Raw genomic sequence first — 144,179 nt, 5'->3', positions numbered from 1 at the left:
AACATTGGTCTTAGGAATAAGAAATAAGTTCAAGCAACCTAAATTCACCTTAGTAGACTCTCATGAAAAAAAAGAGTGAGTCTTTGATAGTGAAGATGGTGGACAAAAATGTGAGAAGGAATATAGATGGGAAGCATGATCAATAGTCCCTGTAGCAATAATATTTCTTATCTCACTATCTTTGATGTGCATTGAATCTTGTACAAACTCAACTGTCTTCCCTATCCCACTGTGTGTAATCTGATAAATAAAGAGAAGGTTAGAGGACAAAGATGGAACATAAAGTACATCATGAAATGTACCATTATCAATGTCAATAGAACCTTTTCCGCATATAGGCATAACAATGTTGTTCCCCATCAAAATGTATGGAGTAGGAGAAGCCTCAAAAGAAGACAAAAAATCTTGAGAAGATGCCATATGGTGTGAAGCACCTAAATCCAATAACCATCTAGAAGAATAAGGAATAGTAGTTGCGCATAGTGCATGAACCTTTCCTATATCTTTACCACCCAACTAAAATGATGGTGATGAAGAAGATCTATGAGAAGTAGAAGGAACTGTCAAATCTGAAACTTGTTTGGCATATCCATATAACTTCTTCTCATAGAAATGTGACTCATCATGATTAGGCTTATTACAATAATCACACTTTGGTCTTTCTGGCTTGAGTTTACCCCCCTTAGGAGGAGGTGGCCTTGATGAACTATGAGTGCTAGAATCAATCTAAGACTCTATATAATGAGATTTATGTATCTTCTCCTTCATCCCTGAAGATGATTGAGCTACCAATACATAAGTCTATGAGCCTGTGAGAGAATCCAACCGAGACAGATTAGCTTCCTCTCAAGTCAAATGATCACAAAAGACCTCAAAGGATGGCATGGTAAATCTATTACCCAAAGCATCTTTGGTGGAATATAAGGTAGAAGAAAAAACCTTAAAGTTTCCATGAAGCTTAGAAAGAATAAGATAAATGCACTTAGTGTTAGTCTTGGTCTTCCCAGAACCCTACAATAAAGATCTCTATTGATTGAACTTCATCAAGAAGTCCTCAATGGGAGGAAAAGAATCTGGTAAAAGAGAGGTAAACTTTTCCTCGATTTGATGTGCTCTGAAATCATTCATTGTATCAAACAAGCCTTCAAGCTTGGTCCATATAGCTAGAGGGGTATTGCACCCATCAAGATGAAACTGTAGACTATCAGATACCTATAAAAAAATCAATCCTATTGCCTCATCCATCTTGTTCCTATACTACATGACCTCAAAATGCCTCTACAAAACTAGTTGCTCTTCATCTAAACAAGACCGCAACCCTTTTGATCAAAGAAGCCATGTCATCAAGGTCTTCCATGTGTGACAGTTATGAGGGGTCAAAAGTTCTACACAAGAAGAGGTCTCAACCATTGTTTTCAAAGGTGTTGAATTGCTTTTAAATGTATTTATGGTTTACATAAGTAAATAATAAAAACAATATGACAAAACACCCCCACAATGCAAAAAACTGAATCCTGGCTGCTAGAAGAAATGCATAAATGAGAGAAGAGAAAAAAGAGTCAAATATTGATCACAAATACCTAGTACAAAATACTAGTGAAATAATAGAGAATATGAATAGGGCTCGATAAGATCTTTTTGATGCTTTTTTTGGATTGAAAATGGAGCTATAACGAAGAACTTACGCTCCTTAGAAGATAGAATTCATCAACGGACTTCGAGTATAAAAATAGATACCAAAATGAAAAAAAATCCACAAAATACTTGCTCCATCATCTCCATCTCAGAACTAGATTTCTAACGCTTCTTTCGGATTAAAAAAACCTCCATATGATCAGGATATCACAAAAAAATGGCAAGGCCCTAGTATGAGCAATAAAAAATATTTCATAATCATTGCTAGTGGTGCAAAGGTGGCTAGGTAGTGGAGCCACCGGTGCAACCACCAGGTCATGGTGTGAGTTGGATACAATTGATTAATTATGCATTGTCTTTGATGTTACACAAATGTCATTATTAGTCAGTGCATGTTGAGCTCACTTGGGCAGTGAAGATAGTTTTATGTGTCTACCAAGTGTTCCTGTGTTTGCCTAATTCAAAAGGTAGTGTCTATTGAGTTAACTCGGGTGTCAAAGGAAAGTTTATAGAAGATGAGTGTTAACCAAGCTCACTCAGTTAATAAAGTAAATGTTGGTCGGAACCATTGTTAACTGAGCTCACTTGATTACCAAAGGATCTTCACAAATATGCAGTGTTAACTAAGTTCACTTGGTTAACATAGAAAAATCATTTTTGAGTTAGTGTATAGTGAGTAGGGTCCACTAACAAAGGATTTTCTTATTTTGGCATACTAAGTTTAATTGATTTATATATTGGTTATAGCTGACTAAGGTGATGAATATTAGTTATTCTAAGTTGTATATGAGATGAACTGACAATATGAATGATATAAGTATAAGGTCAAGTTGAGAATTTGAAAGTGTGTAAGAGTGTGAATGTATGGAAGATTTTGAAAATCTAATTATGCAGTAAGGAAGTGAATTGGAAGGATAAGAAAAATATCCTTGTGAAGCTGAAAAAACATATTTGATCATGAAGGATCAAGTACAAGCCAAAATAGAGATCTGTAATCAATAATTTAGTTGCATCATAAATTAGGTCATCTCATTGTTACTCTCTAACCATTGTAGCAGTGATCTAAATATCTTAATAGAGTTGTCTTAACAAGTATTTGTAAAACCTCTAACAAGGTGGTAGTTTTATTGAATTGTCTAAAGATCTCATGATTAATCCTTTAATAGGGTCACACCTAACAGTGTGTTTTGTAACCTTTAATAGGGTTGGCTCCTAACAGGGCTCACTTCAGAAGAGTGAAAATAATATCTAGTTGCAATTGGTGGTTTTCCCAAATTGGGTTTCCATGTTAAATCCTAGTGTCAAATGTGTTCATGCAATTTTTTTTTATGTGTTTGCATCTAAGTTAAAATAATGGTAATCATAGATAACATCTAAGATTTGCATGTTAAGTACTTGCCAAGCATATTCAATATTTACTGAGTTACAACATTTTATGTGTGTTTGTTGAGCATCAACAATATTCAATTTTTAGAGTTTATTTTGTACTGATATCTAAAGGGATCTAGGATTTATTTTTATGGTAACTGATTCACCCCTCCACTCTCAGTTACTCTTATATTTCCAACAATTGGTATCAGAGCCTTTGGTGCTTGCAAAGAAGGTTTCAAGGACCTAAGCTAAATATCAAGATGTCTTATAGAAGAGAGGTTCCCAAATTGAATAAAGATAATTTTGTAGCATGGCAAGGACTTATGAGGTTACATTTGGCTACCATCAGTGATTTAGGTTGTAAATATCTTGAAACTAAATACAAGAATCCCACTAGAATATTGTCAGTTAAAGATATTGCTGAAACAAAGAATCATAACATCATGATGATTGATATTGCATCTGCTCTTAGTTATGCTAAATTTGATGAAGTAAAAGATTGCCAAACTACTCATGAAATATGGACCAAATTGAAAGACATTTATGGAGGAGATGACAATGTAAGAAGAGCTAAGGATGAAAGTATCAGAGGTCATATCAAATGAAAATGAGAGAAATGAGAACATTGCAAAATATGTGGAAAGAATCAAAGCAAGTGTGAGTGCAAATAAAGCATCCAGAGGAGACATTGAATAAAAAATAGTTGTAAGCAAGGTACTTAGAACTCTTCTTCCTATTTATGCAATTAGAGTGTCTACTATTCAAAAGATGAGATGTGATCCAAATAATAAAATATCTTTAGATGCTTTAGTTGGAAGATTAACAGCTTTTGAGTTAGATAACTTTGATAACTATGTTCCTAGTTCAAAAGTTATTGATTATGCATTTGAAGCTAAACTCTCACTCAAGAAAAGGAGTAAGAAATCAAAGCCTAGTCAATGAGGAAGTGAAGAAGAAGAAATAGAAGAAATCTCAGATAGTGATCTTGAAGTTGTTGAAGCCCTACTTGCAAGAAAGTATTCCAAAGGCAAAGGAAAGTACAAAGGTAAAGTTCCTCTAATCTTCTTTTCTTGTGAAGAAGTTGGTCACATTGCTACAAGGTGTCCAAATAGAGAAAACAAAGATGAAAATAAAAGAACTAAGAACAAAGGCAAAAAGGATTCTAAGAACTACAAGAACTACAAGGACAAAGGTAAGAAATCTTGTTTTATGGCTAAAAACTCTGATAACAGTGAAGAAGAAAAGGTATATATTGTAGTAAAAGATGAATCTAATGATGAAGGAGATAAAATGGCACTTATCTCTCATGTCATAAAAAATGATACATGGATTATTGATAGTGGATATTCACATCATATGACTAGAAACAAAGCAAGATTGGTGTGCAAAGGCTATTCTCAAGAAGAAGGTATTGATTATGCTGAATCTTTTGCTCCTTTTGTAAGATTAGAAGGTGTTAGAACTCTGCTAGCATATACAACCCATAGAGTATTTAAAGTGTATCAAATAGATGTTAAATCTGCATTCTTGAATGAAATTATTGATGAGGAAGTCTATATTGAACAACTAGAAGGTTTTGTAGATCCTTAAAAAAAAGACATGATATGCAAATTACACAAAGCATTATATGGTCTCAAACAAGCTCCCAAAGCTTGGTATGAAAGACTTCATAATTACTTGATATAGATTGGCTTTCAAAGAACAAATGATAATAGTAGTATGTATATCAAAGAAGGACTAAACAAGAAGATTGTGTTGGTAGAAATATTTGTTGATGATACCTTATTCATAGGAAATGATGACTTATGCAAAACATTTTTAGAAGAAATGAGTAAAGAATTTGAAATGTCCATGTTTAGTGAGATAAAATTCTTTGTTGGACTACAGATGTAGTAGAACAAAAATGATATCTACATCACTCAATCTAAGTATATCAAGGAGATACTAAAAAAATTTGGAATGGAATATTCAATACCATTTGGAACCCCTATATCTATTGGATATAAGCTTTCCAAGAATGATGATTCAAAGGAAGTAGATTAGACCACATACAGATCAATAATTGGAATATTGCAATATGTAGTACATACAAGGCCTAACATTGCATTAGCAATTTGTATGGTGGGAAGATTCTTAGCAAATCTCAGAGAAAATCACATGATGGAAATCAAGAGAATCATGAGATATATGAAAGGTCCTGAAGACTATGGCTTATGGTACAAACTTGGAGGCAATTTGGACTTAAAGGTGTTCACTGATGTTAATTGGGCAAGGAGTATTGATGACAGAAAGAGCACTAGTCGTGGAGCATTCCTTCTTGGTAAAAGAGTAGTGTCTTAGACAAGAAGAAACAAAATTGCATCTCTTAATCTACAATAGAGGCAGAACATGTGGCACCAATAGTTAATTGTTCTAATATTGTTTGGTTCAAACAACTATCGGAAGGAATGAATATAGATATCAAAGATCCAGTAGTCATATACTGTGATAACACTAGTGCAATCATTATATCAAAGAATCTAGTGGTGCATACCAAAACAAAGCACATTGCAATAAAATATCACTTCTTAAGAGAATTAGTGCAAGATAAGGAAGTCAAATTGGAATATGTGAACACAAAAGAACAAATTTTAGACATATTCACCAAGCCATTACCTAATGATGCATTTTTGTATCTAAAAGGTAAGCAAAGGGTCATTCCCCTATCTAAATCTCACTAAATAAAGTTTAGTGATGCATCAACCAAAACCTATTGAAGATCAATCAATTGGTACAGTATTGACAAGGGCATATTGCAAATGAATCAGTACTTAAGGTACATTGGTATTAACAGAATTGTTGTCTTTGACATGTGTTGTCAAAGAGGGAGAAGTTTACTATCATATCTCATAAGAAATTTTAATTAGAAGGAGAAGTTTGCTATAAGAGGGAGAAGTATGCTATCATAGAGATTTCTATGAGGGAGAATGAACTTGGTAATAGTTGTTGTAGATAGAAGTTTTTCGATAGAGGGAGAAACTGATGATAGAAAGAGTTCATACTGACAGAGAAAGTTCTCACAGATATGAATCATAATGATACTAAGAAGCTAAAGAAGAAGTCAAGAAGGCTATGACCAAGCATGAAAACAAATGAAATCCTAGATTTAAATCTTTCCAAATTTTGTCAAATAAAATAGAAGTTTTACAGTCCATAAAAAATATGTGGAAAACTATTTTGAGGTAAATAATAGAGGAGATAAGGATGTAGCACCAAGTGAACACAAAAAAAGAATCTGATTTTGAGATGTAGCTGAGGTAATAGCTTCCCTACCCACATCTCCAAACCAAGCCATTGTTTCATCAAGTACAGAGAAGGCCAAAAATAAAGAGAAGAAAAAAGACAGTTCTACATCCACTCACGTAGGAATTGAGCAACAGACTCAAACTACCTCTAGGCCAAGCTTAACTGAGCAAGAAACTAATAAGGATGTAAACACAGTTGACAAAGAAGCCAAAGGAAAAAAAGAAGACAAGAGTCAGCCGAGTAAGGAAAAGAAGGATGAAGGCAAAGGAAAAGAAATCATACTTTCACTAAGTGCCAAGATGAAGGAAAAAGCAAAGGAAATAGTAGAAATTGACCTTGACAAGGATATTGAGATTCCAAATTGGGATCAACAAAATCTATATGTTGAACAAATGGAAATTTTGAGTGAACTCTAGATAAAAAGGACTCAATAGAAAAAGAACTTAAGGTAGATAGAGACAAAGGAAAGGTTCTTGAAGATATCAAGGACATATTCCTGGATTTAATGCAAGTAGAGGTAAACAATAAAGTCCCCATTATAGAGTAGTTAATTGATATTGTATATAAGTTCAATGAAGACATAGATGGTCAGGAAAAACATGTACGTGGGGAAAAAAGGAAATTTGAGAATATAAAGTTTTGGAAATAGTAGCTAAGAAGATTGTCATAGATCAAGTGGAATTGTCGACTCTCATTGCTACATTGGAAGGAGTAGTAAGTAATGTTGTAACCTTATTCACAAAATTGAGTGATACATTAAATTTTAAAAAGGAAATAAAAGATCAAGTAGCCAAGATTGATGAGGATTTGAAGAAAAGTGCTAGTCAATTGGCACTTGACCCAAGAACTATCTCCAATCATTTTGTGAAGATCAAATTTTTGACAGATTTATAGGCTAAGTTACTAAGGGAAGAAGTTGGGATTAGAGCATCATTAACAGATATTTAGAGTATGATACTTCCCTAGGTGGATATAATGTAGAAAAACTTGCACATGCTAAACCATTAGTTGATGACACAAATTTCTCAGTTGCAGATCACTTGATGGAGTTATCATCAAAGCTTCAGATTGAACTACATGTATTGAAGGTATTGCAAGAAAATTGGGATAAAGCAATGTCTTTAATATTGAAAGTGCATCATGATTTCCTTCATCATTTTGGTATAAACTTGTAAAGTCATGTCTTTTGGCATTTGTAACAAAAACAAGAGGGAAAAGCATATATAGCAAGTAATAAGGGGAAAATATGTAAAGAAGATGTACATAAGTATAGAGGAATAAATGTACTAGACAGTTGAACAAAAATATTATTGTAAAATCAAATTTCATTCAACTTTGACCGAGCCATGGTTTTTTAGTTCAAACTGAGTTGCAGATCTGAGTATATGGAAAGGGGGAGTTTTGACTGAATATATTGATTTAATTTTATTTTTTAATTTGAAGATAGAATTGTACATGATAAGTGCTTTTGTCACTAATGCCAAAGGGGGAGATTGTTGACCCTTTGGCAAGACATATTGTCAATTAGTGCCAAAACACTTAGTCATTATCTAGGGAGGTTGGTTAATACTACAACTGAGCTTTCCTTGATACATCATGTTTCAATATAGCCCGAGCAAATTGAAAAGATCATGTGTAAACTAAGTATCTAGTATGAACCAAGTAAACAGTGTTAACCAAGCAAGTAGTATCACCTGAGTACATTGAATCACCCAAGCATTAACACATCACTTGAGTAGACAATTTGATCTAAGCATTAGCACATCACCCGAGTGCATAGTTTGACTCAAGCATCAGCATCAGGTGACTTGAAGATATAATCTGATGATTGAAATGATACTTTTTTCATTTGAATCCAACTTGGAATGCAAATGTTGATTGGATAGCTATAAGAAAGATGTAATGTTTTGTCAAAAAAAGAAGTAATATGGAATAAAAGAAGATGGAATGAAATGGGAAATAGGGAAGTGCGAAAGATAAAAGATTCATTGGCAATTAAGTCTTGTGGCTACTGAGCAGTATAAAAGGGCATAGCAGAGACATGTGTATCATAGTCGAGTGATTAAAAACTTCAATAGAAGATATGTATTAGCAACTAAAATTATAAACAAAAGATCATCTTGTTAACTACATCCTAACAGGTGCATTAGGTAAATCCTCTAACAAGATGGACCTTACAGTCCTTTGTAAAATCTCCTAACATAGTACATACTTCATTGTATTGTAAAATCCTTTCACAAGGTGGACGTAGCAATCCTTTACACTCCTAATAGATTAGATCACCAGAAGTGGTCAATTGTAAGCCCTAACATGCCAACTTTATTACCGTAGTAGTGAAGCATTGTGGGTGTCATCCCCACCCAAATTTTACCTTCACCTTGGAGGGTTTCTAGGTTATTAAATATTTTGTCAAAGTGTTATGGTGTTCATTTCTTTATTGCTTTATCTTTTCATGCATGACAGTAGATTAATCAATCTAATAGAAGTAATCAGAGAAAGAATTTTTAAGTGGTTCTTGATTCACCCCCCTCCCCCCTCTTAGTCACCTTCTATCATTACATTTCCAACAACTTCATGGTTAAGAGAACTCAAGCTAGAGTAGTACTAGGATGGGTGACCTCGTGGAAAGTTCGGGTGCTTTAACTTTGTGAACATCACCTAGATTCAATGAGTGTTAAGTGATCTATTCATTACTGTGAGAGATTGGTTTGTTTGAACCAGTACTCATGAAACATGGGTCAATGAGTTTGCCATGTCCCCTAATTATGATAATATAGATAAATAAGTTAATGAAATAAAATAGTTATTATAATTATTTTAATGAATTTATACTAAATTATTTGAACTATAATTTAATAAATATGTACTAAATTATTATTGGAGTAAAGACCATATATAAATCATATTGTAATTTCATTATGAATAAATGAAATTATACTAATATATTATTAAAGAATGGATAATAATATATTACTGATATAGTAACAATATACAATGAGATATAAAAAATAACAATCAACCTAATAAAGTTAACAATAATAATAATATACTTAAATATAAAATAGTAATAAACAAGGATACAATACAAATAATCATAATAAATATCATCTATATATAAATTGATATAATATAAATCTAATCTTTATAAAGAGACAATGTATTAATGAATGAGTATATTAAATGAAATCAATTACTAAATAATTGATTAATTATGAAGAGTCGTGATTGATGGAAAAATAGATATAAGTATTAGAGAGAAGTGTCATTTAGGGGGAATAGAGAAAAAGGATATGAATGAGGTAAGATGAAGAATAGAGAAATATATATTAAAAAAAAGGATGGTCTGAAAAGATTTAGTTGGAAGAAATGGAATGACATTATGTTTGTCATGTTGAGGACATTACAATGGTATCAGAGTCTAATCCTGCTATCTTGTAGAGTAAGATTGAAACAAAAACATCAGCACAAATCTATAAAGAAGAAATACAATCTATGCATAAAAAAAAGTCTCTTTGTCACATTGAAATAATTTCTTAAGCCTTCGGTGATATTTAGACAGCAAGAAGATAATTTATCTCAATCACATCAAAAATATAATTCTTTGAGATGATAAACAAAAATAGTATAGAATGGTCGTGAAGAACACATGGAGTTAAAAAACCACTTACCGGCAAAAGAAGAATAAATACGAGTCTGTACATTATTGGAGGGAGCTATCATACTGCATATTGGGAAACTAATAAAAGGTCAGACCATTCCTTTATAGGAAACAATATATATTTATTTATTTATTTATTTATCTTATCACAAACAGAAAACCGATTATATCAAACTCGAATTAAAAAAAAAAAATCAATTCCGGTTCATGACGGCAACCTACAGATACAAGATGCAGGTTATTGAGAGAGGGACTTTGCCATAGGGATTGACTGGAGAAAGAACAGACTTTGGACAAAGAAGACTCGTAGCTAAATGTTGAAGTTTATACATATTGATATAAACGAAGATTATTATCAGTCCATGTGTATTCAGTTATAATATGGACTTACGTGGCCAAGCAGGAGAGTCAAAATACTAAAAAAGATAAGAAAACTGAATAGAAAATAATACACTGCAATCTGTGCACAGGGGATACAAATGAAAGAATATAAGAGATGACAGATATTCTAAAACAGTAACAAGAACGTCCACTAAAGAAGGACAAAGACAAAACGTTGATACATGCATTAGTGTACTGTGCCTATATCGTTGTTAATCAGAAGCCATCAATTTGTGGACAGAGATCATCTTGTAATAGCAATAGCACAATTCAAGATTGTAGAGCATTGAGCTATTAGTGAGATAACCATGGAATCTCCATTTGTAAAAATCCTTTTCAAATAAATAAGTTGTATAATACCTGGAGCAACAGATCGCTAAAAGACGAGCAGTTCCAGATTTCTGAAGGTAATTTGTGAGGAGAATTTCCAGGGACATTACTGCATGGAAACCACACACAACTAGCAAGTCGGTAGAGAAGATGAGCACCCAATTAATGAGACCACCTTTGACATACATGCTTCATATACATTCTGGGCGTGAAATTCAGGTTTCAAAAATAAAGGAGTAACAAAATAGAAACAATTAACCATTACTAAATTGTGGATAATGATATAATTTATGTCTACCATATTGATTAAATATTTGTGCATAGGAAGTTAAGAAGGGTTAACGTCAAAGACTATGTATTGCAGATGAATATTAAGCCTGCAGAAATGAAGTAATATGTAATCTAAAATAATGATCAGCAAATAGATATCCAAGCAGCATTTGGATATTCAAGTAATGAAGAATGAAAATACAATCAATAACCAATTTATAGTCAGGAATATTCGCATGGTGCAGAGAAAGAAAGAATTCAGATCGTGGATCTTCAGCTGCCATGCACACTGCTAGCAAAAGTTGTGAGCTTCTAGATACTCATCATGGGGCATTGTTAGCGATGTCAAAGTGTACATTTTGTTTGGCAGGTAGTTGAGAATTTGGTGGACGAGCTACAATTGCCCAAACTACAAGCTGAAATCAATCATATGATGATTTCTGACACCATATGATGAGTCTCGAGCATTTTATGGGTGCTGAGATGCGGATTGTCAAGGATTGTATTCAACAACGCTATGTCAGATTTGTCTTTCCTACATGAAATTCAAACTATAGGCTACAGACTTCAGCCACGTGGTCTTCTAAATTGTTGGGTGGTTTGTTACAACTTTAGTGTTGTGGTTTCAGTTCTCTTTAATGCCTGGTGGCGTCAGTTCCTTTTTGCCCGCTCTCTATTGTCCAGGATGGTTGATGTATGCGATAGTGAAGGGACTTCACTTTCTGAGCTAAGCAATATCAAAAACAAATGTGATGTTTATTTGGCATAAATCTCCCACCCAAGTCTACCAAAATACGAGAGATAAGAAGAAAATGGGCATATGTGAGTAGATTGTTAAATAAGGAAAAACACAGTGGAGACTCTACATAATATAAATCTAGAAAATAACAAGATCTAATGAGGTGGATAGACCAAAAGCTAAAAAGGAGAAGTTTTAGCAGCGATAGCATACATGAATACCTATTATAATGGAATACAATCATGAGTCTCATTAACAAAGCAAACATGTATAAACATGGATTCGAACCTATCTAACAGCTCCACGAGGATACATGTTGAATGAAGTAGAAACTTCCATGAGGGATCCCCCACAATCGGTTCGTGGCCACGTGTTAAAGTGGACCCACCATGAAAGATTACATTAAGGATAATAAAATGTACCAAAGACAAGTCAAGGTAATACTAAGGTAAGTACTATTTGTCTATTATCATGAATATGTTATTTAAATGAATTTTAAACTATTAAATGTAAATGGTAATGATAAGAGGTAATAGTAGTATAATGAAATTATTTCTTTAATAATTAATTATCAAAATAAAATGATTCAAGATACATTGTAAATGCATATTGATGAGGAAAGGATTAGGTAGGTAAGAGGGTAGGGCTGATCGTTAAGGTAAGAGAGCGATGTATCCCACTCTTGGGTTTAGGCTTATTGAGCTATGGGACCCCACTACAATACCTGAGTACTCTGGTAATGCAATCATCAAGAAGTAATGATTCTAAAATGATCCCAAGATTATGTTAAACATCAAGAGACTAGGTGGGTAAGAGGGTAGGGTTGAGTCCTAAGGCAAGAGGGGTATATACCAACTCTTGGGTTTAGGTTTATCGAGCTATGGGACCCCACCACAATGTTTCAAGGACTATGGTATGGTATAGCATCTAAGCATGGTGAGGGATGGAAGGTATCCATTTGAAAGGTGAGGACCAAGATCTTGTCAAGCCTTTAATGTGATTTCCTTGTCCAATTCTTGGGTGACCTAGCCTATACATATAATGTAATCGATAAGATATGAATATAGACATATATGAAGAAATTATTTTGATTAAATAATGCAATAATTGATTCCTTGGAAAAACATGACAATATTATAAGCCCTTACAAGTACGAACATTACAACGGAGCTATTTTTCCTAATTAAAATTAGTAATTTATTTGAAAGCATACTTACATGTACTAACTATATGCCTTGGTACAGGTATATGAATGTGTATTAATGAGTTTATGGTTGTAGGTTCACAATCAAAGAATTGCATACTATGTGTATTGTGTGTCTTCATCATGTATCTTTCGTGTCTTCATGCATTAATGTGTCTTTTTCGTGTATGTTTTGTGTCTACAAATTCTCATATATTTACTTCATGCATTATGACATTAACTACATGCATACCTTATGTATTATTGCATCCTAGTATATAACTTGTATATTGATTTCACAAGGTAGGTTTAGTGTAAACGATCATTGCTTGAGGACAAGCAATTTGAGGAAGGGTGGATTGTAATGTCACCTAATTATTATGATAATGTAGATAAATAAGTTAATGAAATAAAATTGTTATAATAACTATTTTAATGAATTTATACTAAATTATTTTAACTATATTTTAATAAATATGTACTAAATTATTATTGGAGTAAATGGCCATATATAAATCATATTGTAATTTCATTATGAATAAATGAAATTATACTAATATAATATTAAAAAATGGATAATAATATATTACTAATATAGTAATGTCAATATACACTGATATAGGAACAAGCTATTGAGGGGTCTCTTGCTTTAGATGGTTTAGGGGATACTACTCCTAATGATTTGGATTAGCCTGTTTTGGAGGAGGCTCTTGCTTCCCAGACTGTTGGTCCTGTTGTCCTAAATGCTAACCCTTTTCAGTCTACTGGCTCTAGACTTGCTATTGTCTCTGGACATGCAGTACAAAATGTTTTGGATTTGGGTTCACTCAAATTGGCCTCTCCTAGGGAGAGTGTTTTGTTGGATGATACTTCTTCTCTAGTCTACCATGTGGATTCCTCTGTTTCTTCAGGGGATTGGCAGAATGATGTGGCTAAGCTAGAGGATGGATGGATAGCGGTAAAAGGAAAGAAATCTAAGCACTCATTCTCTTCTCTAGATAAGAATTTGCGGTCCTACAAGGGAGGTTTTTAATCTAAATCTAAATCTTAAGCTCCCTTGTTGAGGATTGATGTCTGTTGTGGTGGAAATTTGTTGGTTATTCCCTATCTTTACTTAGTGACTCATACTATTGTATTTGGGCCTTATATTGTTATATCTTTAGATTTGATGTACAAGGTTTCAGGTCCTTTCAAAACTTGTTTTTACCTAATCAAAACAATATATAGTGAGATCTAAAAAATAACAATCAACCTAATAAAGTTAAAAATAATAATAATATACTTAAATAAAAAATAGTAATAAACAAGGATACAATACAAATAATTATAATAAATATCATCTATATATAAATTGATATAATATAAATCTAATCTTTATAAAGAGACAATGTATTAATGAATGAGTTTATTAAATGAAATCAATTACTAAATCAATGTAATTGATTAATTATGAAGAGTCATGACTGGTGGAAAATTATATATAAGTATTAGCGAGAAGTGTCATTTAGGGGGGATAGAGAGAAAGGATATGAATGAGGTAAGAGGAAGAATAAAGAAGAAGAAAATGAAATATATATAATAATAATAAAAAGGATGGTCTAAAAAGATTTAGTTGGAAGAAATTGGATGACATTATGTTTTTCATGTTGAGAGACATTACAAAGTTTGACTCAAAAACTACACAGTTGAATCTTGATATCAATATCACGAACTCTTAGGAGTTTCACAAAAGAGAAAAACTCGATCAAATAAGGAAAGTAATAAAAGTATCAAAAAACAAGAAGAAGATAATTAATGATAAAATATCTCAAATTTCAACCCAAAAATGGTGAACCCCATAGTGTCAAATCATTTTGTGTTTTCACATGTAACTCAATTCACCTTACTTTATGACAAACTTAGAGAGTTTGAGCCTGTAGTACCATTTAGAATTTTAAAAAACAAGAAAAATTTGACACCATGTAAATTTCCAAAATGTAAATGCAACTAACATTCAAGCTTGATATGATTGAGACATAAATAGTAGCATCTAGAGGTTGAATGGTTACAGCTTCATGACAAAAGAAAATTAATAATTGTCTTTCTAGATTAAACTGTGTATGATTTTTCACCATCAACATTTTATATCCTACTACATGATCCATCATCAGGATGAAGCAATAGATAGAGAGAAAGACAGATGAGATATTTGCAAACTTAAGAGTCGGTGACCTTTTGGAGTTGCAATTTTGGTCATCCTTGTATTTGAATACATTTTCTTTGCTATTCTCAATCATTGACTTCTAATGTTTACTTCAATACATGTTTTCTAAGTTAGTGATGTAAGAACAATTCTAATGTGGTACAAGGTACTATGAAGTATTCTTGAACCTTGATTATCTCGTTAGGATCACAAATTTAGACCTATTCTTAAATGAATGCCTAGATAGATGAATTCATTGATATCTTTGATCACTAACTTTTGACAACTTTCTTCAAATCCTTTTGGACTCAAAGATGTCAATATACCCTTATCAATTTTGTTGTGTGCCTATCTTATTCTCTTGATCCCTAAGTCCCTAACAATGATATGGGTCATGAGGCATTCTTGACCCCTAATCCCCAAAACTCACTCTCATCTAACCTATAGCAACATATTGACCAAATTTTACCCTGCAACTATACAGTAAGTATTTTTTTCTCAAACATATCCATGTCCCTAAAGTAGTAGATTCATCTATACTTCCAATCATGAAAAAAGGTGATGCACTAGCCAACATTTTAGTTCCCAACCTTTCTCACTCAAACTCCTAATTATCAATCGCATGAATTGCCATTAGCATGGTAGGTATATTCAGGGCTCCAAACTTATACCAAATTCTTGTACATATATTTGAGTGACTAGCAGTGCTATAAATACATGCTTTTTCCACATCAAAAATGTTAGTTGTTGAGCTAACTTTGCAATTTTCAAACACTTCAACCTTTTCCTATGACAATGTTGTCAATTTGGACTACAATGATTGGAATATGTCTAGTAAATCATTTGAAGAGTTGGTAAGCACATCTACATGTGTGGATTTGCTTCTTTGGTAATTTGTAATAATTCAAAGAAATGTTTTAATGACACTTTGATTTTCTCTTGACACATTCAATGGTGTCAACATAATGAGGATTTGATGTGTATATGATAGGAGAAAGGACTAAATACTTGAAGTGTTACAATAGTTGCGATAGGAGTTGTGGATTTGATACCCACACTTTTGATTAATATCCATACTTATTGACCTAGTGTCCAATTTTGTGACAACAATGCACCAATTGTTATAACTTCAAAGTTGTTAATACAATGATAACCACCCATAATTGAATGAAATGTACCCTTAGTTGCAAAAATCAACTAATAATGTGATACCACATCAATTGTGCAAGTATAGATACATTTTTTGCATGACCATTGGACTTTCTTTTTATTTGGGTTATTTTGAATATCTTAACAAAAAGCATGCTAATTTGACATCATAATTGATGAAAACTTAGTCATAACAAGACTTTTCAAGCAAGGTGATGTAATATATTGGGAGTAAATTGAAGTTTACACATAATTTTTTAAGGACAATGTTAAGTGCTCAAGTACCTAGTTCTCGTTGTTGGTACACCTAGGTCTTTGCTCTCTTAGACTCGATTGGTATTAATTTGGATCCTCTTCCCCCCTTCTAGTTTTCTCAAGACGCTCCAACCCATTTTATTCCACCTTAGCGGGAGTTGAATGAGCATGTTAGACTTGACATCTATGTTATCAAAACTTGGAGGAATCCCCTAGGTGGGCTTCGTCTACACATGGCCTTCTATGCTAAGCACTTTCTTGATATCCAGGATGGGATCATCGTACGTCCTTGGTACCTGACTTGTTGTTGGACTCATGCTCTTCGCATCTCCTTGGGATCTTTTAGGGTGGGTTCTCATCAGCTACATATTTAAATTGATCAATAGATTGGTCGGGAGGACAAGATCTGTCGATTTTATCACCTCAAGGAGGTCAAGATCGAGTCTCACTTTATTTTTCATTGTCCCATTTACTATGAGATCTGTGGGAGATTCTACTATCTGTTCAGAGAGTGTTGGTCACTTCCCTCATTTTTCAGATATATTAACCAATACTATCTTGCACTCTATCTTTAGGAGACCATGCAGCTTCGCAAGAACATTATACAACTCCAACTTTTCTCGACATTGACTCCTACACAACTCATCACCTCTTTCCTTAATCCTACAATTCTTGTTCGAGGATCGAAGCAACCTCTTTGCACTATCTCGGTTCACACCAGATCTGTAAGACCCCACAGAGATTACACTCGGCAACGTCCCTCTAGTAGACCTCAGAGGTGACCTTCTAGAGTACCTGATTGCCCTAATGTCCACCTTTCCATTCTGGACTACTACTTGCCTATGAGGAGTTCTTAGATGTTGTTATTCTTTTTTCTTGGTTCTTTTGTTGTTTTTCTTTCACATTCTTTCTGCAAACGCCGTTTGGTGCTCCCTCTGCTGGCATTTGCCCTTTGTACTATTTCCAATCCCTTAGACCCTCGTTGGTCTCTTGTTGAACATTAATAAATTTATTTTATCTTATCTTATCTTATCTATTATAGCATCTAATGCATTATAAATGCTTTGTATTGATTATTCTTTTGTTGTATTTGGCTTATTGTAATCTCAATATATATTATGAGAAGTATTTATTTATTTTTGTAAGATTAGTTTTTATTTGTAGGTAGATAGATCTTTAATTTTGTTAAGCTTTTGTTGGTTTTTTCTACTTTGATGTTTGTAACTTTATTCTCGAAAGAATAGCCACCTATCTATATTTTTGATAATCAATCATGAGTAATTAAAACAACCCCTCTATCAAGGTTGATTAGAAATTCATACATGCTATTAAGGATTCAAAATTACATAGAAAGGAATGATCGCAAACTTAAATAGCAAAATCATCAAAAAACTAAGTCGTGTGTTTGTGTTGAGCGGTCATATATGTAATATCAACTAAGACTATCTAAAGTTATTAAAATGTTACCGTGGTAGGTGCAAGTTTAATATGTTCTATCAACTTTAGAACAAGTTTTATGTAGTTGGTTTTGTCATTGAGCTATTGAAAATTAAAAGAATGGGCATTTATTTTACCTTTTTGATGGTAAACTTGGTGGAGCTCAATCATTAGTGTATCATGCAGGTGGCTCAAAAACATCAAATCAAAACTAATAATAACAAGGGGCACAAGCCCCAAAGTTCCTATCTCTGTAACATTTCCAAAAAATCATTACAGATTTTTTTTTGATATAGTAGAAAATGCTAAGCTATTTTAGGAAAGACCTTTGAAAAGATATAAAGCCAAATAATATCATGGTCTATATTTCAAGATTTTGATTTTTTTCAGTTTGTCATCATGTTATAAGCATCTCAATTTCCTTTTAATATAGGTTGGTTGTCTGATTTGTAGTTTTTAGAATACGTATAAAATTCTCTTAGGAACTTTTAGATTTAATTGTATGTCTGATAGATAAAAATAAGTAGCACATGAGCAAAGTGATTCTTACTTGAATAATATTGAGTAGCTTGTTATTTGATTGTTGTAGATTTTTGGGACCTGTGAAACAAAGTTGACTTCCTTTCTTTTATTGCTACTGACTTTGGAATGGCTTCAAATTTAACCTACAAATTATATATGTAATGGAGAATATTTATAACACAAGGTGCAGACTACTGATACAAGACTGTCGTTTATTAATTGATGTATTATCAGTGTTCTGCAAGACTCTTAATATAGGAAGCAGAGAGTCATGACTCCCGAAGAGTCATGGATCTATGTGGCCTTTGTCCATGTAGAGTCATGCCTCTTCAGGGGCATGACTTGTTACGAATGATTATAATAAATCATAACTCAACTTTGTCTGCCGATGATAATAATATCAAGGAGCCCAATAATAATGTGATTGTATATGATTGGCTGCTGATAACATACATATACCTACTAATGATTATTATAATGCAATTTGATATTATCCAAATCATGTGTGTGTCTGTGTCTGTGTCTGTGTCTGTGTCAGTATATGCATTGAATTCAATATTCAACAGTAATAACTTTGTCTGTTATCTGTTACGATAACATACATATACCTACTAATGATTATTATAATGCAATTTGATATTATCCAAATCATGTGTGTATCTGTGTCTGTGTCTATGTCTATGTCAGTATATGCATTGAATTCAATATTCAACAGTAATAACTTTGTCTGTTATCTGTTACACAATAACACACATTAGTATATCAGATAAATAATTACTTCTACCGATGCTAAAACATTAACACTCCCTCTTTAGCGAGGGAGAAGTAAAAACCATTAGAATTTCAGTATAGAAATTTAATCACTTTATCTGATCTTCATACTACAAAATTATGAATACTTATCATAATGCATATTTAAAATCTCTAATTGTTAGAAACAATAGCTAGAGAAGCCACAATAAGAATGTTACCTATGATCTCTAATTGCTCAAGGCAATGTCTACAGATGCCCATAGTTTTTCATGATCTCTAATTGCTCAAGGCAATGTCTAGAGATGTCCATGGGGTAAAAGCATGGATCTGTGTCACCGTTTGTGATACAAAAACCTATTTTGGTCAAATCTCATTTCTCTATCAAAACTCAATTTTAAAAAAAAACTAAAAATACCCTTTTATAGATTTCAGATTCAATATCATCATTATATAAATTTTTGAGTGTTTTGATTAGTTATAATATGCTATAATCTAAAAATATTATAAGTCGATATTTCAACATTTCAGAAGATGCTCTCTCAAAAAATGAAAAAAAATAGTAAATCATATCAAAAAAATAAAAATAAATATATTTATCACTAGAGGAGAGAATCCTCTTCATGAATATGTAATTTTTTTTCAAGAAGGTATAGATTTGATAGGGAAGTTTTGATGGGAGTAAAAAACTGTTGGATTCTGACAAGGTCAAACTTGAGTACTTATAACAAAGAAAATATACATCAAAAATAATTATTTCTTTTTTTGTGCACTAGCTATACATGTCATCTATAAAATATTTTTAAATCATAACAAAAAAAGATGATTTGCACATACTTGTTTGACGGGAACTATATCCTATATTTTTTACAGTTAAAAAAGGGACTTTAAAATAAAATAAAATGAATAAATTCTTAGTCAAAAAAATAATAAAAATTATAGGCATAAAATTCATACAATTCTACACATTTCATCAGTTTACATCATCTTCATATTTTAAACGCAAATACCATTTTTTTGTCATTAATGTTGAACTGTCACATTCTGATATCACTTTTCTTTATAAAAAGGTGACACAGGTTTGTGCTTTTACGCCATGAAAATCTGTTACTCATGATCTCCAATTGCACTTAAGCAATGTCTAGAGATGTCCATGATAATTTATTACTCATGATCTCTACTTGCACTTAAGCAATGTCTAGAGATGTCCATGATAATAGGACTATTATTTATAAGATCGTCACCTTGTAAATAATTACCTTCTAAATAAATATGTCCATGAAAGATCGTCACCCTTCATTACATATATGATGCTACTAAACAACACAATAGAAGTATAAACACATATAAATTAAAATTTTAATTTAATATTCAATATTACAAATTAATAATACCAAGTTTTCTTTTGAAGTATTTCAACTTCACTTTAGCAAGAGGCTTGGTAAAGATATCAGTTGTTTGCTCATTAGTACAGATATACTCTAATTGAATGATTCCTTGATTCACCATGTCTCGAATGTAATGAAAAGAAATTTCAATATGCTTGGAGCGATTGTGGAATACCGGATTGGTTGAAAACTTGATGCAACTTTGATTATAACAATCAATCACAGTGGGCTTCTAAGGTCTTTTAAACAAATCTGCTAACAACTTTCGTAACCATACTGCTTCTCTAGCACCAAAGAGGATGCGATGTGCTCTGCTTTAGTGGAACTTAATGCAACTAAAGTCTATTTTTTGCTAGACCAAGAAACCATGCCAGATCCTAAACTGAAGCAATATCTAGAAGTATTTTTACGTTCAATGGAACTGCTTGCCCAATCAGAATCTGAATATCCATGAAGTTTAATGTTGACTTTCTCATATTTGATTCTCATTCCAATAGTACCTCTTAAGTATCTCAAAATGTATTTTGTTGCATGTAGATGTATCTTCTTTGGTGCACATAAACTAACTCAAGGTGTGAGTAACATAGCATATGTCAAGATGATTATTAACCAAATACATTAAAGATCCAAAATTTGCCTATAGTAAGTAGAATCAATAGGTTCAGATTTGATCACATCATCTTTCAACTTATGTAAATTTGCTTCCATAGAAGAAGCTACAGGTTTACATTCCATCATCCCAAATTTAGTTAAGATATCCAGAGAGTATTTTCCCTGATTCAGAATAATGCAGTTATTCTGCTGCCAAACTTCTAATCCAAGAAAGTAGTAGAGGAGACCTAAGTCTTTCACTTCAAACTCTGTTGTGAGTTCTTGTTTGCATTTCTTTATGAGATATTCATCACCTATTATCAACAAATCATCAACATATAACACAAGTATAATCATATTATCACCATCTAATTTGAAATATAAGTTAGGATTAGCTTCATTTTTGGAATATCCTAACTTTAGTAAGTAGTTGTCTATCCTTTCATACCAAGCTTTAGGAGCCTGTTTGAGACCATAAAGTGCTTTCTTTAACTTACAGGAATGAGTTTTGTTGTCATGAGTATTGAACCCTTCTGGTTGCTCAATGTAGACTTCTTCAATCTTGTCGTAGAGGAATGTTGTTTTGACATCCATCTAGTGTACCTTCCAACCCTTGGATGTTGCAATAGCCAATATAGTTCTGACAGAAGTATATCTAGCAACTGGAGCAAAAGTTTCTTCATAATCGATGCCTTCTTTTTGTGAGAACCCTCATGCTACAAATCTGGCTTTGTATTTTTCGATGCTACCATCAGATGCATGTGAGAAACAACTGATTTGTTCTTAGGTCTTGGTACCACATCCCATACATCATTTTTTAATATTGAGTTATATTCTTCAATCATTGCTTCTTTCCAAGAATTATTTGAAAGTGTTTCTTTTACATTAGAAGGTTCTAATTTTATAAGTTTAGTAAACAAGGCAACATAACATGATTGATTTCTAGTTCTTTTGCTCTCTCGCATAACTTCATCAGGTTCAACATGATTCTCTTCTATCATTTTCCTAGCCCAAAGTGGCCTCTTTTTATTAGTGATATTTTTAGATTCTTCATGAATAGACATAGTGGAAGAGGAGGGTTCAGAATCATTCCTCCTCTCCATTTTTGTTTGTTGCTCTTCTTCAGGAATAGACTCAGTAATAGATTCATCACTATTTCTAGAAATTTTAAAGGCAGTATTTTCTTCAAACTTTACATCTCTATTAATCTCAATTGTTTTATGTACTAGAATGAAAATTTTGTATCCTTTAGCTGTTTCACTATATCCAATAAATATTCTCTTTTTCCCAGAAGGTTCTAGTTTAGTTTTTTCTCTTTAGGTATGTGAATATAAACTGGACATCCAAATATTCTCAAATGACTTAGATCAGGTTTAATGCCAGTGAATACTTCTTCTAGAGTGGTGCTTTCTAAAGTTGAGTGTGGGCATCTGTTTTGAATGTAGACAACAGTGTTAGATGCTTTGGCCTAGAAGGAAGTATGAAGGTTTTGATCGTGCATCATAGCTCTAGCTGATTCAACAATTGATTTGTTTTTGCATTCCGCAATTCCATTCTGTTGAGGATTATAAGGTACAGAAAACTCCCTCTTAATCCCAACAGTAATGCAAAAATTCTTTAAAATATCAGAGACATACACTTCCATTATCTGATCTTAGGGTTTTTATTTTATGTCCTGACTGATTTTCAACTAAGGTTTTGAACTCTTTGAATTTAAATAAAACTTCAGTTGATTCCTTTGTTTCAAGAAATAGATCCAGGTTCTTCTAGAATACTCATCAATAAAAATTATATACAAGAAGCATCCATTAAAAGAGGGTATAGACATAGGACCGCAAAGATCATTGTGTATTAGTTCAAGTATGGATTAAGATTTGTGATCACTTTTAGAAAATGATTGTTTGGTGTTTTTGCCTAAGGTACATCCTTTGCAAACGTCTAAATGATTAGTTTTTAGGCTAGGTAAACCTTTTACTATTTTTCTCATGGATGATAAAGCTCGGTAGTTAAGGTGACCTAACCTCCTATGCCAAATTTCAGTGGAGATTGTGGTTTCATGACTTAGAGCTAATTTTGTATCTTGACTATTACAAAGTTTGTAAAGACTTCTATCTCTGAAACCAATAGAAATAGCTTTCTTAATATTAGAATTCTTGGGCCAGGCTAGAACTTTGTCCTCTAAAAATGTGATTCTGAAATCTTGGTCAGCAAGACTAGAAATAGAAACTAGATTTCTTTTAATCCTTGGTAAATATAAGACATTCTTGAGTTGTAGAGTGGTTCTTGAATGTAGTTGAATTGAGCAAGAACCTATCCCTTTAATAGGATGAGTAGAGTTATCTCCAATGGTGACTTCTTCTAATGCTTGTTCAAAGAAGGTTTCAAAATTGTCTTTAAAATCGATGATGTGTCGAGATACTCCGTTGTCGATAATCCAAGTGTTGTTAGTAGAATTTAATTCACTTGAAAGAGCTAAGTAAAATGCATAGTTTTCTCTTCCTTCTTTCTCTTCATCCTTTTCTTTGATTTCTGCTAGTGTTGCTTCAATTCTTTTCTTTTCAGGACAGAGTTTGTGGGGTGACCAATTTTGTCACATTTAAAGCATCTAACTTTTGACCAATCACGTTGCTTGAAGGATTTGTTAGACTCCTTTTTGTTGAATTTGAATTTTCTTTTCTTATTTGATTTTACATGAAGTGATTGGATTTCTCCCTCTTGATTTGTACTCGTTCCTCTTGAGGCTAGTCAAGATTCTTCTTGAGTGCATTCATTTTTTAATATATCAAATTTTGGAAGTTAGAGCCGAGAACTTAACCCTCGAATAAATGTTTTCCATGATAATGAAAGACCTCTTAGTGCTATCATGTTGAGTTCTTTGTCATCAACTTGATTGTCCATGGTTGTTAGTTGATCTTTTGGGTCAAAATTTCTTTAAAAATATGAGGTGATTGATTCTCCATTTTTCATCTTAATATATAGTAGATCTTGTTTTAAGGTTAATAATGCACTTGTATTATTGATTTCAAATGTATCTTTAATTGTGGAAAACATTTCAAATGCAGTTTTCAGACTAGATACGGATGGTAGGATATGATCTACGGAATCTATGATAATCTTCATAGCTTTGTTATTATGTCTTTTCCAAGTTACTTTCTTTGGTCCATTTTCAAGCATGGTTATATTTGATTCAACAAATTCTTCTAATTCCATCTCTCTTAATATTATCATTACTCTTATTTTCCATGAAGAAAAATTTGATGCACTCTCAAGCCTATCTTCTAGTCTCACATGATTTACCATTTTAAAATTTTGAGTTTTAGCCTCAAAAAAACTGAGATTTTATGTATGTGTATGTGTGTGTGTTGTATATAAGTTTTTCTATCAGAATGGCTCTGATACCATGTTAGATTCAATTGTATGTCTGATAGATAAAAACAATTAGCACAGGAGCAAAGTGATTCTTACTTGAATAATATTGAGCAGCCTGTTATTTGATTGTTGCAGATTTCTGGGACCTGTGCAACAGAGTCGACTTCTTTCTTTTATTGCTACTGACTTTGGAATGGCTTCAAATCTAACCTGCAAGTTATATATATGTAATGGAGAATATTTATAACACAAGGTGCAGACTGCTGATACAAGAATGTCATTTATTGATTGATGTATTATCAGCATTCTGCAAGACTCCTAATATAGGAAGCGGAGAGTCATGACTCCCATAATAAATCATAACTCAAGTTTGTCCGCCGATGATAATAATATCAAGGATTGGCCACGTAGAATTATGCCTCTTCGGGGACATGATTTGTTACGAATGATTATAATAAATCATAACTCAAGTTTGTCTGCCGATGATAATAATAGCAAGGAGCCCGATAATAATGTGATTGTATATGATTGGCTGCCGATAACATACATATACTTGCTGATGATTATTATAATGCAATTTGATATTATCCAAAGCACATATATATATATATATATATATATATATATATATATATATATATATATATATATATATGCTTTGGATAATATCAAATTGCATTATTATATATATATATTATGTGCATTGAATTCAATATTCAGCAGTAATAACTGTGTCTCTTATCTGTTACACAAGAACACACATTAGTAGATGAGTTGAATAATTACTTCTACTGATGCTAAAACATTAACAGGAACATCATGAATTTGTAAGCAAAATATTCATGAATTATTAATTATGCTAAAAATCTTGTAATATGCTAAAACAAAATTTTGAAAATACAAATAAGCAAATATTTGACAAAGTATTTGTATTCCATAAATATAGACTAACAATTTTATTAAACATATTTGTAGTAGATGAACAATAGATATATGTACAACAGTTTGTTGCTACTGTTGTCAAGCAATATGCATAATATGCATATAGAAGCGCTGAAACATGTATGACATAGGTGGAGTGAAATAAACACCAATTGTTTGAGCATATAACATGCAGAGCGCTGAAACATGTAAGACATGGGTGGAGTGACAGAAACACCAATTTTTTGAGCATATAACATGCAGATAAAATTGACTCTGTTACAATTAAGATGAGTGTGTTTAAACTGCCGAAATATATATGGACCAAAATAAGAAAAATATGTGAGTTAAATAGCATGCAGGAAATTTATAAAATCAAAGTGTTCAGCAGACAATAGCTTAAAACGAATTATCATTATTTCAGATTAGTCCTAAACTCAAATTTGAAGTTTACAAATATGAACCAGAGCTTAATTTTTGCATAAATTAAGATGTAGAGAAAAACGAAAGCAGGCATACCTTCAAAACTGAGTATAGAGGATTGACTGTGAAGAGATAGTATGCAAGCTTGTTTGATTAATTGATGTTACAGTTATCTATAAATAGTTGTATGTAATTTTTCTAATTTTAACAACTCAGCTGCATGGATCTAAACAATAAAATATTCACAATACATGTGAGAAGTGGCATGCTGGATGTTGTTTACTATTTGCAGGAACAAAGATTTTAGCAAATACAAAGTGTTCGATTTTACAGATTCTGGAAAGAGTTTAAAAATCCATGAACAAATGCAGTAAGTTTCAATAGAAGGGCAGTAAACAAAGTTGGAAAAAAATAGTTTGCACTGTGATTGCTATGGAGTGTTCAATGCATTCTTTTTTTTTTTAATGTGAATGTATTGAAAATTCTGAAAAAGTTTGGAGACAAATGTGTTTTTAATGGACACCCCCTACAACGAATCCACCAGTACAAGAGAATTTCTCACCAAAATTTACAACAGCAGTTCCAATCTTTATATATAGCTGGCTATGCCTCTAATTGAGAGATATTACTCTGTAAAAGTTTGCGTGAAGTACTGTTTGACGTTTATATTGGTCATTTGTGCAAATTAAAAATAATCTCTCGTCTGCTTTGTGGCTATATTTTCGGCTTCAAGGCTGCAAAAGATTGATTTAGCTTCCCAGATTTAATAATCAACATTTAGGTTTAGGTCAATATTAAATTTTTTTGCCTTCTATTCATGAATCTAATAAGAATATTTAAATAACCTTGCACTGCGATTTTTACAACAGAAGTAATCTTCCATTCAATTTCAGTTTCATCAATTGTGTTGTATTTAAATGAACGAGCTCCAAATTTTAAAATACTTGAATTAACAGCTGCAAACAAACATTGGCATCCATGTACGCTAGAAAAGAAAAACTGAAACATAAGTAGACCTTTGGAATGATATTTCTCTTTAAGCTATGAATAAATTTTTGAGCCACTACATAAAACCTCAGTTATTATATTCAGACCAGTATATTCCTTAAGTTCTTTGGTCTAAAAATGCAAAACCATTCAATTTTACTAATATAGATGAAAGATCCATTGACCACAACATCTACTAAAATCTTTTTCTTTGATAGAAGTCCGATATCTCCCATGGCGAAAGTGACAGTCTAGACACTCGTATAAAAAGGTGGAATCTGGCTTTTACACATACCAATTGTATCTTCTTGAAAGATTTTAAGTGTGGTACTTGCTACTGCATAAGTCTACCCTTCTTTCAGCACTAACGATTTAATGCCAACTTACCCACTTGGCATGTTAATTAATGGTGGACATAGTTAATTTCATTTCAGTTCATGTAAGATTCTCGGGCTAGATGATTTTTTAATTTGATAAACTATTTCATAAACATCATATAGAGATTTAGTGGAGAAGCCAAATGAAAAAAATACATTACACATCTTTTAAATTACATCTATATACACTTCATACATAAACTATAATTAATGATGAACCTTTTGTCAGCTATGTTCCACAAATGTCTCTTGTGTTGTTCCTCCAGCAGTCTATCAAATAGGTGGGGAGATGATAGTAGGTTCAATTTTCTCATCTTTCTAATACCATTTCCGTGTGCTACTAATTGATAAGGTTTCCATGGGAGTTTCATTGACCTACATCAATAACTAGAATGCAGAAACATTATGTCAGTATTAGAAATAGTGTTGTGTATTCGGACTATAAAGAAATAAGGGTCATCCTTATAGACTCTAGAGACACACAATGGGTGCAGAACTAAACACAATGTGGACCCAGACTGGCCCAAATCAAAGCCTCACAACTCAGAAACAATGCAATCCGTAATGGGCTTGAGATTTTTAAGTTGACGAGTAAGGATAACCTAGTTGGAGATCTTCCAAAGATGTAGGACACTGAAAACCAATAATTAATTCGTCAAGAGTGCTAAGTACCCAAAACCAAACATTTGATGCAACCTAGAGAGTGCTCTGCAATTTAATTTTTGGACTAACGTAAAATTTGTCTTGAAAGCAATTAGCAAGTGGCTACTGCATTGATCCTCCAGATGATTTGGGCATTTTATTATAAGGCTCCTGTAAGTCTTACCATGTTTAAAATTTGGGGAAATAATTCAGGGTTGCCACTAAATTTTTCGATTCACCTACTTGAGATATTTGCCGCCAAATTTTTGGCTTATAAACTTGTGGGGTTAAAGAAGCATGTTTATATTGCTCTTCCATAAAAGGAAGCAAAAAAGGATTTCTTAAAAAAGAGATGAATGAGACAATTGATCAGGATCCAAAAACAATTTATGCTACTTATATTATGTATGCAAACAAAGGAGAACAAAGGGGGGAAAAAGCAATACTTCATCTAACCAAAGAGCAGTTCAGAATCACCAAGAAACACCCACATGCCAAATGCTAAATGACACCCATCCTGCGTATATGCCATAACAAAATTATATAGATCTCCAATATAACTGACTAGAAATATATCTACCAAAATATTAGCAAAACCCATAATCTTTGTAAAGTGGGTAGTTTTAGGGGTCTGCACAGAATCCCACCTTAAGAGCTACAAATCTTTCAAAATGGTTAACACCATCCTACATTCTATACGAAGCAGCTATAAAATTTCATAGAAATTACAAAAGAAGATGAAATTTCACACACCCAGTCATAAAATTGAAAACACTAAAACCCAAAATCAGGTTAGAAATAGTGAAATTGGAAGATACAAACCAGTAGCAAGGGCTTTGATCAATGCTGTTACTTGTCCCCTAAAGTCCTTCACCCACCTGAAAAGTCATTGAACTCTTGTGCCAAGGGAAAATTTGCAAGAATTCTTTTTGGAAACATCTACAGTCCATTGGCTTGTGTTATTTGTGCCCTGTTTAATTGGCAGTTGGGGTGCTGATGTTGAGAAATAAGGACATCAGCACATTTAATAACATTAAATGGTATTAACTATACTATTAAATGCTACAGTAGTGATGCCAACGATAAAATTTATAATTTTTTAAAATCTAAAAATATTTTCTTCATTGCTTTTTTCACATAGGCCAATAGGATTTTTAAAAAAATATTTTTTTTAACTTCTCAAATATATTTAAATTTATAGAACTTTTGTAAACCTCAGTATATTTGCAAATTTTTTAAAAATTTGTGCTCTCCAATAATAATAATGATTCCATTACTTACCTGCCAAAGGCAGGAACTAATAATAAATGGTTTGTGCAAAACTTGCATCTTTCAGGTCATCAAGTCAAACACTCTAATTGACTTTTATTTCCATTTATTTTTTTGACCCAAAATTCTTCTTTGTTACAAACATAGTCCATGGCCCCATTAGGTTTACTTCATGAAAAGTTTCTTATTTTTATATGCAAAAAGCAAAATATATATAGATATATATACTGCCCAGTGTATACTAAGCAAATATCACTCCTCTTTGAACCAAGAAATAAATACATGACATCGAAACATACTATTTTCACTCAAATTTAATTGCGATATTATGCCTTTTCCACTCATTCCCACAACAACAAAGGACTTTAACCTAGCAAGACTGAATTTCTAAGATATGATACCAGGTAAAGATTTAGAAGCACCTGTTGAGGAATAAGTAATGCATTCTCCAAGGATCTAAAAGAAAAAACACCATATATGATGTAAGAGATGCCAAAAAATACTATGTAATATAAAATAACATTTATGAGTTTGTTGATAATATGGGAGGCATTGCCTCAAACATCTTGAGCAAGCCACAAGAAGTAGCCCAACTGAACATCCGCTGCCATTGAATGTTGTATGATTACCTATTAAACTGTTCTAGTTACCTTAATTTCCCATTAAAATAAAATTTTATGTAGATTGTTTAGTAAAAAGTTTAACATCATTACCACAATTTGGCAGAAAAAACAATAGGTTCCCCATCCAAGGGAGGTATTCAATTGCTTAAGATACAGACGTCTTATATACAGTTCTACAAAATAATGCAAATCATTAGCATGAGAAAATACAGATCTTTATTATTTTCTGGGAGACATCAAAGTGCGCCCTATTTCATCATCAGCTTCTTTCACATTTACATCACCTCCCATCAATTCTTGAAAGCCTTCAACCTTCACAGGTTGTGTCCTCATTTGAACAATGTCCCGTGAAAATAAATTCCTGCAGAAAATTAAGAACAATGGTGCATTCAGCTTGGTCTACATGTCATCTTCCCCTAACAGACTTGAAAGCAAGGAAATCAAATAGACACATCAATAATACTTTTAAATCTAATATTCTTACTGTTGCTGAATTTGAGTAAGTTGCAGTGAAGGATGCTGCTTAAATGGAGGTATAGATTGGGAATGGTGAGACATTTGAACTGATTGTTGTTGCTGTTGCTGTTGCTGTTGCTGTTGATGTTGATGTTGCCATTGTGCATGATGCTGTGAAACTAGTGGAGCTGCCACTTTGCAATCTGCTGCAGAATCATTGGAGGTTTCCAACTTGACATCACCTATAGTCTTTTCTTTCTCCAACTTTCTGCCGATGGTGCGAGGCATTAAAACAGGCTTGTTTCTCTTATCCCAATGTAACTGCTGGGATGCCAGAGCCATATTTTGTTGAGATAGTTGTCTCTGCAACTGCTGTATATTTCAGGTGGCACAATTGAGTTAACATATGTATTGAGATTCCTAACTCTGTAAACAGGCAGAAAACACCACTATCTAAAAGATCGCTTATTGAGTTTGCATGATTATAGAAATATTCTAAGAAAAACAAGAAAACAATATTCTCTATTCCCAGCGCAAGTTCTCAGAAATGCCTCAAGGCTTCAATCCTGACATGGCATGCAAGTTCTTGAAGAAGAGAGTAAAAAAACTCAACATGTTTAAACAAAAGAAAAATGGAAGCAAGCTAGCCAGTAAAGTCATTCTAGTGATTACAGTTCATGGATTACATGTTATTTAATCAGGAATTTAGCAGAAGAGAAAAATGTGCATGTTTTATGGACTTCAACGTGTTAAAAGACAGACATCACATCTTTAAACAAGAACCAAAAGCTCACCTAAATATGGTTTCCATCCTGACCAAATTTATATGGTAAAATTCATCATTTGAATAATTCTTGTGCAGATGAGAAACTGAAAATTGGTTATTCAATAAAGAGCTTTACTGTATCCACGATTAGAGGTGGTGTCAATTGTCAGGCCTTCAAAAAAAAAGCTATAAATCTGTTGCCTTGGCATGTAGGCAAGGACATCAAAAGCAAAAAGAATTGAAAGAGTTGAATGTTCTGGATGACAAGTACATGCAGTAAAAGGGAATACAAAAAGTGACAACTTGTTTTCAAAGAATAGTCATCTAGATCTACTTGTATGACTTGAGATAAATGAGCCCAAAGGTAGACAATTGGTGAAAAAGAAAAGAAAAACTGTAGCTCTTAGCAGACAATGTTTGCAAAAGTGACAACTTGATTTCGAAGAATAGTCATCCAGATCTACTTGTATGTCTTGAGATAAATGAGCCCAAAGGTAGACAATTGGTGAAAATAAAAAGGAAAACTGTAGTTCTTAGCAGACAATGTTACCGGTAATATGACAGAGTATAATTGGTATAGCGATAACATTCAAGATTCTACACTTCAAAGATATATCATAAATAAAGATTTTATGCCAAGTCACAGGATACATCAAATTTCATCCATGATACTTGAATTTCATCAATTTTTACCCTTTCCAAACTTCATCCAAATTTTATGATATTTAATATAATATTGTTATATAATATAATATTATTTTATTTTAAAGTAATATTGAGTTGTTTGGTTTAATTATTTAGCAATGATAAACTATTTTGACGATTTTATGGATATATTACTTATATTGACAAATAAATAAATTTGTATAAGGTATTTAATGGCGGTTTTTTTTTTTTGAATTTTTATCGTTGCCGAATTCCATCCGATTTTTATGATCGACAAATTGGAATTCAAATTCAAACCTTGTGACTTAGATTTTATGATAGATTCATACTAGCTGGGATATGACGTTGCACATGTTCAAACAAGTTGACATTCTTGATCAACTCTTTCATTATTGTTCCTCTATATTAGAATTAATCATTTGTCAATCTACCAAATTAAAGCTGCAACATGAACAAGAAATACGTGGGAAAAAAAATCCAGAAAAGAATCCAAAGATTGAATTTATTTCATTGAAGAATCCTCTCTCAATCACCCAAATGACCTATATGCCAGAAATGAATTATCAAGTTCAAAGCTGAGGTAAATTTAAGCCAGAAGTCCTACTATCCTCATTTGCCACTTAATGCCCCTCATTTGCCATTTGATGCCCCCATTTCAATCTTTTGTCGCATGAACCAAAGTGAGATAGGATTGAGGGTGTGGGTGTTGACAGGTTATGGTACAGAATATCTAACAACCCAAAAACTCAAGTATACCAATGCTGAGGTGTAGCTATTACAAATACCCACAGCTAACCAAAATACCTATGCTATTAGAAAATGGTTGTAGCTATTGTAATTCAAACATTATTTGTTTCATTTCTTTTTAAAATAAAAGAAAAAGATGATTTTGATGGGGTATTTAATTTTCTTAACGAAGAGGCAGTCTAACTATGGGCTTCCTTCCATCACAAAAACAAACAAAAATATATCAAACCCCTTATTTCTGAACTCCCTAATTCTTACCAAATCACTTTTGTCAACAACAGGAAACCATTAACTGTGACTTTCCAAATGCCCATATAAGACCCACATAGACCTTTTGGCTATTTATGAGATAAAAAATATTATAAGTGCAACACTAGCTCACCCCCTCCACATCAACATCCCAAAGTACATTCAATAAAGGACAAAAAGTACATCCAATAATGGCCAATTTTTTTATAAATATCACTAGTTCTGTCCAAGCATCCCAGCAGTCAATCCAAATCAGAATCTAGACTAATTTGAAACAGACCTAAAGCAGTGTCTCCAGGCCAACAAATTAGTGACAGCTTTTTTGAACGGGATGGTAAGGGATGACAAAATGCATTTTGTGTACAGCGGTCCAAAACAACATTTTGGAGGACAGAACAAGACGGCATGTGCATACAGGCATTCATTAATGAGTTAAACTTTACATTGGACGTTCACATAAAGCATCACATTCAAGATTTAACATTCATTGATCCAAGCATGGCAGCAATAAAAAGTTAAATTTCATTGTTTTCACAACAACAAAAGGCTCAGGGGCTACAAGATGACAAAACATACAACAATAGGCATAGGCTCATAGGAGTAAGATTGTAGATTTAAAAAGTATTCAGCTGTTAACCAGACCCCCCTAACTTGTGCATCCTATTATTTCCTTCCCCTTTCTGCAGCTGCAAATATAAAAAGAAAATTGATTGTGATGATTGCGAGTTGCAAATGAATGGGTGAGTTAGATATAGGGAGGGTTTGGGGTTTAGGAAGCAAAACAAGTGACCCTATGGGTCCCTGCAAGGGCTCCTGCGCTCTTTTTTCTTTCTTTTATTTAAAAACTAATTGCAGAAAAAGGAGGTTGACTGGATGTCACTAGGATAGTCAAGGGATGTTCACAATCATCCCATGGCCAGATGTACCTAAGACACAGGGCCTTGTCAAGATGCATTTTGAGGATGTCTTGCCAAAACCAATGGGCTTCTGGATTGGCCAAGAGATGGCCAGTGTAGTCCTCACATCACAAGGACATCATAGCAGACAACGAATGAGGCTTGGACATTACAGAGGGAAAGAAGACATGTCCCTGTCAAACGAGGGTCCCTATAAGTGCAAATCAAGATGACATCCTCACCTACATAGTCAAGCATGGCTATAAATCTGCAGATAACGGAAAAAGGACATGTCCTGTCAAACCAATGTCCTTATAAGTGCAAATGAAGATGAGGTCCTCACCTACATAGGTCCAGAATGGCTATAAATCTGCAGATAAGTTTTGACCCTCTCTTAAACACCCCCAAAAGGACTAACAATGCAACCCAAACAGGGTATAAAGGGAAATGTCATTACTTCTTGACATTAATACATTCCTAACAATGCAATTGGGTTAAAGATTGTTTCTTTGTATATTTCCCGAATGGCCTCAACTTAGGATTTTACTTCATACAAATTTCTTGGTGTTAGGCACATAAAATACAATAGCAGTGAGCTCAAGGAAAAGCAAAAGATTACTCTCTAAGGCTATATGATTGCAATAAGTCATTGCAAGTGTAAGTGTTCAAATGTAAGCACTGCACCCATGAACACATACTAAACATGAAGGATACGAAGACTTAAACAACAATGGATGGTCTGAATCGTACAACTGCTACAAACAAAGCAATCAAAGTTGTTAAATTACTTCAAAATAGGCCATCAATTTGGAAGAGGAAGCCAAAACACTGTCAACTTTTGAGCTAAACAATATGACAGCTACAACTGTTCAAATCTCTCATGTTAAATATAAAGCCTCAGGAGAAGTGTTTTTGTCTATGACTCTCTCTATACATACATATATACTCACACACTCACATAAATATGTGTGTGTGTGTGTGTGTGTGTGTGAGAGAGAAAGATTATTTATATGTTAGAGAAGTCATTGTGTGTGTGTGTGTGTGTGTGTGAGAGAGAGAGAGAGATTATTTATATGTTAGAGAAGTCATTGTGTGTGTGTGTGTGTGTGTGTGAGAGAGAGAGAGAGAGAGATTATTTATATGTTAGAGAAGTCATTGTGTGTGTGTGTGTGTGTGTGTGTGTGAGAGAGAGAGAGAGATTATTTATATGTTAGAAAAGTCATTCATATTTGTTATATCAAGTTCAGATATATATGTTTATACACTCATATATATATATATATATATAAAGTGTAATATCATATTCAAAAGTTGATCAATACTAAGAATAGGTTAGCAAGTAATGAATTCAGACTTTACTAATTATTGTAAGTATCCCTTTGTTATCGGTGTCTGATTAGTATCGGGTGGTTATTGATACTGAAGACTAATTAGAAGTGCATGGCCCGTAGGGCCATGACTGTACGTGATCAATTGACCACGTAGAGTCATGTCCCTACGGGGCATGTACTTCTACTCTCCCATACCTAATCAGCGATTGCTGGATGTGTTCTAACATCAATACATGGCAATGTTTAGTTCTCCTTCAGTGATATACAGGTGATCATTTACAGCAGGTAATACAATACATACATTTCAGTCTGTGAACTGCAGACATTACTAATCTACTTGCCACATCAAATATATATATGAAAGCAGATTATTATTACCAATAGTAATTCAAATCAGATACAGTGACATAAATATATAATGCTGATAATTCTATATCAGCATAGTGATATTACTATCAAGGAAGAATCAGTGTATCTCTATCAGAGGTTCTGAAAACATTTAAATGGTATCAGAGCCATCCTGATAGAGAAATTAAACTTTTTTTATAAAATTCTGATTTATTCAAAATGGTGAATCGCGTTAGGATAGACTTGAAGGAGCTTCAAATTTTGCATCATGGAAAATTCGAGTTATGATTGTCTTACGAGATATGGAATTAGAAGAATATATATAGAGTCAAATAAACCAATAGCAGAAAATGATCCAGATAAAACATGTAAAAGGCACAACAACAAAGCCATGAAGATTATTATAGATTCTACGAAAGATCACATTCTCCCCTCTATTTCAAGTCTTAAGACAGCCTTTGAGATGTTTTCCACAATCAAGAATGCCTTTGAGATTAATAACACTAGTAAATTGCTAATGAACAATGGAGAATCAATTAAGTCTTATTTCTTAAGAATTTCTGAGTTAAAAGATCAACTTGCGACTATTGGAATTCAAGTAGATGACAAAGAACTCAGCATTATAGCCTTAAAAGGACTACCACTATCTTGGAAAACTTTTTTTCGTGGTCTAAGCTCTCGACCTGATCTTCCTAAATTTGAACTACTTAAAAATGAATGCACTCAAGAAGAGTCACGATTCGTTTCCAAAGGAATCCACTTAAATCAAGAGGGAGACATTCAAGCTCTTCAAGCTAATACCAACAATAAAGTAAAGAAAGGTAAATTCAAATGAAATAGAAAGGAATTCAACAAATCATTCAAGAAATGGGATTGGTCAAAAGTCCAATGTTTCAAATGTGACAAATTTGGTCACACTCATAACTTCTACCCAAAACAGAAGAAAATTCAAGCAGCTCTAGTAGAAATCAAAGATGAAAAAGATGAAAACTTGGTAGTTTATCTAGCACTCTCAAGTGAATTAAACTCCAACAAAACACTTGGATTATAGATGGTGGAGCATCACGTCATATCACAAGCTTTAGAGATAAATTTGAAAGTTTCGAAGGATACTCCTCTGAAGAAGTAACCACTGAAGACAACTCTACACACCCGGTAAAAGGTATTGGACCATGTTCAATTCAACTAAATTCAGGTATTACTCTTCAACTTAAGAATGTTTTATTTGTACTTAGCATAAAAAGAAATTTGGTCTCTATCTCTGGTCTCGCTGATCAAGGGTATCGAATCACCTTCCAAGAAGATAAAGTACTATCTTGGCCAAAGAATTCAAATATCAAAAAAGCTATATCCATTGGATTTAGAGATGGAAGTTTATATAAGCTTTGTAACCAGCAAAATTTAGCTCTAAATCATGAAATATCAAACACAAATGAAATATGGCATAGAAGACTAGGTCACCTTCATTTCCGTGCCTTATCATCAATAGAAAAAATTATAACAGGATTAACTAGTCTCAAACCTGATCATTTAAACATTTGCAAAGGATGTGCCTTAGGTAAAAACAAAAAAAAGATCCTTTCCCAAAAGAGAACACGAATCAATTTATGTACTTGAACTTATTCATACTGATCTATGTGGTCCTATGTTTGTACCTTCCCTAAATAGATGTCTCTATTATGTGATCTTTATACATGACTATTCTAAGAGAACTTGGATTTACTTCCTTAAACAAAAAGAATCAATTGAAGTGTTATCTAGATTCAGAGAATTCAAAGCCCTAGTTGAAAATCAGTCTGGACAGAAACCCTAAGATCAGGTAATGGAGGTGAATACATCTCAGAAATCTTTTAAGATTTTTGCGTTTCTGTTGGGATTAAGAGAGAATTTTCTATACCATATAATCCTCAACAGAATGGAGTCGCAAAACGGAAAAACAGATCCATTATTGAATTAGCTAGAGCTATGATGCATGATCAAAATCTCCATACCTCTTTTTGGGCTGAAGCTTCTAATACTATAGTTTATATTCAAAATAGATGTCCTCGCTCAATATTGGAAAATACAACTCCTGAAGAAGTATTTACAGGCATTAAACCAGACTTAAGCCACCTAAGAAATATTTGGGTATCCTGTTTATATTCATATTCCTAAAGAAAAGAGAATAAAATTAGAACCATCTAGAAAGAAGGGTATACTCATCGGATACAATGAATCAACCAAAGGTTACAGGATCTATGTCCCTGGTCAAAGAACCATTGAAGTCAATAGAGATGTAAAATTTGAAGAAGACATTGCCTTTAATCTTTCAAGGAACATAGATGAATCATAAATTTGAAGAAGACATTGCCTTTAATCTTTCAAAAAAATAGATGAATCATACTCTAAACCTACCACTAAACTAGATGAGAATCCTTCAATAGAGAATGAGAGGGAGAATGATACTGAACATATTATACCTATTATTCCAAATTTAGAGAATACTGAAAATCCTAACAATAAAAAGAGACCACTTTGCACTAGAAAAATGATAGAAGAAAATCATATAGAACTTGATGAAGTAGTCAGAGAAAACAAGAGAAGAAGAAATCAATCATGCTATGTAGCACTACTCTCTAAACTCATCAAAACAGAGCCTACAAATGTCGAAGAAGCTTTATCAGGCAAATCTTGGAAAGATGCAATGATTGAAGAATATCAATCAATACTAAAAAATGATGTGTGAGATGTTGTACCTAGACCGAAGAATAAATCAGCTGTCTCTTCTAAATGGCTATACAAAATCAAGCATGCACCTGATGTCAGCATTGAAAAATAAAAAGCCAAATTTGTAGCTCACAAATTCTCGCAGAAGGAAGGAATTGATTATGAAGAAACATTTGTTTGAGTCGCCCCGTACACATTTGTTAGGACTATCATAGCATTTGCAACATCCAAAGGGTGGAAGATACATCAAATGGATGTCAAAACAACATTCTTAAACGGTGAAATTGAAGAAGTATATATTGAGCAATCAGGAGGATTCATCAATCATGACAAAAATTCACATGTATATAAATTAAAGAAAGCACTATATGGCCTTAAACAAGCACCCAAGGCATGGTATGAAAGAATAGATAGCTATCTCACAAAATTAGGGTATTCCAAGAACGAAGTTGATCCTAACATATACTTCAAAATAAATGGAGATGATATGATTATTCTTGCATAATATGTTAATGACTTTGCTAATAACAGTTGAAGAACATCTTATAGCTAAATGCAAACATAAAACTAATAGCAGAATTTGATATGAAAGACCTAGGACTTCTTCATTACTTTCTAGGTCTAGAAGTCTGGCAAAAGGAGAACTACATTTTCTTAAATCAAGTAAAATACATTATTGAGATTTTGACTAAGTTTGGAATGATGGATTGTAAACCAGTAACTACTCCCATATAAGCTAACTTACATAAACTAAAGAATGATGGATTTGAATCTGAATCTATTGATCCTACTTACTATAGGCAGATCATCGGGTCACTAATGTACTTGGTGAACACTCGTCCTGATATCTGTTATGCAACTAGTATATTAAGTCAATTCATGTGAGAACCAAAGAAGATACATTTTATGACAGCCAAGCATATCTTACGATATCTAAGAAGTTCAGTTGGTATGGGACTCAAATATGACCAAGTAGAGATCAATCTTCATGGATATTTAGATTTTGATTGGGCAGGCAGCTCTACTGAACGTAAGAGTACCACATGATGTTTCAGTCTTGGGTTTGCAATGATTTCTTGGTTCAGCAAGAAACAATCTTCAGTTGCCTTAAGCTCCACTGAAGCAAAATATATAGCCTTGTCCGTGGGAGCCAGAGAAGTCATATGGTTGTGAAAGTTACTACTTGGGCTATTCAAGAAACCTTTGAAGCCAACTATCATCCACTACGATAATCAAAGTTGTATAAAGCTTTCGGCAAATCCAATTTTCCACAATCAATCTAAGCATATTGAGATACCTTATCATTATATTAGGAATATGGTAGATCGAGATATTATCAAACTTGATTACATAAGTACAAATGAGCATATAGCGGATGTTCTTACCAAACCCTTTGCCAAGGTCAAATTGGAATATTTTAGAGGAAAACTTGGTATGATCAAATTGTAATTTTTGAATTTTGAACTTAAGCTTCAAATTCTATGTGTGTTTATGCTTCTAATTCAATAGTTGCATCAGATATGTAATGGAAGGTGACAATCTTTCACAAGCATATATATTTAGAAGGTAATCATTATAAGGTGACAATCTTACAAATGATAGGACTTGTTATCATTATAGGTAATGTTGTTTTGGATAAGCTGAGCCGGAAGTCATTGATAACAAATGTATTATGATCAATTTAGTTGTTGATCCAGTATGCTAGATATCATAATACTTGTTGTGATAGAGTTCATAACAATGTGGTTACAGTTATTTGACAAGTCACTATTTCGGAGTGTTAAAATAGAGATAATTTGTTTTAAGTATCATTAATATTGATACAAATTGTATATTAAGTGTACCCAAATAACTTTGATATTACACTTCTCCCTTGCTAAGAGGGAGTGTTAAATATATAGCCTCAGGAAAAGTGTTTTTGTATATGACTCTCTCTATACATACGTATATACTCACACACTCATATATATATATATATATATATATATATATATATATATATATATTGTAATGTCATATTCAAAAGTTGATCGATACTAAGAATCGGTTAGCAAGTAATGAATTCAGACTTTTCTAATTATTGTAAGTACCCCTTGGTTATTGGTGCCTGATAAGTATCGGGTGGTTATTGATACCGAAGACTAATTAGAAGTGCATGGCCCGTAGGGCACCTCTACTCTCCCATACTTAATAACCGATTGCTGGATGTGTTCTAACATCAATACAGGGTAATGTTTAGTTCTTCTTCAGCGATATACAGGTGATCGTTTACAGCAGGTAATACAATACATACATTTCAGTCTGTGAACTGCAGACATTACTAATCTACTTGCCACATCAAATATATATATGAGAGCAGATTATTATTACTGACAGTAATTCAAATCAGATACAGTGACATAAATATATAGTGCTGATAATTCTGTATCAGCATAGTGATATTACTATCGATGAAGAATCAGTGTATCTCTATCAGAGGTCCTGAAAACATTTACGTCTTAAGGTCCACTGCAGACCATTATTTTGGAAAGGAATGATAATTCGCTCAACAAAGTTTACTAAGGCAAATTCCAAATTTGGGTATTTTTTTCTTTTCCAACCAGCCTATGAAGATTATTTGACAACTGATTATTTGAAAGGGATGCCTCTGAAATCCATGCTGACTACTTCCCCTTCTCATTTCAGGTCACAAATTCCAACGTCCCCAACCATGGGATTACTGTCATTAAATCTTTTGTTAAGAGGACCACTACTCATCTTCATCTTTGTGGAAACAAGAAATTCGAAAAATGTTCCCAAGCAGTCCACATCCTACCCCTGGCATTCCAATCCTTGTTTGGCAATGCAACTCAATGCAAGGGCTCTTCAATCCATATTACTTGGAACAAAAATTAGAAACCAACAATAATTTGCAGGGTATCATTTATGCAACAAGGGCAAAGTTAAATGAACAAGAAATCTAAAAGTATTAAACTGTTTGTACCCAATCTTCATTATCTATGGGACAATCAACTTGTTATTTGAGCTTGCCACAAAAAGAAAGCGGAGTGTCTGCAGCTTCTGATGCAAAGCTACCAAAGCTTTGGGAACATAAGCAACTGAACCAACTTTCATAACTATTTAAACTGGCAATTGGCTAAAATCATGTCACAACAGACAACTTGTAGCAAAAAGGACCTCCACTGCCATGAATTTCCCCATGGTAGATATAACCCAAGCTAATCAGATGTAGAATAATAATGGTTATACCCGTGCTAATGAAGAAGTCACTAGAAGCGCAAGAAACCTGGTAGGAAGGAGCACAAAAGAAAGATAAGTGTTATGTTAGTCATTAACAAAAGGCATAAAACAGATGTCCCGAAAGAGATATTTTTCCAAATAAAAAGAGGCAACTACATCAAACAGATTAATACCTATAACTAATACCTAGATCTAGACACACATTCTACCCACCTATTGAAAGGGTAAAGGGTTATGTAATGTGTGGCTCATAATGAATGACACTTGCTGAAGTTTTTGTGGAGTAGCAAGCTAACTTGGCTCAGCCTTGGTCAAAACTACATGGTTTAGTGTGCTTGACGAATAGTATTGGGATGGGTGACCTCTCAAGAAGTCTCCTTGCTTCACCCCTATGAGCATCACATGTATGCAACAAGTACTATGTGGACTGTTCATTCTCAGGAAACTGCCTAACAAGTTGCCTTAATTGTTCCTTGATATTCAGCTTCGGTAGAGGACAGTGATACTACCAGATACTTCTTGCTGGTCCATGTGACTGCATGTGCCCAAACTAAAAACATGCCCAGAAATAGATTTTTGATCGTCAACAAAACCTTCCCAATCTGAGTCTGTAAAACCAATGAGATGAGGATCTTGAGATTTGTTGTACAGAAAGCCAAAATCAGGAGTGCCCTTCACATATCGCAACACATGCTTCACGCCAACACAATGTTCAGCTTTTGGGGTAGTCATAAAGTGAGAAATGTATCTGGCCGATGTCAAATCTAGTGGTAATGAGATAGATAAGGCTGCCCACTAGTTGCCTGAATGTGGACTCATTCTCCACTGGTCAATCTGATTTGGTTGAATGTTTTGGCCCTTTCTCCATAGGTGTAGATGTGGTTTTACCATCCTGCATCCAAAATTTCTCAAACAAACTTTTGGCATACTTTGACTGAGAACTAAAGATGGAAGTATTTGTTTGCCACACTTTTACACCAAGACAAAAATGGAAAGTCCCATATTTGTCATGTCAAATGTCTGGCACAAAATCTGTTTGCCCTACTCAACCAAATGAGTTGCACTACCAGTAATGATCAGATCATCAACATAGATGACAAGAATAAGAATCTCACCACTAGCATGCTTGACATACAGATTAGAATCAGAAGGACAATGCTGAAATCCTTGATCAATCAAATACTTATCAATCTTGATGCATGCAATGCCTAATTGAGGCTATAGAGAGCTTTTACCAATTTGCAAACAGCTACAAGCAGAAAACATAGATGTTATGTAAACCTCCTCTCGCAAATCATTGAGAAAAGCACTCTTGACATCCATCCAATGGATGCACCATCTAAACTGATCTGAAAGGGCAAGGACAAGATGAACAATACTTGTTTTGGCCATAGGACCAAATGTCTCCTCATTGTCAATGCCCTCCTATGTAAACCATTTAGCTACTAACCGTGCCTTGTACTAATCAAGTGTTCCATCAGCTTTATACTTGACCTTATAGACCTATTTGCAGCCAATGAGCTTCTCTAGTGAAAAATCGGACAACACCCAAGTGTTGTTCTTCATGAGACTTTGATGTTCATAAGCCATAGCCTACTCCCACTCTGGTATACCCTTAGCCTCTAATATATTTCGAGCTCAAATATACTATGAATATTGGTTATAGGAGTTGTATTGGGAGAAGTGTAAGGAAAGTAGGTCTCAATACATCACATAGCCCTTCATCTCTAGGAGGAGGGGGTCAAGGAGAAAGATGCTTTCTAAACTAACCCTAAGGTTATTAGATCTTAGTATGTTAATGGAATCCAAGTAATATTGGAGCACTAACACAAGCCAAGATCCAATGGTTATGGAGCTAGATGAAGAATATCAAATCCCTTGAAATCCTAACAAGTATAGAAGAAATCATTTCTAAATCTAATCTATGAACAAGTAAGAAGCAATAGACAGCAGATCTGAAATGTAGATTATGGAATTTACTAAAGTAAAAAAAGTACTTACCTCGAAAGATGACAAATGTTTGGATCTGAATTTCTACTTTTTGTACTACTCTCAATAGCGAGTAGACCTAGTTTGGGAGTTGAAACTGCAAGATCTATAAAACCCAAAACTCATTCGGCTCCAAGATAGAGTTGATTTCCTAGGACAAGGTCAATCTACAGGGATGGAGGCATAGTGCATCCCTGTCCTTCTGTGCCCAATTGCGGAATTGATTTCAAATCTCTAATTTTTGGCAAAATGGGAATTCAGGTATGTGTTTTGTTTTGCCTTCCAAGATCTACAAATATCTGAAAATGGGTGTTTTTGATGGCTATGCAGAGCTTTGCCTTAGCCGACACCCTATTTTGGTGGTTCCCGCCTCCATGGATAGTCGCTAAATAAAAGTAAATGTGTGTGGTGCTCGTGTATGAGCTTTGAAAGTGTACAATGCTAAGATCTAAATCTCTAGATCCAAACCCTAGCATATAGATTGTATTCAAGGATACAGTGGCAATGCATAGATTTGAAGGTAACCAAGAAAGCATACCGAGCCCTCCAAGAAAGCATACCAAGCCCCCAAGGCTAAAGTACTCTAAGCCACACTCATAATCCATATTTGTTACTCCATGATTGGATCTTGAATGCTTAAATGATATATTGGTGTTGAAGTGAGGTAGATGGCAAAGTGAAGAACTCTCTTGCTTCAAAGAATGTTTGCAAGCTTCTTTGCTTTCACCTTGCAATTGCACTATGTCAGATTGGAATGTCCACAATAGCTTGTCCATATAAAGTTTGCACCTTGTTGCTCCATGCAAATGAAGCAATTGAGTGTACTTACAAAAGATTGAAAATAAACTTTGTCTAGGCAGCCAACCGAGCAAAGAAACAATGTCTCGAATCAACCCCAACACAAGGGCCGAAAAGGGGACCCAAAATAGGTCCCAGTACAAGGATGCACAAGCACTACGTCTCTATCTTGGGACACGAATGTACTATGTCACAAATGATGTACTACGTCCCAGTCCTAGGGCTTAGAAAATTCCAAGATTCTCCTGGGGTCCTAGAACAGATGTTGATTTTGAGAGATTCGATGTAAACTTTGAGAAAATCCCTATTTCTTTGCAGAAAAGGGATTTTTGTGATTGGAAGATGAAAAAGGAGGACACCATGTGGATAGGTCCTACCTCGAGTTTTACGCCATAGAATAGGAAATACCAAGGAGGATCCATTAGATCCTACCTCAATTCCATCTAGGAGAGATAAAAAGAGGTGTAAATGCATCCTAAATGCAAATTTATCATAAGATTACATTAAAGAGGTGCTAAACCATCACCAAATTGAAGTGCTTCCAATTTAGGACAATACAAGAGCAAAATTGACTATTGTGTGTTGCTTACTTAAATTCCTAGCATGTCTATCCTTAAGAAGCTCATCACCATGAAGATCGTCAATGGTCTTGGCCCACCACTTTGGTCGGAGAGTAGAAGAACCAACATCCACTCTGGCGGGAACAACATGACCTATAGTCACTGGATTTGGAGCTTACGATTCCTCCAAAGTTGTTGGTGGCACACTGTCAACTGAATCTCTCCAATCAAGAGAACTGAATGGAAGATGATCACCCTTATATGTAGCCTGAGGAGGTTGATCCTCAGAGCTCAAAATTGGAGAATGTTGAAATCGACCTCAGTTTTCATCAAAGACCACATCTCGATTGAATATGAGACGATCAGTATCAACATCAATCAACCAATAAGTCTTATGTGTATCACGATATCCTGTGAACATCAATTTTTTAGTCTTGGAGTTCAATTTAGTGCACTTGGCATCTAGAATCCAAACACAGGTTGTAGAGACAAAAACCTTCAAATGGTAGATTTTATGATTCCTGCATTCAACATCATTTTGCTAGGGGGTATAAGGTGTAGTAAGTCGATGCTCTAACATCAATCAAGCCATCTCATTGATTGTATGATTCCTGCACTCAACAACATCATTCTGCTAGGGGGTATAGGGTGTAGTAAGTTGATAATCCCATATGATGCACAAAAGTTGGAGAATTTGGAGGAACGAAATTCTCCACCATTGTCGTACCTAAAAGTGACAATGCAACAACTAGACTATTTTTCCACTAAGGACATGAACTTCTGAAACATGTTGAACACTTTTGATTTATGTTGAAGAAAATACACCCACATTTTCCTATTGAAATCATCAACAAACAAGATAAATACTTGCATCCTATGACTAATAGCGTGCTCATGGGCCAACAAATATCTACTTTGATGTACTACAAGAGCTTGCATGCCCTCCAAGCATGACTATCTATAAACAGAGTTTGATGTTGCTTCCCAACCTAGCATGCTCTGCAAACTCCATGATGTTGTGTTTAAATTTCAGGTAATCTAACAACCAAACTATCTCCACCCAACTGCAAGAGATAGTGGATATTTAGATGCCCATATTGTTGATGCAAAAAAATTGCTTATAGAAGTATGTTTTGTTGCTATGGCTTGCATCAGAGAATCACCTATATCGACCATGATCCTCGTGACCAATTACAATTGTAGTGTGAGCCTCATTGTCAACACTAGTACACCTGTGTGAATGAAAGACAACATCGAACTAAGGAGAATGAAGCATAATCTACTAACTAACAATAGACTGAGCTTCATGCCTAGAACAAAGTGCGTAATGAGAAATGTAAAATCCCTTCCACTAAGTAAAATTTGTACATTTCCTTTACTTACAATTCTATATTGTAACATACGGATTTTCCTTAACTAGTTTTATTCTTGAATTAAACTGATTTCCTATTTCATTTCACATGACTATGATTTCCATCAAGGGTATAAACTGAAAATAAAACTTTTTCCAATATACATTACATATTCTACCAAGTTTCCGAGAGTACAAAATGAGATTTTAACATTTAACTTCATAATTAGCTGAAAGTAAATATCAAATGTTCTTGAAAAGAAATATCAAACTGAAAAATCATTTATCTACTTCTAATTATTCAACTGAAATTAAGTAACAGATGTTCTTGAAAAGAAATATCTAATTAATGTAAAAGTTATTTGTAAAAACTATTTGTAAGTAAATAACTTCCATCTTGACAAGAAATAACTAACATTCAGAGGTATAAAGATCATACAGTGTAATTTGTGAAACTTCTTTTACTTGTTGTCCAAGCCTTGGCATTGGTGAGAGGATAAGCATTGTCATAAGCTTAACCTCCCAACCGCGGACCATTACTTATCCCCACTTATTCTAATTTAATAGAACGGCCCTCCCTACCCCGAGGTCGAGCTTAGGATGTTCATTAATCCACAGCCATCAGAGTATTTAGGTGGGTTGAAGTCCCAATAGTTATTCGACAAAATAACTGAAGCGTTTGGACAATCAACAAGATCACTTGCTTGGCAAATCTACCTAATTCCACCCTGGCCAAGGATTTCAAAATGTGGGTCGACAAACCCAATCTCCAGCACTCGGCTTGACAACATTCTTCATGAGTGGAACATGCATGAGCTAATGTTATTATTTATCATGTTATTATCTTATTCTGATGGCATTCTTGTTTTGCAAATTCTCTACACCTCCTCACCTATTTCAGGCCATCAAGCCGGTGATTCCTAGGTGTTATCAAATTAAATACACATTGATACTTCACACCTTCTTCACCATATTCTGGCATTACCGCCTGGTGAATTCCTTGGTGTTCTGAACATCATTTTCTCAGTTATAATTATTTCAGGATGCATTTGATTCTAAACTAAGTTGATATACTTTCTTGTCATGGATCAAAAATGATTTCAGGATAGCTCTGCATATTCAGATTTATATATATGAGAAAGAAAAGAGAACAAACTGTATAATTTCAATGTCATATCAATACACGCTAGCACTAAGGAAGTAAATGATCAGAACTGACGGCTTAAGGAATTAACTTTGTGTCCAAACTTAACAGGATAAAGAGTATAAAAAGGATTCACGGGTTGTATCATATGCCTTATGTGACTCTGCCCGAAAGTCTGAAAATGAGCCTTGCGTTTGGAGTAAATCCGCCAACCAGCTCTGAGACCCGCAGTTTGATAGAACTTAGTCGATGAGCACAATATGATATCGGGTTTACTCTGCAAATTATGATGATATCTAAACAGGGAATTCGATTGCCAAAAAGATTATGAACGCCGAAGGAGGAAGAATGGATGCCGACAGTCGATTAAGGAATCCATATTATAATATAAGCCAGACTATGGCTTCCTTCAGTTACAAGATTATATTCGAAAGTTATTCAAATCGACTTGAAAGAAAAGAAAGGAGGCAAAAAGTAAGAAAGAAAGAAGATGAAAGGTTTTTAAATATTATATTATTTTTTTATTATTATATTTTCTCATCTATGCTTATGCGTACGTAATGATAGGGTGGCATCATTGGATTATTATTTATAATGTAATGCTGTCACTTTATTATTATTTACATATGATCATATTTGAGAATGTAAAATAATAATTAAATAATAGTAATAGTTGATAATTCTTTAAAGGTGCGAATTTATGTTTATTTTACATTATTTATTATATTGTTCCACTTATAGCTCATGCGGTTCCACTATGAATTATGTTGCCAAGTCCTAGTAACCTTGCCAAGATAGTTTTAGGTCAAACCTGTTGATTCTGGTGACTAAACTATTTGACCATCCCCTTTCAATGACCCCGTTTAGCAATGCTTCCCCTCTCTTCAGTCTTCTTCCTGTAATCATTCCAAAACAACATTCTCGCCAAGACATCAATTCAAGATTTATAAATTGCTATTTCAAAAAATCATCAAGTGACTGTTAGGGATTTCATCAATGTCAGAGTAACTAACTTTACATGTACAACTGCTATAATTAACTTACTTTCACATGATCATGAATAAATTGATACAATGGCTATAATTAACCAACTCATTTTTATATGATAATTAAATAGATAAAACAGCTATAATTAACTAACTCAATTTCACATATTCATGAAGGAATAAACAAAGGCTATAAATAGTTTAAGATTTTAGGGCAAAATTTGGGATGTAACATATACTCATTTCCTCCAATTACCACTCAATCAAAGAAAGGCGTGAACTGTGTAAACCAATCCCAACAATGTGTGAAATGTAGAGAGGTGCTAGAGTTAATGTACTAGCTAGGTTGAGGATATGTCATGATGCAATGGGCATGTGGCCATAAACGCATAGGAGGTATGCTCCTTCTAATTAGAATCCATAGCAGTGTTTGATCTATCTTCCTATGATAAAACTTGTGACCTTCTTGGAAGAGACTTGAGATTTACCTAACCCTTTATGTCAGGGGGCCAAAGGTTTACCTTTATTCTTCTCTAAGGCTTTGGTTGTGAAGGCCGGCTGTTCAGAATTGGAGGAACTTGCATGACTTCCAAACTATTGCTCTCATCGATCTTGCTATAGGATCTTGTTGCAGAGATCAAAGAACATCAGAGCAGCATTAGCAGAAGTCCACCTTGATCAAAGTCCACCTAAGATTCAAAGCATGTATAAGTAAGCACATATAGACATCCATAATGTAGATTAACCTAAATTCTTAAGTGCCCATATATAAGTGAAAAATGATGGGCAAGGTGTTTGGTCGTGATTGATCACGTGTATATGAGCATGTAACAAGGGTTAAAGGAATTGTGGATGTATATTTGAATACTTATATTAATATAACTACCTATAATATTTGGAGAATAATTGTGTATTAATTTATAATAATGCTCTTATATCTTCCTCTACACCTCTACCACCTTGGTGTTGATCGTGATTGCATTAAGTTGATTGTTTGTTTTATTTGATTGTGAATTCACAAAACCACTATTCATTCTAAAACAAAACCATTTAGGGAACAATTTACAAAATCACAGTTTAATGTAAGGCCAAAACCATTTAGGGCACAATGTTTAAAACCATTGTTTAATGTAGACATCCCAAAAGGGTGTGACACTAGATTTTGGGAGATCCTAAAAATTTCCACACTTAGTCAAATTTCAAGAACAAGCATACTTCCATCTGTTAGGGATCTCAAAAGGCTCTAGAAACCAACTAGAAGAGGAAGTTGAAGCATTCTTGGGCATTTTCTATCATTTCTTCACATGATGAAACCATCAGTTCTTAAAACTGACAAATTGCCCCCATGAATACAAAATTGTTGCTTGACAAAATCCATCTCTTTTCAATAGTCATGTAATCATCCCTACTTGGACTAAGCTACCTAACATTTATAAAACTGCCACCCGTCTACAACAGATATGTCACAAAAAGCCCAATAATACTTCATTTCTCTCCAAATTTCTAACCTAATGCTTGAAACCTAATTTGTGTGTCTTCAAAGTCCTGTTCCACTTTTTTAATTAAGTCAATTGATCCTTTTACTAATCATCTGTAGATCCAATTGGTATATAGAGAGTTAAAAGCTTTGAAGGGGATTAGCTAAAATTGTTCTCAAGGTGATTAGAGAAGGCCATGACCTCCACAAAGGCTCACTCAAAACATGGCTTGAATGGAAAATGCACATGGATAAACAAAGAAACTGAAGAATGAGAGAGCATACAACACAGAAGCAAATTAACTCTTACACTACAATCAATATAATTTTACATCAGCCACTGCTAAGCTTCTAGGCACGTCATTTTCAACCATCCTATATTGATTTTGACCTACCAATTATATCTCAAAATCACCATTCTCAACTACATACTCATCTCTTGTAGGTGTTTGTATCAACAATCCTTTTCCCTTTAAGAACAATCACAATCATTAACCGAAATTTATATCCTTCAATCCAGATTGAAAAATGTATGCAATTATTCTTTAACAAGAGTTGAGCTCTCTTTGTCAACCAATTTTTCTTTTAGCAGAAAAACATGAAATGAAGACTGTTTGCCTTCTTTTTAGGATAAACTGTGTCCTAGGATTACTTCTATCCAGCAAATCAGAGCCAAAATTTGTTGAATTGATGTTACTAAAATTACAATTACTTTGTGCATTGGTTGTCCCAAGATCTAGTAGTGGGATTTATCATATTTTGTGCTTTTGTGGTGACACATACATTTGTCTAATAAGAAGGGCCATTCAAAAAGTATCAATGAACATGTCAAAAAACTTAGATGGGAGAAAAAAACACTTCTAGAAACTCAAAAATCTGCACAAGGAAAAATTTGTAGCTGACAAGAACCACTTTACAAAGAGGAAGCCAAATGAGAAGCTACTAAGAATCGGTACAAATCCTAATAATCTATATAAGAATGATGGCTTGGAGAAATGAATCATGAAGACAGTTATCCATGAAATTAAAATATGAACCCATCCCTTGCACTAAATTATTTTATGTATAATTTCTAGTTATTAAATAGCATTTCTTAAAGATGGCCTTATAAAACATTAAAAACATTTACCATTTGCTTGCTATTGGTCACAGTTTCCTCACCTCCTGTTGTAGACTGAGTTATCTATGTACAGAGCAGGCTTCAGTTGGTAAAACCTATCCCTCATCTTAAAAATGAGTCAAAATTGGTGTGCAGAACTGCCATTTATTTTTTTCCCCATGCAATTTCTATCCCAAAATCTTTCAAATGTATCTAACACATTCACTCTCCATGCAAACTATTATTCAAATTCCACAACTTCATTAAACCCATTACTTATCAGACATTTCATAATAAAAGTAAAAGCTCTATCTAAGGGAGAAGCATACCAGTAGCCACTATAGCTAACTTTGTGCACCCATAGAACCTGAACTATACATCAGATTTCAATGAATTCTTTTGTTGTCTCTGTATGCAACTGAGATACTTAAAACAATATTATTTGGTTTCTGGGTATTAACAAAGCTCCCTGTACAATTCCTTAAGTACCAAATGGTCAAAAAGTGGTCATTTCATAGTGTCACCTGTTACCTACTTATAGAATAATCATGCATTCAAAATTGTGAGTACTTGTGTACAAAAGTCCCAGTAGTCATGCACAAATAGGACATTTATGAACCAAAAAAGACAAAAAATGATCAGCTACTGTTACATGTGAAACTTATTAATGGGCTTTTCAGTTATCTTTTTTTTCTTGGCTCCTTTAAAATTAGTAATTGGGGGATTGAGTGCACAAGGAGTGCATGGCTATTAAAAACCCCTCACCTACTAGAGCTCTTCCCCTAGTTAATCACACATACAAATACCAGACATGAATTTTTTTATCAATGTTCGTAGAAGTATAGCAGCAGCATTAGAGAGCATAAGTTTTTCTTTGAAAGAAACTAGGACAGAGAATATATTAAAAATACTGAAACAGTCAAATCATTTTGACTAGGCAACTCGTAACTACTCTGACCTGTTGAACGGGTGGTACAATCATCGGCCGTTGTGTCTGTGTGACTCGTCCAAGTTGCTGCTGTGTTTGTTGAGGAGAAAGTCTTTGCTCAGTTTTTATATAATCCATCAATTTTCCAAGATTACTGAACAATAAGTCATTATTATTAATATTCATAAAAAATGAAGCATGTGATGTTCACTACTAGTAACTTAGTAAGTCGTAATGCATATTAAACAAAAAAGTTTGCACATCTCTGAAAGAAATAAAATATGAAAAAACCGACAAAATGAAACCAGATATATGTCAAAGGGATTTTGTCATTTTGGTATAGTGATAAGTGATGCGCTCATAAAAATTGTGAATTAAATTCAAATTCTCATATTGAATTGAGACAACTTGTAACTAAACATACATGAGCATGTAACAGGACATGATTCAGAGCTAGGTCCTATTTGTCCCTAGAGTCTAAAGCCCGGAAATGCTGTCATCTACCATAACAAAAACAAAGAGACCAAAAGCACATAATGTCCCAGTCTAAATGTAAAGAATGCTCGTAAATAGGGCAGACACTAAAACAAAAAAGGAAAAGTCCAGAAACACTTGTAGATTCTGAGAAAATGATAAACATAAACTATAATACTTTGTACATGCAAAACCGCACCAACAACATTTCAATAGGAAAGATTTGCTCATCTTGAGGAAAAGTCCAGAAACACTTCTAGATTCTGAGAAAATGATTAACATAAACTATAATACTTTGTACATGCAAAACCGCACCAACAACATTTCAATAGAAAAGATTTGCTCATCTTGAGGAAAAGTCTTATTATCTCTATGAATAATAAGGTCCCAATACAAAAATTATTTGATTTAGCAACAAAAGCTCAAGTAACATTAATTCATCAATTGGCATTAATATATAATTTGTTTAGTCGCCAAGAGTAGGAATAGCAATCTATCACAGTTTTAAAAACAAGGAAATGTGAGTTTCAAGGAATCCTTATAGTATAGGGGACACAGAAGGGGTATGAGGCTTAAAATATAATTAAACAGAAGGTATTATTGGCAGAATTTTGGGTGATATTTGTACAAGATAAGCCAATAATTTCAATCTGGATTCCCCAACTATGATAAGAATCCCTGCACAGTGATTATGACACTTATAGAACATATACACCAAGTGAATATGTACAATTTACCTAAGTAATGGAATTTCTCTGTTGTCCCATATTGCTCTTAAATAACAGTAAAAGTTATTCCAATAGTGCAAAAAATATGCAATTTTGATCAGCTACAAAGAAATTTATTATATGTAAAGAGTGATGAAGCCAATTTGAAAACTACGAAAAAAAGGTTAGCACACAAGACAAGACATAACGAAAAGAGTGAAGATGTAGTTTTGGTGACTATTTGCTTCTCTTTGGCTTGCCTTTAATCCTCAGGGAGGACTGTCATATTTATCAATAAAGTAGGGAGCTTGTTAACCCCCTCCCAACCCCTTGCCCAAGAGAGTCCTGCCACAAGCTGACAAGAGGAGAGCAGTAGAAAAGAGAGAGCATTCCATTTTATCGAAAATAGTTGGCAAATATAAGATCACCTTCAAATCAGTATGTACAAATGTTTGTCTTGAAACCAAGGAAAGCCTTGGATCTTGAGACTAAATATATAAAAGATAATAATATTCATAGACAACCCACAAGAGGTCTTGTCAATAGATTTCTAGCTATGTATATGTATTAAACAAAACCCAGTGAAGCAAAATTCATTATAATACCTATGAGCAATATGAGATAATACCATCCATCAAGGTTATTTTCATCATTTATTGAAAAAGGAATGACTCGGGAGATCAACTTTCCTGCAGGTCTTTGGTTCTATAGGAATGTCAGGTTGTTCATAAAATATTGGCACATCGAATTCAAATCCCAGAGAAAATGCATTCACAAGACCTATGTGGATCCGGCTATATGTGCTTCCACATAAGCTATAACCATACACTCTTCAACATGAGAGGCAAGTTGCTAGGAAGTTACTTAAGAATGATGCGTCCTCCGGAGGAAAAGGATCTGCAAAATATGCAAGAACATGTGTCACTGCAAAAAGGATCTCCACCTTAGAGAAAGGAATCTTGAATGAATTCGATCCAGAGATTATGAAATATTGGCACATTGAATTCAAATCCCAGAGGAAATGCATTCACTGTTAATTCTATAACTATGAAATCATTCTGATCTGATTCTACAGATCGTACAGATCTGAGAATGCATGAAATCACTTAGAAATAAAGCCTATAAATAATTGTCTTCTCCTTTATAGTTATCCACATCTCCTTTGGGAAACATAGTTTAAAGGCTAACTAATCATTTTTGGTTAGTTTAGATATTAACATATGTCTCCTTGATTAGACGCCAATTATAAGAGAGCAATTAAGGGCCAACCTAGAAGAGTCATGTCCTTTGTAAGGACATGCCTCTTGGGTGCAGTATAAACATAAGGTCAGTGTGACGAGAGAGAACACACAAGATACATTAAAATCTGTTTATCTTCATTACTGCCTTGTATGATTTTCTGCAGAAGGTTAAGAAAATTTCAGAATAGTATTTATACTATTGATAACACTTCATACAAATCTGAATTATAGAAGATCATCTTCAGCGAGCTATAGAAAGGTATTATCTCAGCCTGATTTATATCAGAATTTGTAGAAACTTTACATCGTATCAAAGCTTTGGTAGTCGAACCTAGGCTCTGCAAATTGACAATCAGACTTTAAATATCTAGCAACATCCTTCTATCTTCAATGGCAAGGACAATCAAACCCGAGGACAAGTTTGATGGAAAAGAGCACTTAGTTGCTTGGAAATTCAAAATTATGATGACTCTTGAAGACAATGATGTGAAACAGTATGTTGATAAAGCATCCAAGCAACCTGATGTTCAACCTAATAAAACTATCTGTTGTAAAGGAAATAGGAAAGCCATGCAAATCATATTGGATGGAGTGAAAAATGAAATCGTACCTATGCTAATGAACCATCAAACAACATTTCATATCATGAATGCATTATTAAATGCATATGACGTTAACAATGCGACTAGAACCCTTGCACTAAAAAAGCAACTAAATCATACACAAATAAGGAAGGGAGAATCTATGAACTCATAGTTCCTAAGGGTGGCTAGTCTAAGAGATAAACTTGCAAGTATAGGGACCATGATTGAAGACAAGGAACTAACACTTATGGCTATACATGGGTTACCAGATTCATGGGAAACATTCTCACAAGGAGTAAGTGCTAGAGACAATCTTCCAAACTTTAATAGACTTAAAGGAGATTGCCTGCAAGAAGAATCTAGGAAACTTTAGAAAGGAGGAAAATTGAAAATTAAAGATGAAGAACTTCATGTTCTCAACACAAATTCCTATAAAGGTAAGAAGAAGCACTTCAAGAAGAAGGGAAATCAAAGAAATGACAAAACTAAGAAAGATTTATACAAAATAAAATGCTTCAAATGTGAAAAATTTGGACACTATAGATCTAATTGCCCTGAGAATACAAAGCAGCAAGTAAACTATACACACGTTACTAGAAAAGAAGAAAACTATGACCTGAGAATCGTGTATTGTATTCTACACTATCAAATGAAGTATCAAGCAAAGCATGGGAAATTGATAGTGGATCATCTCGACACATTACAAGATACAAAGAAGTACTAGATTCAATATCAGAAGAAGTTGATGGTGAAGTTACCATTGGTGATAGTTCCTCTCATTCAATCAAAGGAATTAGAAATTGCACTTTGAAACTGAAGTCAAGTATTTCTCTATATCTCAAAAGAGTACTCTATGTACTAGGAATAAAGAGGAATTTAATTTCTATTGCAACACTTGAAGATGATGGACATAATGTTGCATTCATGGACAGTAAAGTAATGACCTGGTCTAAGAACTCTTCATTAAAGAAATCAAAATTGATTGGTCAAAGAAAGGGATTTTTGTATGAATTAAATACAGAACCTAGTCAACCTATTCAAGCCTTAATTCATGAAGTTGTTGATATAAACGAAATATGGCACAGAAGGTTAGGACATCTAAATTTCAAAACCTTATCGACTATGGAAAAGATGGTTACTAGTCTACCTAAGTTGAATAAAGATCAATTCAAGCATATGCAAAGGATGTGCTCTGGGTAAGAACACCAAAAGTCCATTTCATGATAGCACTAGCAAAACTAACAATGCTTTGGAATTAGTCCACTCAGATTTATGTGGACCTATGTATGTTCCTTTGCTTGGAGGATTCTGGTACTGTATACTTTTTATAGATGGCTTCTCTAGGAAAACTTGGATCTACTTCTTAAAATGTAAAGAATCAGAAGAAATTTAAAGAATTCAAAACCTTAACTGAAAACTTATCAGGACACAAAATTAAAACTTTTAAGGACTGATAATGGAAGGGAATATAAAATTACACTGACCTTATGTTTATACTGCACCATTTGTTTCATTATTTAAGAGGTGACAATCTCTGAGATAATGAATACTTGTATAAAAGACATTATGTGAGATGACGATCTCTTAGATAATGTGTTACATCCCAATTTTTGACCTAGCTTGAAATATAAACGTTGAGGTTCACATGAAGTCAGTTGGTAGTTTAATTTGATATAATCTGGCGAAATGGTAAGATAGTCGTTATGATTTCAAATGAAGATAACATATTAGTTGATCGTTATCACAAATTCATGGAATTAAGATGAAAGGTAACTGTTAAGATTATTTATGATTATATAATTTATAATTGGAGAATTCCTTGCAAAAAGCATGTCGAAGGGGTGAAAGCATTGTCAAAAAAGAATTAGGCAAGGCATCACCATCATTGGACAGACAGGTAAAAAAAGACCTAGCTAGAATACATCTGTGGAATTGCATGAGTTATTTAAATAAATAATTTAATTAAATAATTGGGTTAAAATATATAAACATATCTCTAAGGATTTTAATATATCTTTTATCATAATATTATAACTAATATTTATAAACGTTTGTATTTATAAATTTAACAAAGATGAAAAGATAATATAAAATAATATTAATGAATAAACTCTTCATCTTTCTTTTTCATTTTATTTTTCCCTCTTTCTTACGTTTCTTTTCAAACCGATTGAATAAAATATTTGTGTATAAATCTTGTAACGACAAGGAAGCCGTAGGGTCAACTCGGAAATATTATATGTTTGCCTTGTCGTGTATCGGCAATATACAGATATTCAGCTTGTTCTTGTTTCTACCACTTATCTTTCAATTTCCCTTTGCTTTGTTACGGTGCCTTAGCACCCGAATTTTATACATTTATGCATTTCCATTAATCAACTACATTCCCGTGGAGATCAGAAGGAGGCATTTGAATCCCAATTATAACAAATTCGGTTGTAGAGTAGTGAGTCATAATGCGGAATTGATATTGGAGTCTACTAATTCGACTATGGTTTGATATTGGAATTCTGAAGCTCCGTGCATGAATTTATTCAAGTCACTTTCCTTGTATTTTTGCTAATCTGCCTTCCCTCGTAATTATATGTTTGGCTTTATATATATCTCGTATCTCAATCAGCATTATGCATGCAATAGTCTTTACAGAGCTAATTGATTTCTATTTCAATATACATCAATAGGGGATCATGAGAGTGCGTGTGCTTTGTGAATGCATGTTCGGATTTAGATATGATTAATATTAAATCAGGAATATGATGGTACAGTATTTTATTGTATATAAGACAGTTCCAAGAGTTTGGTCCCTTATGTTCTATTCATGATAACCTGGAATCTTATGTATAATGGCTTATGTTTCCTTGATATCTTGGTTTTCCATTGTAGTCGGCTTCTCCTTAACAAGGTTTGATGGTTGTCATGTCCTTGTTCAGTGATACGCCAGTTTATATATATATAATTTTAATGAGCTCTAGTTTTGGCGAGTTCGTTCACCTTGTAGAGAATGCCCTTAGTGTATTTGTGTTTTTATATTTTATTGGATTTTATAACCTTAATTCTTGGGTGATGAGTTACAAGATGCATTCTCTATCACTTATGATATTCTTCGTTGAGGTTGCAGTTTTTTATTTTATCTAGAGATTACCAAGTACGTTCTCTTATATTTAGAAGTTCAGTCAATTATATAAATCAGGAAGTCATGTAATTGTGAAGTTTTTATTTTTATCTATTAAGAGTCTGATCATTATATATTCAGTACATATTGAGGACCATGTTTCTATTCTTTCTGTGGGTAGTAATTGTCGATTACTACTGAGAGATCAGAAATTATTTTTGGAATTTTGCTTGCTCCTTATTTCTAGTTCAAGGGAATGTGTGAATCTTGATAGAATTATTATCAGAATCATATCTCTTAACCACAATCGGTTTTATTTACAATCCAATATCTTGTTCTTATTTTTAACATTTGATTATTCATGAGAATATTCAATTTTGGTTATAGAAACAACAATCAATCCTGAAGTCTTCAAAGAACATTATCATGTAACCACAAAGAGTGAAAAGCTGGATGCATATAACCTTCTTGTATAATTGACAGAACCAATTTGTTTTTGAGGATTCCGGATACCTGAAACTCACCCGGCTGTGTAGCCGAAAAGATGAGTGATCCTCAGTAGTAAGAATCAGTATCAGTTATGACATTCAATATTTACCATTTAAGAAAATTAATACCTCATGCATAATCCTATTATGGTGATCTCCTGCTGCCAAGACATATGGCGTGTTTATATCTTGAAGTCCAGTGGATGGTAAGATGTTCCCTGTCAATTCCGGGTATGGAGGGCCTTTCTCGTTAGAGATCGTGTGGGGATATATATAGTGGTCCGAGGTTGGGTGGTAAAGCCCCTGACAATTTTTCACCTCTCTCAAGATGTCGGATATGCATCAAAGAGAGATAAGCCATGCATTCAATTGTTTATCAAAAACAAGTATTATCATTTTTGTTTATGAGAAGGTAAGATTTAATTGAAGCATTTCATTGTTATCATCATTTTACCTTCATATAAATGAATACTGAATATAAGTATTTATCTAATCTTGAGAAACTGTCATAGATAAGCAATCCAAGGAAAAGAAATCCAAAGCCCTAATTGATTGTGTGACTGTTGGAACCTTAATTGATATAGTGGTATTGGAAGCCCTAGTTGAATCCGTGGTTGCGGAAGCCCTAAATTGAATCTGTCATCACGGAATACTCTAGATAGAATTTGTCGTTGCGGATGCCCTAATTGAATTCCGTGGTCACAAAAGCCCTAAGTGGTAAAGCGGTATCAGAAGCCCTAAATAAACCGATGGTGATTGATGCCCTAATTGGTAAGATGATATGCGATGCCCTAAATTAAATTATAATTGTAATCATCAAATGATTTTTGAGATAGCAGTCACTTTGAGAAATTGTTATAGTGTATTTGTGGACTAACCCGAGTGGTTGCAGAAGCATACTTAGATGATTTTCAATCTCAGTTTTCCGAGGTATGTGATTTCAATTTCTAAAGTAATTTCATTAAAAGGTATTTCAAGCATTTAGTTAAGAAGTTTTGTTTAACTGACTTAAACGGTAATCTTCTTCACATGAACATAAATGATGTAATTGCCTTCTTATGATCATAAAACTTTAACCTGTAGAGTATTTCAAAAAAGATCCTAGATATAAGGCATGGCAAGCAAGGAACCAATCCAAATTGCTTTAAGATTCAAAAGGCCCCAATGCCAAAATGCTCACATTCTATCTTTAAAGGTGTGATAGGAATACACAAGACAAGAAAAGAAAATCAATGGAAGCATTTCATGGAATGTAAGATGCCTAGATGCTAAAGTTAGATGAGACTAATGAAAGGTATGATACAAATAGAAAAAACGTGCTAATTTATTATCACATGAAACTATACCACAACAAAATCTAATAGATATAGCTTGCTAAAAGATATAGAATACAGCTAGATTTATTCGTTAAATCCAATAGTCAATCCAGTAGTTTACCAATCTACAATATCCTACTCAGATAGAATCCACAATGATCGATTTGTCTCACGACCAATATTTAATATTTAGCTAAGTTAATAATGTTTTTCGTTTTTCTGTTTGGGTACCGGCTCCCGCACCTTGCCTAGATTAGCACCATTGTTGTATATTGTAAAATATCATTTTTCATATGTGAATAATACTACTTTTCATCTATACATATAATTATAGTTCTTTATTATTCTGAAAGGGTAGCCTTGACAGCGACCAAGTAAGGCAGAATAAAAACTGCAATACACAGCACTCAGCAACAGTAAACTAATGAAGCAGATATAAGTAGTAGTAATAGATAAATAATGAGGTGGGATATTATAATTTGTTAAAGTACAAGGGAACCAAAATAAAGAAGTAGCGGGTAATTTAACCACAAGTGCCTGCAACTTTCTTGTTAGCGTGCTCGATTCTCTTCTTTCCTTCAAGAGCAGAACAAAAATGATCAGCGGCAATATCAGACAAAGACTCAGTGACCAAATCAAAGGGAAGATGGAGGTTTTTTAGGGGTTTTCTGCAGTATCAAAATTGTCCAACAGTTGCTGCATTCATCAAATCTCACTCAAAAACATTCCTTGTCTACCAAAACTCTCTGACTCGGTGTTATTTATTGACTACATTGTTTTGGTTTTTAATATTCTCAGCGCCGCGAACTGTTCTGTGAGGTAGCAGATTCAATTCAAGTTAACAGCAAGGCATTCGAATCAGCATCCATAGGTGATTAAAAGACATCAGATTCTGCAATTTTAAATAAAGCAAATTAATTAGAGGGGGCGAATTCAATCAGCAAAAGCAAAAATCAGAAAAGTGCAATTCAATTTCAAACAGAATTAAGGCAAAATCACAAACAAAATCAATTACCAATGGATGCATCGGTAAATAAGAGCACTTAATATACTAAAGGCAGCGACTGATTAAAGGCAGGGATCACAAATAAATGCAGCAAGTATGATGAGTAAATAACAAGGCAACAATATTTCTGCGATCATCTGTCTTCTCCAGAGTTGTGAGATCTCTGTTCTTCTCAAGCAAAGGTTTTGCCCATACATCCTTTGCATCTGGAAATAAGTCTGCAAGAATTAAGAATAGTATCGTCCAACTCATATGCGAGCTTCATCATTAGCGAGGCAAGGGCAAATTCTTAATAAGGCAAATTTGTTAAGGAAAAATCATAAATTCAAGCCTTTAAGGTGAATCAAAAGCAGCGGACGCAGAAAGTGTAAATTCAACATTTAGTGATGTACCAGACATCCCTTCCGTTCACTGGACATTCTTCGCATCTAATATCACAAGAAAGTGTGCATAAGACTTTCATTCTATTGCATTTTACTCCTATTCTATCACACTAACATTTATTCTCTTTTAATTTAATAAATGGTCTATGCTGTTTGTTCGAAGTTTTAATTTCTGTTGTATGTAATCTAAAATCTTGTACATACACTTAAATAACATTGTGTTTGAATAATGAGTGTATTTTGGGAAAAAATATGCAATGGCCTCTGTGCTAAGAGCAAAATATGTGAATTCAGCAGTGTTCAGCCCTCATGAAGAATTCAATATATACCTTAGACAATGCCATGTCTTTTGGAGGTCACGATATGCAATATCCTTCCTCCAGTCCCTCAACCCTCAAACTATCATGGAAGATGGTCAAGGAGAATGAACGGTAGTTTAATCGTGCCAATCAAGCTAATATGATGCTAGAAGATCAAAGATAGGGGCAGAAGGAACATGAAACCCTATGCAAATGTCCCCCCTAAACATGGAGACAGAAGCAATACCAATCTTAACTCAAATTCATTCTCCATTCTCCGGAGTGAACACCAAACCCCCAAGAAGTCAACAGCAATGCATCCTCCAACTTCAGATCTGGCAAACTCTCCAAGTAACAAACCTAGGATCAAGGTAGTAGATCGCCTTGTTTTGAATCTGACAGGTCATTTGGTGGAATACATCCAACACCAATGCTAGAAATTTGGAGTTTTTGCTTGATGGACTAGCGGCAATAGTCGAATGGATTAAAAAGCTCTTAAAATATCACATAGACACAACAGTTATGGAAATCAATTTTCTTTACATTGCTTGTGACAGTTTAGAATTAAAAAATAGTGTTCTTAAAGGGGAAACCCTAGATTTCAATGGCTATACCTTCAAAGTTTTGGATTGGGAACCTTTTTTTGATCCAAAGAAGGCGGGAGATTTCAAAGTAGATCGCGTAATAATTTTACCAAATCTCCCAATAGAGCTAACTATTAGGGATATGCTTTAAGTAATACTCTAGGATCTGTTGGGACTCAAAATTGCATTCCCGATTAGAGTATTGTTTTAAACTTGAGTCATTTTGAGCCCCTATAAACGCATTTAATGCATGTTTACCCGGCTATCATTTTGAGGCCTAAGAGGTGTTTTATATTTCTAACACCTTGCATTCAGCGTATTCATGCGTCCTATGATGATAAATTGTCAGGTTCGAGTCATTCCGTGAAGTTCCGTTTTGAGCAATGTTTAGATCTATTTTTTTGCCGAAGTGTCAAGCAGCGACAGAAGGTCTAGTTTGCAATTGAATATCTTGCACCCAATTATGTTTCATGACTCACACTTTGGGAGTGTTTAGCATGCATACCAGAGAACCTATGCTTCAGATTTCGAGTCGTTTCGATATGTTTTGAATAAGTTTTGAATCCCTCAAAGTGGTTGTTTACTGTGGTCATGCTGATGTAAATTGTTCAGAATTCTAGGAGGCCTTGTTTGACCAGTTGTAACTTTGACCCAATAGACCGAAATCAGAAAATTCCTTTTGCATTGTGTTCTAGAGGTCAAACACTTGTTATGTTCCAAATTTGAACCTATGATGAACCCGTTTGATAAATTTTCAAACGCGATTTTAAATGCAATTTGTAAAGTTTTGCTAGTGTCAAGAAATGCAGATTGATCAGTACCCCTATTCGGGATGTCATAACTCAGAATTCATGATAGATGAGACCGAATGGTTTGTAACACTGTGTTCTACTCTAAAAATACTTTTTAAGTGTGCCAATTTTCAAGTCTTAACGAATCCGTCTGCACACTTTCCCAGGTCCATTCCGTTTGAGAAAATCACTTTTCTGCCAGTGTTCCCAATTTTGCAAATCTGAATACCTATCTTTGAACGTTCGCCAAGTGCGCCCAGTTATTTGTCATGAGCCCAAATCACAGATTTATATTCTCCTCGTGACAATGAACTAATGTCCCAGTTTTCAAGCCCTCAAGGGTCAGTTTGACCTATTTCCAAAGCCAAAACCAAACACAGTTTATTGTTTTTTGAAATGTTTGCTTGCAGGCAGTTTCACGAAGACAACTTTGACGGTCAATATCTTTTGACTGAGCGATCGTCATGAGGTGAGATTTTTCCTGCTGCAAGAATGTGGAACAAAGAATCAGTATGTCTAATCTCAGGGCTTCAGTCAGGGGTTTCTGTCAATTTTTAAGGCTAGTCAAAGGACCCCTTGGCACGAAATTGGCAGTTTGTAGGAAAGGTAAAAATGAGTTTTAAAGGTTGAATCAATGATGCAAATTGATTTCAGTCAATGAAATAAATTTAATGGATCAATTTGACAGGTCAGGTGTTTCGGTTTGAAAATTTTTTAGCCAAACCCGCTTTAGGGGCCCGACTAATTTCATAAGACTGCTAGGATGCTCCAAGTATTTGAGATGTTTGCAGGATGTTATGATGATTCTAATCATTATGTATCTAGTTGATGCACATATTGATCCAAGTATCTCACATGAAGTTCTATTAACCTGTCAAATTCTTTTTTAATTTATCCTCCACGATCTTTCTCAACCCATGATTACAATAAATACTCACTCCTAACAATATAAGGCAATGGTCTTGAGATCATAATGAGTTTGATATTCGGAAAGTGAATCACTGGAAGCTACTCTCTAGATTCACCAATATACCTTGCCCCGGTCAATCATGATACCAAAGTTGAGCAGGAGTGGAGAGCTTGATTTAGCAACAATCTACTTGGCATATTCAAAGTATTATCATAATAAAAATAAAAACTTAAGCTCAAAGGCGGTTTCAAGTTTGATGAGGATGTAAAGCAAAATATAAGAAGCCCAATTAATGAGTGGAGACATTGTAAGGAGCTGCCCCTTTTATCAAACGCAGTAGCCGCGTGGGGGGTGTTGGAGATTTTTTAATCCCTCACCAAGCATAGCCATTTCCGTATGAGCTCTACCTAGATAGTTAGGCCAGAAGATTGGATGTAAGTTGGGTTTTGAATGCAGAGGATCATGTCATTTCCTTGTTTCAGAAGGCAGAAGCAGCAATACCTATCAAGACATTCGTGCAACCTGATTTCTTTAAATGGCGTCATGGGTGAGCTATGGTTGTGTTTGGAGCTAATGCTAGAGGTGAAAACATAGTCGATGCTAGTAACTCTTGTGGAGAAAATTCGTTTGCTTGAATGGTGGACTTTTAAATCTTATTCTCCCGTAAGGCGCCCCTGTTGACCTTTTCCATGTGTTGAGTGGTAAGTATGATATGTAAATGCAGATTTAGGTGTGGCCAAGGGAAGAGAGAAAAGACGTCTGGAGTAAGCAACGTGGCCACGCCAATGAAGAATCAAGTGCACGTGATCTAATACTGGACTAGCTGCCTCCAACAAACATCATAGATTTCAATGCTGTTCCGGGAGACCCAAATAGGAATTCCAAGAATAAAAATCACAACTTTAACTTGAAACTCCGATTTTTTGTTGGTTCTGAAAACACAAATATTTTCTATATTTTGTCTTTTTGCATGGAATGGCAAAGTTAGATGAGTTTTCATTAGAGAGAAGGGAAATGTTAATTGTTGTTCCGCAGAAAAGGATGGATACAAATGGGAAAAATGTTCCCTGTTTGTAATGAACTCTTGCGAGTCTTGCCTATATATGTTTTGGTTTTTCGCATAGCATTAGAAGCCCCTTTCAAAATATGATTTTTCACATGCATAAGGAATCATGATTTCCTTATAATGGCAATTCCATGTGCGACGTAGTTATGTATATATTGAATTACTAAATTGATGGCTTGGCAGTCGAGGTAGAAAGTTGTTATGGAATTGAAAACCATATATCCCACATTATTCAGGACACAGTATTTTAAGTTGTTTAAATACCAAAGCGCATACCTTATAGTTGTCTTAAAAAGACAAAGGCTTTTGGAAGCCTAGCCTCACATGGAGGGCCCCAATGTGGATGGCGGCCAGCTGAATTGTACGGATATTTTGAACAAAACCGCAAATAAGAAGATGGATGATGATGTCACGAGGTGACACTTGGCGTGCAATCGCATGTCCGGGGCCTAAACCGTGCAGTTTGGAGATAACAGCGCGACGGTGCAAAAACGATTAGCAAACTGTCAGTCGTCGAGTCACGACTTAAAATGTTAAGGCCAAAAGGATGCTCCGACCACGTGAGAAGGCTTCTTTCGCCCGGTCGCAAGAGTTAACCGTGGTTAGCAGAGATGGGTTCCGACATTTCAATATAGAGTCAAGCGCCTGGTCGCGAGGGTTAAGGCGGAGTCGAGGGTTAAGGTCACGAACTCACAAGCAGGCAACACATGGCGGAGCCTGCTAACAAGGCAGTGGTGATTGTGCAAAGGTTGGCCAACGAAGAGCTAGCATGTGGCACCCAGTTGGCGGTCAACAAGAGGGTTGACCCGGATTTAAAAAGGGGTAAAATGTAACATGACAAAAAATTAATTTTTTATTCATTTTTCCTTCAATTTGAACGTGCAATCTCACGATTTGAAAATTTTAAATGAATTTCAAGATTTTTCTATAACTTTGACTATAGGCTATTTTAAATTTTTCATTTTAATGCTCTGCCTATGAACTAGGGACTGAATTTTCAAACGAGCACTAGACGAGCGTTTTTCATCCAAAATGCATAGTGCAGTATACCGTTGGAATCGGGAGAAGACAAGCTATCCAATTATGGAATCAGAAAATGCACAGGTATTCAATGGTCAAAGCTATTGGCAGATTTGTAAAATGGGGGGCATTCTCAGCGGAATGAGCAAATTTCAGGATTGAGCATCAAAATCAGTTAGAGGGTAGACAATGAAGTTTGTTGACTGCAGATTTGGGGAAAAATGATTCTAAAAGTTTCTTTTTGCTTCTAGAAGTCATTTGGCAGATGTTTTGGCCCTAGTTTAAAATCAGACTTGGTATCTTCTTAATCAATTACATGTTCCATCATTCTGAAGATATTCTCAAAGCATTCTCCAGTAGCAAGAAAAGGATCTGATTTTCAGTTACCGAGAAAGAGTTGAGAGATGTTCTTCATCGACAAATAGAGATTTTCCAAGTGGACAAATGACAGCATCTGATCTGATCCGGCAATTCTTCATGTCTTCTTAATATCTTCTCTTCTCTTTCTCTACGGTTGTTGACGGTTGGTTTTTTTCCAAACTATTGAGTTGTGATCCCACCATTCATGCCCAGCATTTCTCTTGTAATGAACAGCAAGTAATGAGTACAGATAGTTCTAGTTTATTCAGCATTTTCAGAAGTTGTTTTCATGCATTCTTTATGTATTTGTTTCAAGGAAATGAACAAAAGTGCAGCAGCAAGTTTTATCTTCAGTCTGAATCTTGTCTCTTGTTCATGTAGTTTGTAATCTTTTGTGTTTTGTGAACAAAGAGCATGAAACTCAGTTGCAATCTATTCTAGGTTGTATATGTTGATTTATTTTGCTTGTGATTCAAGGAGTCATGTAAATGCTTAGTTTATCATCATAGGGTTGCAGATTTCATGAAATGATAAGTCAAGTATGAGACTCCGAAGTGATGCATATGTATGATTCACAAGGTGAATAGATAGATCTGGAAGTCCAGATACATGAAATGTCTCTATGATTTCCAAGGATGTATGACAGTGATTTGTGGAATTGCCCAATAGACAAGGCACTGATCAGCTACAGGATCGATATATTCTGTTGTTCATGTCTTGGTTATGCTGAAATCAAATTTTTAATCAAATCCTTTTCCCTTTCTGTTTAGGAGCTGAAAAGAGTTAACTCCCACTTAGCTTGTCAAATTCATGTGTTATGTCATTAGCTATCTCATATCCATAATTGTTTGTATAAGTGTTAGAAGATTAAGGGTATTATTTGCTTTGTTAGATTCAAGTGTATGCTTTAGCACTGGTACCATATGAATGAATTTGAGGTACACCCACCTAGGTTTTGCAAAGTCTGAAATAGAAGGGTATCGCCTTATAGTTGGCCCCGATGTCTGAATGGGTATGTTGTCAATGGGAAGTAGTTGCCCCTAGATGTATTCTATTCTCATCATTGGGTTTTTGAAACACAACATTTTAAAACACCAACAGGGTCTTTTTCAGGATTCATAGAAACCGATTTTAAGTGCTCCAGTCCAATTGTTATTGTTAATATGAATGTTAACATATTTAAACCTAAACCACTGGATATTAACATCAATGGTAAAACCATTTCTATCAAACCTAGATTTGTCAAGGGTCCCTTTAAAGAAGACCTGATTCTTTGTAATCTTCCTTCTCCAACTCCAATCTACTCAGTAGATGCTACCCATGCCTTGAATGTTCAGGTCATTCTTAATGAGGATGGAGGAGATTTCTATTTTCACACGGCTAAAGAATGGGAAGGAGAGATTAGGGATCCCTCCCCCAATCTCCAATCAGTAATTGTTAGGACAGAGAACCCAGTGGAGGAAGAATCCTCCCCTTTTGACGCTAATATAGCTTCTGTACAAATCTCCTAGACAAAGGATCAAATGGATCATGGTTTTGACCTAAGTCACAAGGTTCGAGTTCGAGTTCAAGTTAGGCAACTATGAAATTCGGATGAAGTTCGATAGAAAAAAAAAATCGAAAAAAAATTCGATATTAAATTTGCCTTATATAAATAAAATTAATTATATATAATAGTATATCAAATACTTTATTTTCATTTTCTTCTATTGATTCCTACAAATTAAAATAATACTAGTTTTTATTTATAAAACATTAAACTTTAAAAACAAAATAAAATCACCAATTATATTAACTAAAACATAAAATAGAAATACATTAGTTTTTTCTTTTAACTTTACACAACATAATGAATAATATTAAAAATAATCAAGTTTTAAATTTGTGGACACATTAATATAATAATAAATAAGTTATATACTATTAATATTATCATCAAAATTAATAAAGGTAAATGTTATAATAATAAATAAACTTAAACCTTTTAATATTAATATTAAATGTATCTTAAAATTTTAAAAATGAAATGAAACCTAATATTCTTCGCGTGAGGTGAGAGGAAACTGTGTTTGCGGCCAGACGGAAGCGATGACGACAGTTGCACCATGCACGGCAATGGCGGCGGGGAAGAGATGGAGAAGAGGCAACAAGTGACAACAGCCCAGACAGAGAATAAACAACCATGGCAACAGAGCCTAGGCAGAGAAGCAAAATCAATATGTATTCTTGTGAACTAAGGCCAAACCAGAATTATTTTTTCTTGTTGGACGAACTCAACTCGAATTTAAACGAATTTAAAAAAAAAATTCTAGATTCACCGAATTTCGAACTTGAAGCCTAAAATTCGGCGAACCTTGTGACTTAGGTTTTGACTATGAACAAGGTACACCCAATATTAACATAGGCAATCAAAATGACATCGGCATTCCTCCACGAGAGGAAGCCAAACCATGGAGACCCCAAGCTGAGTCAAAAGAGATGTTAATATTTTAGTAAAAGCCCTGGTTAATATGGTGGTTAATGAGCTCATGAATCAATTTTTAGATGAAATCCGTGATGAAGAAGAACTTGGAAGACAAAAATCAATTCTTATCAATTTGATTCTTAAAAATGATGAGCATGTGGATGATCCCACCCTGAGCCAAGATGATGGGATGGTTTTCTTAGATCAAGATATAGTGTCAAATAGGGAACAAGAATCTCTAGGGCTTGCCTTCCACCAGCCAAGTCGAGCCAACCCAGATCGTTCCAAATCTTTAAAGAAACGTGGTCATAAATCTCTTCAATGAGCTTAGATCCAGAGATGGAGCAGCCCATGGGCAATCGAAATTAACGGATTTATTTTATGCTGGGAAGGGGAAGATCCTTCCCACAACATCATGAATATCCTAACCTTGAATGTTGGGGGCCTTAATGCTAGTAACAACAAGGTCTTCTAAAACATTGTATCTGGTCGACTAGCGCTAATATCTTTCTTATCCAAGAAACCAAACTAGCTAATGAAGAGATGGATAAATTTAGAAGATCCCTAGGTTGGAAGGAAATTGAGGACTCTCCAGCAAAGGATGCCTCAGGGGGCCTTGCTATTTTGTGGGATCCTAGGAATGTTTCAATATCTTCACTAGAGTTTCGCAGGAATTGGATGTGTGGGCTAGTAAAGAGCATTAGATCTTATGTCCCTTTCAGACTCTTCAACGTTTATGGTCCAACAAGCAACCAGGATAAAGTAAGGGTGTGGAAGGAAATAGAAGATAGGATTAGTCTAGGGCGGTCAAAGATTTCTATTTTAGGAGGACATTTTAATATTATCCTTAAACCATCAAAGAAACGAGGTGGTAGCATCTATCTCTCCTCAGCATCCAAAGATTTTGTAGACTAGGTCCATAGGGTTGGTCTATTGGAAATTGAATGCTCCTTGGACTAATTCACGTAGAAAAATTGGATGAGTTTTAGTAATATTGTTTAAAAGCTTGATAGGTTCTTTATTCATGGGAATTTATTTGCCTTCTCTATTTCATTTGTATCAGAAGTTAAACCAATTTTGAGATCAAACCACTTCCTTGTTGAGCTTCAAATTATTGATGATAAAAGACCAAGTAACTGCCCTTTTAAGTTCGAACAAATGTGGCTTAAGGATGATAATTGCCTTAATTTGATTAAGCAATCATCGAGTCAAACCAAAGTATCTGCCTACAAACATTTTCACGTGGGTAGTAAGTTGAAAATTATTAAACAAAAACTAAAAGAATGGAACTCAAATTTCTTTGGCAATATCTTTGAGGACAAACTAATCGTGGAGGATAAATTGGAAACTCTCAACAAAGAGGTTTTGGAACATGGGATGGGTTTACCCCAATTCCTTGAAGAGAAAAAGTTCATGCAATAGTATGAAGATGTCCTAGGTAAGGAGGAACTCTTCTAGAGGAAGAAGTTTGAGAAAACCTAGTTAAAGGCAGGGGACAAGAGTACGTAGTTCTTTGACAATAGTACCAAACATAGGAGAATGATTAATCATTTAACATCCATCAAAGATGTTGAAGGTCAGATTGGGAATTCTCCAGAAGATTTTAGCTTGACAACCATCTCATATTTTGATCACATCTATAACAATACAAAAAGCTCCAACCTTAGGGCCCAAAAAGATATTTTTTCCTCTATACTTATCTCTAAGGAGCAAAACAAAAAGCTAATGCAAAAGTTCAATAAGCAAGAAACTGGAACAACTTTAAATCTTATGAACCCAGATAAATTGCCAAGACCTAATGGCTTCCACCAACCTTCTTTCAGAAATGCTAGGATTTTTAGGTGACGACATAACAAGTGCTCTAGAAGGAGTTAGGAACTCGGGTAAACTTCTGAGAGAAGTAAATAATACCTTTATTGCTCTCATCCCTAAAAAAGAGAAACCAGTCTTTTAATGACTTTCGACCTATAGCACTCTATAATACTCTTTACAAATTGCTTACCAAGACTTTGGCTAACCGACTTCAGTTGCTCTTACCTAACCTTATTAGTGAGGATCAGACTAGTTATGTCCCTGGTTGATCGATTTATGAAGGAATTATTAAGCGATACACTCTATCCAAGTCAATAAAAAACCAAGTATGTTGATCAAATTGGACATCAAAAAGGCATATGATAGAGTAGACTGGAGATTCCTATGTAAATGTTTAGAAGCTTATGGTTTCATAAAGCAATGCATAAACTTGATATTTGAATGCATTTTGACACCGAAATTTATTTATTTGATTAATAGTTCTCCAAAGGGCTTCTTTAGTATTTCAAGAGGTTTTAGGCAGAGGGATCCAATCTCCCCCTTTTTGTTTATCCTTATGAATGATGCTTTTAGCAAATCTCTGTCTAATGCTAGATCTTCAGGCCAAATTAGAGGCATCTCTATTACTAGTGATTTAGAACCAACTGCGAATCAACATTTTGTGGATGATACCATGCTTTATGGTCAAAGCACGATTGAGGAGGTTGCTGCTCTAAATGGAATCTTCAGGCAATACTCTTTGGCCTCTAGTCAAAAGATCAACAAAGATAAATCAAACATCTTTTTTTGTAACACCCAACCAAGTGTGGAAGATCAGATTTGTGATATTTTTGACTTCAACAAGGGATCCCTTCCCTATAAATACTTAGGAATACCTTTAAACTCTAGTACTCGATCAACCAAATTACGGGATCCTATTTTAGAGAAGCTTCGAAAAAGAGTGGCAAGAGGGAAAGGTATATGGCTATCATCTACAGGAAGAGTTACTTTAGTTCAATCAATCTTATCAAGCCTACCTATATATCAAATTTCATGTCTAGACCTGCCAAGTAGTACACTAAATGAAATTAATAGGCTTCTTAAAACTTTTTCTAGTAGTAGTCGAGCAAGAAGAAAACGTTTCCCCTTATATCTTGAGATCGAGTTTGTAAACCAAAAGAGCAAGGTGAGGCTGGTATCAAGAATATCAAATTACAAGGGAAGGCTTTGAGAGCCAGGTTAGCATGGAGAATGCTAAAGTTCCCAAACCTAAAATGGGTTAGGATCCTTTGTCACAAATACCTTGCCCATCTGGTTCCCTCTAATCTATTTAGAGAAGCCAATCCCCCCAAAGACTCAAGAATTTGGAATTTCTTGCTTAAATGTAGATCTATCATTCAAAATAGGTTAACTTGGGATTTAGGGAATTGAGAGGATGCGCTTTTTTGGCATAACTTTTGGAGTTCTAGAATCTAGAGTTAAGGATTATGTATTTTTGAACAAGGAAATCTTAAATGGCATTGGAAAAGCTTCGACGACAAGGACATTCATTTAAGTGAGAAGGATGTTTTGAAGAGTACACCATCCTCTAGGAAAATTTTGTTTCGGGGAGGTAAAGATTTCCTTATTTGAGATGGATGCAAGAGTGGTGTTTATAGTTCTAGGATTGGTTATAAACTTATAGAATCCTCTCTAGGGTCTCTGAGAGTCCTCTTCCTACTAATCTCTCTTGGGATAAATTTTACCTCCCCAAGGTAGGAGTGTTTACCTAGATTGTTCTCCACAATAGAGCCCTAATAGCAAATATGATTAGGAGAATGGGCTACCAGGGTCCTAGTAGATGCCCCCTTTGTGAATCAAAAGAGGAATCGACAAATCACCTTTTTCTTAATTGTCCTTTCTCAAACCACTGCTAGCGGTGGTTGTGTTCTAAGTTAGGGTGGAGTTCGGCCTCCCCTAACTCCATCATAAGTTTGCTTTCAGCTTGGCTCTTACTGAAACCGAATAGCATTTACAAAAACCTTTGGATCTCCTCTCCTTCCATAGTTCCCAAAGAAGAACTATGGAAGGAAAGAAATAGGAGAATATTTCAGAACAAGAAAATGGAGGTTGATCATCTTGTCAATAAAATTGAAGCCTCAATCATTGAGTTAACAAACAATCGATTGACGTCTATGATCCCCAAAGGGGCAAACATGTCTCATTGGGATGAGCAGATGCGTGGTAGGTGGATTGGATTGAAAATCCCTCCCTTCCTAGGGAAGGAGGTCCTTCAAAGTAATATAAGCAGGCAAGAATTGATTTGGAAGGCTCCTAAGAGAGGATAGTATAAGCTCAATTTCGACGGAGCATCTAGGGGGAATCCTAGTAAGGTTGGTATATGATGCAACATTCATAATGATGAAGGGATAGAGAGTGCATGTATAGCCAAAGAACTTGGGGAAGCTACCAACAATTGGACAGAAATTCCTACTTTAGTAGAGGGTTTGAATCTTTGTAAGGAATTGGGACTTAAGAAACTAGAAATAGAAGGTGACACGTTCATAATAATCAATGCCCTTAGGAAAGGCTCCCTCACTAACTGGAGATTAAATGCCCAATTATCCAAAGCTCTGGTGCTTTGTAATTATTTTGACAAAATTGTAATCAACCATATATATCGTGAAGGGAATAAGAGGGCAGACAAGTTAGGTAATCAAGGAATCGATCTTTCAATAAGCTAAGGTAGATAATATCTATATATTAATGAAGATAAGACATCGTTAAAGGGATAAATATGCTGTTGGATAAGGTATTGCTACGAGTAAGATCTTGCTAAAAAGGTAATTTATTTTGGTAATGATGTTTGGATACCTCAGCAGCAGAGGATGAAGGGATCTCAGAGGAGGAAGAACCTCAATCCCCTTCTTTTATGCCTACCAACTGAATTTTTATCTGGGCTATGTACTTTGAATTCAGTTTTTAAATAAACAAATGCTTCTTAGTCCTCTTATCTACTTTAACCTATATAGTTTTAAAATGACGAATTCCAGATTTGTGGTTTTATTATATCACAAACTAATAGATTAACAAAGTAGATCAAGAGTTGTTTGGTGGTTTGGCTATGTTATTTCAGGACTGAATTGGATGAAGGGATTTTAAATGGGCAATAGAATGCGGGAAGAAAATTCTGATTCACGTATTGTATCTCTCTTTTATATCTTTCAAATGACAGGCAAAACCGAAGGACTTCTACTCAACTCAGTCCTCTCAGTGCCTCTCGAGTTGGGTTGTAACTTTTTTCTATTTTAATGAATGGCTTCGGCCAATTCTTATCAAATATATATATATATATATATAATTTTTCGTATCAACTGAAACATTTCTTCAATCATTCAATCTCTCCCTTTATGCAAGCTCTTGCTTGAGCATTCTTTAGTTGTTTATTTCCTAGTTTAATCCCTCAAGTCTGCGGCCTCATAATAGCCTCCTGTGTATTCCTACAGCTCTTACCCTTTCCCTCTTAATTTTTACTCACAAGCTTCAATGGTCTCTGTCAAGTGGATTCTAGAAAGGAAGCCTTTTCCAATCTAAAAAGATGAGTTGATTAGATGGCCATATAAATGGATCACCTGAGGTGACTTCGGTCTGGTCCTGGAAATCAAGGATAAGAAGTATTCCTTCAAGAAATGTTGATAGACAGGACTGGTAAATATTAATAAACAACTTGCACTTGTGGAATATCAAACCCTCTTTGGGCCACTTCACTTTGAATAACAAAAGAAAAGATAGAAACCATACTGCTGTAACACTAGACAGATCCTTTGGGAAAGCCAGATAGCTTGAATGAAAAGTTGAAGATCCTGAAATCTGGAGGATCTGATAACAAGCCAGTTACTTTACCTTTACAGATTTCAAAAGACGCAGTTAAAGCACCTGGGTTTTGATGACATCAGCACCGACCCTATGTACAGTGGGATGAGCTGCCTTAATGATGAGATGAAAATTATACCAGGCCAAACGTTGCATGAAACTTCATTGAAACTTCATTCCATTCTCATTCACACTCATAGGAGCAGATAGTGGAAACATTTCTCATAGCAGGTGCAGCTGTTATACTCAATGTTCTTTCATCAAAGCACTAAACTCAAATATCAAAACAAATAAGATACAATCACTCGAAAAATGAGTCTAGTTATTTGGAATTCACAAAAGGATATAGTAAAGGAAGCAATTCATTTCTTTAAAGAACTTGTCAATAGGGATAAGGTGCATTGTAAAGCTGTGCAGGAATCCATGCTTCCTAACATCTACTAGTAAATCTCAAATGATCAAAATCAAGGGATGTTATGCCTAGATTAGGAATAAGAAAATAAATTGATCGTATTTGATGTAAAGAGTTATAGTACTCTATGTCCAAATGATTTCCATACATACTTCTTTCTGCATTTTTAGCATTTGATTAAGGAGTTGGCAGGCAAGTGCAGAAAATCTCACAGCTTTTAATAGCATTCAACTCTATTTTGATAATCCTCATTACTAATTCAAAGGATGCTTGCTTTCTAAACAGCTTTAGACCAATATCATTTTGCAATATGGTGTATAAGGTCATCTGTAAATTCGTATCAAACCGAAAAAAAATCATTCTATCTATGATCATCTCTCATTAATTTCTTAAATTTGCTTACAAAAAACACCTTTGTTAAAATAAAGGCACCCAAACCCCAAATTCGTACAGCTAAAGCTCTTACAATGTCTTTTACTTATTGGCATGACCTTTTATTCATAAAGTAATATTGTCATTTGTTTCTTAATGGCAAATGTCCTTTTAGCTTTCACTTCTGTTAAGTGAAATATTTCTCTTTAGCGTTATGAGGCTTATACCTCCATTTTCAATACTTAAGGCTTAGCTTTCTGACATATAATGCTCCTTTTTCTCTCGAGGTTCTACCTTTCAAGGTATACAAGGCAAGCAATTTAGCTTTTCAATTAGCAAAATAGCATTCCCTAGAGACACATGTCCAAGAAAAAGTTATCATTTCTAGGGACAAGGATGGGTAGAAAATGTCCACTAATAGTACCCCTTGGTGCCACCCCTAAAGGAGGTCATCTCCACAATGTCCCTAAAGAGAAAGGGGAATTCATGTGCCAAAAAAATCAAGGGGTGTTGCTAGTGATTTTCCCCTCTAAAGATATAAAGCAATAGGGCTTTCCCACACCAACAAACAAGAAATAGCATCTAGTTTTGAAAAAATCAAAAATCAAAAAAACCCTTCAGCCCTAACCTAAAAGGGGGACCAACCAAAAGTAGGGAGGGCCCCCACCCTAAAAATCTCATAAACATAAAAGTTTGTGCTCTATTAGATTCATGGGAAAAGGAAGAGAAGAGATCCCCTATAGGTAAAAAATAATCATTTAACTGAAATTATTAAAGAAGGAATGAATGGAAAAACGGACTTATATATTGCATTAACAATGAGCTTTTAAATAGAGTTTACAAATGCTAATTATAGTTTGAAAACAGATTTCATTGAGAAAAACTAAAAAGAAAGCTTAAATGACTATTAATACTGGTTGTAGAAGAATGAGCTAAATATATCGAGAACTTAGGACACTAAAAATATTCTAATACCTTCCCACCCTGCATCTGCAGAATGACAATGAACTAGAATAGCCAAAGAAAAAACAGAGAAGGTTGTCCCCTTCTTCAAAATGGTCTGTAACAAGAGAGTAGAGTCTACCACAAATTCATCCACTGGCCCTCCCAAAATCGGTAGAACCACTGACCAGAAATCATCACAGAATCACCCAATCTGATGTTGGCTAATGGAACTGTCCTTTCCTAGAAACAGAGATACACTGAGAACAGCTGCAAACCACTCCAAACTATTGCAGATAAGCATAATGCCCCAAAATGTATTGCAAAATACCATCCCACGGGAACTTTGCATATTACAGAAACCAGAAACAATTTCTGAGGAGAAAAATTGACCAAAATCAAATATGATTTTTTAAGGTGAAAAATGAATCGAAACCAAACATGATTTTTGAGCTGAAAAATTAATCAAAACCAAATAAAATCAAAGATATGGATCAGAGAATATGGAACCCTGTTTTTTGAGGAAAAACAGAAAATCCCAAGTGAATTTTGTTAAGGGAAAAATATAAAAACCCATCTGATAATTTTTGAGGAAATTTTACTAAAACCCTCCCAGAATTTTTAAGGAAGAAAATAAATAAACCCATCAGATTTGTTTAAACCTGGAATACTGAAAATCATATGGCACAGATTACGATTTCATCAAGAGAAAACAGAGGCTGCCAAGGCCAAAAAAATCTCAGAAAAATAAAAATAAAAATAATGCCAAAACTAGCAGACACTGAGCTTGGAGAAGTGCCAAAATAGAACAAGAAATAGCATGGGCTTGATGCGGACTGAAAGCTCCAAACTTCCAAACTTCCCCGCTGAACTGGTCTTCCAAACGCCAATCTGCACCTTGTTTTTTTCTGCTGAGGTGGCAGCGAAAGACTAACATTCAGTGTGCAAAACTTCCAGGCACAGCAGATGTGAAAGGGCAACAAATTTTTGCTGACTGAGCACAAATTTCCAAACATCGGGCTGCAGGCCAAAAAACTGTCTTTTCTGAGGTGATGGTGACAGACCTCCAAATACCGCTAAAAAAGACCAGAGTACTGGTATTGGGAAAGCCCAAAACATTTCAGAAAATGACTGATGTGGTGTGGAAAACACTAAAAGCTCTGACAAAAAAACAGAAGTCACAGGTTACAGAACTTCAAACTCAGAATAAAAATTGCTGGGTGCAAAAAAAATTGAAAAGAATCCAAAAAAGAACAAATAAACCCACTGAGTTGAGTGTTGCATTGGACGTCTACCACAAAACAAAAATTTGACTTGCTACCAGTCAAAAATGAGGCCCACTAGCTGCCAAATGGATACAGGTCTCTTCTATACAAGTGGCGCAGGGGAAAAAAATGTTGGGACTTGGCAGAAAAAGAACATCACTGGGTCCAAAGTCCTCACAAAGAAATCGCAGAGAAGGGGACAAAACTACTAACAGGCATGTGGGCTGGGTGCCAAGAAATCTGTGTCTAAAAAAACATGCAGCCCTAGTATTTCTGTCCACCAAAAATCACAGCAACAATGAACAAACACGACAAAAGGAAAAAAAACTTGAGCGGCTATGTAAAAAAAATCCTAATGTAGAACATGATTTACAAACACGATGAAAGGAAAAAAAACTCGAGCAGCTACATAAAAAAAATCCTAATGTAGAACATGATTTACAAAAAACAAAAGGAAAATGTTTCAGATCAGAAGCAGTTACAAAAAAAAAAATTCTTAAAAAAATTTGCCAAATATTTTGAAACCCCATCAACCTGCTTTGATACCATGAAATTCTTTAAAAATGAATGAATGGAAAAACAGAACTATATATTGCATTAACAATGAACTCTTGAATAGAGTTTACAGACTAATTATATTGTAGTCTAAAAATAGGCTTAATTGAGAGAAACAAAAAAGAAAACCTAAAAGACCATTAACTAAGGTTATAGAAGAATGAGCTAAATATAGCAAGAACTTAGGATACTAATAATACTCTAATATTAACATGAGGAAATTTTGAAAAAACATAAAAGGGTGAGTAAATCATGAAGATCCTTGTGGCCTTCAAAGCATTAATTTGAGTTTTGGGCAAGCTGTCCACTCCTTGAAGCAACCCTACATTGCTAAAGGAAACTTGCCCCACCCACAAAAGTCCACTCAAATTTTAAAAGGAAAAACATATATACATACATACATATATACATACATATATGCATATATATATATATATATATATATATATATATATATATATATATATATATATATATATTATACTCTGTTAGATCAAATCCCAAGTAATTGACTTTCAATTATACTTTTAGTTTACCAAGTTGATCTCAACATCAACTTATTGAAGTCAAATAATTATGAAAACTAATATAATGATCTTAGTGAAGATGTTTGGAATTCACACATCTAATGCATTTCAATCTCTTTACTGATATCTATTCTAATGAATCTCTTACCTGGGATCATGCTGAAGTTCCTACCTTACTTTACAGCACAATCCATTCAAAATATGGCTGGCATTTGTGTGTCAATTTTAATTTGTTTGATAAATAATGTTGAAGCCTAGAAGTACTTTTTGCAAATTGAAATAATGAATGGCAGAAGATTTTATCATCTTTAAAAAGGAAACTGCATAAACACTGCAAGAATTTGCTCCAATTGTTTATGCTGTGTTGTTTCTAATGCAAAATGTCATACATCAATACAACTTTGTATAAACTTCAGCTAATTGTACTCAAAATGTTTCAACAAAAAGTGAATTTTGAAAAAAAAAATCTGCCCCAAAAATTCATTCCCCTGTCATCATGTTTGCCTGTCCCAAATTCTTCATCGAATGCTAGTGAAAATTGTAAAATTTCCCAGCTGGAAAAGCAAAAGATAGAACTAGAAATTGGCAAAATTCAGCATTAATTTCAATGTAGTCAAATAAAACTACACCATCGACAAATAATTGGCACAAATAGCAACAAAGCACCAAGAATAATAAAACTTATCTTCTCAGTAAACAAGGTAAAGCCCTATATGACTTCAGAAAGACTGTCGGAGATTATATATCAAATACCACACAAGATCTTTGAACTGGTCATGATCAGTTAGAAGTTATAACAGAATCTTCCAGAAAAGGATATTGATGCTCTCAAAATACGTCACGGGTTGATTCTTGCTACTTGATTTTCCTTTGTTAATGTGTTGGTTGATGATTTTTTCTCAATTATTAATTAGCTAGCTACTGAGGTGAATGGTTTATCTGTGATTGTGCTAACTTCACTGCCATTTGTTGAGCTTGTGGTAATTTCGGCTGATTTTCACAATATAATCTTTTTGATTTATTTTTAAAATAGCATTCTAATTTATAAAAATAAGAGCAGCTCAATGGTAATTGTCTGAAAAAAAAAAAAAAAACACACAAAAATGTTTACAAGAAACAAAAAGTTGAAAAAGTTGTTCTTACTGATGTGGCCTCTTCAACAAGTATTTGAACAAAAATTGCTAATGATTTCTACATGAGCACTTCTAAAAAAAACTGAAAAACCTGACCAAATAACATTAAAAAAGAAAAGGTGTACCTGTATCCGATAGTATGTAAAAACATTCTTAGAAGCTCAATTTGAGTATAATGGTTTCTAAAGCTATCTGCCAACAACCTCAAGGTTTGACCTAGTTTGCAAATATGGCAGCTGAACAACTGAGAAAGCACATCCATTGATCCTTCTCTTAACCCTTCAAAGCCTGCAGCTCCAACTATTCTTGCTACAGTTTGACGAGCTCCATATGTTGCCTCTTCTTCACTCAATCTTTTTCTTTTGCCAGCTGCCCTGCCCTTTCCAGTATTGTCAACCTTCCTACTGCCAAGACTTAAGTACTCCGAACCCATTCCAAACCTTTCAATCAACAATGGGCTTCTAGTTGTTTCAGATGGAAGATTTTCAAAAATACCAGGAACTTCTACACCAGGATTCTCATCCTCCTTTCCTTGTCCAGCAACAGAGTTGTCTGGCACACAATTTGATGGAAACATTGTCTCCGGGAAAAAGCATATTTCTTCATCCACTGCACAACCAGTTTCTACTTTACATTCAGCTTGAACTCCTGCTACATTTTCTCTACTTGAATTGGCTGAAAGCAACGCTCTGTCCAGTTTGGTAACTCTACGTTTCTTTCTGTATTTCTCCAAAAACATCAAATATGCAGCCATCCCTTCAGGAGTTCGTCTGTATGTTTCTCGGTCTCCAAATGGAAGTTCCCGTTGGGCCAGGCGCCATGAAAACCGTTGCATTCTATCCTTCAAATGTTTTTCACGCCATTGACTGTACCATGTGTCCAATATGTCACCATTTTTAGACCTTGAAGATGCACCCTCAACCTCATTTGCTATAAATCTTGACCTAGCAGATGAAGTCCCTTCAATGTCCTGTAACAAAAAAAAAAGCCAAGATTTGAACATTTTTTTCAAATTAGGAACATTCATAGCGTACAAGACAAACTGAAAATCACCAAATCTAGATTACAATGTTAAAATACACTTGCCATTTCAAACAGTTAGTTTCAAGTATCTTATTTGTTTCCAATAGGGCAATAACAAACTAGAAGTCACTTCAATGTCCTGTTAGAAAACTAGCAAGATTTAAATTCTATTTCAAATTGAAAACATTCATAGAAACCAATGAAATCAAAAATTGCCAAATCTAAATTACAATGATGAAATTTGCTGCTTCTATTTTAAACAGTTAGTATCAAAAGTATCTTATTTGTGTGCAAAAAGACAATAATAAGTTCCAAAGTCAGACCAGCTCATTAAAAAGGAATATCTTCATACAGATAAATAAATTCTCTCTGCTAAATTATGTGAGTTATCATAAGTAGAGCAGTCTCCACCTAAGACACAGGATTCCTCCCAAAAAAAGGGATCCTAGCTCCAGTGTGATCCAGATCCAGATTCTGCACAGATTCCAGCAGGGTTCCAGAATGAAATTCGGATTCCCTGAGGAATGCACAGGGAATCCAGATTCTATTCCAGAACCCTGTCGGAATCCCGGCAGAATCTGCAGGAATCCGTGGGTCTGGTTGTCCAAAAATGGGTTCCACTTTGGTTTGTTTTATTCTTTTTAGTTAAAGTGAAACTGAACCCTAAAATGACCCTTCTAAACCCTAATATGCAATATGGCTTGTGATTTAAATTTAATTTACTGTTTTGATTTTTAAATATGAAAAATGGCTTGAAGAATATGAAATATTTAATTTTTAAATATGAAATATGGCTTGAAGAATATGGAAATGGATATTAAGTTCAGTGCTTTAATTTTTAAATATAAGTATGGCTTATGACTTAAATTTTCAACATTTAACGACATTTTGAGACTTTTTGCAATGTATGAATATGATATAATCATATATTGACAGTAATGAGTTTATCATTTTATAAGAATCACGCTTTTACCTTATTATTATTCTACATTCCATGGTGAAGCATCCCCTAGGTTTTTTAACCAGTTCCAGTACAAGGGACGAAATGTGGACACTGGAACATCGTTTCCCTGTCCCCCCATGTCATCCCCGAAATGCCCAAATCAGGGACCGTCCCCGAAACACATTTTTATTGCCAGTGGAACGGGGGGACGACAATCATCACTCACTTGTCCCCAGTACTGATTGTCATCCCCTATTTTCCAGTTGGGACTGGACGGTGGCAAAAGGCCACAAAGTCAAAAAAAAAAAAAAAAAAAGTTTTGCTTGACCAAGCGGGTCCCGTGTGGCTTCTAGATTATATTGCAGTAATGGAAACCTTATTTTGACTATCAAAACACTAAAATTGCAAGTCTTTTCATTTGTAGTTTTATCAAAGTTGCAAAGAGGAAGACAAAATATATAGAGCAAAAACAACGAGGAAAAATTGCATCTTGAAGTTGCAAAAGGATGTTTAGCATTCATTTCTTCTCCATTCCAGGTAAGCATTTCATTTTCCTTTTGTTTGTTTCAGACTTTGTTGCCATTTTTCATTTTTTTCATCACATAGAGACGGCATTTTGAATGAAACATTGAAATATCTTTTTTTAATAACTTACAGCACTATATTACATCGCAAAATTTGAAAATATGAGCAGCAGTGAGAGTGACTATGAGGGAAGTAGTGATAGCATGGATGTTGCTATGGAACAAACTTAAATATTAGAAAGAAAAAGACCTAGCTCTAGGGCAACCATAGGGGGGTCTACAATTAATGTAAATGTTCATAGAGAAGATGTAGCAATCTCAAATTCATTTGCGTTCCATTCCCAAATTCTCAAAATATATGCCAAATGCCCATTCAACCCAAAGAAACCTTTCCTACAATTTGCCTCAAGAGTGGACAAGAATAAGAAAAAAAAAATTGAGGGGTAGTAGGAAATGGGAGTGCCATACATGTCACAAACATTATTTTGAGAGCTACACTAAAGTGTATTGCCATCTTCAATGGATAGGCGGGCAAGGGGTCAAAGGATGTAAATTAACTGCAGAGGAAAAAAAAATGAGGCACTAGATTGCACATGGAAAGGGAGGGACCGAAATAGGGAGTCAAATAGATAATGTGCAAGCCAATATGCCTATGAGTAGTATTGGGTGGATATTTTGCAACTGACAATTTTGAGTAAAAACCAATCACAACATAGGATGACCAGCCACAGCATGTGAGACAGTCTCTCCTACCTTAAAGGAAAGGCACCGCCTTCCCACCGTTCCTTGGATCAATTCAAGGTAAGCAAGAAGTTGAGAGATATGTAAGAGGTGTTACCAATATCCTTTCCTCTTATCTTTCAGAAAATAATTCAATTACCCATGGAGCGACTAATGGCAAGATGAAACCTCTAACTACACTTCTATCTAAAGTTGTAAACAGTGATAGCGATAAACCAACACTAACTCAAAGGCTACTGGAAAGCATACCACTTTGGCTCTAAGTCTTGTTTTAACCTATTTTATAAGCATAATTTTCACTATTGGGGCACAAAGACTTCCAGAAGTAAAGAATTCTAACTATTTTGTGAATTAAGAAAGAGATACAAGCTACAAGCAAAGCTCCTAATCTATATATCTCCACAACCGCTCCCAGTCAAAGCTCTGATTGCTTCTTAACTCACTAAGCTTTATTATTGAACATACAATAATAACATGAATCAAAGACAATAGGCACAAATTACAGTCAAAGCTTTTAATTTGCTCCATCACAATTGCTTCTAGTCAAAGCTTCGAATCCAATTGGTTTTTTTATTCACTTTTCTCTGAAATTCGTATTACATAATCAAAGTTATGCTTGCACAAGTGTGGCATAGCTTTCTTGCATACAACAAATGATGATTTTTATAACAAAAACAAACACAAAACAAACATATACCTGTGGTTTTAGACTCAAACATGTCAAGAGGCAAGTGCAATTTCGAATTTGGAATTTGGGACAAATCCAAAAGTATGAAAATGAGAGTTTTCATCATATTTAAAAGAAAAATGCACTTTTCATGGCATATATATCAACAAGTGTGCAACATCAAGCTAAAATATGCATCAAAATAGCAAGATAAGCATAAAATAATGAACAAGAATGAAAATGTCCACTTACTTGAAAATCAATGAGCAAAAATAGCGAGAATTATAGACTTGAAGACCAATTCTCCTCCAAAACTAGATTATCAAACAATAATATTGACTTCTTCAATCTTGCAAGTAATGAGCATTCAATGGTTGGATTTGGCATGAGAATGTCAAAAACGTGATCTCCAAATACAATAGCATGCATTAAAGCTCAAAAACAACCCCTATTGATCCAAACGTATGCACTGGAAATGTCATTTTTTAAGTGTGTTTTTAAAAAAGGTGCCCTTTTATGCAAAAATCTAGGTCGTTTTTGCAAAAATGAGGCTCACAAATGCATATATATAGTTCGTTTTTGGCTTGGGAATGCAAAAACATCTTCCCTAAATGTTAATACATGGATCCAAATGCAAAGAAAGTGAATGAAAAACCCAATTTTTTCAGCGTTTTCAGCAAGAACATGCCCTAAAATGCATGTATTTGAGTCATTTGGCTTCAAGATGCAAAATCGTGGTCTCCAAATGCATATGCATGTGTTGAAATGCCAAATCGGGGGCTATGGATGCATTTACATGTTTAAAATGTATTCATATGATGGCTGGAAGTGCAAATCGCACTCTCAAGACCTCATTACATATTTAAAATATGTAATACGTGCCACATGTTTGGACGTTTTTGGCTTTGGAGTGCAAAAAATGGGGTCTTGGAGGGTAATTACATGATTTTTGGATGCAAAATCAGATTTTCCCAAACACATTACATATAAAATCCATTGGTTAGAAGTGCAAATCACACTCTTGGAGTGCATTTGCATGTTTTAAAATTGCAAAACAATGCAAGTAGTGCAAAAACACTCTCCAAGCCTCATTACATATTTTAAAAACACAAATATGCATTGCTCACTCTAGGAGGGTGACTGCATATATTAATATGCATGATGTATAAGTGTTTTAAAAATGCCTTTAGTGCAAAATCGCACACTCTAGGGGTCATTGCATGTTTTAAAAACACTTGAATATGCAAGTCTCACCCTTGGAGAGTCTTTGCAAATTTTGAACACATTTATTTACATATTTTATGTGCTCTAAAATTGCCTTTTAACTCAAAATCGTGGTCTCTAGAGGCAATTACATATTTTCATGTAAATGGATTTATAGACATGTTATGCACAACTTAAGTGATGAATTAAGCACATGTCAATTTAATTCTTGAAGAAATATTACTTAAAAAGTTAAATGAGCCATAAATAATATTTACACTTTATATATTAATATATAATGTGCTATCATTCGAAAAGCAACATTCACTAAGATGTTTTGAATTAAAACACAAAAATTAAATCAAACTATATAGTTAATATAGTCACTTAAGTGAAAAATTATATCAAACTATATAGTTAATATAGACACTTAAGTCAAAAATTAAAAAGTAACTCAACTTAAAAATATAACATAAAGTGCTCTATAATTACTTTAAGTGAAAAATTAAAATGATAAAGTAACTTAAAAACATAACATAAAGTGAATTCATGTTATATTTTTCAAAAAGTGAATGTCAATTTTAAAATATAACCTGATATTTTAATTCGTGCACTTGCACCTAGAGAGTCCACTTTTTGGGCACTAAAATGGTCATATCTTTTGATTGCCAACTCCTATTAAGTCCTAAGATAGACTGAATCGAAGGGAAAATCGAAAGCAATGACATGAGCAAAATCAAAAGACCAAAAGCCAACAGACACACTTAAAAATGAAAAAAAAAATGACTTTGAAGGCTTAAAAAATCAAGCATAGGCTCAACAAACATAAAAACTAAAAAGACTGAACGAAAACCTTCAGTAAGAGGAATCATTATATCAATTGAGGTCAATTGATTGATCAATACTAACTGATTAAATAATGAACTAAACTCAAAGAAATGCAAAAGTAAGTTGAAAAGTTTTGTATTGTTAATTACATTTTGTGGTTACACAATGCAGGACAAGAAGTATAGCACAACCCCCACAAGCCAATCACTACTAGTAGAGGAAAGGGAAAGAAGACCAAAAGAGAAACAAACGCTGATTTGTTTAATGTGGCTACAAAAGAGAAAGCTGAAGAATCTATTGGTAGGCTTCTTTTTGCTCATGGTATACCATTTGATGTGTCACGTTCCTCATTTTTATAAACAAACGTACAAAGATGTGTTGTTGGTCCATCATTTGTACCACCTAGGGAGAGAAAACTACGTACCACTATCCTTGATAAAGAGTATTCAAAAGTACGCATTTTAATGGAGGATATGAGACAAACATGGATAAGTGATGGATGCTCTATCATCATGGATGGGTGGACCAATATCGAACATCAGCCATTCATCAATCTTATTGTCACTAGAACAACAGGCTCTTATTTTCTTAGAGCTATTGACTATACAGAGAAAAGGAAGGATGCATTTCCAATTTCAGATTTTGAAGGATGTTGTAGAAAAGGTTGGACCTTCAAATGCTGTGCAAGTAGTCATTGATTCAGCCCGAGTGTGTAAGTCAGCTAGAATGATGTTGGAGAGTACTTATAGACACATTTTTTGGACCCCATGTTGTGTACATGCATTAAATAACACCTTGAAAGGCATTGAAAAAATTGATTGGATAAAACCTAAAAGCAATGTTATGTGAGTATGCAATCATCACACGTCTCTTGCATTATTTCGGACATTTACAAAGAAAGAATTCCTCAAGCCCGTAGAGACTAGATATGCTAGCTACTTCATTTTGTTGTAGAGGATGCTTGAGGTCCAAGAGGCCTTGCAATCCATGTTGGTCAATGCAGAGCGGAATAGATGGCATGAATCAAGCACCCCGTATGAAAGAAGTGTAAAGATGATAACTAGTGGACCACAATGAGAATAAACTTATAAAATTATTATAGTTGATTTGATTAAATTATTTCCAATTTTAGAACTTGTTGATTCTATTATTTAATAATTAACAATTTTAAAATTTATGTTGTTTCTCACTTGTAATTATTTGCATTTGCAGTTACATTTGCTACTTTGTTGACCCTATGTGTCGGTCATTAGACATGCTGGTAATGACTCTCCTAACCTTGGAGAGTTTTATGAGACTTTTGATAGCATGCTTGGGCAGATCAAGTATGTTATTCATGCCAAGGACCCTAAGTTGGGGTTTTATGAGGAGCATTTTAAGCCCATTGTGATGCGAAGGTGGAACATTATATACACTCTACTTCATAGGGAAGCCTATGTTGTTAATCCTAAATAGTATGCACCAAGACCTTTGAGAGTGCCTCCATCTAGGGATGAGGAGGTGCGTCTCAATTCTAAAATCTCAAGTTTTACTTTTCAATTTAAATGTGAAATAACAAGCTTCAAAATAGATCTCTTCAATCTTTAATTATCATTAATCATTATTTGGCATTTACTAATTTAATATGTTTTTATCTGTTCAACTTAGGAGAAGAAGGGTTTCTTCAAGGCCCTCACAAAAATGTACAATGATAGAGATGTTGGTAATCTTTGAGAGTAATGGCTTGACTTTGCCAATCTTCATGGTCCAACGTTTGGTAGGCCAAAGGGGAAGACAGATAGAGATACATTAGCTCAAAGGGACCCTATTGGATGGTGGACGTGGCATGGTAAAGATACATCCAAGATGAGAGTTTTTGCCATTCATCTTCTTTTGCAAGTTGTGAGTTCCTCTGCTGCTGAGAAGAATTGGTCCACATATAACTTCATCCAATCAATGAAGTGGAACAACCTTACCTCTAAACCATCAAAAAAGTTAGTGGTTGTTCACAATGTATTGTAGCTATAGGATCGATAGACTCCTTAGTATCGTCAAACTAGAACATTACATTTGAATGTAAATCTCGAGGATGCTTTGCAGATTGCGGAAGATGAAATACCTCCAAGATTGCTTGGGATTCTATTGGATGAGGACCCTCTGCCTACCCCTACCAGTGACTCAGAGGATGATCATGATGCTCATTTTGATTTTGATTTTGATTCGTAAAGGATAGCTCTATATTTTGGATATACTATTTGTAGATATGATATTGATTTTGATTATTAGGGACATCTAATTACAGAGTTAAACTTAAGTTCTATGTAATTGTTTATTGTTTAGTGTTTACTTTTAGTATTTTAGTTGAGCTACTCTTTATGTCATTTTGATTTTACGCATGATACTGGGAGTCTTTGGGCATTTTTGCTACATGTACGCAATATATATTACAATGAAAGTACAAAGTATTTGAATTTCATTAATTTCAATTTGTTATGTTACATGTATTGAGCTTCTAAAATGTCTATGATGAATGTTTTATCAATGTTATGATATGTATATTTGAATTATGTCTCTATATTAAAAAAATACTGTAATGACCCATACCAATGGGCCACTAAACAAACCCTAAATTTAATACACTACTAAAATATATTGCTGAAATAAAAGAAAAAGCAGTGCCAATGTATTCATTCAATAAAAATCAAATGTTTTTACAAATGATATGGCAAATTTCAGCACCAAAACATTATGACATAGCACATTACAAAGAAACCCTAACTGGCTCTATACAATTGAAAACTTGTTGCAACTACAGATTGAAATAAAGAACCTGGATTGATCAAATGGTGGAGACTGAATGCTGTAGATGATATGGTGAAAGTGCAACTCCACTGGAAACTCCAAATCAGCAATTAAGCACAAATGAAAGGACTGAAATATCCTTCCCACAGCTGCAATAATTCAGGTGATCTCTCACACCCTCAAAATTGCGTACCAATTGAGAGTTTTCGTTCTCAATGGCCAATTGTGACTATTTGCAGAAACGCTAGGCTCCACAACGCACATAAGCAAAAATCAATAATAAATCTCGATGATAGACAATGAGCCCTCAATGCCTATTTATTCTTTTTTCCTTGATAGGTCGGCCTCCCTTTTTAATTTTTTTCCGCTTCTTCCAGCAACCTCTAGAAGCTTTTTTTATTTAATTTATAAAGTTACCTTGTAATATATATTTTTTTAATTGATAACTTTATAATTAATTCCTTCAAAAAAATGGGACATTACAAATACCCTATGTCTTTAATCATCATCCCCTAAGGTCCCATCCCCTAATTTTGGCTTCCACTCGTACCCGTACCAGAAACTCCATGGAGAATTGTTATTATTATATGTTTGAACTTTGTAGTTTTGAACCAATCATGAATGAACATTGACATGTTACATGAATGAATCTATAAATATACATACACACACACATATAAATATATAAATATATATATATATATATATATATATATATATAGAGAGAGAGAGAGAGAGAGAGAGTGCCTATATATATACCCACAATACCAGAATCCGGCCCAAAAAGTATTTTTTGTCAAAGCCCAGAACCAAAATATGGATTGGCTACTTAGATCTCCACTACTGACATTATGAAGCCAAAAATAATGAACATATAAAGCATCATGTGTGACAGCCCATATGAATGGTAGCAGACTTTCATGCTTGTAGAAGATGAAAGCATGTCACCAGCAAATAAACTCATCAGCTTGTCAAGACCTTACTCGTGCGAAAACAAAGGTATTTCTTGGTAAATATTTCTGTCAACAGAACTTATAATTGCAAGGACCTGACAAAGGTAAGCCAAAAATACAATCCACTACCATCTGATAGCTATTTGGCTGCAGCAATTGTATCTTTAAAGTTTATTTGTATTTTATAACTATATATAGCTGCTTATTAATGTAAAAGTACTAAGGTGTAGAAAGGGGTTTATCAAATACCTGGTAAAAGTTATTAAATAAGGACCATTCAGATGTGAGGAGAGAGTTTATCCAGCCTTCACAATCAGCCATAATAACAGTGATTCTCTCTTCACATTTGCACAAATGATTTTACAGGAGTTTAAGTAAGTTTCTTAGAGGTGTAAGGGCCTAATTTTGCAATTTCTTTGTTGTTCCAACTCATATAAAGAATATGATATTAGATTTTTCTGGACCCTTACATCAACACAATTTGAGTCTCATATGGCTTGCAGATCTTTCCTATTTCCGGTTGTTTCTGGTGGGTTTCTATGCTCCTATAGGCACAACTTATATTTAGACGTCTTGGATTATTCCAGTAGGTTTTCATATTGAATCATAGATCCGGAAGCTACTGAATCCAATTTATAAACCTTTTGGTCGCATGAAAATATTTAATTAATCTAGATGACAATGAAAGTGGGGGAGCTCTTAAGCTGTGTGAGAAAAACACAGTCATCCTCTATGAAAAATCTTCAAGATTCCTCCTTCCTCAATCGATCTAGTCCTCTTAATGATATTCATCTTCTTGAATTCACTATTTGTTTCTTAGTGTGTTGTTTCGTAATTGAGATCTTTGTTTTCTCTTAGTTGTGCTTTCTTCCGAGATTTATGCTCCCTCATAAAGTGTTTAGCTGTGTGTCAAGGCTTGTGTGTTGTATGTTAACTCCTTGTCATTATTACCTCCTATGGAGAGACTACTACTCGAGTGAAGTGTCCAATGAATTGATTGACCTCGCAACTGCAGAGAATGGAAAGACTGAAGATGGTAGCAATGTTAGAGAGGAAACAATTAAGTTATAGATAAGAAGGATATTCACCACGTTGCCATTGAGAATGTTGGAAAGTCTGAAGGTGCTAAAAAATAATTCAATCAAACTCATCATGTAGAATAGAACACTTTGATGCCTAAAACAGCATGCTTCCCTGCAAAGGATGGTTATTGAGAAAACCTTAACAGTGTAGAATAGACCACTTTTGTGCCTATAGAAATATCCTCCTCTAAAGTGGATGACCATGGAGGAGACCTCAGAAGTTTTTATGATAAATGAAAAGTGAAGGAGGTAGAAATGGTAAGCATCCTTCTTTTTCTAGGACAATTTTGATTGTTTTCTCTAACTCAGAAATGGTTGAACTGTTAGAAAGAGTGGAGAGATACTTAAAATCTTTTTGTCCCCTTGAACAAAGATGCTCTTCCTTCTAGATGATCCTTTGGTGATTGGATTGCTTCTATGTGAGAAAGGATGCTTATGTTCCATTTTGTAGAATGGCCAAAAAGGTCATGTCTAGTTATATTTAAAAGTTTGGGTATTATATACAGAAAGGTTTTGAGCCACTCTTTTTGGAATATGGGAAGAGTTGTGTTTGAGCCTTTTCTTGGTCTCCTAATCTCAAACCCCTAGATGTTGTTTGATTGACTCCTTGTTTAATGAAATCTAGAATGTTGCTCCAGAATTCTGCTTTTTTCTACCATATACTTCTAAATTCAACCTCTAGGGAAACTCTCCCTTCCTCACTCAAAGGCTAAGGTTTGAATTTATGTTATACCTAAGGAAGACATTCCTTCAGCTATCTATTTTCAATTTGAATATAATGTTTCAATGACACATTATAGGTTTTGTGGGCTTTGCTCATGTTTTTCGTGAGCATGATAGGCATTTGAGAAAGGATTGTCCTTTGTTACAGACTAAAACTCCAATCTCAGTAAAAGTTGCTCCCATAAAGAATGTAAAAATCTTACAAGAGCCCTCATTTGATAAAATTTACGTATAATAAAATCAAATCAAATAAACTCCATTCCAGTGAAAGTAACAAGGGAATGCCACTATTTCACCTTCCTCCATCATTTCTCCAACAAGTCCAGGAGGTAAGGGCTCACAAGAACATATTGTTGTAGATTGTGCTCCACAAGAAAGGTTATACACCCCTCTGAGAATGAGGAAGGCATATCCAGCGGAGATAGCAGCAAAAGTGATGGCAAGTTTGGATCAAGTTGAAAAGGAACTAAGCCTCGCTTCCCCACAAGCGGGTGATAATGAGGAATGGGAAGTACAAAAAAGGAAGACAAGGTGGGGGGGAACCAAATGTAGGAACATGTGGTACAACTGGAAGACCAACTAATAGAGCTACTAGGACAAAACAAGCAGCAAGGGACATGGCCAGTGGTAAACAGTTTACACTGGAGACTGTAACAAGAGGTAAGAAATTAAATTCCTCTCTTGGAATTTAAGGGGGTTATATAACCCCCAGAAACAGTATGCTTTAAAACATTGCATATTTCAGGAAAAGGTGGACTGTGTGTTAATTCAAGAAACAAAAATGTCTAGTGCTAATTTTGTTAGATTAGTAAGTCATGTTTGGCCTAGGGCTGCCTTCATGCATATGGATGCTGATTGAGCCTCAGGGGGTACTACCACCATGTGGAACTCATGTTCTATAACGAGGGTTGGGGTATGGAGAGATAAAAAATTTGTAATAACGTAGTTCCAAACTAGTAATCAAAGATGGGGGCTTATCAATATCTATGCTTCTAATAGCAAGATAGGGAGGAAAGAAACTTATGGAAAGCTCGAAAGGATTTTAAAAACTATGAAGGATAAACAGTTAATGTGTATGGGAGATTTTAATACCCCCCTCTATCATTTGGAAAAGTTGGGTGGAAATAGGGACTGCCCTGAAAGCTTGCTGGACCTTCATGATTTTATGGGGAAAATGGATTTCATTGATGCTGATCTAAGAGGGAACCCATTCACATGGACTAATAATAGAAAAGGAGGTGATCTCATTCAAGTAAGACTAGATAGACTGATGGTGACGGGGAATTGGAATCGGTTGAGTAATTCTCTCTTGGAGAACCTCACAAGAACTACTTCAGACCATTCCCCTTTAATCTTTCATTGGGAGGATGGTATTAAAGGTGGTCCAAAACCTTTCAGGTATGAGATTATGTGGCAATCCCACCCGAAATTCAAAGACGGAGTCCAAGAGTGGTGGAATGTAAGGATTGAGGGTATTGCTATGTACAGATTAACTCAAAAGTTAGATAATATAAGGAGAAATGTTCAGGGCTAGACTAAGAGCTCCTTTGCAGATTTGTTCAAAGTCAAAAGAGATGTGAAGGAAAAACTTAAGAAGCTGCAAGGGGAGATTGCTGAGGGAAATAATTTGGATGAAGCTACTCAAGAAGAAGAAAAGTATAGAAAAAAATGGAAGGATATCATTCTGAGGAGGAAATATTTTGGAAGCAAAGATCGAGGGTTCAATGGTTAACTGAGGGAGACAGGAATACCACCTTTTTCCACAGGTCGGCTTCGAATAATTAAAGAAGAAACACGATCAACAAGTTAGAAGGAGAAGGGGTGGAGAATATAAGGATCGGGAGGAAATGGGAAGACATGCGGTGGAATACTTTAGCAAGCTTATAAAAAGGATTTTAGATTAGGAAATCAGATTATTAGAAGAAGTTTGATAAATACAATTCCATAAGTGCTTGGAGAAGTGGAAAATAATAGCATTCTAGGAAACATCACAAAGGAGGAAGTGAAAAGGGCTGTATTTTCCATGAAAGCTTACAAAGCCCTAGGACCTTATGGTTTCCCCATAGCGTTTTTCCAGCGTTTCTGGGAGGTCATTAAAAATGAGCTGATCTGGGCTACCAAGGATTTCTTTAGAACGGAGAAGATGCTAAAAAGGATAAATAGGACTTTTATTGCTCTAGTCCCTAAGACTCTGACACCCACGAGTCTCCTGGACTTTAGACCTATAAGCCTGTGTAAAACAGTCTATAAAATTCTTGCTAAAGTGTTGGTCAATAGGATCAAGCCCTTCCTTGAGAGCATCACAGGAGCACCAGAAAAGGGGTTTGTGCCGGGAAGACAAATTCTGGATGCTGCGATAACTACTCACGAGATCATACATTCCATGGAGAAAAGTAAAAGAGCTGGTATGGCCTTCAAGCTGGATATATCTAAGGCGTATGATAAGGTAAAGTGGGACTTCCTTTATGATGTGCTTGAAAGAGTAAGGTTTAATGATAAAGTCATAAACCTTATTAGGATGATGGTGGGCACTGTACAATATGCGGTCCTACTAAATGGCTCTCCTTGGGGCAATTTTGAAGCAGAAAGAGGTTTAAGGCAAGGAGACCCGCTTTTCCCCTACCTCTTTATTATGGTGGCAGAAGTTCGAGGGAGATCATTTACCAATCTGGTAAGTACGGGATGTGTTAATAAACTTGCTACCACTACTGAATCTAAAGTGTTACAACAATTTGTTGATGATACCTTTCTTTTTGGAGAGTCATCTATTATGGAAGCTGAGACATGAAAGAGTATATTTAGAAACTATGAAGACAGCTTAGGTCAGCAAATAAACTACTTTAAAAGTAAACTTTGTTTTTTTAACATCGATGCTCTTATGCAAAGGAAGATTAGGAACATCCTAGGCTACCAGTCGGCCAACCTTCCGAATACTTATCTTGGCCTACAGTTAACCACTAGGGAGGTGACTAATGATTTCTGAAATACTATTGTTGAACTAATCCAAAAGAAGCTAGCAGGATGGAAAGGGAAAATCCTTAGTAATACTGGTAAACTACAGCTACTTTCTGCGGCTCTACAAGGTATTCCAATATACTTTTTGTCCCTTTTTAAAGTAAATCAAAATATAGCGGACAAAATTGAGAGAATATAGAGGAATTTCCTTTGGTTAGGTACAGAGGAAAAGAATTTTTTTAATCTTGTCAACTCGGAGGATGTTTGCAAACCAAAGGAAAGGGGGGGACTGGGAGTGAGAAGGCTTAGAGATTTGAATAAAGCCCTCCTTGCTAAAATTGGATGGAGACTAGGAGAAAATAATACGGATTGGAGCAATATCATGAAAGCCAAATACCTTTCTAACTCCCTTTTCGCTCATAATCTTTTTAACAATGACCTCCCGTGGGGATTAAAAATATGGATGAATATTGTCAAAAGCAAAGGTATGCTGAGGGAAGGGGTAAGGTGGATTATGGGCAATGGGCGGAACATCAGGTTCTAGGGGGATAATTGGATGGGGGAGAAACTACTGGTTTACAGCAAATTTAGAAGACTAATGGAGAAATTGAAGACAAAGATGGGGTTGAGAGTAGGGGATCATATTGACCTAGGAAGGAAGTGGAAGAAATTGCAAAGAGACACATGTTCCCAGGAGGATATCCAACTTCTTAATGAACTGGAAGAGCTGATTGAAGTGCAAAGACTACCAATTCTAGGTCAGGAGGATAAGGTGGTATGGGATTTAACTCCTACTAGTAATTTTACTGTCAAGTTGGCTTACAAACAACTCTTCAGAAAGGACTTTTGCCCCACAATATGGCGTAAAGTTTGGATTAGTAATCTTCTACCCAAAATAAATTTCTTCTAGTGGACTATTCAACATGGTAAAATATTATCACTGGATAATCTGATAAAAGGGGTTTTTTTATTACAAACAGATGTTATCTATGCAAAGAAAAAGAGGAGAGTGTCTCTCACCTCTCCCTTGAATGCCCATATTCCCTAAAGATCTGGTCACTAGTGTGGGAGAAATTTGGACTAAGTTGGGTGATGAAAGAGAACTTAAGTCAATTTGTGGAAAACTGGGACTGTCCTTTTTTTCATCCCAAGCTAGTATTCTTATGGAAGATTGTCCCATCATATTTTTGCCAGCGCATATGGAAAGAAAGAAATAATAGAATCTTTCGTGAAGAGGAAAGGGAATTATGGAGAAACTGCTGAAAGAAAATATAAGGATTGCCAAATATAAGACACTAAAGGAAGAACCAAGTAGGAAGGAATGCCAAATAGCGGAAAAGTAGGGTATGCAATGGAATTTTAAGCAATTTGATAACTCTAAGGTTATCAAGAGGCAGCAGACAAGATGGAAACCACCAACAATAACACAGCTTAAGCTAAACTTCAATGGTGTTGCAAAAAAGGGAATAGGGGTGGCAGGCGGAGTGTTGAGGAATGGAAATGATGATGTGCTGCTAGTCTACTCTGGGAATGTTGGAGGGGGAAGTAATAATTTGGCTGAAACAATGGCTCTACTTTGGGGTCTACAATTGATTAGTGAAATGCAAATAAAGGAAATAACTATAGAAGGTGACTCCAAATTAATAATTGATATGGCGAAGGGAGCTTCTTAGCCCAACTGGAATATCCAAACTATCATCACGGACATTAGACATATCATAAATGGGATGGAAAAAGTCCAGTTGCAGCACATATACAAGGAAGGTAATATGGTGGCAGATGCTACGGCTGCCATGGGGTTTGATTTAAAGGAAATGACAAGTTGGAGAAGCATGGATATGCTAAAGGAGGAAATTAAGACCCTGATCTGCAAGTTAAGGGGGGGGAACAAAAATTAAGCATGGCTAGACAAATAAAGATTAGTGCCAATTTTGGCAGCATTATATCTAGGAAGGCGATATTTGTTAAATTTAATAAAAAATAAGGGAAAGATGATGAGACACCGTCATACAGACTAGATAATAAATAGTCGCAATTTGAGATATGAGTTACTTCGCCATTATGGTAACATAACGCGAAATTTAAATTATTTCCTTTTCGAAAGTACAAAAGATATAGTTTCAGATGTTGTCAGAGATTTCAAGGATGGTGGAGTAATGATATCAAGTACGCACAAATCCCATAATGAAAATGAATGGGATTTCGAAGCACCCAGAAAAATTGCTTGCGAGAAGTTTAAAGACCCTATAGAGGCTATTTGCATCATTGTTGTGTTGTTGATGTTTAATAATATCATTGTTGACAGAAAGATTAACGGCAGGAAGGTTCAAATGCAAATTACTAAAGTTGGTGGATCAGGAGCTAGTGGGGAAGAAATGGGTGGAGATTTGAATCAATTGGAGCCAACAAAAATAGAAAATTTCAAAGATAGGATGGCAAACCCGGTTCCTATTAAAAGAAGGGGGTTTTCTTCCTTATATGCAGGCAATGGCAGGGTATGACGAAAAATGTTCTCTTCAGTTTGTGAATGGATGGAATGACCATAGGGTCACCATTAATGGTATTACATTCCAAGTTAATGAAGAGGTTATTGCTATGGCTACTGAGCTGTTTATAAAGGGGAAGAAATGGAAGAAGGTTACGAAGACGGCACACGAGGCCAGCATGAATAGTTTTTTTGCAGAAAATGAAGAACCTGTTCGCTGTAGAGGAGGCTTCTGAAGGAATAAGCTACCAGCTCCTTGGGAGGATGTCTATTTGGTGTTAATGAAGTACCTCATACTCGAGAGTCGAAGGCAAGTTTGGAGTTTATTATTATTATCACTTCCCCCTTCGGAACCATTTTAGAAATAGAGACTTTATTTCTATTCCGTTCTTTCTGTTACATTCCCTTGAGGATATGATTAGTGATGTTAGGGAGAAGAGGAGTAAGGGTAATAATTTTACCATCATCCACTAGGGCCTGATTTTTAGACTATCAGTTCCATCTTGCCCTCTGCCCCCCTAGGGTTGTCGTGGTTGAAAATCAATGCCACCACTAGAATTCCCCGCCGGGTACCAGCACTGGTACTAGAATCCACACTTCGCGCCCTTCCCCTAGTAGGGAAAATAAGAAAAAGAAAAACCCTGAACTGGTCATTGAACATAAGGGTAGTAAAAAAATTAAAATTGAAAAACCAGTGGAGGTGGAAATTGAGGAGTCGGAAGAGGAAGGAGGTGGAAAGGGTAGGAGAAGGTCGGGAAGGCTTGCAAAAACACAGGCAAGGTATAAACAAAAAGCTAGTGGATATAGGGTAGATGAGGCGAAGGGGGAGAGTTCTGAAAATAATGAAAGAGAACTGGAGGAGGAGAAACATTCTGACTTCAAGAGAGAGAAGAGGAATGAGGAGAAAGAAAAAAGTGAAAACTCTGTTGATAATACCTAGGTGTCTGCTGGTACTACTCAGGCGTTTGCTAGTAATGCCATTACCACTAAGACTACACATGTGTCAACAAGCTTTACCCTGCAGCCTATAACCTTCTGTGAGGACAGCAGCAAAGTGGACACCTCTCCCATTACCATCTCCTCCTTGATAAAGGAAAAAACTAATGTTTTTACTAACCCTCAAGTTTTGCAAGATGAAAACCAGCCCTTGACAAAGACTAGGAGGTATATAAAAATTATGAAAAAGAAAACAAAGAAGAGGAGGAACAGGATGAAAAGAAGGTACAGCTGGAAAAAAGGGTCAAATTCTTAGAGGAGGGGTTTTACTGCTCTAAATTTGCACTGAAGGTTACTCATGTTGCTCCTACCACCCTCCAATTGCTAGCGCAGGAGAAAGACAAAAAGGGGTTGGACATGGAGGATAACAAGCTCCTCTATAAGTTTTTTGTTGAAGACTGGGCTAGGGTGCTCCTGGCTGGGAAAGGAAAGGAAAAGGATGAAAAATAAAAATGGGATTTTATATCTCTAGTTGTTTTTTGTTTTCAATTGCTATCTGGTTTGCTGGTTTACAGCTGTTACTTAGACTTGGGTTGGCTTGTATGCCAATAATTTTATATTCTGAACTTTAATAGTATGTAAAGTATTATAGGTTTTGATACTAGAATTGATGTTACTCATTCTGGGATGGGTTGATCTATTTATGCCAACAGATTATACTTTGAACAATCATAGTATGGTTAGTATAACTGTTAATTTAGTTTGGTTAATTCTCTGCTAGCTGGTTGTTTCTTGGTTGTTAGGGTAGTTCTCTGATACAGTGATGTCTCCTGTTTGTTTTTGTTGGTAGTGTGCTGGTTGCCAGCATTTTGTTTGTAAGGGCCAACCCCCTTGTTTTGGTCGCTTTATATTTCAAAAACAAGGGAATGCCATTTGGCGACTTCCTGCCTACTCTAAGTAATAAAAGACTAATTAGGCTTCAAACCTTGCATAGAAACAATGCTAATAGCACATTTAACAAGATGAGGTCACATGCTCAAAATAATAAATGGTTGTTGACTGAGGAAAACTTTAAGAGAAAGGATGAAAAGTGTCACTGCAAGAATTTAATCACCATAACCAAAGCCCAAAATATAAATTAACTCTGTAAAGGGAAGGAAATGCAAAGAAGAAAAAGTTGCACTCAAAGCATAAGTAATTAGTAGAGATTTATGTTATTTCAAGAGTATAGATCACCACAAAGAAAAAGAAATCCATTTCACCAGTAGGCAACATAAAACTCTTCAAAAAACAAGCAATTTGCCTTTTAAAATTTGAATTTAAGACTTAAAACCAATTTTACAAGAATATGGTTGTGTTGAGAACAGTATTTATGTTACAAGAGTTTTTATGATTTTTTTAAACTAGCACAGAGTAGCAAATATATTGTTGCATGGTTGGACCTGCACGTACATAAACCCCAGTCTATCTTTATTTCTATGTTTTCAGCTAGACCTTGGATCTGCTTGTTATATGGTGGCGTATCTCATCATAAAAGCACTTAATCACTATACAGCCCATGGAAACCTTTAATAATTTATTGTTTACTCACTCTTAGCCCCATCTTGTCACAGGCCAAGAGTCATCCATAACTATAACTTCATGCCACTAAATGGGAAAATTCCCATTTGATGTTTCATCAAAGCAGGGTCATGACATCATATTCTTATACGTTTGTTATCTTTGTATGATGGTCTCATTTAGAAAAATAAAATATAGAGCCCACTGCAAGTCGTACAAGCATAACAACACTTAGAACCTTCTTTTGAAGAGCTTTTGTTGTTGCTGCACTCTTTGCTTCCAATCGGTTCCAGTCATCCACATCTTCTTCCAAAGAGTAATAAATGTCATCAGCATGCAATTGTAGATCTGATTAAAGGCCAAAGAGCAGGTTAAACAGCATCATTATTATTACCTACAACAAAAAGGAGGAAAAAACTGTGAAACTGCAAAGATTAAAAGATTACGCAGTATCCATCAACTCTAGATTTGTTTTCTAGATCATATAACATCTTGTGCCTACATTTCTCGAATAAACATATATTTAGCTTCTGGAGACAAATTCAATCAGTATAATCCATTTTAGTTCCATTTGTTGTGGCTCGTATATGCATTCATACAATATTTTATATTTATTACTCAAGATTGGGGGCAAGATTTCAAGTTATATACAACTATTTGTAAGGGAGTGTATGTGCAGAATCATAAAGGCCCTCATAATCGTGTGTGTGTGTGTGTGTGTGCATGGCAGCATTTGCGTGCATTCATGAGTGCATGCATAGGTATGGGTGTGTACAGAATTGTTAAGACCCTGATAATGGTATAAATTGTTCCAAAAGGATTATGAATTGTATAAATGGAATCTATCTTCTAATTCTAGATCAAGTCAGTGTGTGTTTATGCACTCATCAAAGTCATTAGTTGACATGTTTGGCTCCTTATCTTCCCATGGCTACTTATCTCCAGGCAGAATGTGGATTGTGTGATTCCGAGTGGTGATCCCTGTTATGCTCTAACCAACCCTAAATGATTTGGCTTGCTGCCTTTCCCTCCATTAGTTTGTGCAGGCATGAGGGATTTGAATGTAGTGTTTCATATTATAAAGCATTTAAAGGAACAATTTTGTCATTTGTTCACATATAAGCCTTCTGCCAGTTCTCTTATTCTTCCCTGTAATTGGCCATCTTATTCTCTCTAGTCTGGTTGCTGGCATCTTCTGATTATGACTCTAGGTGCATAAAATACATTTAGACCCACGTGCTATAAAAACTGCTGCTTTGATACCATTTCTAATGTTCCTTTTAGATTTTTACTAATTTCTGCCTTGCATCGAAGTTGCCGATTCAGGTTTGGGTTCCATTCAGTTTCAAAGAGCCGGTACTCCAATATGGCAAAATTTTGAAATGGGGTTTAGCTTTGTTAATACAAATACATGTAACATTTATATATAAATTTATATATACACACACTCATACATATGTATACAACCTAGAAGCATGAATTAAGATTAGAATGCCAAATAGTATCGTAAAAAAAGCAAAAACACTATAAACTTGTAATCATAACATCATATCTATTATCAACAACAAAATATTTAAATAATATTGAGTTAAAGTATCATTGTCTTGACTTCAACAAATTGGAATTTTATACTAAGTTACAATCATCTAATGAATTTTCTAAATCTTCATCTTCTTCTTCTTCTTCATCATCGAAAGGCATTAATTGATTCACAAACAATGTCAATGGCAATGGGATCAGCTGCACAATAACATTCTTACTTTCCAAGTGCTCAAATGCTTATTACTTTTTCCCTATACAAAGAGATAGTTTGTTTGTAATTAACATCCTACTTGAAAAAAGTTACAAAAGTAGCTTGTGAATCCCTTCACCTATCGAAGATATTGTTTAATGTTTAAAAAATGATATATCACTATAGAGCGTTAATTTTATGGTGGTGCTTGTTAACCATAGGAAAACCCTCAAATCTTTTGGCTTCCCATTCATTATTAATAAGCTCTTACCATCAGCCTTGAGCACACTACATATTTTGCACATCACAGAATTCATCACTATTGATACAAGAATAGCCTTGCATATATATGAGTCAATGCCTCCTAATAGACCTCCAATCAGCCTTGTAGGTTTGACACCAAGAATAGGATCAAACCTATTAATTACAAGATACATTCATATAGGTCTTGCCCAACTACATAATTCCAAGTTACATGAATTGCCCAAATAGGAATAGACGACAAAGTTCATTAGCAACATGGCTAAGCCTGACAAGACAATTAGCCATTAGGTGTGCTAGGTTGGCCCTGGAAGAGATCCAACCTAGCTACACATCAACACTCAGCTAGAGAGGATTCCTTCTCAATATCCGAGTTACATAGTGACAACCACCATAGCTACTCCCACGAAAATGCAAGTGAACAAAACCACCATGGCTACTCCCCAAAAGGTAGATCCATCTTGCATCGTGGCTACTTCCATGAATGGAAATACAAGTGCTCATCACAAAAATGTGAATGTCATTCACCATGACTACTTCCAGACGGTGAATAAACAAAAGTGCAACATCATGGAGTTTCTTCCATGACAATCACCATGCCTACTCGGATAGGATGGATCCACCATACCTACTCGCAAAGGGTGGAACGAGGGCTTTCACCTCAGACTTCTCCCAAAGAAGAATGCATCTCCACCATACCTACTTGCAGAGGGTGGAACGAGTGCTTTCACCTTATACTTCTCCCAGACAAGAATGCATCTCTACCATGCCCACTCGCAAAGGGTGGATCCTGTTGGCAAGTGATTACTAATGGGAAGCATTAATGTTGTCATTGATGGCAACATAACCATCTGGTAAGGTGGCTTGACTTAATGATCAATTTTGATTATCGATAATCAAGAAACACCCAAGTAATAATATAGGAAGACAGCAAGAAGTCAAATTGTTTTGATCAGCAAGCATAGGATATTAATCAATATTGGCTACAATATTGGTTATTGATAGTATATTGTATGCAAATGATGTAAGTATGTTCGCTTGAGTTAAGATAGTGATTGGCACATGTTTGGATGAAGAATAAGTTGACTAGTTGATATCACAAAATATAGAGCAAGTATCAGTCATCGGGTCATTTGACCTAAGGAACTAAATTGCCTTGTCAATTCAATTACTTGGTAATGTAGGGACATCATCCTAGATATTAACCCTTTGTTAGCAGATCCTAATGATTACTTTTGGTTATTGTGTCACACGTTTTGTAAAGATTGCCAACTAGATAAGAATTTTGGAAGGATATAAAGTAAGGACAGTTTTTGTATGCGGGGTATGATGATGAGATGTGAACTTTATGCTTGATGTCATGATGATGCTATTTTGTTGTGCTGATAATCAGATGCAAGATTTGATGTATGGTCAGAATCAAGTGTGAACTATACAAAGGACTAATCAGGTATTGGGATATCAGTACAATCATTTTGGTATTATATCGATCACCTATTGTATTGATTGTAAATCATTATTGAGCAGCAAGCTCCCATTGTAAAACAATTCCTAATAGGATTAAGACCTCTAACAAGGACTAATGTACTGTATGTATGTAATGACTCCTAACAAGGTCAAAACTCCTAACAAAGTATTTTGAGATTGGTATGGTACCATCCCCACCGGGTTTTCCCTTGGCTAGGGTTTCCTTGCAAACAAATCATGGTGTTATGAGTTTCTCATTGTCACGTGCTTTACTTTTCAGTATTATTATTTGTGGACACATATGGTTAAGTCTTGAAATATTTAATCAGTGCAAAAGTGCTACAATGCTAACCCCACCCCCCCCTCAATATTGCCTATTTCTAACAGATCCACCATACCTACTCACAGAGGGTAGAACGTGGGCTTTCACCTCAAACTTCTCCTAGAGAAGAATGATCTCCGCCATTACTAATCTCTTATGCTTCTTGGTCCATCCTGAAAGCATTTCACAGAGATTAATAATAGTCCAAGACTATTTTAAAGAGAAATATCAATGCCTGAATCATATATGACTCACTATCCCAATGATATACCATGAATTAATAACATGATAAATTCATGAATGTTATTCGACTATAAAGAATATTTATCACTTTATAAGTTAGTCTTCCACCAGCCTTCTTTCCTAATTTTGGTCAATAATGAAATTAGACAAAAATGCAACTTGAAGCGTTGAGTGAAATGAAATCTATGGGTCATTCCTAGTCTTCGAACCGGCTTTGATACCATGTTAATTTTGTAGAAGTGCTTGTTAACCACAAGCAAACCATCAAATTTGTTACCTTCCCAACCATAGATGATAGCTCTTATCATCGCTCCCAAGCATTATTATTGATGCAAGAATGGCCTTGCATATATGTGAATCAATGCCTCCTAATAGACCTCCAATCAGCCTTGTAGTTTTGGCGCCAAGAATAGGATGAAACCTACAAATTACAAGATGAATTCATATAAGTCTTGACCAATTACATAATTGCAAGTTACATGAATTGCCCCAATAGGGCCAGACCCAAATAAGGATTAATATGACAAAGTTCATTAGCAACATAGCTAAGGCCGACAAGCCAATTAGCCATTAGGTGTACTTAGTCAGCCCTAGAAGAGATCCAGACTAGCTACACATCAACATAGAGAGCTTCCAATTAATTAGACAAGGGTCATTATCGACAATTGGATATAAACAAATCCACTGGATGAAATCTTGAGGTATGGTTTAATTTGATGTAATAAATATTTTAACTCCAGCAAATTTTGTTTTGTAATGCTAAAGATCTTATCCAAACTCTATAATAATTGTTTTCTGCACTAAATTATAGAATATTTCTCAATGGAACTATACCTGGTTCACACTTGGTATGCCCTAGTTCGACCTAGGTTTGGCCTGGAGGAACCAGTTTGCACGGGTTTGAACCCAAGTGGAACCCACAAGTGAACTGGGACTAGGACCAAGGACCAAGGATCAGTTCACCTAGTCTAGAGGGCCAAGGGGAGAACTAGGTAACAATATTCCATACTCAAAATAATACTTGCATAATTAAATATTACTATTAATTTAACTTCAAAATTATTATTTTGACCATTATAAACTTTAAATTAAAATCTGAATACAAACTTTGAAAATATTGAAATTACATTTTGCTTTAGTCTTTCTTCCAATCTCCAGCTTCCTTACTTTTGTCTTAAAATGTTTTCTAAATTTCTGCCTAAGTTAGGGGTCTCTCTCCACTAACTTTGCCAAAGAAAATAAGGGTTTTTGTCCTAAAATCTCTGGTCTTTTCTTTTGTCCTCTATTTGCTGAGCCACATTTCACATTCCACAAGGGATGAAATCAGATATAAAATGCATTCCTCATATTGGTGCCTACTTCTCCTTGTCTGATATCTCTTTTATTTTTATATCTTTTTCCTTCAGTGATCATGATTCTTCACATGCCCCTTGACTTTAAATTAAATTAAACTTCAATTTATATTTTATAATTATTATTTTTTGTTGTTTCAACTTATTATTCTTATTAATTATTATCTCATAAACAGAGGGGGTTGTTACACATTAATCTCTTAGGATATAGTGTCAATATTCACTTTATTCATCTGAGGATGTTTTCTTTGCAATCATTGTAAGATTTCCTCTGCATACCTTACACTGTAATAACCCCAACAGGTTATAACTTCTTCAAACACCAAAATCTTCTCTAGTTCAGTTGTTCGACATTTTGTCAAACACTTTTCCGGCAATCTTTGATACCAATGTAATATCCTCTTACAAGGAACTAATATGCAAGTGCAATTCTTTTGGTATTTTCAATGCAAATACATGGAAACTAGATATGAAATGCATACCTACAGCGAACTGATAATAGTGATGCCCAAGAATGGAAATTCACCAATGAAATACTCCAAGTTGCCTATTTGTTTCAGTTGTGCTAATTCCTAGAAATAAACCTATGGATCTTTCTTGTCAAATCTTTCAACCAACCTATCCACAAAGTCCTAATACTCTGTCACTTGATTATGCTGAAGTGCTACCATACCATGGTATCACCAATCATGTCTACTCCCTCCAAATGCAAAGTGGCATATTTGACAGCTTCAATCTCTATCATTGGCCTTAGTGCCAAAAAAGTGTCAAGCTTATGAATCCAAGCTTGAGCTGTCATCTTTCCACTCCCATCAAATGTAGGCATAGTAAGCTTGCCTGTAGCCATCTTCAACTCGCTATTTTGACCCCTAGGCCTCCTATCCTATCTGAGTGACTTGTAATGTTCTCTTCTCTGATTTACAAAGCGTTCAAAGGTCATCCTCTCCCCAACCTACGTGCCAATAATTCTCATTCATCATTTGCAGCCATAAGGATATCTGCAAATGTCTCATCCTCAACTTCCTTTGTTGGTTCCTGTACTGGTTCTTCTCTAACAAAGGTAGGACGTGTGGGCCTGTCTGCTATTCTGGAAAGAGTTCTATGAGCTCTAGGTGATCCCACTGCACTCCTATTATCCTCTTGTTCCTGATTATGTCTATCCTATGGATTCATGTGCTCAACCATGGTGGTGAGTGTCTGCAAAGCCTGAGCCATCCACTCTTGTCCTATAACCATTGCTCTGTAAAATTCCCTTGTTTCCTGATCCTCATTCCTATTGTCTCTTGGTGGGCTACGCTCTTGCCTGTCATCCATGGTGTCTAGCTGCCTGTAAAAATCTTGTTCCCTGATAAATAAAGCTTGCCTATGAGTGGAAAATCTGTGAGAGCCAACCCCAGGTGGCTACATACAATTGCTAAACCCTTAGGATGGTAGGATTTAGCTCTGATACCAATGTAATAACCCCAACAACTTATAACTTCTTCAAACACCAAAATCTTCTCTAGTTCAGTTGTTTGACATTTTGTCAAACACTTTTCAAGCAATCTTTGATACCAATGTAATATCCTCTTACAAGGAACTAATATGCAAGTGCAATTCTTTTGGTATTTTCAATGCAAATACATGGAAACTAGATATGAATTGCATACCTGTAGCCAACTAATAATAGTGATGCCCAAGAATGGAAATGAATCAAACATAGATACTATAGCACGGCATCGTGCATGCGTACTGCAGCAACCAAAATCTATCCTCCAATTTAAGCACAAATAGAACTTCTGAATTGAAGCTCTCCTGAATACCAAATTCAATGGATATTTCACCACCTCAAATGGTTGCAACACTAAAGAGTTGACATTCTCCAATGGTTGACTGAAATCGAAAACCTTAGTTTTTTCTCCCACTTAATATCAAATGCAATTCACAATAATCGGATGATAAACAATGGAGCTCTCACCTCTATTTATACTTTTCCTTCACCCTTCTAGAAGGAAATAAAATATTTAATAATTGCATTCTCTAGAAATTTCCCCCTTTCCAATAATTAGTGTGCTTTTAGGAAATCCAACTCCCAGCTAACTTCCATCTCAGGAATTTCAGAAAAGAAGAGGGCTCCTTTTCTATTTGGGATGGTCATATGAAAAAGAAATGGCTGAACTCGATTAATCCTCCACTTGTCTATTTTAAGAAAAGCAAGGAGGCAAGGGAAACGTGTAAATGGTCCCCCCCTCCGAAGGGATGGACAAAACTTAATTTTGATGGGGCAACTAGAGGCAATCCAGGAACAGCAGGTATTGGCTGTATCATTAATGATGACACAGGTAAATGGATTACTAAAAAAGCCATGTCTATTCATCCTACTTCCAACAATTTGGCAGAACTCGAAGCACTAGAAAAAGGTCTACAACTATGTCAAAAGTTAAGATTATCAAATATCGTTATTGAAGGTGACTCACAAATTGTCTTAAATGCGATAAGGAAACGAGCAACCCCCAACAGGGTCCTTAATTCTAAGTTAGAAGAAGTTCTTGGGCTCCTAGATCTGTTTGCAGAAATCTGGATGTCACATTTATCGAGAAGGTAATCGAAAGGCAGATTATTTAGCAAATGATGGAGCGATTGGTGTTAACTCCTTGGTTGTCAAAGATATGTTATAAACACTTCCGATTATAGTTTTTGTTTTTATTTTTAGTTGCTTTTTCATAAGGTGTAGTCCTTTTAAAATAATGTAGTTTTCATAAAGGATGGTAAGTGGTAAAGCCTCTATCCAAGAATAAATGTAGCAAAGGGAAGAGTAGCATAATACATTGAGTATATTAAGTCACCATCAATGGTATATTAGTTAGGCTAGTGGGTATAACTTTAAGTTTTTTAGCCCTTAGATATATCTTCTTAACATATACTATGGGATCTTTTAATCAAATCTCGGCTTTGTAGTGCATGTTATGCTTATTTTTCAGTCTGGTTTGTCATCATTAATAGTATTAGTGTGGTCTCTTTATTACTCCTTTTGTTATGGTTCCTTCTGAAGGGTTGTCTGCAGTATGATTACATTTAAGTGACGTCAAGGCACTAAGATATTGGAGGAAGTATCGAGGTGTTTCTAGAGTCTTCGATGAGATTTTGTTTTGTTCCTTTTGTTTAGGTCTTGCCATGTCTTTGTCACTGTGCATGTTGTCTTCGTAAAATGGATACATTCATGTGTTTTCCATACCTCAGGTTCGCACCATGGCCTTCTGAGGCAATATTAAACCAGAAAGATGGAACAGGGTGGTGAGGCCAGTTGACGGAATGACGCGTATTGCAGTCAGCAGGGCAATAGGAGAGGGTTTCTTCAAATACGATTTTACCTAGAGGACGAATAGCAACATTATAGGGACCTTCATTGGGTGTATGGTGAGAGCCAAGATAAACAAATGGGACATAGTGAAATTGTGTCTAAATATCTTTGATCCCATTTGGTGCCATGGCTTGATAGAAGCGGTTATGAGCTTGGATGAGATGTTAAGAGTACCCCTTCCTGAAATGTACATGAACCACCCACCAGGGAGCCTTGTCGCGGCAAATATACTAAGGCGGCTTACACTGGTAGTAAGGAACCTGGTAGCCTTCAATGAGGTATGGCCAAAAATGGAATCTTGTTTTCAATTCCTTCTTAGATGGAGAAAAATCAGGATGGATAATGGAATTGACTGGCTCAGCAACTATCTTAATTTGTTTAATGCATACATCCATCCGGGGGTTATATTTGGTAACTTGGAGGCATTGGACTTTTGTACACCCAATATCGAGAAGCCCAGCAAGGAAAAGTTCACCTTTGAATTCTCCCCCCCCCCCCCCCCCCCGTGTTAAGTCGGAAAACCCTAATGATATTGCAGAAGTCATGAAGTCATTATGGTGTTTTGGAAGAAATAAGGTGTGCCTGGGTTATAGTAAGATAGCTCCGATTTTTGGTGGGTGCATCTGCCTGCTCCGTTCTGTGTTGATGGCCGAATATTCGCCAAATGATGCCTCTCTGAGGTAAAAAAATTTGATGGTATCTTGTTATAATCTTGGTCTTATAGCTTTTAGTATCATATGGTCAGTAGCTCATATAGTTTCTATCAAGTATCTACCTGCCCTTTAGGGATTTTGTTTCAGTAGCATGGCTCTACAATATGTTCTTCATATTGTAAAACGAGGAGGGTCAAAGTAGTGGCCTTATGCCATATAGAAGACTCTGCAAATATGTTATAACTCTATTCTTAATAAGTGGATATTATTAGTAGTTGTGGCACTCGAGTTAACTGGTATGCAGCATGGTTTTCGCATCTTTTTATAGCTAATTTAATGGTTTTCATGCGGCTTGTTTCTTTCCGATTATAGTATGGGAAGATGCTCAGTTATGAATGATTGGATTTGTAATGAAAACTTAAGAGTATCATTCGGTATTATAGTAGAGTAGTTAAATTATTTGATTCAAATTTCTTAACAATCATGGGCAGTTTCAGCAAGGAATTCTGTTCCCAAGTAGTCTGCTATGTGGTAGTCTTCGTTTAGTTTATGCAGACTGATTGATCTTCATGTATAAAGTATCAAGTCTGGTAATTCTCTTAGCATGAATGGGTAATTCTCTGACTGATCTTGTCAATGTAATTTCTCATAGATTATCTATTCAAGTATTACTCTGCTCTCTTGTTATTAATCTTGATTTCAGCATGCTCTGTCTGGCCTTTTGGAACACTTGTCTGCTGAATTTGACTTTAGTCTTTTTGGTATCTTTGGAGGATGTAATCAGCATATGGTTTTCTTTAAGAGTATAACTGGTTGTTTATTGTTGTCTTTGAATGGCAGTAGAGCTTTATGTATTAAAAGGAAATTAGGAACATCTCAGTTTTCTATGGAAGGCTTTAGCTAGTTTTAAATTTAATAATGGTTTTAATTGACTTAGCCATACAAGGAATTAATTTCCCATATTGGTCAATACTGATTTATATTGACAAAATGCTCTATGAATTTATTAAGTGGGATATGGCAAAGCCTTTTAACAATGAATGAGGGGGATGGTTTTGAGTAATTTTGGTTGGATAAAGTAGAACCAGCCTATTTTTTATCCCTCCTAGGTTATCTAATTGTTTACCTAATCAGGAAGCTAATGAATATGTTACTACTAACCATTCTGATGATCAAGTTAGTAAGGAATCTGCGATTTTAACACTCAGCGATGGATGGAGCATACAGTATCGGTTGGTATGGTTCTCAGCCAACAGGTTTTCATATGGCATAAGAGGCACTAGATCAAGTGATTTTATGGATTACGTCCATTATATTGTAACAATAACAGGTATAATAATTCTACTGGGGTATGCCCCTTTCATGTTGTAATAACAAAGGACCACGGTCCCAGGCAAGACTAAAGGTTTTCTTCTCCATTCTTTCCTACCAGTGCCCATTTGAATGGAGATATTTTGTTGTATGCTATTTAACTTAATTAATATAAGCAAGGCTTCGGTCATTTATCGATCAAAAAAAAAAATTACTAGAAGTTTCCTCCTTCCAATAATTAATGCACTCATTAGAAGCTTCTCTCTTGCAATACAATAATTAATTGGGCTTCTAGAAAATTAAATTACTAGAAGTTTCCCCCTTCCAATAATTAATGCACTCGCAATTAATTAAATTTAATTAAATATAAAGTCACCTTTTTATTTAATGACTTAGAAATTAATTTAATCAATTTCTCCTTATTTCTCCACTTAGCCTTCAGAGAATGTCAAGGCTAAGAACTCCACTGAGATGCTAAAAAGATGGGGACATTACATACAGTCTCATTCAGCAAGGAGATTTTGGAAGATAATTTAGTGATTAGCTAGGAGTCTAGGAAGATTGCCCAACAGTCAATCAACCTTTTCAGCTACAGCAAAGTGACCACAGATGGATTTTACATATACTCAATTATTTGCTGTCTCTCATCGATAATGCTGTCACACTGAAGATCATATGAGTGAATTGATATTCTCTGTGTATTGACTACACCCATTTCCTCCTATCATCCTATCTTGCACCATCATAAATAACTATTGCCTGACTTTGACTTTATTCATGTCTGATATTGACTACACCCATTTCCTCCCACCATCCTATCTTGCACCATCATAAATAACTATTGCCTGACTTCGATTTTATTCATGTCTGACCCATTTTCGACTATATTCATGTCGGACAAGATCTTGTCAAGGCAACAATGTGCCAAATATTGACTACTGAAATCACACTACCAGATAATAAGTTTACATTTTAAGAAGAAAAAGAATCCATACCAGGAACATAACAATAATATGCTTTATTCTGAGGGTAATACTCAAATACAAAACAAGCAATACAAGGAGGGCCTCTCATAAATCGGCACCCTGACCCCTAACTGCATGTCATGTTTAAGGGACCAACAATTGTCAGTTAAGACTCTACCAGTTGGTTTAGGTGTTTGCAAGTTGCAACCATCCAAATAATTACAATACCTGAACCAAAAATTAAATGGACAAAACTATGTTCAAATAACAACATGAATTACATATGGATGACTCCCCAGAACTAAATTCTATTTTTCTGTTATCACAAATATTCTGCAAGAAATTGTCATATACTTTTCAAGGGAAAAAAAATTAAATATTTTTGTAAACACACCAAATGTTCTATTATCTTGTAGTTGATATAATAGAGCAGTCTAAACAATTTTGATTATTGCACCGAGATTGTGCAGCCTATTAGTTAGTTGATTTCTGTTGCCTTGTAATTTGTGCCAAAGAAAGAAGAGCACTATTTTGGCTAAAAATTTGACTGTAAAATGTTTTGTAGCTTCTTGTCATTTTTTATCAGAAAATTTTAGCCTCCTAGGTTCTTGCTATATTTAGCTTGTTCTTCTAGAACCTTAGTTTAATGGTTATTTAGGCTTTCTTTTTAGTTTTTTAAATTTAGTCTATTTTCAGATACACATGTAGTCTATTTTTAGATACACTATTATTAGCGTATATAAACTTTATTTAAGAGTGAATTGTTAACAGAATAATCAATCCGTTGTTTTTTTAGTTTCATGGTATTGTGTGGCCCTTTGCAATCCGTATGAGGTGGTTTATCTAGTGAGGAATTCCATAGCCATCCCCTGTTCCATTGTCACCCTTATCCTCCTCTTTATTATTCGAGTTCCTTAACATAATGGTCAACCATGGAAAGCATTTGGGGAGATTACGATAGGATATCCAGTATGTCATTCCCTTCTAAGCCCAAGGGTGGGACACTCTTTGCACCCACATGGCCGCATGGGACTATCTGTCACCACCATGAGGTGACGTACTTAGAACAGGACCTTTGAGGAATACATGTTTCTCCTCCTTGTATTCCCCTGTTATCCCTACCATTAATTGATTAAAGCAAACATATAAAAGATCATATAACATACCAGATTGCATGTGGTATTAATCATTCATACCAAATCACTGATATGATGCACAAGACTATAACTTGATTTGAGTCCTTAAATTTCTTTGCCGGCGCCTTCTACAAAGGAGGCTTCCTCCCTTTTATACTCTCATAATGCTTCAAGGGAAATACCTATTTGCAATTGCTGTCCCTTTTAAAGAGTCACAACTCTTCCTTTGAACCTTAATTGAGTTTTTAACTAAAAATCTTTTATCGTAGGAAATGCCTGACTTTATTAATTATTTTAATCTAGAGTGCCCAATTAAAATAAATTATTATTCCCTTCACCTTAATTCAGCCTCCTATTAATTCTTATTGCCCAGATTTAATATCAAGAGAGGATGTGATTTAATAACTTCCCCAACGCCATGATTTGTTAATTACATGGTGGATCACAGGAATGCAAAATGTGGGCTGCCAACCCTAGTTTGGTGGGGTGTGACACACAAGAATAAGATTTTTTTTGGTTAAATATTTCATATATAAGATTTTTTTCAAATAAATATTTCATATACAAGTTTTGTTTTTTCCAGCCCAATTTCCTGAAAAGAATATTTGGTTAGGTCAATAAAAATAGGAAAAACAAGGCAATCAAGGTTCGAGGAGTTTATTGAGAATGCAAACGAGCAGGAAATATTTGGTAGGAATAAAAAATATTAAGGCTTCGCATGTATCCAAGTGGCTTCCTGGTAACTGCACCTGTGCACCTGTTTCATTCTTTCCTGGTTCTGAATACTACACATTTTTTTCTCAGTTTGGACAAAGAATTTCAACAGATTTATGAGTTGTTTTCAGCATTTTGTGTTCCCCTGGCTTCCCTGTGAAAGCCACCAGTTCTCGGTGTCCTGTTTTCTAGTGACTTATCTATTTGCCACTCTCAGGGTGCCCCGATCCTCTAAAAAGGTTACAGTTGGATGGGTGCTAGGATAACGCTACCATTGAATCTGAATGCCTTTGTCACTGTGGATTTCCAAATTCCATGGCATGACAGCAAAAAATCTTCAGATGGTTAAACACTAGAGTGATATTCCCTTTGCTGATATTTCCTTGTGGGGAATCAATGGTATCTGGTAATCAAATATTTTGAGCATGCTTTGATGGGCAGGTTTATTGATGTCTGGCTCTCTTACAGATCACTGCTAAAGTGGGTATCCAGGGGATGGAAATGAAAATTTGAAGCAGATATTGACTAGATCAAATATTGTGTGGGTTTCTACTTTTTCCATTGCATCCTTCTTTGTCACAGAGAAGAAAGACTATAATTTTTGTGTGGTCCTTTTTTTATGGGCACTTGTAGTCTGTTCCTGAATCAATTGAAACCTGATTTTGATCCAATGTTTTTAGCATGTTTTGATGGGCAGCTTCATAGATGTCTAGCTCTCTTACAAATCACTGGTAAAGTGAGTAATTTGAAGCCAATATTAGCTAGATCGATATTGTGTGGGTTTTTACTTTTTACTTTTTCCATTGTGTCAATATTTATCACAGAGAAGAAAGACTATAACTTTTGTGTGGCCCTTGTTCAATGGGCACTTGGAGTCTGTTCCTGAATCAATTGATACCTGATAATGATCCAATAAATGGGACACCCTCCCAGGTGCTGGTGTGTGAAAGACTCCCATTCGATTACTTTTAGGGAATGAGGATGATCTATAAGCAATAGGAAATGCTATTGGATGTATGATACATCGGCTCCACCCAAAGGAAAAAAATTAGCATCCCACATCTGAGTGGAAGTTAATCTTCTTAATGGGTTTCCCAAATCCATCATTTTGAAACTATAAGATTTATTTTATACTCAGATAATTGACTATAAGAAAATTATTTTCAAAGGCAATTTTTGTCAAGAACGTGATCATTTTCAAGTAAACTGCCCTAAAACCTAAATTTAACGAGGGCAAGAGACAAGAAATCCAAATATCTGGTAAGACAATCAGCAACAAAGGAAATCTAGAAGATTCCAATAATAAGATACCTCTTATTCTGACCCCTTCATGTATGTCCCAGATGTGGCTCCTATGAAAAATGAGGTGCTTCTAAGATAAGGTGTGTGATCAAGAAGACCTGGAAAGGGTAGTTTGAGGAGAAACTGTGTTTCCTTAAAGGGAGTCATTATGTGCTAAAGACAGTAAAGTACAATCTTTGGCATATGTCCAAATGACAGTAGAGTGGAGGAAGAGATTAATACAACTGGTTCTTCAGTCATCAACCAAAAAGTCAAAGGAATGAAGAATGTTGAAATAAAATCAAAAACTTTGGAGGCAGCTGTTGGGAAGTATCCAACTTGGATTCAACATTGATTGCAAAGAACATTCAGGTAACAATAATGGCAATGCAGAAGCATGCAAGCATATGAGTGATCCTCATAAAACAAAAACGAACTAAGAAAATATATGGTTTGCACAAATCTTGTGTAGACAGTTGTATAGTGCTGCCTCAACAATGCTTTGAGTAAAGCAGATCTTAGCACAGAACTTAAAAGCTTGTGTGCTAGGTACAGATGTACTGAATGAAAGTCACCTGAACAAACAGAAGTCTTCTGCAATAGAGCAGATCACAATGATGGTACAATGGTGCACACAATTGTCAGCAACATTTGGCATAATCATTCGCACTCCCACACATTGGAAGGAAGAAATGTTGCACGTCATCTCAAAGCAAATCACTATGGTTAAAATAGTGTAAGGGAATAATTACAAATCATTCAACTTCCATAACTATTTCTTGTTCCTTTATCTATGGAGATGGAAATCTTCAATCGTGACTGTTGCAGAGGTTGGTTGATGCTTTTGTAAGTGAAACTTGGGAGATTGGCAACAAGGAGAATATATTAAGCCTAGTCTGAACAAAGATTTGTGCTGTGACCAGTCTTTTTTTTATTGATAATTTGTTTGGGATCATTATCTATCATGGGAAGACTGAAACAAGTGCCAATTTGTGCACTTTCCTTATTTAAAGTATGTTCGTTGGGTTAACTCTAAAGGGCTGCATGGTCTATTGGGTCCCCTAACCAGGACTGCGTCATATCCTTATATTAAGAAGCCCTTTCAGTGAGCAAAGATTTTGTTGATCTGGTTCATTCTTTGCATACCTGTCTTCTGTACTCCCTATCTCTGGGGTTGTGTATTCTGTAATTTTGATGCCTTTTAGTCGGCATGAGTCTTTCCTCGTCCATGAATGAGATTTCTAGCTTGTGGATTCAACTGCATTTGTTTATTTATTAACATTTTGAATCAGACTCCATCGTCGAAATGAAGAGAAGTACCAACTTAGTTATCTAAATAGAAGTTCAGGGATAGAGGTGACGGAATGGAGCCCGAGTTGAATGGAACAGATGAAATCAAAATAAAATTTAAATAGATAAATAACTATACAAGTATCAGTAATCTAAGAATAAACTACCGAATTGGCTATTAATGATGGACTGTTATTTTTTTCCTTCGGTAACTCTGTAAAAAAATCATGTTTTTTCAAAAAAATTAAAAGCTTGGAGGAGTTAATCAATGTAGTATGACTCACTCCTTAAAAATACTGTGTATTTAGGATTCGGCCAGCAGAAAGGAAAATGAGTGATCCTTTTTTTCACTAAAGAAGAGTTTTTATTGCTACAATGGATAACAGTGATCTTGGGCTCGTCTTGTCAAAAAAAAAAGGTGCAAGGAAAAGGGATTGAGTCGACAGGGATGAGTTCAAATGGCAATTACATAATGTTAAAGGAGTTCTCATTGGAGGTGAAATTACAGATATAGGTCCCCATAGACTTTAACCCAAGACATGACCTTCATCGACGACATCTAGGCCGAAGGTAACCTTGGAGAAGAATTTACTGGAGAAGGAAAAGAACCGATGCAATTGAGAATAAATTAACTTACGTGAAGGATGCAGAGAGGCCAGAGATGCAGAGGAGCATGATCGTAAGTGGAGGGAAGCAGTGGCCTTGTCGAAGAGGAGAGCTCTAACCCTGAGCTGCAAATGGATTTGGGAATTTGATTTATTTCCATCCTCTGCATTAGACATGAAATTTTTCCATGCCAAGAAACTATTTAGGTACGGCGCCATCTGCATGTAATGGGAGTCTCCCAACCATGCTCGCCAGCCTCCGTTGCTATCTAACTTCTTCGCAAGCTCGTAACCGACACCATCCTCTCCCAGTAGATCCATCGAAATTACAGAGCCACCATAAATTTAAACTGAGCAAGCAAGTATCCCGAGTACCAAACTTGATCCTGAAATAGTCCGCTCAAATTTCTCTTACCAGAAAGAGGATTATTTTTTCACGTTTCCTGTGTCCATCGAAACAGTCCTAGCGCTGTTTTGTTCGTGTCAGGATTTCGATAAAAATGTAAATCATAGAAAATACTTTATAAATAAATTTAAAAATATATTGTATATAATACTATTACTGGTGAGTCTAATTAGCACTTGCATCTAAGAAGTTTTAAGGCACATAAGAATTATACAGAGAAGTCAAATGTAAAAAATAACATGAAAGATTTTTTTTAATAGAATTTCATAAAAATATTTAGAATTTAAGTACAAAATATATTTAAAAATTATATTAAATGTCTTCAATCATTATGAGACACATGATATGGTCTACGTATTAATAATAAGCTAAAAGTTAAGCTCTAGATGATTTGTCCATGCCTAAGTCTCAATCATTCCATATATAGCGTGTACTTAAAGTACTGGATAGAGCTAGTCAGTAGTGGTCATGGGTGTCAGAGGAGCAGATGTGATTGAGTGTTTTTCCTCGAGAACCATTTTCCCGACATCCTATTGACCGCATGTTGACTGTTAACCATAGCTTTCCGAACCACTTGTTGAGCCTAAATCGCATCATTTTAACTATGGTTAAGTAACTTGAGTCAAAGTGGCCGACTTTGAATGGTAGGTAAGATGGTTTGTTACGTGTCACTTTGAAATGAAAATATTTCAATAAGCAAAATTGAAATGTCTTGCGAACTAGTTTTCGCAACTTCATAGATCTGGTTTTCACAACTTCATAGATCTAGTTTTCGCTCCTTCATAGATCTTGTTTTCGCAAATTCTGAGTATGATAAATGTTCCATATATTGTTGTGTTCTATTTTATTGGTCCATGTTGATTTGAAATGGGCAATGGATAATCATTTTGGTAATAATAAAAAATCGTAGATTGGTGAGTAGATCACTGCATCTTCATAATTTGGAAGGTACAAAGCATAAATTTCATTTTTTGGTGCGCATTGGTGAGCAAATCATTGCATCTATTTTTAAAGGTAGGGTTTTCTTAATATATCACTCTTCATTTTTTTAAGATATCAGGTTATCTTCTTTATGTTGTTGTTAGGGTTAAAGGCCAATGCTTTAAACTAGATTCTTAATGTTGTGGTTGGATAACGGGTTATCTTGTCATAGATGGCATAAGTTTTACACAGTGTTAGAGAATTCGCTTCTAAAATAATCTATGTATGTTTTTCTTGATCTCGTGATCTAGTTATTTTGGTAATTGGGTTTGTGATGAGCCTCTATTTCTCTCAGTTTAGGGTTTGTTCTTATGGTTTGCTTTTGCATATTTATTCTTGTAAAATCATCGACTTTGGGTTCATCTTAGCTATGTCGAAGGTAGTTCTCTCATTCTTTCGTAAAATTGTCTATTTATCATTTTAGTGTGGGTTTTCTTGTTTCCTAATGCCTTTAAAAGCAGTGTAGGATAATATATGTTGTGCTAGTGTTATGTTATGACACCATGTTAGGATTGGGAAGGTTTAAATCTGAGATACACACTTATGAAGTTGTATACCATTAAGATTTTTCTTTGAGTCTTCTTGATCTTAGAAAACCCTTAATTTGGGGTTAGAATTTGTCAAAACTTTAGCAACAATGTTCATAGAATTCAATCTGTCAAAATTAAATCAAAATTAGATAAAAGTTTTGTTTAATCAGTTAAATTTGTAAAATTAAACTTTAAAGCAACAAGTGCTTTCTGTATATTTTCTCCATATGTTAAAAATCATAAATTTTGATATTGAAAAGAACGAAAGTGGAAGATTGCCATATTGAAGTAATTCTTTCCTTTTTCATTTGTTGTGTTTCATTAAGGAATCATTAATACTAGACTCTATATGTATGACTCAGTTTGGGGGACTTTTCTTTTGAAGATTTATGAAGTTTTAAAATCATGCTTATTAGTTCTCTCGTGTTAGAAACCCTGGGTTAGTTATCCTAGTTAACGTTATAATGACAGAGTGTGTGTTGTGTATCAGTGCAAGTTGAAATTATATAAACATAATCTTATGGTTATGTTTATATATTGTTCATGTTCATAATATGTATAATACTTTTTAGATTTGCAATAAATCAGTCCCAAAATTAAGACTAGAAATTCACATATATAATTACAATTTTTTTTTAAAAACTTATATAATTATATTCTCTTAATTAAATTAAATATTTAAAGCTAAATTTTTTTTTTTTAAATAACAATTTTATAGTTAAAGAGATTACATAATATTAAATTCATCTTTGAATTTCCCAATATTATTTCATAATTTTGTGAGTATATTTTAAAAACTCAAAATTGTATATAAAAGATCAAATTTACAATTGAATTATACTGTCTATTATATATAAGTATTATATTTTATATTTATTTTAATGTTATGTTAAGTGATGGAGAAGATGTGTTCTTCAAACAAAAGTGACAATTCTAATATGAATAGGAGGTATGTGTTGCTTCCTTCATAGTACACTTAGGGACCTCCCACAAGAAATTTAGGGTAATCTCATATTATTATAAGTTATATATAGATCTATAAAAAAAGATTTTTTATAGTTTACCATATCAGCTTAAAGTTATGGACTTTATATCTGATAACAGTAGTATAAGACCTTGTAATTTGCAAACACCTAACTACAAGAACCATTTCTCTCATCTCTTATTTAAAAAACAAAAATTAAGATCTCTTTACCAATATCATTAATTTTAAATTTTCATTTTGAATAATGGAAAAAATGTGTTCTTTGAAGAAAGGTCATTAATTCAACACAAATAAGAGATATATATAAATTTAAGGTAGCCCCAATATAAGTTATATGTAGATGTTTATTAAAAAGGACTAAACTTTTTCCCCAAAATCATGTACTTTTATGTTTGCAATGCTTAAGTACACAATCTAATCCAAAAGGGTCACAAACATAAATTCAGGATTGTAGAAAGTTATTGGCATTAATCATTTACATTTTTTTAAAATTCACTTCATAAAGAATTTACCATCAAAATTCAGAAACCTCTACAGAAATTTGAAATTGACAATAAGAACAGTTGTCTAGAAAATACTTTTACAATTTTTTTAGTAAAAGAGCAACCCATTTGAGAAATTTCAACTTACACCAATTACATGGAATCATTCCTCTATGGATCTACAAGACCAAGAACTAAGTGGAGATCCAATCCCTTATCATCAATAATACAATTCAATCTATGCATCTATGAGGATTCGACCTCGGCACCTACTATTAATGAATCTATTTTCTATTGGTGTGATTTGCTCTCAACGTTGGCTTCAATTTTAGAGTCATTGCAAACTCTATACAATGCTAAAATTAAGTGACAAACTAATAGAGATCGATGGTTTAGTTGAGGCACCCTATGTTGGGAAAAGAGTGAAGGCTTATGTGGATACGAAAGAGGAACCCTACATTGGCAAAAGAGTGCTACCTTATGTGGATATGAAAAAGACACTAGTAAGATGTTGTGCTTTGAATACACCCTAAAAAATATTATCCTCCAAGTACAAAAAATAATGTGTAAAATCACTAACATTTTATATTCACCTTCTTAGGAGACCAAGGTTGTTCTAACTAGGACTTCTCCCATGTTTTCCATTGGTGGCCATGTGAGGGTAATAGTTAACATAATTATCATTTGCAGTCATTTCAACATTATATAGTTTGAATAAATGGTGTGTGGATAGTTCTATTGACTTATAGTTTATTTGAGAGAGAAAGAAAGACATCTATTGTGGTGGTTATTCCATCAAGGGAAGCAATGGGAGATGTTACAATTGGTCATGGATCTAGCAGAAGAATTATAATTGAGAGTATTAAAGATTATGATGACAGGGTCAAGTAAGATAGTGATATTGTTGGTGACAAGTCCTTGACTAGTATTGAGGTTCAAATTTTATATTCAATGTTGATAAATGATGTAATCTATATGAAGATTGTGCTTGTATATTTTTTAGTAACACGTTATAAGTTTTCTTTGTATGGTAATATTTATATTTGTGTTATGGTCTCGTCTGTGTAGCAGGGGGGTCAATACAAAATTGAAAGGTATACCCAAAGAAGGATATATATTACTGCATGGTTGAAAGATGTTATGTTGATGGAGGAACAAGTTTTGGGACATTGCAAGGATGAACCTATGTAGGATGTAAATTCACAATCTCCCATTTATTAAGGCACCTAGCCATGGATTACCTTTTGTAAGCAATAACAAACAATGTTGTTATGAGTCAAAATCAAGTGGGTACATCCATAAGAGGGAGACAAGTGTTGATTACTTTATGAGTATCAAGTCTGAAAGACAAAGAAAGCATTTAGAGCAATATGTATGCAAACTCTACAAGGTCTCCTTAGTTGACCTCCTTCTAAAAGAGGGTCAGGCCACAATTAAAGAGGAAATGTGTTATTACAAGAGTGATGAGTTGAGGAAGAAGAGATTGAAAAGGGTGGTAGCATTGGTAAAGAGAAGAGATTAGAAAGTATGATCAATTTGATATAATAGTTTGTTCTATACATGATAAATTCGCGCCAAAAATTCTACCACTTTAGAGCAATTTGTTGATATTCAATAAATGTGTCGGTGACAAGGTACTTCATCTTTACCTAATATAGGTTGTGTGGATGGTGCTCTTCAAAGAGTAACAAATGTGTCACCTTCTACCCCAATTGTAAGTGACAAAAGTTGCACACAATGATCTCATAGACAACGGAATAAGTTTGGTAAAAGGAAAAGAATCTCTGTAAGAGCTAAGTATAGTAAAAATAATATTGATTTTTAGGGGGATAAAAGGAGGATTTCCTTTGTTGGGAGAAGTGAGAGGGTGAAGGTAAGGAGGAACATAAAAGATTCATTTTATGTTTCTGGAAGATTGAATAACGTATTATTGTTTTTTTTTTTTTTTATCACTCATGCATTTTGTGGTTGTTAACTTGTTGGCTTGATATCTAAAAAATTAGAACAAATGTTTTATTGTATGTCAGTCATCCGCTGAGAAAGATAATGTTGCAAGAGTAGTTGTTGGTGAAGACAGGTATCTCCTTGCACTCCCAGCTTCTACAAGTCAAAGTGTTAATTCCACATCAATGAAATGCAGGAATGAACATAAGTCAGTGTTAGGAAAACACAAACAATAAATGTTGGTCGACAAAAAAGAGATTGAAGATGGGTAGAGATTATATGGTTACCACAAGTTATGCATTATTCGACACGTATGTTTTTAGTGTACAACACTTAGTGTTGTGAATTTCATTATAACCCACTCTTAATGGTAATGGTGGTGTTCAAGGGAGTACAGGAGAGCAGTCTATAGTTGAACATCTCAAAGAAGCGGTATGTTTACATACAATATAATGATTAGTAGAGACTTTAGTGTATGGACTTTATAGTGGCATCCATAAGACTTATACCTATATTGTTTGGTTATATGTAATATAGGTTGACAGTGTTGGAGTTTCCTTTAACACTCCATCCATGATGGAGGCCCCAGATAGAGATGTACATAATGTATTTTGGATCAATGCACAAAGGAAGATTGGTTTTGAGTTAGTGTAATTTGAGAAAGCATTTTTCCAATATTTGTGAGCCAGGACATAGCGAGGACAAATATTGTGATGTATCATGATTATTTGGTTGAATGATCAAGAAGGCTAGTTGGAACTATAAGCTCACCCCTATTGCACAATCCAAAGTTTGTACCATTGTATACTCCCAAAAAATGTTATGCCCTCTTCGCACTATACTAAGTTCTATATATATTTCAAAGTGTGGCAACAATTCCTTCACTTGTCGTCTTTGTACAAGAATGTGACGTATAAGAAATGACATTTTAAAATAGTGGTTTGGGCATTGACATGATTGGTGAGGATGCACCTATGGAACTTTGCATGGAAAGTGAGATAGATGCACGAGATGGATTTGGCTTATTGGATAAATTGCAGAGTCCTTGTAAATCAGTAAAAGTCATAGTTGTATCCTTTCTTTCTATATGCAAGTAGTAGTATAATTATAATTCAGACAGACAACATAGATTTCCTCTAAGCATATTTTATAATTGCAGGGAGTAGATGATGATGAGCGAGCCAAAGAGGAAGCAGTTTGCTCTTATGGTATTGGTGATCATGTAGACTTGCAATGTCAGGGTAAATTGGTAGGTGAAGGCATCATCGAAGGTGTGGGAAAAGACGTGATGTGCCATAACAAACAACTTTGTGTGATGATTGCAAAAGTGAAAATTGTAGAGGTTATTGACCTGAACGCTAGTTTGCCCTACCCTCATTATTTTTTTGAAGTTTTAAGTGACTCATTAAACTCTTTTGAAGTGTGGAACATCTCTTACTTGTCCTCTAATACACATTTGATGTAGCATAAGGTATTATTCTATCTCTTTTATTTTTGCCTACATTAATAGTTTATTGATGTCTGATGTCATTTATTTAGAGGTTGTACTCATCCAACTTGTGTGCATGACTTTAGGCTAAAGTGCCAAATACATCAAAGGTGGCTAAAGAATCCAACGATTCCCTTTCTACCCTTAAAAGATGTAACCTCAAAATTCAAATCTTAGGTATCACCCCTCCAATGATGCATAAGGACACCAAGAGGTGCCATATGTTTTATTAAAGCGTTTCCTCACTTTCTCAAAAAGACAGCAGAGGAGGAAATGAGGGGGTCTCACTTGTCTGATTAGTGTACGCGGTGTCGTTAGTAGGGTTACTAAGCATTGTTTATGCCATTGCTCAATATTTTTCCTTGTTCATTCCATTAGATCTTATGCATATTCATATTGCACAATCATTTCCTTAATATTTAATTAATTTGTTACCATTTAAAATCCTTATTTCCAGTTGAGTTAGACAATTGAAACCATGTGTTTTGATTTATGCATAAAATATGTGGTGCATATTTTAGGAATGTTGATTTGCAACACTTTGTTGTTATTATGCAACAATGATGTAGAATAGTAAGTGTTCATTTAATTAATGGTGACGTATGATATATTCATTGCATGTGTAATGGAGTTTAATTCTTCTTTTTGTTATAAAGTTTTTTTCACTGGAGAAGTTATCACATTGGGGTTGGTGTACAATGTGATTCTACTTTAGTTATAATTACTGTCTATTTAATTGTGGCTACTATATTGATGATGAGTGAATAGTCACCTATTTTGTTAGAGTTGCACTTTGCTTGAAGGGCATGTTATATTTCATTCGTGTGTGTGTGTTTTTGTGTGTGTGTGTGTGTGTGTGTGTGTGTGTGTGTGTGTGTGTGTGTGTGTGTGTGTGTGTGTGTGTTCTGCAGATGTGTTTGTTTATTCAAATTTTAATTGAAGTGGAAAGGAGTCCCTTCGTCCATGTTTACTCGTACACCTTCACTCTCCCACCACTCTTTTAGGTAATTAAATAGAAATTTAGTTTAGAACTAATTATCTATATTATTTGAGGTATATATTTATAATCTAGATATATGTGTGTATATTTATCTTCAAACATGTAAATGTATATTAAAATATTTGGTTTTAGTGATCTTTATGAGCTCCATCTATAGATGTGTATTTTATGTTGTGTGATTGTGTGAGATTAATTCATATTGTACTAGAATATATTCCCTTTAACTTCAATTGTGTTTTGTATAATTTTGTTGGATTTCATATTTGGTGAACATTTGGACACCTAGTTTGTAGTTAATAAATCCATAATCCCCTTCAAAATCCTTGGAAGGTGCTACAAAGGAATTGGATATTCAACTAATTACTTGTGTTGTGTAGGAGGGAGAAATTGAACATGTTGGTGAACCAATGTTTCCTTTATTCAGTGTCCACCATAGTATTTAACTTAGATTTTGTTGGTTTTTATATTTGATAAACATGTGGACACCTGGTTTGTAGTCACAAAATCCACACTACTTAGTCATCAGCCATTAAGACTATGTTGATCTTTATTAAGGTAATATGCTTGTTCACCAAGGTGTGGTATTAAGGAATGATACAATTCCAAATGCTTATACTTCTATGACACATGTCCCAACAGGAGTTGTGAAAGTTTATTTTAAGGAAGTCCTTATGACAAAAGCTCAACCTCCTTATGTTGATGGATTGGATTTTGAAGATATCTTTCTAGAAGCTAACGAACCCATTCAATTATGGAACATCTGTGATATAAAACATTCACTAGATATGGTGCAATAATTGATTTAGTCTGCAAAACATACTATTTAATTGCAAGGTTTTCATGATTACTATATTGTTTATGTTGATGTTAGTCATGTGCATTAGCTCTTTTAGTTTGTGCATAGGTAAAAAAATGTTAGACACAAGGTAAAAGAAAAAGGAGAATCATGAAAATTATGGTTTTTTCCAAGGAGCATTGCACCAATACGTGTGACTTGTTTGCAGTCATCAGGGACACAAAATGATAGTGCAAATTAAAGAAATGCATATTTGGAGTTCATGCCAATGTAGCTCATAACATGTTATAATTAAAAAATAATTTTCCTTCATGCATGTGTAGTTGGAATTGTAGTTATGATCTATAAAAATATGTGATTTTATTGGACAGTATGCAGGGGACAGAACAATGTCAAAGGAACATCTCCATGCACAGAGTTGTCATGGCCTCTCTTTTTTTTGTAAGTACATTAGGGTCATATTAAGTAACCATTTGTAGTCATATGGTAATGAAAAACTTCCATGGAAAAATGTATATAAATATTAGAAATCTTAATTTCTTTAAATGATTGTCTTATGCATATGTTATTTATTGAAATCTCACATCGTAAGTGGTATTTAAATATTGCCATAGTTGTTAAATCACAACCATTATAACTTGCTAGAGAGGAATTGCGGTTGTGTTCATCTAACTCATGTTAGCCATCTAGCTAATCAAGTAATTGAAAGGTGTTATTTTAATCCTCTAGAAAACTAATGACATTGAAACATAACAAATAAGGATATCCATTCAAATCAATGTATCATGTCAATTTATAATGTATACAATGCTTAATTGAAATGTATAGTAACATCTATCATAAAATATTCAATACTTTTATTCAATTTGATAGATGTTTTAATGATTTTAATGATTTTATCTTATCGTTGTATTAAGAGGATACTCCTACTTCTAGTCAACAATATTGAACAGGTATTCTGTAAGTTTGTGGCACCTTCATCATTTCTATTCATTATGTTGGGAAAATTGTGAATTTTGTTTTATTTCAAAGGGCCTTTTTATTAAACTTTATTATTGGAAAAGTAAGCATAGTTCTTATATGTTGATGCAATCATGGGTAGTCGCAAAGATGTCCATAGAAAGGAATCTCCCCATGAATTGACATCTAAGATCCTGATCACTACAACTATAGGATTTTCAAAGTCTGCTACTTCTAAGAAGCGTAGAAGGATCAATGAATCATCCACCAGGAGGGAATGACAAAGTTTAGATGAAGTACCTTCATTAGATGTATCAAATATTGGTGGTCTGGTGGGGCTAGACAATAGTCATGAGAATGTAGGGTCAGACAATCCCACCTTGGATGATAGCTTGAATAGCTCACTTCAACTTATGCAAAAACATAGTCAACTTCAAGAGAAACATATATCTTGTTGTCAGAGAATTTGGCTACATGTGAAGCATATAAGAAATGCCTAAAGTTGCAGAATGCATATTTGGAGATTAAAAGTACAAAATTGGAGATAAAAAACAAACAGTTGGACAAGATGCTTATAGAGGTTAAGGAGAAAAATGTGATGTACAATCTTCAACTGCGTGAACACCAGTTGATCATTCACAATTTGGAGGAATCACTTGCTATGAACAAGAAGATGTTCTTTGAGTTGACCCATATGTACAATGAGATGTTAGATGTTTTCATCACAACGAAGGGTGGAAGGCAAAGTGCAATGAGGTGGCTATTTTTCCTTTTGATAGAGGCCAATGGATAACTCTCACCTTGTCTTTAATGTGCTGATGTGAATGTGCATCAAGATGTGGTTAGATGTACATATGTATTTCAATATGTTGAGCCTACATGTGGCTATTGTTTATTTCAATGTAAAATCCCAGTTGTTGTGAACAATGTTCATATGAAGCAATGCCTAATGTTTTGATATATAAACTAAAGTCTATTGAAATAAAAAATATTATTACCAGTTACATTTGTCAATTTGGTGCCTTGATAATTAACATCTGAAATATAATTCATACACTCTTAATGTTTATAAATCATTATGGATCCAATTTTTTTCTAAATATGTTAATGGAATGACATTGTTATATGCATATTGTTGCTCTTATTTTGCAAACACTAAATGCAATGAATGTCCTAGATAGATTGAAGTATTTGCTAATTAAGTCATTCTTTCATATAAGATGAATTTCAATGGTAATGTCATATGGTGTGCAAGTTATTAAACTAAGGTGCATTATTGTTCTTTTCATTTGATACACCACTTAATGAAAAATAGTGTGACGAATGGATGTAAGTAATTTCAAATGAAGTATTTGTTTGCTATTAGATTGGCATGTGTCACTATATTTTTTTATGTGGTTGGTTGAAAGTAGATGTTTTTTTTTTTAAATGGTTGCATGATTTATGGAAGATGTCTCCTAGAGTAGTGATAATTACAATCAAATTTATACCAATTAAATGTTATCAACATATAATTAAGACAACACATGCTTTGTGGACAAAAACCATATCATAATCAGTTAAACAATACATTCTGCAAAAACTTTTGAAATTGAGTAACTGATTATTAACAAAAAATTTGAAGTATACAAAATTTATAAGTATGACTTTTCATTTCTAGTATGAATAAGAACCCACGAGTAAAAGATGTGATGAGTTCCCAACAACAATTTGTGAAGTAGCGCAAGGAGCAAGTGAAGTGACCAACTGCTGAGTGTTTATCATATGGTGAGAGGCACTAGAATCTAGAATCCAAGTAGGCCCAAAAGTCATAGCTCATGCAGTAAGAGTATGACCTTTCCCTGCAGTGGGGATGTAGACTTAGGAGCTGAAATGTGATGCTCCTGCATGGCTTCCTTTAAAACCTCCAAACATTTCCAACACCTAGAAACGAGATGTCCATCTTTCCAATAAAACTATAGGTCTCAGCTAATTTCTTCTTAGTCTTGGAGGTAGACTTAGTAGACTTCGAAGCAGATTTACCCTTAGAAGGGTTAGTTGGAGGTTTGGAATAAGTTTTTGGTGTATCTTTCTTCGATTTGGATTTCTATTTTGGTTTCCCCTAAGAAGTTTGTGCAACCAATGCTTGGTTGGAAGAGCCAGAGGCATCCACCTGTTGGATCTTAGCTTGTTCCCATGTCAATCGATCACAAAATGTCTCAAAAGAAGGCATCTAATGTCTGTTACCCAAGGCATCCATAGTGGAGTAGAAAGTGGAATAAAATATCTGATACTATCTTTGCAACTTTGAGAGTGTCAAAAAAAATACTCATCATCTGTTTTGGTTTTCCCACATCCCTGCAAAACTGTACGCAGAGATTTGAACTTCATCAAGAAGTCCTCAATGGTGGGGAAGCTGGTAGGTGTCAAAGAAGTCAACTTCGCATCAAGATGCAGTGCCCAGAACTCATTCATTATGCCAAACAAGTTGTGAAACTTGGTCCAAATAGCCTAAGGAGTGGTCAAACCATCCAGGTGAAAAAGAAGACTATCAGAGATGTTCAGTGCAATCAATCCCATGGCTTCATCCATTTTGTTCCTATGTTGAAGAACCTCAAAAAGGCACTATAGGATAGGTTGATTCTCATCCAGACATGTCCATAAGCCACGTGACATAAGAAGCTGAGTCATGTGTGCTTTCCAATTGTGATAGTTGTGTGGCATTAACCAAGCCACTGAGGGGTCAGACATTGAGAGAAGAAGATAGAAGCAGAAGGGTCAATTCTGAAGTAAATTATAGAAAAGAAAATGCATCCCCCACAACATATAAAAATATCCTTCAAAAACCAAAGAAACAACTACTAGAAGCACAAAAATTCAGAAAAAAATTGGACACCGAATGTAGAGAGGGATGAAACTGAAGCCTCTACTTCAATGCCAAAAATAGGAGCTCAAATGGACTTGGAATAAAATGAAACTAGCATCATTGTCTCTATCTCAAAACCAACTTTTTGATGTTTCTTTTGGATCAAAAAAAGACCTCTGTATGCTCAACTTATGGCCAAAAAACCAACTGTTGCTCCAAAATCAAGCTCTCTAGAAAATTACAATCACTAGAGAAAATTTGACAATCGTACAGCCATCAACTACCTATCACTGGAAAAATGATGTTAGCAACCAAAAAGTGACATTATCCTATCAAAAAATGACATCAATAGGGGGTCGAGAAGATAACGTAAGCATGATTGTTGATAACATCAGTGGTTGGTTTGATGATGTCAGTTGTCGGTTTGATGATGCCAATGGTCATGGATTGTTGGTGGTGGCTAAGTAGAGCTCCACAGTGGTGGTGGCTAGATGAGGTAGCTCCACTAGCTTTAACGGCGACTGGGTTGGGTAGAGGTGGCTGGAGGGCGGCCCAGCGGCAATGGCGGGGTACAGGCTGTGCAATCAGTGTTGGCTGAGCCTGGGCTAGGTGCGGGTAGTGCTTCGGCGGCATCGGGGTGGCTGCTGGGCGGAGTAGCCCGTACAAGATGAATTTTATATTTTTTTTTAAAAAATTTAATATTTCTTCGTTTGTACGACCTTCTAGGAGGCTAAATTTCTTTCTCCAGAAGCTATAGTGGCATATATATATATATATATATATATGAATGATTTTTGACTGTATGGGGCCTTCTGAGCATGATGGCAGTGTCTGTTTTTGCCCAAAGTGCCCCAAAAATATGTGCCTCCTCCTGATTGAAGAAAAAACCTCGAAAAAGCTAGGGTTTCTATCTTTAAATCGTGACTTCAAAATCTCCAAATCGAGAAGTAGCAGGGACGCTCTGATACCATGTAGAAGTTGTGAAAACCAACTTCACAAATCACCAAGAACACCTGCATGCAAATAACCTATGCTAAAGAGAAACCAAAAAAAGAAAAAGCAAAGCTTGGAAAATCTCAACAGTGTGAGAGCGAAATTGTATTTGAAGTTATGAAAATAAAAAGTACAAAAGTTTAACCTCAAAGGTGAACGAAACCCTAAAGGGAAAGAAAACTAGGTGTGCGCATTATAATTAATATAAAATATTAATCTTATGCACCTAAGAGAAAGCTTAAGTAGACTAGAGTAATACATTACTTAATTAATTAAATCAATATTATTTAATTAATAAGCATAAATAAATAGTTACTCTAACATTATGTACTTACATTTCATGCATGTGGTTGATAGAATAGATCTACATGTTACTTCAATTTGATTTTAGAAGTTATGTTATGCATGCATTAGATATGAAATGGTAAATATGGTGAATGCACTACAGTTGTGTAAGAAGTTAAAAGTGTTGCAAATCTTGATTTAAAACCCCCTTCCCCACCACCCCAGAATCTTAGTTTCCCAATTAAGACTTCTAACAATTGGTATCAGAGTGGAAGTTCTCTTGAAAAAGTCTACCAACTTGAGAGTTTAGATCATGGAAATGAAGGCTTATAAATTGGGAAAAGTTATTGACAATTAGGAGATTAACATCCAACTCATTATGAAGAAGTTGATACTCAAGGACTATTTGAAACTAGAAATTCAAGTGAGAGTGATGCAGTAATTGCAGATCTACTAGGAAAGAATAGTATTGTGAATGAAGAAGTGAGTGGACTAAAAAGGGAACATGAGATCGAGTCAGTGAAGCTATGTAAAGTGATTGAACAAAAGAAGAAAGCTCAGGAAGACAAGGTTGTTGCTAAAGAAGACAAAAGAAAAATGACAATTAGACTCGAAGAAAGGTCAACTGATGTGCAAAATCTTCCAAACAATCAACTAGACATGACAAATCAACTGATGCTTGCAAATCAAGAGTTGAACATAAAGGATGTGGAAATATAAAATCTGAGATCACAAAATGACTTGTTATGGAATGAATTGAAGACTTAGAAAGAATTTGTGGAAAAATTGAACAAGCCTAATGAAGAAATGAAATACTTTGAAGAACTAATGAGATTGCCTAGTCATTTGACAACACTACTGGATCAGGTCATGTAAAGCAACATTCGTCTACTGAGCAAGGAGAATTATCAAAGAATGGAGAACTAAGAAATGTAAAGACAAAGGGCAAGCCAACATGTTATCATTGTGGAAAACTTGTTCACATTGCAAACATCTATAGAAGCAAAAAATGGTATGCAAAACCCTAAACCCAAGTTTACTAATTATAGTTTTGACTTCAAGATGAAAGAACATCAAATACATGAGTGTAGACTAAGAATATAGAATACATGTACTACACCTAGATTTGAAGGTTATTGTTACAGTTGTCAAAAGTTTGGACATAGAGCATATGAATTTAGATCATAGACAAGGCCCTATTGGACTAACAAAAGGAAAAATTATGCACCTAACAATGTATGTTCCAAATGTCACAAGTTTGGACATTCAAGTAAAAACTATAGGACCCAAGTACCAACATCAAATCACAATAACACCAAGGGTAAAGGAAAAATGGACATTGAACAAACAAAGATGGAGATGAAACAAACCTGGACGAAAAAGGTAGAAGATGGAAATAATGGAACAAATAGAGTTGAGATCACCCAATCCAATGGAAGAGATGATCATATCCTCTCAAACTAATCAAGAAATCTATGTAAGGAATTGCATATTCAATGATATATCTTACATCAGTTCTGAAAATAAATGAACAAAATTTCATATCTATGTAAGCAAAGATGCATAAGAATAGATCTACGAAAAGACTAGTTCAAAAGAATAATTTATATAGTTAGTGTCAAACATTAGTAAAAATTATCTCTATTGACTGAGCATTACAATATGGACTGAGTACTTCAGATGCCAAAGTGGTGTATAGGCTGAGTTAGATGGAATAGACCCAGTTTTATAGTGAAGACATAGTTCAAAAGGCTAAATGTCAACCAAGATCACTGGATTCCACCTACCAATGGCCACAACATCAATGGAGACCCTAATTTAAGTAAAATGAAGTATATATTGAAATTTGAAGACATTATTTCACACCTTGCATACAAATTATGAGAGCATCAAGCAATTTGAGCAATTTGCAAAAAGATATCTTAAGGTGATTAAGAGAAAATTTGGAACATAAATTTGATCCAATGAAGATTTGAGTTGTGTCGAGTTATCAAAAGAAAAGAAGTTTCAAACCCTAATAGAGAAATATGGTAGCTTCATCATCCATAGGAAAGAGCCAAGGAGAAGAGGTAAGTAACATTCAATTGGTGAGGAGTAACAATTGTCCTCCACCTAAATTCCATGTTATTCTTGAGATTGCAATGAAAGGTGACTCTGGCTATGTTATATTTGATACCACCTAAGGTAATCATGATCCATGATTTATGAAGTTGTTACATGTGTAAGATTGGAGAAGTTGGTGACTATGAGATTCGAGAGGCATATGAAAAATTATGTGATGAGGAGTTTTGAAGGATGAATTCAAATTTGTTGAGAGGAAAGGGTTAACTCATGCCCTAGAGTTTCCAAGGAAATTTAAGATTGAATGGATCAAGGTTGTATTGAGCAGGATCCATGATATGAAGTTATGGCTACATAATGGACTAGTTGAGATAACCAAGAAGACAATTCACAAGGTCATAGGCTATCCCACTCTAAACAAGAAAAAGACCATATGATGTCTGAGTTGTGAAGGAATTAAGGCAAACACAAAGGCCGAGTGGAATGGACAAGGGTTGTCCATCTCTAACATCACTGATCCACTGATTGAATTCAAAGTGAGAGTAATTTCTCACAAATTCTATCAATCAAGAAGACTAGATAGTGTACCATGTATGGCAATCAACTAGGCATGGAAGATTGTCATGAAAGGTTGTGAATATGATCTTGCCAAGTTGCAGAAACTACAATTGGTAGAAAACCTAATATCCATGAGGAAGGTAAAGAATTCTATGTGTAAGTTTGGATCACTTATTATGTGTATTTTATTTTATGTTCATAAGTATTTTCCTAGCATTCATAATATTTTTTGGGAGCAAGGAAAACTAGTGAAAAAATAAATAAGTGAATACATAACTGAGTTAGGAGAAATTTTTGAAAATGGCATGGACAGATATTTTGAGGAGTTCAACTAGAGAATGAAAATAAGGATGAGAATGCCAGAAGAATTGGTAATGAAATACTATAATGATGTATAGTTTTTAGTGGACATAGATAACACATTTGTGCAAGTAGTGAAACCAAGGAAGGCATGACTAAAAGCATTTGACCATGAAATTGTTAGTGATTGAATGAGTGCAAACATTGTTGCCCTACTCAAAGAGGAGGTTGATACTGAAGCAGAACCTTTTGGAATGAATGAAGAAGCTAAGGAGAGAATCACAATTGATATAAAAGTAGCTTCTAAAGAGAATAAAAGAAAGAAAATGATTGAAGACCTAGAGGAAAAACTAGGCACATAAGGAAAATGCAAAGAATCGTTGCAGTTCACACAAGGTCTTGGAGAAGATGAAGAGAAAGATAGTGGTGATGAGAAAGAGGATGAAGAAGAAGGAGATTAGGGTAAAATCCTAATTGTCATTACACCACCCACCATGAAAGATAAATCTGTTAATCCTAAAGCAAAGAAAGTTGCAAAGAAGGAAACGGTGACACCCTGCTCTCCTCCACCACTAATTAAACCAAGGACCAGGGTAGTAGTACCGAGTACTAAACCATCTACAAAGAAAGGAGTAGTAAAGATTACCAAACCAAGTGGCTCAAGTGTAGAGAAGAAGAAATCACAAGATCTTATGAGAAAGTCAAAGAGGAGAAGATTGGTAAAGAAGAAAGAAGTTCAACAAGATGATGTCGAAAGACCAAAATCAGATGAACCATCTATAGTACCTAGAGGAGCAAATAATATTGATAAGGTATGTGTTGACCTATAAAGCTCTACAGGATTATCAAGTTTTAGATATGTAAAATAGGACACATTAGATAATGTTGATAGAATTAAAATTAAGGAGGCCATGATAGATATAATGGAAAATAATAAATTGGCTCCTAATGAAGTAGAGTAGAAGATTCCTTTTGATTTGTTCAATAGATTAGACAAAAGATGGCAACAAACATTGACAATAGACAAAGATATTAGAGAAGGCACATTATAGAAGGTTATGCCTGATTTATCAAAAGAACAGAAGGCAACATTTTTGGAGAAGTATAGGAATCAATTTGTTCCTAAGTTCAATTTTTTTATAATTTTACAAAATAATATAGAAGTTGTAGCTCAATAGAACAAGTTACTGTAGAAGAGTGTTTTTGGTCTCATCACTAAAGAAGTGATACGGGAGAAAAAAATTGAGACAGTGATCATCCAAGATGATTAAAGTGATGAAATGAGTTTAGGTGTACTAAGTCTACAAGGCAAAACTTCACCCATTCATACCACCACACCTAACACTCCAGTTGTCAAGCAAGAGAAACCCTCATATGCAGAGAAAGAGAAGCAAGAGGCCAAGGAAACAAATAAAGACACAAGTGTAGATATTTCTACCAAAGTTCAAGAAGGACCAAATATGTTAGAACCTCAAATTGAGGAAAATAAGGAGGAAAATACAATAGTACCGAGTGTTATTATTGTTGTTTTATGTACTAATATTTGAACAAGAACGAGTGGTGATACCCCTTCACCTACTCCTACAAAGATAGTCTTGAGCAACAACACTCCTTCACCAAGTAAAGGGAAAGTAATAAAGGATAACTCTCTAGATATTCGAGTTAGTCTAGACAAAGTTATTGAGATGCCTAAATGGGAATTGGAAAATCTTACTCTTGAATAAACCATCATGTTGTAATAAATTTTGGTGAAAAAGAAGAAATAGGAAGAGATTATAAGGGAGCAGCAACAAAAGCAAGTGTTGCATGATATTAAGGATATTTTTGTTGATGTATTTGATATACAAAATTTTGATGGGAAAGCCCCAATTATTTCCCAACTTGTACATATTGTTGAATAAATAAATGCTGGAGAAATAGAAGTAAATGAAAAATTGATGGCATGGTCTGCCAAGAAATTTGAGAATAAGGTTGTGGAGAAAATCTCAACAACCATTGCTGAGCAAAAAGTTGAATTGCATAAACATGCAGTGAATACTGAGGAATTTATACAAAAGGTACAACATTTACACAACATTTAATGTGATGTACCAAGATTCACTAGTGATCTTCAAGCAAACATCCATCAAATTCAAGTTAAAATGCAGCAAACAAGCAACACCATCTCATAGTCAGTTGAATCTAGCTCAAGACATTACAATAAATTATTGTTTACTCAAGGAAAATTGGTCAAGCTTCAGATAGCTAATAGAAGCGTGAGGTCAAAATTGATCTCCATCTAATCCATGTTGATACCTCATCTGGAGGTTATGCAACGTGAATTGATGTCAACAAAAGATCTTATTCAAGAAGATCATAATCTTTCAATTGGTGATAGCTTGATTGATTTGGCAACTAGATTGGAGTTACAAAATCACACTTTGGAATCAACTAGAAACAATTGGGATCATATACTTCCATGATTAACCAGGTTCACAAACCATTCATTGAGAAATATGGTTTGATTCCACCCATTCAACCCCAACATCAACCATAAGTGACAAAAACAAAAGGGGAATGTAATGATGATTACTGTTTGAATGGAAAATGATCATAAGGGGGAACATCAGAATTTAGAGTTCAGAAGATAAACATAGTATGACACTGAAATAGTCAGACTACTTATAGTCATGTACATATATGCATTTTTATATTATTGCTATGTTCATTGTTTATTCATTTGACAAAAATCAAAAGTTTTGTAGTTCTAGAAGAACTAAGTCATAGGCTTAGGGGGAGTACTCATATTATCATTGTAATGATGTAATCATGATAAAGTTTTTTTTTTTTTTTTTCCCACTGATGTCAAAGGGGGAGATTGTTGGTATCTATAACTATTATTGTCTATTAGTGTTAAACACTTAGTCATGTAGCAGGTAGAGTCAGATGGTCATCATTGCGACTGAGCTACTCTATATACCTGTTGAATCATATGTTGACTTGTAAATAAACATGTATATGAAAAGCTCTATAGGAGCCAAGCAAGTCTTTGGTCACCGATTATTTTTAGTATAAATTGAGCCTAATGATTGTTGAGCAGTTAGAGTACATTGTTGCTAAGTTACACAAAAGGTTTCGAGTATAGTAGAGACCGAGCATCAACAACATGTACAATGAATGTCAAGTATTAGAGATAGTATGTGCTAAGTAATGTAGAATTGACATTAGAAGTCAGGAATGATGCAAACTTTGAGGTAAATCATTTCAGGTTGACATCGACATGATATTTAATATTTATAGAGTTTGTTACAAAGGCTATTACGCATTTAATGGCGTGGATCATAGCTCCCTATGTGTTGTGATCAACCAATCAGAAGAGGAGGTGAAATAAGGAAGTATCTAGGAAACTCTTTAAGAAGTATTTAAATAGAGTAGATCAAAACCTATTTTATGATGGTGAGAAGAAGCGAGCAAGCTATTCATGCAATCATAGAGAAGATCAAGTGTGAAAGTGCAAACTTTGTGAGGAAGGCAAAAGTGTTGAGTTTTATTATTGCAGAATAGAGGAAGCAACCTTCTCAAGTAGTGAAGGAAAATAAAGCTATATCATATAAGAGATCAGATCAAATTGAAGAGAGGGGATCTAAAACTAGCTTTTTAGAGTAGATTGAGGATCAGGTACTAAATTAGTTTAAATAGATTGAGTCAAGGATAATCTCTTAACAAAATGGTTTTAATAGATCTTTGTAAATCTCTTAACCAAGTCCTTAATTTATTGTAAGTGTAAAATCCTCTCACAAGGTAAGACCTAACAATCTTAACAGTCTTTAACAAGGCAGACCCCTCACATGGTAAATCATTAGAAGTGCTCAACATTGTAACCCTAACAAGTTAACTTTATTAGTGCAGTAGTGAAGATTTGTGGGTGTCATCTCCACCCTAGTTTTTCTTTCACCTTGGAGGGTTTCTAGGTAACCAAATCTTTTTGTTATGTGCTTACATTTCATGCATGTGATTGATAGATTAGATCTACACATTACTGCAGTTTGATTTTACAAGTTATGTTATGCATACATTAGATATGAAATGGTAAATATGGTGAACATACTAAAGTTGTGTAAATAGTTAAAAGTGTTATAGATCTTGATTTACCCCCCCTAGCCCTCAAGTTTCTTAGTTTCCCAATTAAGACTTCCAACAATTTTTTGGTGTTCATTGTCTTGGAGACCCAAAACATAATAGCAAAATGATGTCTTCATATCACTGAGTCACTACAAGCTATGTTATTGATCACCATGCCCTAAATACTTTAATATATAATTTAATTAACATAAATATATGAACTAAAAAGTGATGCTTTGGCACATATTTTTAGTTATTTCATAAAAAACAATCTTAATTAGCTTAACCATTAAATCAATGATTCAATTATGATGCATCTAAAAAAATAAGTTATCTTTCACTATATCCATCTCATTCCATTTGAAAATTAATAAATTATAGATAAATATTGGATGAAAATATTTGATTTCATTACTTGCTCTACCTAAGTTCTTGTATATAGGACCAAAATTTGGAGACACAGTCATAGAAAAGATAAAGAAAACTAAAGTAGAAGAGTACTTAAGTTGTAAAAGTAAGGTCATGTTTGAATATCAATTCCTCAAAGACACCATTCTCCCTAAATTTAGTACTACCAAAGTCATTTTGGTGATTTTTTATGTATTACTTATGATAGCTAAAATTATATTAATGGTTATTTATTTATACATATATCAAACATTTAAATAATCTATACAATCTACCTCTCACATGACAAAGTCTCTCACGTGTCAATACTCAACATAATCGACATAATTTTCTATTGTTGCACCAAGTCCTCTATAAAATAAGTAAGGTACCATATATGTTATCTTTAATGGGTGTCTATGGTCCAAACGGCTAAGCCTTGAGAATATTTTAGTTTAACACTTAAATTGTTACAATATACATGTTCAATTTGAGAATGTGATCATCCAACCCTTTTTGTATAGTTAAATGTTTCTTCAAACCCTTTTTGCATTGAGACCAATCAAATAGTGTTCCTTATCATATTTGTAAGATGTGTTCAATGGAGCTCACAATTACAGATTATTTTGTTTTAAATGCTCTCCTAACCATGAGATAACGAGTTGATTATAAGTATCATGAGACTACTAAGACAACAAGTAGCCCATTCAAATATTATTTACAACTTTTTTTAATATTTATATAATATTGTAGTTGGAACAATTCTATCCTTTTGTAATCATTATCATCTCACAGATTTTAAATTAATTATTAATTTGTTAAGCATTCTATTTGTTATTTTAAAAAATGTATATTTCTTTCCAAACTTTTCTTTCTTTACTTCTTTATTCCATAATATTTTTTTGATTTTAATTACACAATTTCTATATTCTTTAAATAATAATTCATAAAACTCTCAATGTTTTCTAATATCAGATGGTAAACTTCTACCGTCAATAAATCACCACTTGATTCATATCATAGAAATACAAAGCTTTTCTTTGAATTGGAATTAGGTTTTATTTTGTGGTTAAGAGAATTTGAAAGACATACTACAAGATTCAAAGTAAGATGAATATACCACTAAAATGACTATATTGTTCTTTTTTCTAAATGTAGTGGTTTTCTTGCTTGATTTATTTGACGTACAATTAAATTAATAAAATGACTATATTGCACTTTTTCTAAATCTAGTGGTTTTCTTGTTTGATTCACTTGATGCACAATTAAACTATAAAATGTGTAGGGAATTAACAAGTGGGAGATATACTTCTGAGAGAGAGGGGGGGGGGAGGGGGTGAATCAAAATTATTAAACTTTAACCAATAAAACTTTTAACTTTAAAAAATTGCATGCATAATTATATGAAAATAATATGTAAAGTAAATGCACCCACATAAACACTTGACCCTAGATATAATACACAGAAACCCTCCAATGAGAAGGTAAAACTGGGATGAGGATGACACCCACAACTCTTCACTACTGTAGCAATAAAGTTCACTTGTTAAGGTTACATATTTTGACCATTCTAATGATCTGCCCTGTAAAAGGCCTACCCTGTTAAAAGCTTACAAGGATTATTAGATCCTACCCTATTAAAGGATTTTAACACTCTATCAAAAGTGTACCTAGCTAAAGGATTTACAAAACATTCACTTGGAATGTCACCCTATTTAAGGCTTTATACAATTGCTATTAAACCAACCTATCTCCATAGGATTTCATTCTGCTAATACAATTGTTAGAAAGATAGTAGAATGTTTGACCTGATTACTCGCAATCTACTATTGTTGATTTTAGATCCTTGTTCTATCCAGTCTGATCCTCACTGATCTGGTATGGAATTATTGTGCCCTTGATTCTCTATTCTACTAATTGATACTGCAATATTGTCCTCCTTCTAAGTCAATACCCCTTTCACTTCCTCCAAACTTCGCTAGCATATCTACTTGCATGCATTCTCTTTTCGCACACTCTATCTCACACACACTGAATTATGGGGCTACGACCTCCTTAAAAGGATTTCATGACTAAGGGTTAGGTATGAATCTACGATTGAGATTCATCCATCTTTTTCGCTCAAATATTTCCATTTTTCTGATTGGTTGCATGTTGATTGCATGGGAAATCCAAATAGATTCAATCTTATCTTTTAATCCTTCAAGATTTATCCATATGTCAGCTCAAAAATGGTTTACATCTTAGTTTGTGAAGGCACAAACTCTTATGTTGATTCTGTGTTACTCGACACTTACTGATTATTGATGCTCGACACATACTAAATTTTGTCGTGCTTGACACTTGAACTTTGCTCAGCATTTGAAACTTGCTTGGCACTATCTGTTTTCTCAGCATCTGAATGACTCGACACTTGTTGAATTTATGGCTCGACACGTATTGTAACTCAGCATCTATATTATACTTGGCATCAACTTAGAAAATTTCTTAAGTGTGTTGACACTCAATTATCAAAACTAATTTGGGATCAACAATCTCCCCCTTTGAAATGAGTGTCAAAAACACTTCTAAACATAATGAAACTAATCTCTTCGAGTATAATATATATTTTGTTTGGCATATATACAAAACTTCAATATTGTTCAAAATTTTGTGAAGAACTATATACCTCAAAATTTTGTATTTCCCTAGAGTTGATGTGCCATATCCTTGTAACCAAAATATCTTTGAATAGATTGATGTGCCTCAGTTGATACTCCTTGTCTTCAATTTTGATACTCTTTATCTGATGTGTTCTTTTTATGCTCTATTTTGCTCCTCTCCATTTATTTTATTACTCTCCCTTTCACATGTTTCCCTTGCAGTTTAAATGTCCTTCTGGCTTTTCAATTTCTCCTAATGTGCCTTTAATTTCTCCCCCTTTTTGACACATATGTCAAAGGGTGTTAAACACTGATTGAATACTTATCCAAGAAGTTCTTGTTCATTTCCATTACAATTCTCAGAGTAGCATCCCAGTTTTGTATTGCAACTTCTAGGGATTTATTTTGAATGGTTGTCTCTGCTACAAGGTGAACTAAGCCATCTAATGTGGAAATATTGGGATCTTTCTTTATCACATTCTCTACATAGGCTAGTTCCTTTTGCAAAACTTCCATGTGAGGTGTTAGGGAGGCTTGTACTTGCACCAACTTGGCTTTTGTGTTAGCCTCTTCTGTTGTTAATACAACTAGCTCCTTTTAAGTGTGAAGTGTTGTGTTAAAGTTCTTCTCACTTTGAGTTGGATCTTTAGGTAGTTGCATGCTTGATATCTTCAAGTTTCTCTCCAAGCTCATGATTCTCTGGCTAGTCTCTTGTGTGAAGATAGAAGGATCAAACAATTTTAAGTACAATGAGAATATGTTCTCAAGTACTATCTTCACCTTTTCAATTTTCTTAGCCAGTTCTACTTGTGATAGTGCTATCTCACTAGATATTCTTTCATTTACATTTGTTTGAAACTTCCTTTTTGATCATTCCATCAGCTTGGAATTTGTATCATGGTCTTCACTTTGCACCTTGTCCACTATGTGTGAAAGTTTCTCTATAATGGGCTTTGTTTCATCAGGTGTCTACAAGCTAAATGCATCTAAAAAAATGTCCTTTATTTAAATTAATGCTTTCCTTTTTTATACTTATTTATGAGTATCTCCTGCTTTTTCTTCCTCTCTAGTGCCTCTTACACTTCATTGATCTGATCAATGTTCATGGTTTCATAGTCATACTTAGGAATGACTTTCTTCATCTAGTGTAGGCTCTCTATAGTGAAGTACCCTTGCAACCTTTGTATAGCTCGAGCTTGGTGTTGAAATTTGAAGTGGTACTACTTCAGTGCTTGACTTTTGTGGCATTTTTGTTGGAGTTCCAGAGGTTGGCAGATTAACCAAAGTTTGAATAGTTGCTTGCTTCTTTTCCTTTGGGGTCTCCTTTTCCTCCTCTGATCTTGCTTGATCAATGAATATTATCTAAGGTGGTGCACCTTGTACTTGTGCAGTAGGATCAGAAGTATCCATCTATCCTATTTGGTCCTTTGCTGGCTCCTCGACAGTTGTGGTGACTTTAATTGTGGAGTCAACATTGTGCAGCTAGCTCTTTGGGTTCTCCACTTGTAGTTGTAGGGATGGCTAAAGATTTTCTTGTGTTTCCATCTTATCCCAAGTCAAGTCAACTACTACTTTTTGCAATTCATCTACACTGACCAACATTGGATTGTTGCATAATTGGGCTTGTAGAGTTGTTTGATCAAGGAGCTTTTTGAGATCCTCTACAATCAATGTATTTATGTTTTAACTAGAATGGTCAAGAACATAATTTACTTTTATTGTGTTTGCATCTGTAGAAGTGTCATGTGGAGGACTTGGAGGTGACAATTGTGTGTCTTGCACACTCTATTTTGTTTGCTGCTCTTCAAGAGTTGCCATATCATCCTTTTGTGTTTCCTTCTCCACTGTATTTGACTTTTCTTTTTCTCCTTCACCTTCCTTTTCATTTTCATCCTCTTCTCCATTATTTCTCCCTTCAAAGGGATCTTCTTCTCCTTCTTTTACAGTTGTGAGGCCATTGATTAATTTCCACATTTGAGTGGACTTTTCAACAACATCCTTGATCTTATTATGAAGAATATTGAATGCTCTATATTTGGGTACAAATTTTATCCCATGCTTCTTATTTGCCTTGCTTATTTTCCATTTAGTGAGGTCAGGCATTACTCGAGCCAATTTTGACTCTCTTATTTCTTTCTCCATATTAACATAGTAATGCCATTTATTTTCAACAATAGTATACAACTCTTTGGGCATAGAATTTTCAAGTTCAAGTGGAGTGTTCTTGAACTTTGCCATCAGTGTAGACTGATTCTTCAACTATGTTATGTTCTTCTGTACTTAACTTATTAAAATCAATGTTTTTTAAGCTAGATAAGTCTGCATTATCTGTAATGTTATCACATATATTTTCTAAATTAGACTTGGTGGTGTGACTTACCACTCTAAATTGGCTATTGTCATTAGATTCAATCCTTTTCTCATCTGATTCAAGAGGTGCAACATACTTTCTTCGTAGCTTCTTCTTTGTTGGACCTTCATGCTCGATAGCCTTCTTCTTCTCTTGCTCCTTAGCCTCCTTTGTTGTAGCTCTTGTACTTGCCCTTGTAATAGGTTTAGTTGGGCTTGGCTTGGCTATCTTTTTGCCTTTGGGCTAAGCTGCAGGCTATTTTTGAGCTTTTCTTTTCTTTGGCTTTGGCTTGGTAGGTGCTTCCTCATCTTGCTCTTCTGCCTCAACACCTTATTCCTCTTCAACATCTTCACCAATGCCTTGTGTCAAGGCAAGTGTGCCTTGCCCCTATTCTTCTTCATCATCATCATCATCTTCTTCTTCTTCTACATCTGTTGTCCCTTCACCAAATTTGGCTTTTACCTTTTTGACCAATTTATCCTTCTTCTTTAGGGTTGAAGTAGTCTTCAACTCCATCTCTACCTTGGATTTCAAAACATCAAAAGTGCCAAAGGGTTTTACACTTTTATCAATGTCTTTTGTAAGCAATGTTGTGATTGTTGTTGATGCCTCATCAATGTTAATTTCATATCCAAGTGGCCTTAGCCATCTTACCCTTGGTACTGCTGCTTGGATGTATATATAATCAATGTCAACTAAGAAACAAATGTCATTGATGTGTTGATCTACTAGAGAAACTAGTATTCTGAGCCTTTGCTTCATAGACTTCTTAAAGTCCTCAAAATAGCTTGTCATTAAAGTTTCAAAATTGGCTCCCATATATTCTATATACTCATTAACTTGTATTGCTATAGACCTATTTGTTTTCCAACTTATTTTACCAAAATAAGGGAATTCATTCTGAACATAGAAGAATATGCTTATTAAAATTGATCCAAACTTACACTGAGCACTCTTGGATCTCCTTATTGCTCCTAAATTCTCCATAATATGTTGCAGTTGTAGTTCTTCTAGATCATATGCATGATCTTTCTTGACAAGTTTGTATCCCACATCAACTACAATGCATGCAACACTATTTAGTCAGCTTGACCGATATAATTTATGTGATATAACCCTAATAGAAAATTCTACAAGTGGATTTCTAATTGTGTCTATTGTCATGCCCCTTTTGTTCCACTTAGCCCTAGTATTCTTCTCCATGGCATCTTTTGAATCACTCCTCAGGGTCTTTGGTCATTCTAGGGTTGGGTACCTTGTTACCCTATGTATGATTCTCTTTGACAATTTTATGGGTCCATCCTCCAACCATAGGCATTCATCATTAATTCTAATCAACACTATTCTTTTCCATTCATTTTGAAAACTGCACAGAAATCTAGGGCACGGGTTAAGCCCTTTCTCTCAACAATCTAGAATTCCTCCTTTAATACTCCATTCTCACAAAGTTTATCATAGGCTTGCCTAATCTCCATGTAACCTATTGCTCCAACTTTACAATTGTAACATTTTCTGACATCTTGCACCATAACAACCTTAGGTGGGATAATGGACAAAGTGTTGACAGGGTTATTTTGTAAGCCACTTCGGGAATTGGTCTAAAATCTGGTTTTTTTACTTCATTGTTGACCAACTGAACCCCAAATGGTTCCTTGTCCTTGGGATTCCTAGAGCTAGATGCCATTTCTGAAAACTAGGGTTTCAAAATATAGAAATTTTGTAATTGTGTAGCTTGACACTTAAGTAAATACCTTAGATTGACGAAACAATGTTGAATCTTAGCAAAAGCATCAATCTCTGCTTGGAATTCATTTCTATGCTCTTCTCACTCTCACTCTATGTTTGCAATGATGAGAAACGATTGAAAAAACTTGATTTTATACCTTTTATTACATAGCATTTAATGCTTAGTACATATCCAATTGTTCACTTGGCTCCTTATACAATTATGCTTCACTTGGCCTCCATTGATTTTCCAACACTTAGCATCCACTAGAGTTTCCCTTACTCGGCTTCAATAAGAATTTTCTTTTACTTGGCAACCACTACTAACTCGGCTTCCAATGACTTTGGTAGACAACTTGACATATACTAGGATTTCACTCGACATCTAAAGGTAACTTTCCTTACTCGACAATAGTGTGAAAACTTTTGAAGACTTAACCTTGCATCTTTATTCATGCTAATCTATCTTTTTTAGTGCTAACTCATTCTAGGAATTGATGTATGATAAAGCATTTAAATATCAGTCCCACATACCTTCTTGCTTAGTTTGATGAAGTATGACCACTTGACCATTTAGGTGAAGTGATCCCTTCATTTGATGTGTTGCCTACATCTTTCTTCTTCCATGACTTATTCATCTCCCCTCTAATATGCTCAACATCTACCTTACCTTTTCCCTTATTTGAGTTAGAGTTAGGTGCCTTTGTCCTTGTTGGGCAATGCTTGTTGATGTGACCAGTCTTCAAACAACTAAAGCATGTAGTTTGACTCAACCATCTACTATAGCTTCCACTAAAATGTGTTCTTATGCAATTTTCAGGAATGTGTCCATACTCTTGATAGTAGTGACAACTATGTCTCATGTTACAATCCTAATTGTAGGAATTTTCATGACTTCTTCCCTAGTTTGATGACCATGTGGACTTAGATCTACACTCAAAGGCTTTATGTCCATACTTCTAACAATTGTAGCAACATCCTTCAAATCTTGGTGCATGCTTTATCCTTGTTCTGCATTCATGTGCCTGATGACCTTATTTTTTGCAATTGTAACAATGTGTCATATTCTTTGGCTTAGCATTCTGACTGCCATTCTTGTTCTTGCAAACATTAACTGTATGTCCTTTCTTACCACAACATGAAAAGTGGGTTTGG

At 34.6% G+C, this 144,179-nt stretch overlaps 1 protein-coding gene across 2 annotated transcripts; it reads right to left on the bottom strand.

Moving 5' to 3' along the window:
- Window positions 1-29,592: 29,592 nt before the first annotated feature.
- LOC149567088 (transcription initiation factor TFIID subunit) lies at window positions 29,593-115,695 on the bottom strand. Of its 2 annotated transcripts, none has more exons than XM_089820306.1 (6): window positions 115,237-115,695; window positions 98,771-98,880; window positions 79,254-80,098; window positions 51,505-51,628; window positions 30,222-30,565; window positions 29,593-30,098 (listed from the first exon to the last, which is right to left on the bottom strand). In XM_089820306.1, the coding sequence occupies exons 1-6, from the start codon at window positions 115,523-115,525 to the stop codon at window positions 29,957-29,959; spliced, it is 1,854 nt and encodes a 617-aa protein (XP_089676432.1). In that variant the 5' UTR covers window positions 115,526-115,695; the 3' UTR covers window positions 29,593-29,956. The 2 variants fall into 2 exon arrangements, with proteins under 2 accessions (XP_089676432.1, XP_089676433.1); XM_089820307.1 differs by having other exon boundaries at window positions 30,222-30,562; window positions 115,237-115,694.
- Window positions 115,696-144,179: the final 28,484 nt, after the last annotated feature.

Source organism: Cupressus sempervirens, chromosome 3 (genome assembly GCF_028749045.1).
Source record: "Cupressus sempervirens isolate cs-2001-9-10 chromosome 3, ASM2874904v1, whole genome shotgun sequence".
Taxonomy (NCBI): Eukaryota; Viridiplantae; Streptophyta; class Pinopsida; order Cupressales; family Cupressaceae; genus Cupressus; species Cupressus sempervirens.
The sequence above is the reverse complement of the archived record's forward strand: the minus strand, read 5'-3'. Positions and strand labels throughout refer to the sequence as shown.

Coding starts and splice junctions, on each gene's coding strand:
- LOC149567088 (XM_089820306.1), bottom strand. CDS start 115,525: ATGGATCTACTGGGAGAGGATGGTGTCGGTTACGAGCTTGCGAAGAAG. Junction 98,881..115,236: donor GGCCTCTCTGCATCCTTCAC/GTAAGTTAATTT, acceptor GCCTTTAATCAG/ATCTACAATTGCATGCTGAT. Junction 30,566..51,504: donor TTGTACCACCCGTTCAACAG/GTCAGAGTAGTT, acceptor TGAAATATACAG/CAGTTGCAGAGACAACTATC.